This window comes from Engystomops pustulosus, chromosome 9 (genome assembly GCF_040894005.1).
Source record: "Engystomops pustulosus chromosome 9, aEngPut4.maternal, whole genome shotgun sequence".
Classification (NCBI taxonomy): domain Eukaryota; kingdom Metazoa; phylum Chordata; class Amphibia; order Anura; family Leptodactylidae; genus Engystomops; species Engystomops pustulosus.
Genome location: NC_092419.1, coordinates 7,417,654 through 7,561,832, shown reverse-complemented (window position 1 = coordinate 7,561,832; position 144,179 = coordinate 7,417,654). Strand labels below are relative to the sequence as shown.

The following is a 144,179-nucleotide window of genomic DNA, read 5'->3' as shown; positions in this document are numbered from 1 at the left end:
AGATATTCCAGAAATTGCTTAATATGACAATGAGAAATAGCAGAATTTGGCTCCTCATGATATTCGTATTATGTCCTTTGATACAATAAAATCCTGTTTTATGCACGCAGCTACTTTTATCGGAGTCGCCTCCTTCTAACACCTATAAATTCTCCATATTCACATTGGTTTAGTTGTATGAGCTTGGCGACGCATTGCTATAAAATGTATGATAATCAATGTTATTACAGACACCTGTACATTTTGAGAATATCTAAGTACAGGCAGTCCCCGGGTTACATACAAGATAGGGTCTGGAGGTTTGTTCTTAAGTTGAATTTGTATGTAAGTCGAAACTGTATATTTTATAATGGAAGTTCTAGACAATTTTTTTTCTTTTGCCCCAGTGACAATTGGAGTTTCAAAATTTTTGGTGTAATTGGACCAAGAATTATCAATAAAGCTTCATTACAGACATCTTACAGCTGATCATTGCAGTCTGGGACTATAGTAAAGCATCCAGAGAGCTTCATCAGAGGTAACAATGGGCAGGGGGGTCCGTCTGTAACTATGGGTTGTCTGTAAGTCGGGTGTCCTTAAGTAGGGGACCACCTGTATGTCAATCGTTAAAAATGTCTAACAAATTTGAAAAATCCTATAAAAAAAATAAGTCTGGTCTTAAAAACAGATGTTCCTCTCCACAACTATTCTGCAAAGACATCCGGAGTTCTTGGAGCCGGTTCTGTATTGGAGCCAAAGTCATGAAATGTTTGAAGTAGTTGTCTATAAAAACAACAAAAAGTATCAAATGGAACAGAATTGACATAAACATAAACATTGCTGACAAGACTTGCAACACCCCTGCCAATGCATAGGAAGGCTGGTAGTTGCGAGTAGCGCCCTCTTCAGGTCAGGAGCTATTAGGGGGAGTCACGAACCCTCTATGAAGGTTCCAGAACCTGGTCATTGTGTAATAGCAGCTGTAACCTCTGCCTGGACAGGCAATAGTTAAATGGTTGTAAGATATTATCCAATTATGTGGCTGTATTGTAAACTGGAGTGTGATTGGAGAGGTGATACCACCTGACCAGGGGGAGTATAAAACCCCTGTGCAGGGGGAGCACATGGTCCAGACCTCGTGGTATTAGTCTGAGGTCCTTCTTTATCAGCAGTCCAGATGACATGGTCTGAGTGAAGAGAGAGTCAGTGTGGAGCACACCTTCAGTGCTGCCACAGAAACCAATCCCAGGAACTAAGTCAGGAGACTCTAATCAAGAGCTGCAGCTTCCTCAGTTTGGACACAGCTCCATCTCAGCTATCCCAGCATCTACTACCAGGCTGCATCTACTACCAGGCTGCATCTACTACCAGGCTGCATCTATTACCAGGCTGGTGCCTTATTCCTGAGGACCACTCTCCAAGATCACTCCAGTATCAGACTCCAGATAGCTGTTTGACCGTTCCGGCCTGTTGCCCGCTACCTGTTGTTCAATAAAGAACTTTTTTTTATGCACAACGTTGCATCCATCTAATCCCTGGATACGGCTGTTACCACCATGGGCTCCCCATCCATTACCCAGGTACTTATTTTACAGACACTCAGGGGTTGCCCCAGGGAGAACCAGTGCATCAGCCCCTTTCTCCATATTTCTTGCACACACCACCTGCTGGAGACCTGCCAGGCTGTAGGACAGCCCTCCGCTCCCCATACCAAGCACAGTGACATCAGTCCGCACTAGGCCACAACCGCCAGCCACTCAGGTATTCTCCAGGCCCCAAGAAAAGGCTAGGCCCAGGTGGGGATGTTGCAGACTCTTTTCATTTTATTATGTGATGTGTCTTTACACCTTTTAGGCCTCATGCACCGACCGTATGCAGAAATGGACCGCAAACAGCAGAATGTTTTTGACCCATTTCGTCCTTGGGGGAGATTGGAAGGAGTGAGCTCTGCACCAGAATGCGGGCAGGAATAGGACCTGCTCTATAATTTGTGGTGTGGCCACCCAGCTCACTCCCGGTGCGGTATGACCATGGTGTGATGTGCATCTAAAGGGGCCAAGTTTGCAACACATTAAATACGGCGTCTCGAGAGATTTGTGTCACTCGCTTCTACGTTAAAGCTGCACCTAAAAAGAGATGGCGCGCACTCTCCGAGCAGTGCAGAGTGTGCCTGATAATTGAGGTCCGCACGCCAGTATTCAGTAATCTGCCGCACCCTGCACATTAGATAATTGGTCTACATTTATCAAAAACAGTGCAGTTTACCTGTGTAGGCTGCAGGGGGCGCCAGATTGCACTGCTCGGGAAGTGTGCAGCATTTTTCTTTTTGGTGCACTTTGTTCATGCTGCAGAATTGTGGCACACGGTCGGACTAAGCAGTAACAGCCCCTTTAGGGGCACATTTCTTCTTTCTTGTCGGACACAGAGCAGCCGCGACACAAAAATGGCGCAGACACTTTATAAATACAAGTTCAAGCTGTTTCCATGTTCTTTTCAGTGCAAACTCCAACAGAAAACTGAGGCAAATACTAATTGGTCAATGGGGCATATTTACTTACCCGGTCCATTCGCGATCCAGCGGCGCGTTCCCTGCGGTTCCTAGTGAAGGTAAGTGCAAGCTCCGCGACACTTTTCTTTTTTTAAATGCAGCGTTTTTTCCGAATCCGTCGGGTTTTCGTTCGACCACGCCCCCCGATTTCCATCGCGTGCATGCCAGCGCCGATGCGCCACAATCCGATCGCGTGCGCCAAAAACCAGGGGCAATTCAGGGGAAATCGGTGCAAATTGGAAATACTCGGGTAACATGTAGGGAAACCGCGAATCGGGCCCTTATTAAATGACCCCCACTGTGTTCACTGCACCGTGACTATGCACAACAAACCTTTATGGGGGCGATAAGTGAGCCCCATGTTGTATGGCCGGCTGCCGGCCCCAGATTAAACTGATTATATTTTGTTTATTATAATTCTGCAAGAAACTGATGTGATAACTCCCTAAACTGAGATCCCCTTCTTGCAGGTCATACATTTCTATGTGGATGATGCTCCTGTTCGTGTTGCCAGTCGTGATGAGCAGACTCATTAAAATTCGTGTTTGGTCAACTTCAGGTGACAAAGCTGGAGCCTAATCACTAACACCCGTGATTGGTGTTGGCATTTAAACTACTGCGGGCGCCTCAATATGCCAGCAGCGCAGCGCCATTTTGGGGAAGGTTGTACAGTTTAGTGCCGGAGCTCGGCTTCTACCATTTAAATGCAATTGGTGACTTGACGTGGTAAAATGTAAATCTGCCAAACGTGTCTTGTGGGACTGAGTCTGGAAGATTATTAAAGGAAACCTGCCATCTGATGTGATGCATTATGGAGCAAATATACCTGGAGAATGCTGTAGCTGATGCAGGATCATATCTTGGTTAATCCCTGAGCTGAGTGGTTTTGCTGATAAAACAGATATAACATTATGATAATGAAGCTCTGTCCCTTCTATGGCTGCTTCAGCATTTGGGTGAGTTTTTCTCTGCAGGAGAGGACGATGCAATCACTTTTCTCCCTGCCAGACAAAATAATCAATTGCTGCACCATCCCCCAGCTGCTGTGTATGAGTGATCCAGCTCAGGTTGATTAGTCATTAGAGATGAGCGAACATACTCGTCCGAGCTTGATGCTCGATCGAGCATTAGCATACTCGTAACTGCTCGTTGCTCGGACGAGTATTTCGCCCGCTCGAGAAAATGGCAGCTCCCGCCGTTTTGCTTTTTGGCGGCCAGAAACAGAGCCAATCACAAGCCAGGAGACTCTGCACTCCACCCAGCATGACGTGGTACCCTTACACGTAGATAGCAGTGGTTGGCTGGCCAGATCAGGTGACCCTGGGATAGACTAGCCGCTGCCCGCGCTGCTCGGATCTTTCTCTGTCTGGATGCCGCTAGGGAGAGAGCTGCTGCTGCTCAGGGAAAGCGTTAGGGTGTTCTATTAGCTTACTGTTAGGCAGGAGTGATTCTACAAGAACCCAACAGCCCTTCTTAGGGCTACAATAACGTTCTACTTTTTTTTTTTTATTTGCTTGTGGCTGGGCTTGCTGGCACTAGTAGTGCAGCTAGTACCATATTGTGAGGAATTAGCAGGGGGACTTGCTACCGTTGTGTTTAGCTCTTAGTGACACACATATCCACCTCAAACACCAAAGTGGGAAAATTTATTAGGGGTTTGATTTCAATTAGGCACAGTCTGCCAGTTTCTTTTTATTTTACGTTTATTTTTTTAATAACTCAGTGTCATCTCATCTGGCATAGTAGTGTGCTGTAATACTTGGCTAGAAAATAGCCATAGGAGAATACAAACGTCTTACTTACGCCTACAGTAGCGTTATATATATTTGATTTCTGGTTGATCTGCTGGTGGCTGTAGTTGTTGCAGTGCATCTACTACCAAATTGGGAGCAATTTGGAGTCAGACTTGCGACCACTGTGTTTTGCGCTTAGTGACGCACATATCCATCGCAAAGACCGAAGTGGGAAAATTTATTAGGGCCTGGGGTTGGATTTCAATTAGGCACAGTCTGCCATTTCCTTTTTTATTTTACGTTTATTTTTTTCATAACTCAGCGTCATCTCATCTGGCATAGCAGTGTGCTGTAATACTTGGCTAGAAAATAGCCATAGCAATAGGATAGCATCGTTTGGTTTTAAAAACTAAAAAACAAAAAACAAAAAAAAAAAGTTAAAAAAAAAATACAAGTTATAACTCTCATTTTCAAAATGTTTAACCCGAGGGCTAGGGGTAGAGGACGAGGGCGGGGACGTGGGCGTCCAACTACTGCAGGGGTCAGAGGCCGTGGTCCTGGGCGGGGTGAGACACCACCTGCTTATGAGGGAGCAGGGGAACGCCGCAGAGCTACACTCCCTAGGTTCATGTCTGAAGTTACTGGGACTCGTGGTAGAGCACTGTTGAGGCCAGAACAGTACGAACAGGTGATGTCGTGGATTGCCGACAATGCTTCGAGCAATTTGTCCACCAGTCAGTCTTCCACGCAGTCCACCCATGTCACCGAAATCGGCACTCCTCCAGCTCCTGCACCTCAGCCTCCTCCCCCCCAGTCTGCCCCCTCCCAGCAAAATTTGCCATTGGAACCGGCATACTCTGAGGAACTGTTTTCTGGACCCTTCCTACAGTCACAAACCACTTGTCCGGTTGCTGATGAGCAATTTTCCGATGCCCAGGTTTTCCACCAGTCGCAGTCTGTGGGTGATGATGACCTTGTTGACGTACTGGAAGAAGTGTGTAAAGAGGTGTCCGACGATGAGGAGACACGGTTGTCAGACAGTGGGGAAGTTGTTGTCAGGGCAGGAAGTCCGAGGGGGGAGCAGACTGAGGGATCGGAGGATGATGAGGTGACAGACCCAAGCTGGGTTGAGAGGCCGGGTGAACACAGTGCTTCTGAGACGGAGGAGAGTCCTCGACCAGAACAGTTTGGAAGAGGCAGTGGTGGGGCCAGACGGAGAGGCAGGGCCAGACCTGGTGCATCAGCGCCAAATGTGTCAACTAGTGAAGCTCCCGTGGCGAGGGCTCCTGCGGCGAGGGCTAGATTTTCAGAAGTCTGGAGGTTCTTTAAGGAAACACCGGATGACCGACGGACTGTGGTGTGCAACCTTTGCCAAACCATGATCAGCAGGGGTTCCACCACTACTAGCTTAACTACCACCAGTATGCGCAGGCATATGAATGCTAAACACCCCACTCAGTGGCAACAAGCGCGTTCACCTCCGGCCGTGCACACCACTGCTCCTTCCCCTGTGTCAGCTGATAGTCAGCCCCCTGCCCAGGACCCTGCCACAAAAACCCCATCGTCGCCTCCACGATCCTCCACAGCATCCACCAGCGTTCAGCTCTCCATACCCCAGACGCTGGAGCGGAAACGCAAATATAGTGCAACCCACCCGCACGCCCAAGCCCTTAATGTGCACATCTCCAGATTGCTAAGCCTGGAGATGCTGCCCTATAGGCTAGTAGAGACCGAGGCCTTTCGCAGCCTCATGGCGGCGGCCGCCCCTCGGTATTCGGTCCCCAGCCGCCACTACTTTTCCCGATGTGCCGTCCCAGCCCTGCACCAGCACGTGTCAGACAACATAATCCGTGCCCTGACCAACGCCGTTTCTGACAAGGTCCACCTGACCACGGACACGTGGACGAGTGCTGCCGGGCAGGGCCACTATATATCGCTGACGGCACATTGGGTTAACTTGGTGGAGGCTGGGACCGAGTCTGACCCTGCGGCTGGTCATATACTGCCGACGCCGAGGATTGCGGGGCCTACCTCGGTCCAGGTGTTTCAGGCCTACTATGCCTCCTCCTCCTCCCACCCCTCCTCCACCTCCTCCTCCGAACGACCATCCGTGGGCATGGCGCCATCAGTCGGTAGCTCTAGGCACAGCAGCAGTGCCGTCGCTAAGCGACAGCAGGCGGTGCTCAAACTGCTGAGCCTAGGCGATAAAAGGCACACCGCCCAAGAACTATTACAGGGCATCACGGCGCAGACTGATCTGTGGCTGGCACCGCTGAACCTGAAGCCAGGCATGGTTGTGTGTGACAACGGCCGTAACCTGGTGGCGGCTCTGCAACTCGGCAGACTGACACATGTGCCATGCCTGGCCCATGTGTTAAATCTGATAGTTCAGCGTTTCCTCAAGACATACCCCAATCTGTCTGATTTGCTCACGAAGGTGCGCCGCATCTGTGCGCATTTCAGGAAGTCCAGCACAGATGCTGCCACTCTCAGGGCAGCGCAGCGCCGCCTCCAACTGCCCGCTCACCGACTGTTGTGCGACGTGCCCACGAGGTGGAATTCAACATTAACCATGTTATCCAGAGTTTACCAGCAGCGCCGAGCGATTGTAGACTGCCAGATGTCAACTTCCACCAGAACTGGTAGTCAGGTCAGTCAGCTTCCTCAAGTCTACAATGAGGAGTGGACGTGGATGTCTGATATCTGTCAGGTGCTGAGTAACTTTGAGGAGTCAACACAGATGGTCAGTGGCGATGCCGCCATCATCAGCCTCACCATCCCGCTGCTTGGCCTGTTGAAAAACTCTCTGGTCAGCATGAAGTCGGAAGCTTTGCGCTCCTCACAAGAGACGGGGGAAGAAGATTCCCTTGTTGATAGCCAAAGCACCCTTAGGTCTGTTTGGGTTTGGGTTGTTTTCATGGATTCCACATCAAAGTTGTTAACTTTGTCGCCACCCTGCTGTGTAATCCTCAAAATATACTGGCAAACTTTTACCATTTACGGATATTATTTCAGCGCTTCTTGCGCAGATGTTTACATTCCCCTCACCCGCCATATCCCAAACTTATAAGAACGCTACTACACTTGATCTTATACAAAAGGTTCTTAGAAGTGCTGTTTGGGGAGTATCCTAGAGACAGGGGCTTGGATTGGCGAAAGCTCGCCTGGCAGCGGAGCGCCAGCTCCATGCCAAGATCCAACTAACATAGTTTTAACTGCAGCACCTTTAATCTACTACTAGTTCACTGCCTCCATACATGGTCCCCTTATCAAACGAGCTGTGTCAGGCAGAATTTTGGGTTGTTTTCATGGCTTCCACATCAAACTTGTTAACTTTGTCGCCACCCTGCTGTGTAATCCACAAAATATACTGGCAAACTTTTATCATGTACCGATATTATTTGAGCACTTCTTGCTCACCTCCTTTGGTTCCTCTCTGCCACCCATTGGTTTGAAGCCTGAGTCCATTTAGGGTTTTTTTAGTGCTCGCTCATCTCTATTAGTCATGCTTGACTAACCTCCATTTGTAATTACAAGCTCAGTGTTTATCGAGACAACCATGCTTATCCAGCTTTCCCAGGGTCCTGAATGTTATAATTGTTTTTTCAGCAAAGCCACTCAGCTCAGAGATTAACCAAGATAAGATCCTGCATCAGTGTAGCTACAGCAATCTCCAGGTGTGTTTGCTTCATACTGCATCAAATCACATGGTAGGTTTCCTGTAAGGGAACTCGGTCTTCATTGTCTACAAGCCTAGCTTGGATGGCCGAGACTGTGGGGGAAATTACAAATTCTGGCGCTAGCACGACTGTTGGCATGGGAGATCAGTCTCCAGAAAGCACAGCCCAATGTATTAGAGTGTTGCATGGCCGTAAGTAAATAATGGGTAGACGGAAATCATCAGTCACGCGCCAGAAAAATGCAGAGAGTAATGAAGTGTGCGCCCAAATCTTACATGAACTGCGCCTTAATTTTGCTCTCTGTCCATTTTTTTCCTGGTCTATCGTGCCCCAAATAATGCAGACAAAATACACATAAATGTGACGGATGATGTGGAAAAGTTAGGCCACGCCCACTTGGGGCCAAAAGAACACAGAGGTGTTGGGAGAGTCGGAAATATTTGTTCTTTCTGGCGCAAACTCATTGGGGCACATTTACTTACCCGGTCCATTCGCGTTCCAGTGGCGGCTTCTCCGATAAGTGTTCGGGTCTTCCGGCGATTTATGAAGGTCCTGCGCCCGATGTCCACCAGGTGTCGCTGCTGTGCCGAGGTCCGCCGAGTTGTGTCGGAGTTCACTGATCTCTTCCTGGTGCATGTGAGTATGGCCCGTGCGACCAATTTTTTTTTTTAAATGCGGCGGTTTTTCCAAATCCGTCGGGTTCTCGTTCGGCCATGCCCCCCCCATTTCCGTCGCAAATCGGCGCAAATCGCAAATATTCGGGTAACACGCCGGGAAAACGCGAATCGGGCCCTTAGTAAATGACCCCCATTATAAATGATCCGCAATAATTATGCACTCAAAAAATAAAAACGAAAGATCCCGGCATTTTTTGGGTGCAGATACAATAATACATGCCCCCTAGTGTCTTCCAATAAATTATAAGAATCAGCCATTTCTTTAAAAGGAGTTTGCGAAATCTGACATTTTATTTTATTGCATGCAAAACTCTTTCACCTATTTCAGTTTTAGGGTTTGTTCAGGAGGGAAATGTCTTTCTGAAGTGAGGATCTGAATGTTACCGGCATGGCTTGCAGCATGTCTTGTTCCTACCTTCTGAGTGACAGCCCAGTTGGTGCTTTTACCCTTGAGGGGATCTCTCTGGTCCTGAGCTGTTACTGCCGAGGAAAGAGAAGCTTCAGGAAGAGGAGAGGTGTCCTGCTGCATCCATCTGCTGCACATGCTGGTGAGGATATCCCAGTGCCGGTGATCTGCTATACATGCTGGTGAGGATATCCCAGTGCCGGTGATCTGCTATACATGCTGGTGAGGATATCCCAGTGCCGGTGAACTGCTGCACATGCTGGTGAGGATATCCCAGTGCCGGTGATCTGCTGCACATGCTGGTGAGGATATCCCAGTGCCGGTGATCTGCTGTACATGCTGGTGAGGATATCCCAGTGCCGGTGATCTGCTGCACATGCTGGTGAGGATATCCCAGTGCCGGTGATCTGCTGCACATGCTGGTGAGGATATCCCAGTGCCGGTGATCTGCTGCACATGCTGGTGAGGATATCCCAGTGCCGGTGATCTGCTATACATGCTGGTGAGGATATCCCAGTGCCGGTAATCTGCTGCACATGCTGGTGAGGATATCCCAGTGCCGGTGATCTGCTGCACATGCTGGTGAGGATATCCCAGTGCCGGTGATCTGCTGCACATGCTGGTGAGGATATCACAGTGCCGGTGATCTGCTGCACATGCTGGTGAGGATATCCCAGTGCCGGTGATCTGCTATACATGCTGGTGAGGATATCCCAGTGCCGGTGATCTGCTGCACATGCTGGTGAGGATATCCCAGTGCCGGTGATCTGCTGCACATGCTGGTGAGGATATCCCAGTGCCGGTGATCTGCTGCACATGCTGGTGAGGATATCCCAGTGCCGGTGATCTGCTGCACATGCTGGTGAGGATATCCCAGTGCCGGTGATCTGCTATACATGCTGGTGAGGATATCCCAGTGCCGGTGATCTGCTGCACATGCTGGTGAGGATATCCCAGTGCCGGTGATCTGCTGCACATGCTGGTGAGGATATCCCAGTGCCGGTGATCTGCTGTACATGCTGGTGAGGATATCCCAGTGCCGGTGATCTGCACATGCTGGTGAGGATATCCCAGTGCCGGTGATCTGCTGCACATGCTGGTGAGGATATCCCAGTGCCGGTGATCTGCTATACATGCTGGTGAGGATATCCCAGTGCCGGTGATCTGCTGCACATGCTGGTGAGGATATCCCAGTGCCGGTGATCTGCTATACATGCTGGTGAGGATATCCCAGTGCCGGTGATCTGCTGCACATGCTGGTGAGGATATCCCAGTGCCGGTGATCTGCTATACATGCTGGTGAGGATATCCCAGTGCCGGTGATCTGCTATACATGCTGGTGAGGATATGCCAGTGCCGGTGATCTGCTATACATGCTGGTGAGGATATCCCAGTGCCGGTGATCTGCTGCACATGCTGGTGAGGATATCCCAGTGCCGGTGATCTGCTGCACATGCTGGTGAGGATATCCCAGTGCCGGTGATCTGCTGTACATGCTGGTGAGGATATCCCAGTGCCGGTGATCTGCTGCACATGCTGGTGAGGATATCCCAGTGCCGGTGATCTGCTGTACATGCTGGTCAGGATATCCCAGTGCCGGTGGTCTGCTGTACATGCTGGTGAGGATATCCCAGTGCCGGTGATCTGCTGCACATGCTGGTGAGGATATCCCAGTGCCGGTGATCTGCTGTACATGCTGGTCAGGATATCCCAGTGCCGGTGGTCTGCTGTACATGCTGGTGAGGATATCCCAGTGCCGGTGATCTGCTGTACATGCTGGTGAGGATATCCCAGTGCCAGTGATCTGCTGTACATGCTGGTGAGGATATCCCAGTGCCAGTGATCTGCTATACATGCTGGTGAGGATATCCCAGTGCCGGTGATCTGCTGTACATGCTGGTGAGGATATCCCAGTGCCGGTGATCTGCTGTACATGCTGGTGAGGATATCCCAGTGCCGGTGATCTGCTGCACATGCTGGTGAGGATATCCCAGTGCCAATGATCTGCTGTACATGCTGGTGAGGATATCCCAGTGCCGGTGATCTGCTGCACATGCTGGTGAGGATATCCCAGTGCCGGTGATCTGCTGCACATGCTGGTGAGGATATCCCAGTGCCGGTGATCTGCTGCACATGCTGGTGAGGATATCCCAGTGCCGGTGATCTGCTGCACATGCTGGTGAGGATATCCCAGTGCCGGTGATCTGCTGCACATGCTGGTGAGGATATCCCAGTGCCGGTGATCTGCTGCACATGCTGGTGAGGATATCCCAGTGCCGGTGATCTGCTGCACATGCTGGTGAGGATATCCCAGTGCCGGTGATCTGCTGCACATGCTGGTGAGGATATCCCAGTGCCGGTGATCTGCTATACATGCTGGTGAGGATATCCCAGTGCCGGTGATCTGCTGCACATGCTGGTGAGGATATCCCAGTGCCGGTGATCTGCTATACATGCTGGTGAGGATATCCCAGTGCCGGTGATCTGCTGCACATGCTGGTGAGGATATCCCAGTGCCGGTGATCTGCTGCACATGCTGGTGAGGATATCCCAGTGCCGGTGATCTGCTGCACATGCTGGTGAGGATATCCCAGTGCCGGTGATCTGCTGCACATGCTGGTGAGGATATCCCAGTGCCGGTGATCTGCTGCACATGCTGGTGAGGATATCCCAGTGCCGGTGATCTGCTATACATGCTGGTGAGGATATCCCAGTGCCGGTGATCTGCTGCACATGCTGGTGAGGATATCCCAGTGCCGGTGATCTGCTGCACATGCTGGTGAGGATATCCCAGTGCCGGTGATCTGCTGCACATGCTGGTGAGGATATCCCAGTGCCGGTGATCTGCTGCACATGCTGGTGAGGATATCCCAGTGCCGGTGATCTGCTATACATGCTGGTGAGGATATCCCAGTGCCGGTGATCTGCTGCACATGCTGGTGAGGATATCCCAGTGCCGGTGATCTGCTATACATGCTGGTGAGGATATCCCAGTGCCGGTGATCTGCTGCACATGCTGGTGAGGATATCCCAGTGCCGGTGATCTGCTGCACATGCTGGTGAGGATATCCCAGTGCCGGTGATCTGCTGCACATGCTGGTGAGGATATCCCAGTGCCGGTGATCTGCTGCACATGCTGGTGAGGATATCCCAGTGCCGGTGATCTGCTGCACATGCTGGTGAGAATATCCCAGTGCCGGTGATCTGCTGCACATGCTGGTGAGGATATCCCAGTGCCGGTGATCTGCTGCACATGCTGGTGAGGATATCCCAGTGCCGGTGATCTGCTGCACATGCTGGTGAGGATATCCCAGTGCCGGTGATCTGCTGTACATGCTGGTGAGTCTATCCCATTGCCGGTGATCTGCTGTACATGCTGGTGAGGATATCCCAGTGCCGGTGATCTGCTGCACATGCTGGTGAGGATATCCCAGTGCCGGTGACGTGCTGAGATCCCATGCTCCATCTTTCTGGGATCTCAAATGTGATTGGAAATCTGCAGCACGCCATGGAGTCGCCGGAGCGCTCGCTGAAGGTGAGGTGTTCCCCCGGCAGCTGTTTGGCTCCTGTCCTTTCTGACAGCCGGCCGGAACCATTGCCAGTCGGCACAGAAAAAATGGCCTATAGGTTTGCTGGGCATCTCCTTCGTTCCCCTCTTCCTTTCATGTTGCACCCCAGTGCTGGGGGCAGGTTTCCAGGCATTTTGGTTGATGTTTCGCTGGGGTAAGTGTCGGAGCAATTTTTTTTTCACGAATCCCTGACGACTAATATAACTAATAAATGTTCTGAGATCTGGAAGAAGGTTGACAAGTAAGTCTAAATAGCTTAGTTTAGTACACGCTGACAGGTAAGTATATTTAGTTTAAATGTCTACAACCCCAAACCACAGCTCTTCATCCATATCCCCCACGGTTCTGTTTGACAAAGGCACAGGAAAGGTCACATTGGGGGTCATTTACTAAGGGTCCGAATCGCACATTTTCCTCGGGTTTCCCGATTTTTTTCCAATTTGTGCAAAATCTGCCCTGGGATTCTGGCGCACGGGATCGGATTGTGGCGCATCAGCGCCGGCTTTCACGGGACAGAAATGGGGGGGGCGTGGCCATCGGAAAACCTGACGGATTCGGAAAACCACGGAATTTAAAAAACGATTTGTGACGCAGGATCAATCACACACATGCACCAGGAATAGGTTGGTGAACTCCGGTGGACCTCGGCGCAGCAGCGACAGCTGATGGACATCAGGTGCACGACCTTAGTGTATCGCCTGAAGACCCGAAACCTTGTTGCAAAACGCGCCGCTGGATCACGACAGGACCGGGTAACTAATTGACCCCCCATTATGTTTGCCTTTTCACTTGAATAGAAATTACCTTCAGCAAGTGCTTCAATTTTTTGCTAATTCTCAAGGGCACAACTATAGGGGAATCAGCCAAAGCAGCTGCTATGGGGCCCACAGTATCAGAGGGCCCCGGCATCTGACCAGTTACACTAAGGAATGGAGGAGGTGCATCATTATAAACATATTGGGGGTCATTTACTAAGGGCCCTATTTGCGTTTTCCCGACGTGTTACCCGAATATTTCCGATTTGCGCCGATTTTCCCTGTATTGCCCCAGGATTTTGGCGCACTCGATCGGATTGTGGCGCATCACCGCTGGCATGCACGCGCCGGAAATCAGGGGGCGTGGCCGAACGAAAACCCGACGGATTCAGAAAAACCAAATCCACCGCAGAGAACGCGCTGCTGGATCGCGAATGTACCGGGTAAGTAAATCTGCCCCATTATGCTGCACATTGTATAGCATAATATGCATATAACTGGGGAAAACTGGGCCAGCAGCTCCGATGAGAAGTGTCAGGGGAGGGGACAGCAGAACGGGAGGATTAGTAATCTCACTTTTCTACTTCCTTCCTGTCTTTATCGGCTATTGGGCTACATGAAATCATATCTGTGGCCTCTGACTTCCCACTAGGATATGAAGAATTTCTGACATGTGATCAGTGTATTAATGTAAACTGTACAAATTCTAAAGCACAGAATGAACATAATTGTAACAGAACATTTTCAGATATCTGTAAGTCATTGGGGTTATTATGGCACGGGGGGCTAATTTCTTTCATTATTTGATAACTCTATGTAACTGTCAGTAATAATAATTCCTTATGTGTATAGCGCACACATATTACGCAGCGCTGCACAGAACCTGCCAGATTGCTCCAGTAGGATTTTCTTGTTTGCACTGATATTGCAATAATGTTGTGCCGTTTCAAAGTGAATGAAACCCTCCGGTAGCAGGATGTCCAGAAAAAGGTCAAAGGGGTAAGACCCTACCAGCCGTGGCAAGAGAAGTTAGTGGTTCCAAGGATGTGAGTTCTAGAATATTGCATCGCTACAACATCACAAACTCATTCAAGTCCCTCATGAAGGCCGGTCACCTCCGAAAGACAAACGCAAGACTCTACAGTGACCAAACCTCTCATTGGCAGGAAGAATCGAAAGGCTAGACTCATCTTTGCTGAGGAGCATGGTGTGAAGACGGAGGAGAAGTGTTCCACATTTTATTTTAGTGATAAAAAATAGTTTTATTTATTTGTCTCTGATGGGAAACATTATGTATGTCCATAAACTGGGGCAAGACTGAACACAAAGGGGTTACATTTACTTACCCGGTCCCTAAGCTATCCCCAAGGTGTGTTGTCCTACGAGGATGAAGTCTGCCGCGATTCAACAAGATCGTGCGCCCGATATCCTGCATCCATAGCTTCCCCGCTCAGGTCCCCGGAGTTCACCTTCTTCTTCCTGGTGTATGTAAGTGCATTGTCCGTGTATAATGCGCTGTGCGGGGAGTCACTAAGATCGTGCGTCCAATATCCTGCATGTGTCGCTTCCCCGCTCAGGTCCCCGGAGTTCACCTTCTTCTTCCTGGTGTATGTAAGTGCATTGTCCGTGTATAATGCGCTGTGCGGGGAGTCACTAAGATCGTGCGTCCAATATCCTGCATGTGTCGCTTCCCCGCTCAGGTCCCTGGAGTTCACCTCCTTCTTCCTGGTGCATGTAAGTGCATTGTCCGTGTATAATGCGCTGTGCGGGGAGTCACTAAGATCGTGCGTCCGATATCCTGCATGTGTCGCTTCCCCGCTCAGGTCCCTGGAGTTCACCTTCTTCTTCCTGGTGCATGTAAGTGCATTGTCCTTGTATAATGCGCTGTGCGGGGAGTCACTAAGATCCTGCACCTGATATCCTGCATGTGTCGCTTCCCCGCTCAGGTCCCTGGAGTTCACCTTCTTCTCCCTGGTGCATGTAAGTGCATTGTCCGTGTATAATGCGCTGTGCGGGGAGTCAATAAGATCCTGCGCCGGATATCCTGCATGTGTCGCTTCCCCGCTCAGGTCCCTGGAGTTCCCCTTCTTCTTCCTGGTGCATGTAAGTGCATTGTCTGTGTATAATGCGCTGTGAGCGGAGTCACTAAGATCGTGCACCCGATATCCTGCATGTATCGCTTCCCCGCTCAGGTCCCCGGAGTTCACCTTCCTCTTCCTGGTGCATGTAAGTGCATTGTCCATGTATAATGCGCTGTGCGGGGAGTCACTAAGATCCTGCCCCGATATTCTGCATGTGTCGCTTCCCCGCTCAGGTCCCCAGAGTTCACTTTCTTCTTCCTGGTGCATGTAAGTGCATTGTCCGTGTATAATGCGCTGTGCGGGGAGTCACTAAGATCCTGCACCTGATATCCTGCATGTGTCGCTTCCCCGCTCAGGTCCCCGGAGTTCACCTTCTTCTTCCTGGTGCATGTAAGTGCATTGTCCATGTATAATGTGCTGTGCGGGGAGTCACTAAGATCGTGTGCCCGATATCCTGCATGTGTCGCTTCCCCGCTCAGGTCCCCGGAGTTCACCTTCTTCTTCCTGGTGCATGTAAGTGCATTGTCTTGCGACACAATTTGAATATTAAATCCTGCGCTTAGTCCAAATCAGTCGGGTTGTCCGACGGTCATGCTCCCCGATTTGTGTCGCATGGAAATTGACAAAAACCAATCACATGTGCCAAAAACCCCTGTTAAATGCGGCGCAAAACGGAAATAGTCGGGAAACGACGGAATTGCGCTCCGTGGACCCTTAGTAAATGTGCCCCAAAGTGTGTAAAGAAGTTCATGAAAAGTGGTGGAGGAAGTGTCATGGATTGGGGAATGTTTTCGGCAGCAGGAGTTGGGCCTCCCATACTTTATCAACTTTAACCTTCTTTAACAACACGTGATTCATTCCTTGCATATTTCACTCAATCACACAGCAAAATGAGTACATTGAAATGGCTTTTGATCTAAACCCAATAGAAAATCCCCCCCGAGCAGTGTGTAGACCTTTGTGTGTGTATATAGGTATATAAATGTGTGTGATTCTGTAAACGTGTGTACATACATGTAGTAAATATTTGTAAGGGGAAGGGGGCCCCATGCACCAGTCTGCTATGTGGCCCATCCCCTGCTAGTTATGTCCCGGGCTACAGTGTATGGGTAATGTAGCAGAGTGCAGCCGTGTAGCTATGCTGATACTATGCATACACACCTTGCAGGTTTGTCAGTTCAGAACATGTCATAATTCATGGAATGTGAAGTATGTGAAGCCTTTAATGTAAAAATACTTCTGCACACCTTTCATTATCTCCATGTGCAAATATCTATAAAAACCTCCGCAGTGTCAGAGAGAAATCGATGGACTGACATAATGTTTGCACAGTCCTAGAAGTAATGTTGTTTCAATAGTAGATTCCAATGAGCCAGGTCGATCTGGAAGACGATCCGTCGCGGCAGTCAGGTCAAAGTTCACAGGGCACAGGTGACTGTTGTGCACAGAGAACCATTGACTTATAATAATGTGGGTTTCTTTAGGATTACGGATTCTCTAACAATTTATAATGAGACCATCAATGTTTGCTGCTCCCCCGTGCCGGACATTTGTTACCATGAATAGACAGAATTATTTATTCATTTTTTTTAAAAAAAAGGGGAAGGGTCAATCTGGGACTCGAGATGAGCAAATCAGTCATTTTTGGAAACAGTCAATTCATTACTGAATCAAATTGTGCCAAAACAGTGTCGCTCCAATTCTCCTGGGAATTGGGATGTAACCCCTCTAGTGCTCTAACAATTGATTTTTTATCTTGTTTTATTAATTTTTTACATATTGTTTGATTTTCGCTCCCCCCTCCCTCAGCTATGGGATGAAATGACAGCCGCTAATTTGAAAGATACATCCAGAGCAAATCACAAAAGTTCTGGTATCATTTTAAAAAGGAGGATGTCAAAAATGGAAAAAACGTGCTGACTCTGATCACACCACTACCTCCTTCTCTGCCTACTTGCGATAAAGGGTCTGCACTAAACCACAGACAAATGGTCAACGTTCACTACCCTGAGTATGTGCTCAGAACACATGATAAACAAAACAGGGAAACAGAGAGACAGGATTACCTAGATTTCGGATCAAAACCAAGATGGTGGTGAGGTACAGAATTGTAAGGCAATGAATACTCAAGGGTCACAATGCACACCAATAGCACAAAAGACAAGGTAGTGCAACAAATATCAGGAAACCGGTGTAACCAGAACCTAAGTGAACTGAGGAGTTCCTGGACGCCACCCCAGCAGCCGATTGGCTCAGACGTCCATCACTCAAACCACAACTGACACACAAACTCAGCTCCAAAATGAGCAATAATGTTCTGCTCACAGCTGCACAAAGTCTAAAAAAAGTACATGCACCCTATGCATCTGCAGCTGTACCAGAGGTAGATCATGCATACTTTTAACATATTTTAGTAAAGTTTTAATCAGTTATGTTGCTAACTAAAAAAACTGCAAAGGAAATACTTTCTTCATTTAGCTGTTAATGGCTTTCTTCACTCCTTATACCCATCTCATTCCTCCCAGAGGGCGGGTGACAGCCGACGGAGCCAGAGGGGCTTATGTGATGTACACAGGAGCCCCTGAGGCTCATTTGCATAATGCTTGGGATAAGACCACTAAATCTATGTCATTGATTTCCTTTCATGGGGATAGTAACAAGAACCCAAGTACGATACTTCAAAACTGCTGAGACAAAGGGGCAGATTTACTTACCCGGTCCAGTCGCGATCCAGGCGGGTGCTCCGGCGAGGATTCGGGTTCTGCCTGGATTCACTAAGGTCGTGCGCCTGATGTCCACCTGCGCCGAGGTCCGCCGGAGTTCACCATCCAATTCCTGGTGCATGTAAGTCTGTGTCAAGCGTCACTTTTTTAAAAAAATAGCGCAGTTTTTCCGATGGCCACGCCCCCATTTTTCGTTGCATGCAAGCCGGCGCCGATGCAATACAATCCAATCGCGTGCACCAAAATCCTGGGGCAATTCGGCACAAAACGGTAAAATTCGGAAAACCCGGCGGAAAAACGTGATTCGGACCTTTAGTAAGTGTGCCCCAATATGTAACAAATTTTGATAACTGAGTAGTTCAGGTTGTAATTCGCTGTGTTCCGTTCAGGTTTTTCCTAGGATCATCTCTCCCTGATGACATTGTAGCATTTACATGTTGCAGCATGAGGGGGTGAGCCTGAACCCCAAAATCCTTTCTTCTGTCTGAAGTCTCGGTTTGGGGACTCCAAACTGCAATGTTGGGCCCCCCAAACATTTTGGTTCGGGTCCACTGATCCCTAAAACAAAAAAAGCCCCTGATAATATATTGGGTCCATCATGCAATAAGCTGAGATTGCCGGAATTTCTGGGAAAGCTGATATCCGCACTATATTCATCCTATCCAGAGCTCATCATTGGTTCCTTCCATTTATAGAGGTTTGACCTACTGACCTGGGACTTAGGACTGTATAAAGGACTCCTCTTGCTGAATAGTGAATACTCGGATGTACCCGGATATAAGAAGCACATTTTGCTGTGTCATCCTCAGAGATAATTGTTGTAATTTCGGTTACCTGGGCCTCAACTTGTTATGTTGGGATGTAATTATAGGACGAGTCATAAGATTTTCCAGACTGGATTAAGTAACGGGAAACTACTCCCTACACATTTCCATGCATCAGATTACATAATACTTACAGAAGGCGGACATGTCAGCCCCGGGAAGTGGTTGTAGTGCTGGGGAGGGAGGCAGCGGCCATGTGTTTCCTTTCAATGGCTGATATATGGTAGACGATATGGGACAATGCGGGTTGTCCTGAACTATCGGCGCATTTAGTTATAAGGATCCTGAATAGGGCAGAGAAGTAGGGATTGTATTGGAATATTCTAGTGCATTCTGGTCAGACAGGGAAGAATCTGGAATCCACATTCCAGGTATTTGGGTGGAATCTTTCAGAAACTTCCATTGACGTGACGATGGAGTGAAGGGGCCATAAAACTCAATGGTTGGTGGATGTAAACTGCTGTTATGTAAGACCATTGTATATATATTGGGCTGTGTCCTTAGTCTCAGTGTCACCTGCTGTCACCCTGTAAACGTCACAGTAATAAACTGCAACCTGAGCGGCCGGCTTGGATCTTTATTGTCAAACCTTGAGACTCTGCAACTGTGGGCATAGTCCTTAGTGGGTGAGTGAGTCAACACTCACACGGGCCAGAAACAAGATCTTCAATTCCTATACACCACCTCCACTCCGACATCTTGGGGGCTCGTCCGGGATACCTCAACTCCGACAGGGATGAGGAGACCAGTACTGAAGCTGAAAGCTCACCCCTGTGGGTAATACCCCCAATTGGTCCGTTCTTCGTAAAACTTGTAAGAGAAAACCAATGAATGTATATATTTTAAAAAAACTATGGAAATGTATTTTTCTGCAGTGGGTTCCATCTCTGCTATAGGGTCCCCAGTGCACAGGGAGCCAAGCTTGCGAGAGGTTACACAGAGCATGTATTCATTATGCCCAAAATTAAGCCTTGGCTACCGCTCCGCCAGATGGAGTCCCCATGTGCTGGGGGCCCCTGGAATTTGCGGGCCCCGTAGCAGCCACTACGCTTGTAGTTATGCCTCTGAATCTCTATTTGCCACCAGCCGTTGGTCACCAAACCTGTTGGCACCGCCTTGGAGACTTTAAACCTCCAATCCAGGGGCGTTACCCGCAGGAATATCTCCAACATGCTGGGTGAACTACCCCAGCTTAACTGCAATTGCTCTTTCGCTAAGAACTGGACCCTTTCGCCAGTTCAATTCCGTTAATGAACTACCTTTGAGCAAATTAATAATCGTTATTTTCTTTTGGGGGGGGGGTTAACACACCAATAAACTTCCAGTTGCTCTAATTCCAGGAAACGATAACGAGCCGCTCCTCTGTTCACCCTATATGACCCCTCTCCACCTCCCTGCACGTCTTCATATTCCTCTACTGTAACAAGACCCGTCCCTTATAAACTCCGAGCTGACCTCATGCCACACTGTCTAATAATTACCCCAGCCGTGGGCTTACTCCGCTACTCTCCTTTCCACTCTCTTGCCTGCTCGACGAGGGGACAATAAATTCTGCCGCTCAACCAAAACACAAACCCCTTTATTTATATTTAAACCTTTATAAAAACTTGAGACATTTATTAAGGGGGTAAAAAAAGGCCACAAACGCCTAATTCATCAACAATAAAGTACAAAGTAAAATAATGAACTGAATCCTCGAGGCAAACACTCATTTTTCTCACTTTTACTCCTGTTAATAGATAAATCTCCACTTGCCACCGGCTGTTGGTCACCAAACCTGATGGAGACTCTTGGATTGGTCCATGAAAGAAAATTCTCAAATTTCAATTTCAATAAAGATCATTTTTATCCTTGTCGGTCTGGGTGAGACAGCCCTCGTTGCCACCCGTCTTAGGCCACACCTCCACATCCGGCCTCAACAAATATGGCCGCCAAACAACCACTTCCATTGACCACTGCTTCTAGCTGCAGCTCTCCCGGATCGACGTCCCGACCTCCCAGTGATCGCCGGAGGGGCCACCAGACTCCGGACCTGGAGGATTGATGAAGCGCTGCTGCAGGACACTCCTCCACCATCAATGGACGACAGGCTTCCCCACCACCAGGAAGCTCAGCAGGTGGGTGGCCATGGTGCTGGATGATGTACGCTGCTCACAGAGAGAAGGGGCCTGGCAGTCACAGCCCTTTGCCCTCGTCAGGCGTTAAGTGGAGGGGGCAGGAGGGTCCCGGCTGCGGCTCAAACATCGGCATTGGGATTGAGGGGTAAGGTCCGGGCTGAGCCGGGTAGGACGAGTGCTTCTCTAGGGTCACGCGGGATCTGAAGCTGGAGATGCAGAACCTGTAGGCCCATCCCCAAACTGCTGCTCCAAACAGTCCATGTCACCTTGAGCACCCTCTGCGTCAGATCATCATAACGGAAAATGGCGCCCAAATGTCCGAAACGCGACTTTTACACACTTTTACATCACATAAAAAATGTAATTAAAAGTGATCAAAAGGTCGCACCGTCCTCAAAATGGTAACAATGAAAACGTCCGCTCATTTTACAAAAAAATGGCCCCTACCCCAGTTCCGTGCACCGAAGTTATCAGCGTCAGATGATGGTGAAACTTTTTATTTTCGTACACATTTGTTTAATTTTGAAAATGTAATAAATAAAACCTATAAATCTGGTGTCACTGTGATCGGACCAAACCAAAAAATAAAGCGGACGTATCATTTGGAGCGCTGAGCGAAAGTTGAAAAAACTGAGCCCACAAGATGCGTTTTTTTTGCCAATTTCACCACATTTGCAAATTTTTTTTCCAGCTTCCCAGGACATGGCCTGGAATAATAAATAATGTCACATAGAAAATAAGCCTCACACAGATCTGTACATGGAAAGTGAAAAAGTTATGGATTTTGAAGGTGGAGAGCGAGAAATGAGCAAAAAAAAACCCTGCGTCCTTAAGGGGTTAAACTCTACCTGACCTCATGGCACACTAATTGTTACCCCAGTCATGGACTCTCCTTTCCACTCCATTACCTGCTTACTCATAGATCCAGGCACTGTGGTAATCTTCTTATATTACCACTGCAGCTTCACAGGCTGTTACACTGTGCAGGAGCACTTCCACCCTACAACTGTGTGAGATTCCAGCATGCAGAAAGGGGGAGGGGCAGGAGTGCCGAGGGAGCAGGGTGCTGAGTGCTTCTGCATAGTGTCACAGCCTTTGAAGCTGCAGCACGGAGGGGCTCTGGTAACGTGAGCATAATTATAACAATTGATTTTAAAAAGGAAGGAGAGAATGGATAAGAAATATAAAAAGACGATCACATGGTGCCGGATCTATGAGTCAGTGCCTGTGGTTTCTTTTGAGCAGGACGTGTATATCAGATGATACAAGATATATCCTATACATATACCGTATATGATTGCTTGTATTTTTAACTCTCTTTGTATTTTTTTACCACCTTTTTGGATGATTATACGTTGCCTTTAACCCTTTACAGTGTGGATGTGTAGGTTTTGTGTGGCCAGTGGCAGCATGTTCTGTGTCTCGGGTTCTGTGTCTCTGGTTCTGTGTCTCGAGTTTTGTGTCTCGGGTTCTGTGTCACGAGTTCTGTGTCCCGGGTTCTGTGTCCCAGGCTCTGTCTCTCGGGTTCTGTGTCCCAGGTTCTGTGTCTCAGGTTCTGTGTCCCAGGTTCTGTGTCTCAGGTTCTGTGTCTCGGGTTCTGTGTCTCAGGTTCTGTGTCTCAAGTTCTGTGTCTTGGGTTCTATGTTTCAGGTTCTGTGTCTCGGGTTCTGTGTCTCGGATTCTGGGTCTCAGGTTCTGGGTCTCGAGTTCTGTGTCTCTGGTTCTGTGTCTCAGGTTCTGTGTCTCGGGTTCTGTGTCTCGGGTTCTGTGTCTCGGGTTCTGTGTCTCGGGTTCTGTGTCTCAGGTTCTGTGTCTCGGGTTCTGTGTCTTGGGTTCTGTGTCTTGGGTTCTGTGTCTCGGGTTCTGTGTCTCGGGTTCTGTGTCTCGGGTTCTGTGTCTTGGGTTCTATGTCTCAGGTTCTGTGTCTCGGGTTCTGTGTCACAAGTTCTGTGTCTCTGGTTCTGTGTCTCTGGTTCTGTGTCCCAGGTTCTGTGTCTCTGGTTCTGTGTCCCGGGTTCTGTGTCTCAGGTTGTGTGTCTCAGGTTCTGTGTCTCGGGTTTTGTGTCTCGGGTTCTGTGTCTCTGGTTTTGTGTCTCGGGTTCTGTGTCTTGGGTTCTTTGTCCCCGGCTCTGTGTCTCAGGTTCTGTGTCTCAGGATCTTTGTCTCAAGTTCTGTGTCTCTGGTTCTGTGTCTCAAGTTCTGTGTCTCGGGTTCTGTGTCTCAGGTTCTGTGTCTCAGGATCTGTGTCTCAAGTTCTGTGTCTCTGGTTCTGTGTCTCAAGTTCTGTGTCTCTGGTTCTATGTCTGTGGTTCTGTGTCCCAGGTTCTGTGTCTCGGGTTCTGTGTCTCGAGTTCTGTGTCTCGGGTTCTGTGTCTCGGGTTCTGTGTCTCGGGTTCTGTGTCTCTAGCTCTGTGTCCCAGGCTCTGTGTCTCAGGTTCTGGTTCTGTGTCTCGGGTTCTGTGTCTCGGATTCTGTGTCACGAGTTCTGTGTCTCTGGTTCTGTGTCTCTGGCTCTGTGTCTCAGGTTCTGTGTCTCTGGTTCTGTGTCTCTGGTTCTGTGTCTCGGGTTCTGTGTCTCTGGTTCTGTGTCTCGGGTTCTGTGTCCCAGGTTCTGTGTCTCAGGTTCTGTGTCCCAGGTTCTGTGTCTCAGGTTCTGTGTCCCAGGTTCTGTGTCCCAGGTTCTGTGTTTCGGGTTCTGTGTTTCGGGTTCTGTGTCCCAGGTTCTGTGTCCCAGGTTCTGTGTCCCAGGTTCTGTGTCTCAGGTTCTGTGTCTCAGGTTCTGTCTCTCAGATTCTGTGTCTCAGGTTCTGTGTCTCTGGCTCTGTGTCTCGGGTTCTGTGTCTCAGGTTCTGTGTCTCAGGTTCTGTCTCTCAGGTTCTGTGTCTCTGGTTCTGTGTCTCTGGTTCTGTGTCTCCGGTTCTGTGTCTCAGGTTCTGTGTCTCTGGCTCTGTGTCTCTGGTTCTGTGTCTCCGGTTCTGGGTCTCAGGTTCTGTGTCTCTGGTTCTGTGTCTCTGGTTCTGTGTCTCCGGTTCGGTGTCTCTGGTTCTGTGTCTCTGGCTCTGTGTCTCGGGTTCTGTGTCTCTGGTTCTGTGTCTCTGGTTCTGTGTCTCTGGTTCTGTGTCTCGGGTTCTGTGTCTCAGGTTCTGTGTCTCTGGCTCTGTGTCTCTGGCTCTGTGTCTCGGATTCTGGGTCTCATGTTCTGGGTCTGTCTTGGGTTTCATTCATGTCTCCAGCCTGAGCAGTAGGTGAGTGCAGGTTAAAGTGGAGAACAATTAACCTCTTGCAGTCCCACCCACATGACGTGCAGGGTGATGTGTACGTGACATCTACCATAGGAGGCTTTGCCTTACAGCGTGTCACATCGTTGTCTCTGAGGACACGTTCATGGTGGGAGCTTCTCCTACAGACTCCGGATACTCGCACCCTAAGGGAGACCTCTGCTAGTGCAGGTAACGAGGAAACCTTCCCTTACCTAAGGGAAACACTGAATAGGATGAGTAGGATTCATATATCATTGATGTGTTCTCATATATTATCCATAGGTGACCTCTACCTGTAATACATGAGGTTATTGTATTGCCAGACTCATGCATGTTACAATGTTGCACAATGTTATGTTCCGCCATACTATGCTACAGCCAGACCACCAAATGTTTAAAGGGGTGGTCTGTGGTCATTGATGGGAAAGCTTCCATAGATTCAAATGGGTTATGGGGGGGGGTGTATCAGAGACTTAAAAATAATCAGTCCTTAAAGTAGGGGATCTTCTCAAGGGGGCGTCTTTTGGAGAGGTTTCACTGTGTATTATAGTTAACTTAAAGGGGATGTTTATCTTCATTTTAGTCATTTTTTACCTCTACTTGTACATAAATTAACTTTAAGGGGTGTGTCCCAGCGTATTATTCTGCAGTGTCCTGTGTACTATATGCATTGTGTACTGTGTGCAGGGTGTACTATATGCATTGTGTACTACGTGCAGTTTGTACTATGTGCAGTTTGTACTATGTGCAGTTACCTGTGTACTATATGCATTGTGTACTATATGCATTGTGTACTATGTGCAGTGTGTACTATGTGCAGTTTGTACTATGTGCAGTTACCTGTGTACTATGTGCAGTGTGTACTATGTGCAGTGTCCTGTGTACTATGTGCAGAGTGTGTATTATGTGCAGGGGGGTGTACTATGTGCAGGGTGTGTACTATGTGCAGGGTGTGTACTATGTGCAGTGTGTACTATGTGCAGGGTGTACTATGTGCAGGGTGTACTATGTGCAGGGGGTGTACTATGTGCAGGGTGTACTATGTGCAGGATGTACTATGTGCAGTGTCCTGTGTACTATGTGCAATGTGTACTATGTGCAGGGTGTACTATGTGCAGTGTCCTGTGTACTATGTGCAATGTGTACTATGTGCAGGGTGTACTAGGTGCAATGTGTACTATGTGCAGGGTGTACTATGAGTAGTGTGTACTATGTGCAATGTGTGCTATGTGCAATGTGTACTATGTGCAGTGTGTACTATGTGCAATGTGTACTATATGCATTGTGTACTATGTGCAGGGTGTACTATGTGCAATGTGTACTATATGCATTGTGTACTATGTGCGGTGTGTACTATGTGCAGTGTGTACTATATGCATTGTGTATTATGTGCAGGGGGGTGTACTATGTGCAGGGTGTGTACTATGTGCAGTGTGTACTATGTGCAGGGTGTACTATGTGCAGGGGGTGTACTATGTGCAGGGTGTACTATGTGCAGGGTGTACTATGTGCAGTGTCCTGTGTACTATGTGCAATGTGTACTATGTGCAGGGTGTACTATGTGCAGTGTCCTGTGTACTATGTGCAATGTGTACTATGTGCAGGGTGTACTAGGTGCAATGTGTACTATGTGCAGGGTGTACTATGAGTAGTGTGTACTATGTGCAATGTGTGCTATGTGCAATGTGTACTATGTGCAGTGTGTACTATGTGCAATGTGTACTATATGCATTGTGTACTATGTGCAGGGTGTACTATGTGCAATGTGTACTATATGCATTGTGTACTATGTGCAGTGTGTACTATGTGCAGTGTCCTGTGTACTATGTGCAGAGTGTGTATTATGTGCAGGGGGGTGTACTATGTGCAGGGTGTGTACTATGTGCAGTGTGTACTATGTGCAGGGTGTACTATGTGCAGGGGGTGTACTATGTGCAGGATGTACTATGTGCAGGGTGTACTATGTGCAGTGTCCTGTGTACTATGTGCAATGTGTACTATGTGCAGGGTGTACTATGTGCAGTGTCCTGTGTACTATGTGCAATGTGTACTATGTGCAGGGTGTACTAGGTGCAATGTGTACTATGTGCAGGGTGTACTATGAGTAGTGTGTACTATGTGCAATGTGTGCTATGTGCAATGTGTACTATGTGCAGTGTGTACTATGTGCAATGTGTGCTATGTGCAATGTGTACTATGTGCAGTGTGTACTATGTGCAATGTGTGCTATGTGCAATGTGTACTATGTGCAGTGTGTACTATGTGCAATGTGTACTATGAGTAGTGTGTACTATGTGCAATGTGTACTATGTGCAGTGTGTACTATGTGTAATGTGTACTATATGCATTGTGTACTATGTGTAGTGTGTACTATATGCATTGTGTACTATGTGCAGTGTGTACTATGTGCAATGTGTGCTATGTGCAGGGTGTACTATGTGCAGTGTGTACTATGTGCAGTGTGTACTATGTGCAATGTGTACTACGTGCAGTGTGTACTATGTGCAGTGTGTACTATGTGCAATGTGTACTATGTGCAGTGTGTACTATGTGCAATGTGTACTATGTGCAGTGTGTACTATGTGCAGTGTCCTGTGTATAGTGCAGGGGGGCGCCAGATTCAGGATTTCTGGTGCACGTTCTTCATAAATCAGGCACTCCCTGCACTGCCGCAGCAGAGGGCACAACTTTTTTTTTTGGTGCACCTGTAAATTGGGGCGTGTGACACACTTCTGTCGGACTTTGCATGTTAAATATGGGGCACGATCCGACTGAGCACCGGACGCCCTCTTCAGTGAGTATAGTGCAGCCGCGCCACAGATGGTTCTCGGACACTTCTTAACTACATGTGCCAGCAGTTTGCACAGAAAAGACTGAGCAAAGTCCGTTAGAAAACTGGTGCAGGGGCTTTAAATCTGAGCCATCGTTACCTCGGGAAGTCGCACCTTGATCTTGAGTCAATGTTCAGGACGTTGCTCCTCTACCACCATAACAGATCATTATTTCCAGAGCCCTTTCTATTCCATCATCTCTGATGAACATGTGTACTGGATAGAACCGGTAACTGGGTCAGGACAAACCAATGTAAGCAATACGAAATGGAACCAGTGAATGGAAATACATGTAAACCTTCTAGGGGCAGCCCCTTGGGTGGTTCTGGCTGAGGTGTTGCGGCACGGGAGGTGGTGGCTCGGTTTGGGAATCCGCCTGATAACGTTCTTCTCTACATAACTGGATCTATAAATTATTGCACAAGAGAATTTCCAGAGACAACTGCATCTCTCCTCCACTGCGTGATCATCTTTGTCATGTCCTGGTCTGTCTCCTCCTCCCCTCGTTAGTCATTTACGATGGGCAGGAAACAATTTGCATCCTGTCATCCTCTTATCTTCCGCCTGGTCTAGGAGCTGCTGTTGCAGTTACTACTGAAGCTACTTAGAGAATTCCACAACTTTTAGGAAACTAAAGCCTAAACAAGACGTATAGCCACCGATATTTCTCTATAAAGGTGGGTCTACTGGGTCAATATTTGGCACGTGAGTTTGAATGAAGCACCGTTGTATCTCACCAGTGACACCTCCATGCTCGAGTTTTAGCTGCGGCTCCTCCTTTGAAGTAGATGTCCTCAAGCTTCTCAAGGAAAGTTTGTTTCCACTGTCTTGTCTCCTTTCATGTATGAGACCGAAGTTCTGCCATGATTCCTACACCAGACCAGCATGGACAAGGGAAGCCACATGCTGGAAGAGTTGCTCTTATTTGTACATTGTATGTCTCCCCACCACCAACAACTAGGAAACGTAGTCATTGACAAAGGCTTTGTGTAGACTCAGGTCTTTCGAGGCCACCAGATATGCGAAAAGGATCAAGAACGGCATCAACTATTTCATTCTCCTGTACATTGGAGAACACGCTGACACAACAAAGCATGGAGGAAGACGGTCAGGTCTGCACAGATGATGCTAACAATAGATACAATGGATACAATAGATATAATGATACAAACAGGAGGCAGTTGAGGAGGATCATGAGGAGGAGAACTTGGTGGTGGATGGGAACAAAGTGATCAGTGGTGCAGCTAGCAGACAAAAGTAACGCTCACTGGGGCAGATTTACTTACCCAGTCCAGTCGCGATCCAGCGGCGCATTCTCCGACGCTGATATGGTCGTGCGCCCGATGTCCACTAGGTGTCGCTGCTGTGCTGAAGTCCGCTGGAATTCACCTCCTCCGTCTCGGGGCATGTGAGTGCTATTTTTACGTTACAATTTTTTTTTTATTCTGCAGTTTTTTCGAATCCGTCGGGTTTTCCCGAAAGCCCCCCCCCCCATTTCTGTCGCGTGAAAGCCGGCACTGATGCGCTACAATCCAACCGCGTGCGCCAAAATCCTGGGGCAATTCGGCGCAGATTGGAAAAATTCGGGATACCCTGCGGAAAAAAACGCGATTCGGACTTTGGCAGTTAAGAATAAGGTTGATGATGACTTTTTGGGTAGAGAGTGAAAATCCAAGCTCCTGGAACATGCTGGTGAACATAGTCAGCCGTGTGCTGGGATTCCTACCATCACCTGAGAACAAGCATATTGATAGCATCGAGCAAAGGAATGACGACAGAACAGACAATTACTTTGAACCTCACAATAAAAATAATTTATTTTCCTTTTCTAAATGATAATGCACCCATTACACTTAATACACACAACCTCATAATATACACTTCAGCTGCAGACCCTCATAAGGCAAACCTCAGCTGCTGCAGAACTGCACAAAACACACCTCAGCTGCTGCAGAACTGCACAATCCACACCTCAGATGTTGCAGAACTTTACAATACACACCTCAGTTGCTGCAAAATACACACCTCAGCTGCTGCAGAGCTTCACAATACACACCTCAGTTGCTGCAAAATACACACCTCAGCTGCTGCAAAACTGCACAATACACACCTCAGCTGCTGCAGAACTGCACAATACACACCTCAGCTGCTGCAGAACTTCACAATACACACCTCAGCTGCTGTAGAACTGCACACTACACACCTCAGCTGCTGCAGAACCTCTACATTCACGCCTCAGCTGCTGTAGAACTGCACACTACACACCTCAGCTGCTGCAGTACTGCACAATACACACTTCAGCTGCTGCAGAACTGCACACTACACACCTCAGCTGCTGCAGAACTTCACAATACACACCTCAGCTGCTGTAGAACTGCACACTACACACCTCAGCTGCTGCAGAACCTCTACATTCACACCTCAGCTGCTGTAGAACTGCACACTACACACCTCAGCTGCTGCAGTACTGCACAATACACACTTCAGCTGCTGCAGAACTGCACACTACACACCTCAGCTGCTGCAGAACTGCACAACATACCTCAACTGCTGCAGTACTGCACAATACACACTTCAGCTGCTGCAGAACTGCACACTACACACCTCAGCTGCTGCAGAACTGCACAACATACCTCAACTGCTGCAGTACTGCACAATACACACATCAGCTGCTGCAGAACTGTACAATACACACTGCAGCTGCTGCAGAACTGCACACTATACACTTCAGCTGCTGCAGTACTGCACAATACACACCTCAGCTGCTGACGAAATCCTTTCTTTAACACCCCCAAGAACATACTCTTTTGTCTTCCATTTCAGACATGTAGCTTTACCCAACACACCCTTGCAGGGACAGTTTTTGAAATAGTGGGGTCCTGGGCAAAACTAAAAGCGGGCCCCAAAATAAAACTATTTTATGATCAGTCACAGTCAGTAAGAGGCTCCTTTAGTCCTGCACAATAATAACACTTTGTAGTTACGTGCAGTAGTAGGTAAGTGTCTGTAATATGGGGCTGGAGGAGAACTTTATAGGAGAGAGACAGATGACAGGGAGATTATTAATAGAAGATAAATATGAAAGATGATAGAGATGTATAGATGCAGAAATATAAGGTAGATTATATGTAGATAGCAGGATAGATGATAGAAGATGGATAGATATGAGAGATAGATACAGCAGAAGAGAGATAGAAGATTGATTGAATGATAGCTGGATAGATAATAGATATGAGATACATAATAGATAGGAGATAGATAATGGATTGGAGATATATAGGTCATTTGGGGATTTATAGATAAATAGAACAAAAGCTAGATAGATAAATGGTTAGCAAGACAGATATATTGATACAAAATAGACAAATTTCATCTTCTGCCCACAAAAGTCCACATGCAAGGGGCTCCGTTAGGACAGGGGGCCCTGGGCAAATGCCCAGTTTGCCACCCCCTGCACCTCTGCCGCTCCTCACTGACTGCCCCTGTTTTCACTGTTATGTCCATACCTCGCAATGCATGATGGAGGACCTGACCTGGGAGGGTCCGGCCTCTCACCCCGAAACTCTGACCCCTTTCTTTACTGCACATCTGAGACCAGGAGAAGGATTGTACAGAGAGTTTATAACTCCCTGTACTGCATAGCATTCAGTAATATCCTTGTCCTATTGCTGATCATAGAGCAGGGCTGGAGGCAGGAAGGACGGCGGGGACCCCTCCTCCTCCTCACCGGTCAGACAACCTCCATATAACCCAGACCTGGTGCAGCATTGTACTGCATAACACCAGTTAAAGACTTTGATTAGATGGATCCAAAAACAAACTACAATATTCATTCCGACATGTTCCCCTCCTGTATTGCTCTCCTGTTATATTATATTATATTTACCGCGTAAATATTTCTAAATGACTTTTTACATAAAACATGACGACTTTTTGACTTTTTTGCAGTATGGACTGCTGCAGCGCCCTCCTTCTGCTCTTCATCTTATTCGTGTCATGTGTCATCCTGAGCTACACGAGGATCCTCAAAGAGAAGGCAGCGCTTCCTCCAGGACCCATTCCCATTCCCTTCCTGGGAAATCTTCTTCAGATGGACACAAGTGACATATCTGGGACGCTCATGAAGGTGAGAGGGGCCTCCTAGCTGGTATATAAGGGGAGGTGCAGTGCAATCCTTTCTACCTACCTCCAGGGGATACACTTATCCGGTTACCCTCATATATGCAGATAATAATAGAATCTGTACCTGGAGGCAGCACGGAATCAAGAATGGAGGCAATAGTGTCATATGTATCTAAAATGAATGAAGAAAGAAAGAAAGAGAACGAGAGAAAGAGAGAAATAAAGAGAGAGAAAGAGAGAGCAAGAAAGAGAGACAGAGAGAAAAAAAGAGAGAGAAAGAAAAAGAGAGAGAGAGAAAGAAAGAGAGAGAGAAAGAAAGAGAGAAAGAGAGGAAGAAAGAAAGAGAGAGAGAGAAAGAGAGGAAGAAAGAGAGAGAAAGAGAGAGAGAAAGAGAGGAAGAAAGAGAGAGAGAGAAAGAGAGAGAAAGAGAGGAAGAAAGAGAGAGAGAAAGAGAGGAAGAGAGAAAGAGAGAGAGAAAGAGAGAGAGAAAGAGAGAGAAAGAGAGAGAGAAAGAAAGAGAGAGAGAAAGAAAGAGAGAAAGAGAGGAATATAGAAAGAGAGAGAGAGAGAGAAAGAGAGAGAGAGAGAGAGAGAAAGAGAGAGAGACAGAGAGAGAGAGAGAGAGGAAGAGAGAAAGAGAGAAAGCCTCATAACCTGAACATTTTCAGAAAATATCCTATATAGAGCACAGAGATTTAGGTGTCCTTTTTTCTGTATTTAGAAAAACTACCATCAAAATCTGTCAGAAATCTGTCAGGATAAACCAGGGACACTCATAGATCCAGGGACCGTGACTGGATTTACTTTTACAATTATGCTAATTAACCAGAAGGGCTCCTGGGATGTTAACAGAGCCCCTCCACGCTGAAACTTAACAGGCTGTTAGAAAGTACAGGCGCAATCCCCCCTCCCGCTGTGTGTGGTTACAGAAGGCAGAGGGGGGGTGCTGAGAGGGGACAGTGAAACATCCAGTGAAGCTGCAGCACGGAGAGGCTTTGGTAACAACCCCAGGAGCCCTTTAGTCTCATTAGCATAATTTTAAAAAAGATTATATATAATCTTGAATGATGGAGGCCATGGATAACAAATATAAGAAGATTTGCAGAGTCCTGGTGCCTGGATCTATGAGTAAGTGTTTATCGTGCCGGATTATGATGGTAGATTTCCTAGGAGCTTGGAGCTGCCAATATACTGGTGATTGCTCAAGTTTTACAAGACATTACAACAGTCATATCAGAATAAGATCAAGGATCGGCTGGTATGAAAATATGTGTTTACTGTTGGCGCTGGTCAAACTAATCTTTTTATGATTTAATGAGCGACGCCCCATCGCCACTGAGCGACGCCGGTATTCCTAGGTGTGATGCGGCAGGAGAAGGTTCCTGTGAGTAATAACTATTAGTAGTGACTCCATAGTCGTCTCATAGTCACATACTAAGACCATTGCATGGTTGGGGTTTTCACCGTAAGACCTCAAACACACAACCGTAATTGGCGGCTCTGAGCTGGACGCAAAACCGCAGCGAGCTCGCGGCTCCCATTGAGGTCTATTGTGCAGTGAGCCGCTGGAGGCCGAGCTGTTCCTTTTCGTTATTTCTTACTGCTGGACCTTTCAGGGATAGACATGGGTGATGGAGGTCCCTTGTCACCTGCACCTCTTGTCCTGGACATTATCCTTTCTTCCCTGAAGCATCTTATGTTGCCCTTTGTACCTCCTCAGCTTCCAGCAGAAGTGGACACTTTTGTTTTTGTCTCCATGTCCAAGTCATACAAGTTTCTGTTCACAGTGAAGAATTAGGGTTCATTTTTGCAGGACAAATCGATAGTAACAATTAATTACACCCGAAGGTCCCATTCACGTGGCCGCGATTGTGGCCAAGAACTGTCCGCACAGAATGAGGCACAACGTGCCTCACCGTAACATGACCGAAGCGCCCAAGCATAGAACATGTCATATATTTTCCTGACATTTGCTCGGCTTTCAATGGAGATGGGAGGGGAAGGATGAGGAGCGCTCAAACCAGTGGACAGGGGGATGGAGATCCTCACTTAGGCTTCCTCACAGGTCTGCTTCAACTTTTCAATTCATTTGCATATGTCTTAGATCCAATAGACTGATCTGGTCTTGGTGAATAATAACCTCTTGTCCTGTTCTCCTAGTTTTCAGTCTGTTGACATCGTAAAGTTTTACAACATAATTGCATTGTCATCCTGGGTTTTTATTTCCCAATCCATATTGTTGCTCGGTTTTATTTGCAAGGTTACTGATAGGTGCTGTGCGCCCTTAGGCTGCATTCACACGACCGTATGGGGGACATATGTATGGCCGATATGTCCCCCATACACTTCCATGGCCTCACGGCGCCGTACAGGAGCGGTACGGTGCGGCACACGTGCGGCACCGTACCGCTCCGTAGCCCGTAGAAAAATAGAACATGTCCTATCTTTCCACGTAATACAGCGCTGTGCGCAGTATATTCCAATGGAGAGGGGCGGGGGTGAGCTGCGCTAATCCCCTCCTCCTCTCCACAGTGCCGATGTATGTCCGCCGTGCTGCGGTACAGCGGGCATACATTGTGTGAATGTGGCCTTAGACCGTATTGGGGACGTATGTACAGCCACAAGCTTGTACAGCCCCATAGATGGCATTGGGCGCACGTGTGGCACCGTAGCACTCTGTAAACAGTGAAAAGGTAGAGCACCCCTCCTCCTCTCCAGCGCGCCGTACATATCCTGCCGGGCCGTAGCTAGGTGGGCACACGTTCCTGTGAATCCAGCCTAAGGGAAACCTTTGTTTAGAAAGTAATGGTGACAAAATTCTTAGCTTGTTCAGCTCTGCAATAGATTCATTGAGAGATCATAGTCCAGAACTTGGAAGTTATTTATTGTGAGTGTAAGTCTCTTCCACTTATATCCGGATTTACCTTCCTGAAGCCGCTAATTCCTATCCTGGATTGATGACTCATCACTTACTTCTTGACACCTCGGATTAATGTGTTAGGTGTCAGAGTGTAAATGGGAAACTTTGACATGAAACACATTGTACAGCGACGCGTGTCAACATTGTAAACATTGGCATCGTACATCGCTGCTCGGACCAGATTCTTCCACTAAGAGCCAGGGACAAGATATTTCTACTGGGTTTGGAGAGTTGTGTCTAAAAGTGTTTGTTCCCTAAACCCCCCACAGGGCCCTAGAAGGACCCTCCTCTCCTAATCTATACACGCAATCCCGAACAATGTACAATCCAAGTTTGTAATGTAGGGGCCTAACTACACGTTACTGATACTGTCCCTTCCAGTTCTATGCGTAGCCACAAAAATCTAGTATTTCGTTGTGCACCCTCACATTTCCTGCATCTTTCTTTCATATTTGCACATTTCTAGATCACACATCATTGAATAGTCAAGAATGACCCCATCATCATAGAACCAATTGCTCCATAATTTCTCCTTCTCCACCTTTCGGTAAATTCTTTAGCTTTTTACTTGCCAAAAAATGCTCTCGATTTTAGGTGGGGGTGAGTGACCAGTGCCAGGCATCCATTATTATCTGTGCACTCGTTGAAGCAATAATGGGGCACATTTACTTACCTGTCTGAGTCACAATCCCCAAGGTGCGTTCCCTGATGATCCTGCACTGTGCCGCGTGACTTAGATCATGCGCCCGATATCCTGCATGTTTCGCTTCTCCGCTCAGGTCCCCGGAGTTCACCTTCTTCTTCCCGATGCATGTAAGTGCATTGTCCGTGTATAATGCGCTGTGCGGGAGTCACTAAGATCATGCGCCCGATATCCTGCATGTTTCGCTTCTCCGCTCAGGTCCCCGGAGTTCACCTTCTTCTTCCCGATGCATGTAAGTGCATTGTCCGTGTATAATGCGCTGTGCGGGAGTCACTAAGATCATGCGCCCGATATCCTGCATGTTTCGCTTCTCCGCTCAGGTCCCCGGAGTTCACCTTCTTCTTCCCGATGCATGTAAGTGCATTGTCCGTGTATAATGCGCTGTGCGGGAGTCACTAAGATCGTGCACCCGATATCCTGCATGTGTCGCTTCCCCGCTCAGGTCCTCTGCAGTTCACCTTCTTCTTCCTGGTGCATGTAAGTGCATTGTCTGTGTATAATGCGCTGTGTGGGAAGTCACTAAGATCGTGCACCCGATATCCTGCATGTGTCGCTTCCCCGCTCAGGTCCCCGGAGTTCACCTTCTTCTTCCTGGTGCATGTAAGTGCATTGTCCGTGTGTAATGCGCTGTGCGGGGAGTCACTAAGATCGTGCACCCGATATCCTGCATGTGTCGCTTCCCCGCTCAGGTCCCTGGAGTTCACCTTCTGCTTCCTGGTGCATGTAAGTGCATTGTCCGTGTATAATGCGCTGTGTGGGAAGTCACTAAGATCCTGCACCCGATATCCTGCATGTGTCGCTTCCCCGCTCAGGTCCCCGGAGTTCACCTTCTTCTTCCTGGTGCATGTAAGTGCAATGTCCGTGTATAATGCGCTGTGCGGGGAGTCACTAAGATCGTGCACCCGATATCCTGCATGTGTCGCTTCCCCGCTCAGGTCCTCTGCAGTTCACCTTCTTCTTCCTGGTGCATGTAAGTGCATTGTCTGTGTATAATGCGCTGTGTGGGAAGTCACTAAGATCCTGCACCCGATATCCTGCATGTGTCGCTTCCCCGCTCAGGTCCTCTGCAGTTCACCTTCTTCTTCCTGGTGCATGTAAGTGCATTGTCTGTGTATAATGCGCTGTGTGGGAAGTCACTAAGATCGTGTGCCCGATATCCTGCATGTGCCGCTTCCCCGCTCAGGTCCCCGGAGTTCACCTTCTCCTTCCCAGTGCCTGTAAGTGCTTGGTTTGCGACACAAAGTTGAATCTTAAATCCCGCGCGTAGTCCGAATCTGTCAGATCATAACACGGCCCGCCCCTCGATTTCTGTCGCACGAAAGCCGGCGCCAATGCACCAAAATCTGATCGCGTGCGTCAAAAAACCCTTCTAAATGCAGCGCACGAAAATCGTCAGTGCGGTCCGTAGACCCTTAGTAAATGAGCCCCAATAAGTAGGTGTAGATGTACCTGTCATATACATATTTACCAAAAATTTGTTACTTTACTTATTCACAGATGAAAAAGAAATATGGGCCGGTGTTCACCTTGTACTTTGGATCTAAACCTGGAGTCGTCATATGTGGATATAAGGCAGTGAAGGAGGCGTTGGTCAACCAAAATGATGTGTTTGGGGACAGAGGAGACTATCCCGCTTTCTCAAACTTCTTAGGAGATCATGGTGAGAGTCTGATGATTTGCTGGTAACGACTACTTCCATTTTCCTTCTTGAAAATATAAAATGTGTGTCCAAGGATTAGAAAAAGGGTTTATGGTCAGTTTGGGCAGTACCCCAGGGCCTGAGGCTTCTTGTGGTCCCATGATCACAAAAACCACTCACTTAGTTTGATACTTTCTGATAGAGATAATACAGAGGGGAACCTCCCGCCCATAAATCCACCAAAGGATCCTCCCTTCAGGATGATAGCCCAGCCCAGAGCCCTTGCAAGAGCTGAAGACCTGGATTATAACTTCACTTTTACAGTCATGGCACTACTAAAAGAAAAAAAACACAAATGTATGGTTACACAAATCACCAGGACTGTTATCTAACACTCACTGCAGCTTTGTATGGTCAAAAGCCTTTAAAGGGAACCTGTCACCAGGGACCTCATTTTCACTAAAGACAGATTGTAAAAGCCCATGACACCTGCAGTGCACATCGGCCTCTCTGCCTTTTCTAAGCATTTGCATTACAATATAATTGTGTGTTATAACTTACTCTGGTATCCTAACAAAATCCTGGGGTAGTCACAGGGGTTGGGCTTTGGTTTGTGACTTGTCTGAGCTGCAGGCTGCCTCCATCTTTGTGCTCCTGTAAGCTCCTCCCTCCCCTGCTGATGTCAGGCTGACCAGGCTGTGACCTCTGAGAAGGAGCAGGAGGTGGAGCTGTACTGGAGCACAAAGGTGGGGTCTGAGATCTGAGGAGGGAATAACACAGACAAGTAACATGTTGTTTTTTGAAATGCATCAAAACCAAAGCCCAACCCCTGTGACTATCCCAGGATTTTGTCAGGGTGCAAGGTAAGTTATAACACACAATTATATTGTAATGCAAATGCTTAGAAAAGGAAGAGAGACAGATGTGCACTGCAGGTGTCATGGGCTTGTGTAACCTGTCTTTAGTGAAAATGAGGTCCCTGGTGACAGGTTCCCTTTAAGTAAATTAGAGATATAAAAACTATGGTATATTGAGTGAAAGAGAAATTATTCTGTATATTGGGGTGATCTCATAAATCCATTGGAGATTCTTTCTAATCTTTTCCTCCGCAGACATATCATTCGCTAACGGTGATGGCTGGAAACATCGGCGGCACTTTGCTCTGACGACACTCAGACACTTTGGGATGGGGAAAAGAAGTGTAGAGGATAAAATCCTGGAGGAGGCCCAGTTCCTGATCAAAGAATTAAAGGAGACAAAGGGTAAAACTATGGAAACATTGGGAAATATGTTACATTGTTACTCGTGTTTTCCCTTATAAAAATATGATGATGAATTTGGGGAACTGCTTTGGGCTAAGAGAAACTATAATCCATAATAAGAGAGATTGGGGGTCATTTACTAAGGGCCCGATTCGCGGTTTCCCGACGTAAGTAAATCTGCCCCATTGTATTTCCAACGGGCACCAAAAAGTCTAAAAAAGTCTTGCAAGAAAGAAGTGTTTTTATGTCTTCACCACCTTTATAAAAGGATAGGTTCCTGCCAGACTCTCTCAAAAATTCTCAAAGACTGGCATGAAAGTTCGCCCCAATTGTATCAAGGCCTGACGAAGCCTGCACCTTGTCCTAATTCAGAGCACACCGTGCTGGGGTAAAAAAATCTTCACCAAAGCCACCACCAGTTGGATCACCAAGAAATGTTGAAAAATGTTCTGCTCTGAGGCCGCAGAACAAAAGACTATTACATGATGCCTCCGGAGGGTCAGCACAAGATACGCTAGGAAGGATCTTTACAAGAACTTTAATGTAGAATGCTGGCATCAGATTGTCAAATTTTCATTCCCTAGATCATTTTTAACCCCTTACTTTACAATTTTACTCAGTGTTATTGCTGTTTTAGCTCCTATCACTCAGTGATGAAGAGTGTAAGATTCCAGAATGTGAGCGGGGACTCTCTAAGCAGACACTTCATGATTCCTCTGTGCTATGAGATGCTGTGTGCTGACAATGTGCTTAGATTATCAGGGGGCAAGGTTTATATGCACTTTCATCTGGCTTCTGAACATTGTACTAGTATCTGACACAGATAAAGAGATATCAGAGAGATCAGAGATAATAAAATACATGAGATGCACATATCACACAATGACACACTTCAGCACTGCTACATCTCACCTGTAACACACCGAGTCAGCTGTACTATAACTCCTTCCCCTGCTTAAAAATCTTACCTTGCCTGCTGCTTGCCGGCAGGAAGTGCCTGTGTGCGTCTGTGTGTGAACTCATCTTGTAATGGAGGAGGAGGGGAGAGCTAACACTGCAGAAGACGTAGAAGGGTAAGAACGGACCCCCACGAACTGCTCCTACTTCCACACCCATACAAATTTTTGGCATAAATAAGCCCAAAATACCACAAATATCCCACCGTTTTTGAAATAAGAATTATAAATTATGTAGACACAGCTTATATGTAAATTGTACAATTCTGAATTACTTATTGTTACTTAATTTAACCTATTGTCTCTCTGTGACCTTTGCTTCCTAGGCTCTCCGGTGAATCCATTGTTTTGCTTGGGTCGTGCGGTCTCCAATGTGACCTGTGTCCTGCTCTATGGGAAGAGATTTGATCACAGGGACAAGAGACTGGTGGCAATAACTGAAAGTACCTTCGGAAACCTACTTATCATGAGCAGCAAGTGGGGGGCTGTGAGTATAGCAAAATGATCCCAAATAAAAGTACATTCAAATAGTGGGGCAAATTTACTTTCCCGGTCCATTCGCGATCCAGTAGCGCGTCCTGTGCGGTGGATTTGGGTCTTCCGGCGATTCACTAAGGTAGTTCCCTCGATGTCAACTAGGTGTCGCTGCTGCGCTGAATTCCGTCGGAGTTCACTGAAGTTCACCAAGCTATGCCGGGTGCAGTTAAGCGCGTGTCAAGCGACAAATTTTTTTTTTAAAACGGCCGTTTCTCCGAATCCGACGGGTTTTCCGACGGCCATGCCCCCCATTTCCGTTGCGTGCATGCCGGCGCCGATGCGCCACAATCCGATCGTGTGCGCCAAAATCCCGGGGCAATTAAGGGAAAATCGTCGCAAAAACTGTAAAATTCGGGTAACCCGACTGAAAACGCTATTCGGGCCTTTAGTAAATGACCCCCAGTGTGTCATCACTTTAAAGCCAGTACTTACCTATTGTATGGTAAGTATCTTGTGCTCCTGCTCTTGTGTTAAATCGAAAGATGTGCATTTAACATCTCCCCGCATGGCACTCAATATTTTCTAGCTACAATGTTGCAAAGTTGGAGGCCAACAGAAGTACCATATGAACCCAACATTCATGTTTTTACATAGAGTGACCTTGTTGACTGTGTATGGTTCTGTTGGCTTACGTCATTGTTTGTGGGGGTTCAGTGGGTCCACAAACCCTGGTTCCTGACAGGTTCCTTCTCTTAGTCCAAAGTGTTTACCGGGATTACCGTATGTGTAGAACAAATCTCACATCCACAGAAGATCAGTGTTCGGTTCTACAAGATGTTTGGAACAACCTCTCTGCCGAGTTCCTTCAAAAACAATGGGTTCCGCCACTCACATCATGTACATTGTACATCTTGCCCATTGGGGCTCATTTACTTATCCGGTCCTGTTGAGATCCAGCGGCGCCTTGTCCGACGTGGATTCTGGTTCTGCCGGGATTCACTAAGGTTGTGCGCCGATATCCACCAGGTGTTGCTGCTGCGCCGAGGTCCATTGGAGTTCACCTTCTTCTTCTCGGTGCATGTAAGTGCTTGATCTTGCGACACATTTCGTTTTTTAAATTCCACGTTTTTCCGAATCCGTCGCATTGTCCGATGGCCACGCACCCTGATTTCTGTCGCGTGCAAGCTGGCGCTTGGTGATTGCGCCAAAATCCAATCGCGTGCGCCAAAATCCCAGCAGAATTCGGCGCAAAACAGAAAAATTCAGGAAACCTTAGGAAAGTGCGGCCGCGGAGCCCTTAGTAAATGAGCCCCATTCGCTTTATATTATGGTATTTGATGAAATACATATTTTTAATATTTTTCCGGGTTTTTACACACCTTACCACAATGTATGTATTGTAGAAATGGACACCATGGATCTGATTTTCTCTTCCTCTTTTCTCTCTCAGTTGTATAACATGTATCCGTCTCTCATGAAATTTGTGCCGGGACCACATAAGAACCTGCAGAAAAATTATCAAGTTATCGACGACATCACAAAAGAATTTGTCAAGAATCATGAAAAAACACTTGATCCAGAAAATCTTCGTGATTATTTAGACTGCTTCCTCGTGAAGATAAAGGAGGTAATGATCAAACAATACATTATTTAGGGAGCGATATAACACAAGACAACCAATACTTACCTTTCTCCTCCTACTCAGTCAAGGGCGGTGGCTCCCATCCCTGCCGGGCTACAGTGGTGATGTCCTGTCTATAGCATAGTCCCATCCCAGCCAGTCATATACTATTAAGGTCAACAATTGGCTATAGTGGTCTTGTGTAGTGATGAGTGGACCCAGAAGGGTTCAGGTTTGGGTTGGGGGGGGGGGGGGACTTGAACCCAAGTTTGGTTCAGTTACATCAACCAAAAGCTAACAGTTGCGATCAATGCCGGTGACGCAGGTTTTAGGATTGGCAAAAGGTGTTTGGAACGAATCTACAAACCTATGAATTGGTTTTCTCAACTGTAGTCATTGTAACTTTTAAAAGTTTTACAGCTCCGAAGGTTTCAGGTAGAAGGTTGCATTTTGCATGGAGGATAGATATGAATTTGTCTATTTTTCTATCTGTTGGACGGGGCGAAGATATCTCAAAATATCTATTAATGGTGGGACTGAAAGTAACGTATATACTCAAGTGTAAATGAGTTTTTGAGGACAATTCTTGTGCAGTAAAAGACTTGCTTGGCTTATACTCAAGTATATAAAAAAATGTTCTCTGTACTTGCGTCTGTCGTTCCCCTTAACTCCTCTTCCCTCTCGGCTTCCTGTGTAACAGCGCAGGTAGAAATGGGTCCATGCGCTCTGTGAAGGCACACCCTGATGACATCATAGTACGTGAGCGGACGGAGTGCATGGACCTTCTCTACAGGAAGCCAAGAGAGAAGAAGAGCTTTAGGTAGCGCTGGAGGTGAGTTTAATTTTTGTTTATTTAATGAGGGTCTGCTGCTGGTCATTTCATTACTGGGGAGGCTGCTGGGCATTACATTACTGGGGAGGCTGCTGGTCATTTCATTACTGGGGTGGCTGCTGGGGATTACATTACTGGGGGAGGCTGCTGGGCATTACATTACTGGGAAGGCTGCTGGTCATTTCATTACTGGGGAGGCTGCTGGGGATTACATTACTGGGGGAGGCTGCTGGGCATTACATTACTGGGGGAGGCTGCTGGGGATTACATTACTGGGGGAGGCTGCTGGGCATTACATTACTGGGGGAGGCTGCTGGGGATTACCTTACTGGGGGAGGCTGCTGGGCATTACCTTACTGGGGGAGGCTGCTGGGCATTACATTACTGGGGGAGGCTGCTGGGCATTACATTACTGGGGGAGGCTGCTGGACATTACATTACTGGGGGAGGCTGCTGGGCATTACATTACTGGGGGAGGCTGCTGGGCATTACATTACTGGGGGAGGCTGCTGGGGATTACCTTACTGGGGGAGGCTGCTGGGCATTACATTACTGGGGGAGGCTGCTGGGCATTACATTAGTGGGGGGGCTGCTGGGCATTACATTACTGGGGGAGGCTGCTGGGCATTACATTACTGGGGAGGCTGCTGGTCATTTCATTACTGGGGAGGCTGCTGGGGATTACATTACTGGGGAGGCTGCTGGGATTTCATTAGTGGAGAGGCTGCTGGGCATTACATTACTGGGGGAGGCTGCTGGGCATTACATTACTGGGGGAGGCTGCTGGGGATTACCTTTCTGGGGGAGGCTGCTGGGCATTACATTACTGGGGGAGGCTGCTGGGCATTACATTACTGGGGGAGGCTGCTGGGCATTACATTACTGGGGAGGCTGCTGGGATTTCATTAGTGGAGAGGCTGCTGGGCATTACATTACTGGGGGGGGGCTGCTGGGCATTACATTACTGGAGGAGGCTGCTGGGCATTACATTACTGGGAGAGGCTGCTGGGATTTCATTAGTGGAGAGGCTGCTGGGCATTACATTACTGGGGGGGGGCTGCTGGGATTTCATTAGTGGAGAGGCTCCTGGGCATTACATTACTGGGGGGGGGGGCTGCTGGGCATTACATTACTGGGGGAGGCTGCTGGGCATTTCATTAGTGGGAAGGCTGCTGGGATTTCATTAGTGGATAGGCTGCTGGGCATTTCATTAATAAGGGGAGGTTGCTGGACATTTCATTAGTGAGAAGAGGCAGCTGGGCTTTTCATTACTGGAGGGAGGCTGATGGGCATTTCATTAATAAGGGGAGGTTGCTGGGCATTTCATTAGTGGGGGAGGCTGCTGGGCATTTCATTAGTGGGGGAGGCTGCTGGGCATTTCATTAATGAGGGGAGGCTGCTGGGCATTTCATTAATGAGGGGAGGCTGCTGGGCATTACATTAGTAAAGAGAGACTGTGACAAATGCATTTCCCTTCCAGGCTTATCCTCGAGTCAATAAGTTTCTCCAGTTTTTTGTGGTAAAATTAGTTGCCTTGGCTTAATTTCGGATTAGCTCATACTCAAGTATATACGGTAAGTAGAGTTATAGGGGAGAGTCAATAGAATAGTCCAAACCATTTGTTCAGATGCCAATGTGTGAGGGACCAGTCCAGTCACCATTTTGCTAGTATTTCTAGAAATTAACCAAAACCAATCTGTGACTTCCAAATAATAATATGTCCACATAATATTTTTCTTAGGAAAAGGACAACTCAGACTCCGCCTTCAACATGAAAAGTTTGACAGCAACCATCCAAAATCTGATCTTTGGTGGAACAGTCACCGTCAGCGCTACTCTGTTCTACGGAATTCTGATCCTTATGAAATATCCGGATGTAGCAGGTAAACTCGGGATGTATATTTTGTTTGCATCATATGATGTTAAGTAGAATGACAAGAAATCGTTGAGGGAAATAAGTAGCCACTTTTGTAGCCAATATTAAAAACATTAAAGAAAACCTACCACCACGGATCTACCTATAAAGGTAGATCGGGTGGTTGGTAGATCTATAGGATGTGAGGATAGAACTTTTAAGGGCTAATCCTCACGTCCCCGCAATCTTTTTAGAACTTTTATTCCTCTAATATGCTAATTTTCTAAAAGGCTCCTGGGGCGTGGAGTAGCCGGAGCTGCTGCTACACGGCAAAGCTTCTCCACGCCCCAGTAGCCTCTTTGATCCTCCTACCAGATATCTGCGTTGCACCGAGGAGCTGCGCGCCCTCATCCGTGAAGCCCCTCATAGCTTCGAGCCAAAGATATCTGGTGGGAGGATCAAAGAGGCTACTGGGGCATGGAGTAGCTGCGCCGTGTAGCCTTAAATGGCTATCCTCCCATACAATGGATCCACCTACCACACGATCCATCTTAATAGGTAGATTCGTGGGGGTAGGTTTTATTTAACAGAGAGTGTCTCTCACCAGTCTCCCCCCTAGCATCGGGTAAAAATCCAGTCCACTCCTCTTCCCCTTAATTTCGGAGGGCATTTTTGTAGGTAAACGGGCAATTCTCTAACATAAAAGAATAAAAGGTAGGTGTATATATTTACGTCGCATATACACTCACCGGCCACTTTATTAGGTACACCTGTCCAACTGCTCGTTAACACTTAATTTCTAATCAGCCAATCACATGGCGGCAGCTCAGTGCATTTAGGCATGTAGACATGGTCAAGACAATCTCCTGCAGTTCTCCCGAGCATCAGTATGGGGAAGAAAGGTGATTTGTGGCCTTTGAACGTGGCATGGTTGTTGGTGCCAGAAGGGCTGGTCTGAGTATTTCAGAAACTGCTGATCTACTGGGATTTTCACGCACAACCATCTCTAGGGTTTACAGAGAATGGTCCGAAAAAGAAAAAACATCCAGTGAGCGGCAGTTCTGTGGGCGGAAATGCCTTGTTGATGCCAGAGGTCAGAGGAGAATGGGCAGACTGGTTCGAGGGATATTTCATTCCTTACCCAAGGGTGGCGTCAGTTTAGTGGTGAAAACGCTGGTTCCAGGTTCACTTTAACATAACATAACATCCAAAAATTTCTTCTTCATCCTGATGCAGAGAGAATTCAAAAGGAAATCGACAGCGTTGTGGGGCGAGATGGTTCCCCATCAATGGCGGACAGGACGAAGATGCCCTACACTGAGGCGACTCTGTATGAACTCATGAGATTCTGTAATCTTATACCCACCAGTTTTCCACACAGGACAACAAAAGATACTGTATTCAGCGGGTTCCACATCCCAAAGGTTTGTCACAACTGAAAATCGTGCAAAAATTATAATTTAGTAACGAATAGGAACATAGTTGTTGAAATGTAATGGCGCTGTTAGACTAGAATCATATATTACTAAATAATTTGAGATGAGCGGACCAGAAGTTACGATTTGGGTTCAGGGTTCGGGCTCAGCCAATCATATCCATGGCTAGTAGCTTGGAGTGTCGAATTGCCGGATTGGTTGTTTGGTAATGTGTCCAGGTTGGGAAGCAGAAGCGGAACTGGAACGTCGGGTCCACTCATCTCTATCAATAATTTACCAGCCAATGGTAAGTCTTTGGGTTAGGAGAGGGGAGAGCATAGGTCGGGGGAATTAAGATGAAATATGATGAGTCGTCGAGTAGTAGAGCTTCTATTATGAAGACGGGATGGAGAGTGACAGAAGAGGTCATAGTTATGATATATTAGGTCCAACCTATAGGCTCCGGCCTCTTGATATTTGCAACGGGGTCCTCAGAAATCTACGTGGGAAAAGCCCTTTAAAGGAAACCTACCATGTGATGTGATGCATTATGAAGCAAACATACCTGGAGAATGCTGCAGCTACACTGATGCAGGATCATTTCTTGGTTAATCCCTGAGCTGATCGGTTTTGCTGAAAAAAACAATTATAACACTTAGGACCTTGGGAAAGATGGGTCACGCTAAATGACATAAACACATTACACACGGGAGCATGTAATTAAAAATGGAGGTTAGTCAAGACATGACTAATCAACCTGAGTTGGATCGCTCATACACAGCAGCTGGAGGATGGTGCAGCAATTGATTATTCTGTCTGGCAGGGAGAAAAGTGATTACATCATCATCTCCTGCAGAGAAAAACTCACCCAAGTGCTGGAGGAGCCATAGAAGCGACAGAGCTTCATTATCATAATGTTATACCTGTTTTATCAGCAAAACCACTCAGCTCAGGGATTAACCAAGATACGATCCTGCATCAGTGTAGCTACAGCAGTCTCCAGGTATGTTTGCCTCATAATGCATCACATCACATGGTAGGTTTCCTTTAACATCCACATCTGAAACTGGGTGATAACTCGGGGAACATTGCAGAAAAAAAAGAAGAGCAAAGCCAAAACAAAGGTCCTTGTGTCCCACTGACTCGATAATAATCAGGAATTAGTCCCCATGGGGAATTATCATAAATTAAATTGTTTATCAGAACAAAGAAACTTTTTATTACCACTTAAAATTTCAAGCCAAGGAATGTAACCCAATGTTATCTTTTTATTGTCTGTGTTTTTCTGTTTTTAGGGCACATTTGTCGCCCCACTCCTGACCTCCGTCCACTATGATCCTGAATGTTATTCTGAACCAAATAAGTTTAACCCAAACAATTTTTTGGATGACAAAGGGCTCTTTAAGAAGAATGACGCTCACATGCCTTTCTCAGCCGGTAAGGAGATTTTATGCTTTGAATGTTTTTGGCTTCGCTCCATTGTTTCATTTTTTGTATCTCACACAAATGTCATAAGACAGTCTTTGGAATAGTTTTACAATGTTGCATTGTTCATAAAAGTTATGCTGGGAGTAAGTCTTTTCTGTCATTACTGCAGTGTATTAAACATAAAAAGTGGAATCTGGGAGATTTGACCACACGTAGCTGCAGTATTGGAGAGCTGTCTAACCACGGATGTGTTTGGTGTTAGAAGCAGCAGTGAAAAATGCATTTATATTCCAGGATTGCAGCTGGACTTTTCACAGAACACAGTACAGATGCTATGAGTCATTGCTGTAGCTGGGTTCTGTTTCAATGTTTCAACTTTCTTTGATACTTAGGGACTGTGGGGGTCATTTACTAAGGGCCCGATTCGCGTTTTCCCGACGTGTTACCCGAATATTTCCGATTTGCGGCGATTTCCCCTGAATTGCCCCGGGATTTTGGCGCACGCGATCGGATTGTGGCGCATCGGCACTGGCATGCACGCAACGGAAATCGGGGGGCGTGGCCGAATGAAAACCCGACGGATTCGGAAAAACCGCCGCATTTAAAAAAAGAAAAGTGTCGCGGAGCTTGCACTTACCTTCACTAGGAATAGGCCGGTGAACTTGAGTACGTTCCGATGCTCTTCAGCGCAGCAGCGCCACCTGGTGGACGTCGGAGGAACTGCCTTAATGAATCCCGGCTGAACCCGAATCCACTGCAGAGAACGCGCCGCTGGATCGCGAATGGACCGGGTAAGTAAATCTGCCCCTGTGTTTTGTGAAGAAATTTCACACACTAATGCGTCATCCATCTAGCTCCGTGTACGTCTTCAGTCTGGACTGCCCGATGCACACCAGACATGAACAGGAAAACTGATGCTGCATGCGTATAAGCATCATAATGTATGCTATTTGAGAAGTCAACGGAGAGAAACAAAGCTTTTTATAAGAAAATTGTGATGTGTGTTAGGCTATGAAGTTCCAGAAATATGGACTTTCCCGACCTATTAATGTCGGGCCACTGCAACCAATTTTCCTAACAAGTCGGAAGTCGGATACAATCCATTAGTAGCCTAGAATTACAAGGGTGTGAAAGTTCATGTTTTTTGGGTTTTCCTATCCTGAGAATACTAGGCTGCAGATGTCCTGCACTCCTGCTCCTACTAAAATTAGGGTTAAATGACTGTCTGCTATTTACTAGTAAAAAAACTTGCAGCCATTTTTAGTAAATCATCCAAAGCAAATCGTAAAAGTTAAAATTTCGGCAAAAGCCAAACTTTTAAAAACATCTCCGGGATGTCCCCAAGTCTAGAGGTCCCTAATCTCTCGGGGTCTTGGCATCATGCACATTACTTAATCTGAGGAGTTTGGATGACTTGTTGTTATAATTACTGTCATTTCTAATAGATGCACTTTCAACTTAAAAACATTAGCAAGGACACTCATTGGTTGATTGGCACTTAGTCTTCCTCTATGTGTAGATGAAGAAAGTAGGGCTCATGAGCTCTCCCCGTCTTTGTGAGGGTCAGCAGGCCTAATGGGTGCCCCCGCGACCCACTTTCCGGGTCACGGGTGCACCCATGCCCCTCGATGTGCGGGTGTTTCCCCGCGGTTCCCGGCTCCCCTCAATACTTTACCTCTCCGCATTCCTGCTCCGGTAGCTGGCCGCATGTGTCCCCCCTTCCTAGGGTGCGCGTGCGTCGGCACTCTAGGATTTAAAGGGCCAGCACACCACTAATTGGCCTCTCTCAGCATTCCCTGCCAGATCTTTTTGCCTTAGAGAAAGCTTTGTCCTGATACCCTGCGCTATTATTGTGATTTCCCGTTGTCACCCCGGTTCCGTTTCTGTCCTCGCTCCTTTGCCGCCTGCACTGAGCTGTTGCTACATCCCCGACTCTGATCCTGTGCTGCCCGACCTGACTTCCTTCCTGTCCCCGACTACGAGATTGCCTGCCTGTACCTCAACCTTGGCTGCCACCACGGACAAGTCACGCCTGTGGAACGACCTGGTGGTACCACGCTACAGCAAGTCCAACCCGTGAAGACCAGGTACCACTTCGATTCCGGTCCCAGGTGTCAGCTTGTGTCATCATCCGGGGTGGTCCAGAGGATCCACAACCTCTGATCCTGACAATAAGCTTCAATTGTAAATGACGAAAGCAGGTCTAGAGGTTTTGCCTAAAAGGGAAGGCTGCAGCTGAAGGACTGTGCACTGGCCAGATTTAAGGGACTGACCACAGTGCAGAGAAAGGGACTCCATGCATCACAGTGGGGGTCATTTACTAAGGGCCCGATTCGCGTTTTTCCGACGTGTTACTCGAATATTTCCGATTTGCGCCGATTGTACCTGAATTGCCCCGGGATTTTGGCGCACGCGATCAGATTGTGACGCATCGGTGGTGGCATGCACGCAACGGAAATCGGGGGGCATGGCCGAGCAAAAACCCGATGGATTCGGAAAAAACGCCGCATTTAAAAAAAGAAATGTGTCGCTTGGGACGCGCTTACCTTCACTTGGTCCGGCCCGGTGAACTCCAGCGCGTTCAGATGCTTTTCAGCGCAGCAGCGCCACCTGGTGGACAGCGGAGGAACTACCTTGATGAAATCCCGGCCGGACCCAAATCCAGCGCAGAGAACGCGCCGCTGGATTGCGAACGGACCGGGTAAGTAAATCTGCCCCAGTATGTTTTACTGGCCTAAGAGTTTTTCCATACAAACATACATACATGAAAAGCTATGTGTTTCCAGGCTCTTATCCTGCAATGTGCTTGGATCCAGCTAATCCAAACTTATTGCTAAGATTTACTTTCTAACCCTGCCTAAAAACCTCAGTCCTCAGGCTCTTACCATTTGTAACTGTTGTCTCTCTCTCTCTGGTCAGGAAAGAGAATATGTCTTGGAGAAGGTCTGGCCCGGATGGAGATCTTTCTGTTCTTCACGACGTTATTGCAAAATTTCACCTTCAAACCCATTGTGCCGAGAGATGGAATAGACATCAGGCCGACAGGGACCGGACTCGCGTCTATCCCTCCCATGTACCAGTGCTGTATTTTACCCCGATAATTTCTTAGATTGTGAGAAAGTTGCTGAATGCTACTTCATGTTCATCTACCTCTATGACGTCTACAATTACTAGCTCCATGGATTATGTAGCCATGACTATAGGGATGCACCTTACAAGGCGCAGACCTTGGGGCCCATGATGTACGAGGGGCCCAGCACTGAACTGCGAGATGGGCTACGCCATGTTCTAATTTGTGCTATGGGGCACCATGAGTACTTTTTATGCCCTTACATGGGTAATATCTTCATTATATATCGAAGAATATAAAAATATGACTTTAGTAACTAGATACATTGTTGCGGCCATAATGTTTTATTAAAGAATCCCATCTGTAGTGTGCGGCATAGTAAGATTTAAGACAATTTCTTGGGGTAAGTAGTAACTTTTAACAGCAAGTACTTCCATTTGATTTTTATATATTCAGACATCTCGAAAGTCACCGAACTTCTAGGATACAATTAATAACAATGTATGGAATTGTTGTAGCAAGTTTGCAAGTAAAGATTCTTCTATTTTTCATGCGTGTTTTTATTACCCTCAATGGTTAACGATAAAGACGTGAAAATAGATAAGAACAGAAAATCCAAAGTGTGATATGATCAGGCTTGTATCAATATACAGGCGGTCCCCTACTTAAGGACACCTGACTTACAGACACCCCTAGTAACAGACAGACCCCTCTGCCCCCTGTGACCTCTGGAGACCTCTCTGGATGTTACTTTAGTCCCCTTCTGCAATGATCAGCTGTAAGGAGTCTGTAATGAAACTTTATTGATAATCCTTGGTCCCATTACAGCAAAACATTTTGAAACTCCAATTGTCACTGGGGCCAAAAAAAATTTGGTCTGGATCTACAATAATAAAATATACAGTTTTGACTTACATACAAATTCAACTTAAGAACAAACCTACGGAACCTATCATGTATGTAACCCGGGGACTCCCTGTATATACTGTACACACCTTTTTGTTCTTGTTTGGAATTATTTGAGCCTGATAATTACTTTAGGAACTTGCTTTTACTCTTTCACAAAAACTGAATCCAGGAACTCTGCAAAGCCCCACAGGTCCAGGGCCACGATTACACTACAAAAAGCCAAACCTTATCCACACCTGGTACCACCATTGCTCCTGATGTCTCCTCAGTCCAGGATGGGCCAGAAGTGTCAAGGGTCACAGAAGCCCCACTGGTTTAATAAGTGGCCTTAGTGGCTTTGGTGTAGAAGAACACAATTACTGCAAAAAATCCCTTATAGGGAACCTGTCACCACATTTTTCACAAATACAGCTAGTGTCAGGTTCCTATAGAGCCCTAGTATCTCACCTTCTTTTAGCTAAAAATAGTTCCCCCCAGATCCCCATAAAATCAGAGTTAAATCTTGCCTGGTATCTACGGATCTAGGGAGTAGAGGGGTGTGGTCTAATGTCATGTGACCAGGGTGACATCATCAAAGGTCCTTTAGCTAATTAACATTAGTAAACTGTACCCCATGTACATATCTGACCACATAAAACAATCACAGCAGCCTCCATGGACTTCTAATCCTCTCCATGCTGATGCTGTGATTTCATGAGATATATACACTTGGTGTACAGTTTTCTAATGCTACAAATCCAAAGGACCTGCGATGATGTCACCCTGGTCACATGACATTATAGCTGCGTACAGAGATAGGATGGGGAGGAGCTGCTGGATTCAGCCCGAGAAGGCCACGCCCACCTCAACTCGCTGCACCCATGCTTAGATGCCAGGTAAAACTATAAAGGTGAATATATGGGAATTTCAGGGGAATCATTTTTAGCTAAAAGTGTCAGTTAGTTACTAGGGCTCTATGGGAACCTGTCACTACCTGTATTTGTGAAAAATGTGGTGACAGGTTCCCTTTACAGCTTCTAAAGCTTACACGTGAAATTGTGTTGCCCATGGAGACCAATCAGAGCTCAGCTTTAATTTTATAAACAGCTGTAGAAAATGAAAGCAGAGCTCTGATTGGTTTCCATGGGCAACTACAACAGTTTTGCTCTCAGAGCCTTCTACTAAATCCCCCCATTTATAGGGAGAATCATTTGATGACATATCAGAGACTGTAAGCCAAAACTCTCCCTCTAATCACCCAATAATCATGTACATCCAGCTCATATACACACACATTACGTGGCAGGGTGGCTCAGTGGGTAGCACTTCTGCCTTGCAGCGCTGGGGTCCTGGATTCTAATCCCACCCAGGTCAACATCTGCAAAGAGTTCGTATGTTCTCTCTGTGTTTGTGTGGGTTTCCTCAGGGTCCTCCAGTTTCCTCCCACACTTCAAAACATACCAGTAGGTTGATTAGATTGTGAGCCCCATGGGGACAGGGACCGATTTGTCATGCTTTGTGCAGCGCTGCGGAATCTGTGTGCGCTATATAAATAAAGAATTATTATTAAGGGCAGAGGAAGACGCAGGACCTCAACAATTCTGAACTTCAGTGGAAACAAAACTCCAGCGATGTACATAAGTTTCTATTATGTTTTACCTTCTTTCATTTTTGAACCTTTTCTTTTTGAAACATTTTACATTTGTTTTATCCTTATGATGAGGCTTGGCCCCGTTATTGCAGAGCGGATCCACCGGGTGCCATGAAAACCTGTTCTATCGTGGGGCACCTATAGGGTGACAGAAGTCTGGTCTGATCCCACTCTTATAGGCCCTGGAGCTCTATTAGTTATATGTGTGTGAATTAAACAGAGAACCAATGAATACAAGCCTCACAACACAACAAACCGTAAACTATTTTATTGATAAGCGTGTACAGCAAACTGAAAAACACAAAAATATGGAAAAAATGTCCAAGCTCCAACATCATAGCAATACTAGTGCAGTTACTAATGTGATGAAACCCCCACAGATCACGAGAATGGGTGATACCCCATCGCTCCCCGAAATGAGTGGCGCAGCCGTCCGTGCATGGGCGGGATGCCCCCTACATCTCTATGGAGCTGACGGGGATTGCCGAGGGCCCTGAACAGGCCATGGTCTTGGGGCTACCAGCCCTACCATAGGGAAAGTCCTTTTATTGTGTTTGATTTTTTTGGAAAACCATATTTAAAATTCATAATATGCATCAATGTCACGATATAAAAGTGAAAGCCAAGAATAAAGAATCATAAAATATATTTTATATACAAATATCGAGGTGCATCCAGAATTCCCGAACTCACCATCACCTCCAATCTTGTGCACAGCTGTGCATTTTGGGCACTCGGTAATGATTGACATTAGAGCTAAACCTAAACATTGATTATGAGACACAGTGTAATAACACGACATTGCAGCGCTATAGTATATATATATATATATGTGTAAGACATCACTATGCTTGAGAACGGTGGGTGTCACCACCCAAACGTCACATTGGAATTAACTTTGAACTTTGAATTTCCGTGGAGTGCTGCCTGTTTTTGGATTTTTATGTAAGAGATGAGATAGAATAAGAGAAACGGAATACTAATTTGGACCTAAACTCACACACACACATGGCCCCATTGCAGGACGGTTTCCCTAGAAATCAGGCCTCTTTATTGTATATATAAAACCTCAGGCCCCTTCCACACTAGCGAGTGTGATGCGATGAACTCGCATCACACTCGCAACGCAAGCTGCCGGGAACGCACGGCCCGAACGCTGCACCGCGGGAGTGAACTGACATGCTGAGTTCACTCCCGCGGTGCAGCGTTCGGGCCGTGCGTTCCCGGCAGCTTGCGTTGCGAGTGTGATGCGAGTTCATCGCATCACACTCGCTAGTGTGGAAGGGGCCTCACACTGTGGTCCACGTGCAGTGGGTAGGTGGTAGGGTACAACATTTGTCCATTGTTGCCTCTAAAAGTCATCCTAAATGTGACCCTAATCCTATGAGAAACAAACCTAAATACTATAAACCTTTGCAAGGATAATATACAAAACCCAAGAAGCCAATGGGCAGGAGCGGCGCCGTACCGGAAACACGATGGCGCCCGCTGTGTGATCTCATATAACCTTGTACCTCACACGGTGCTGCTAAGCAAAAATTAGTAATATACGGAATTTTATAGCTCATATTTCATATAACGAGGTTGTTGTTTTCTTCACTCATGACCGTCCTCCTCGTCGCTCGGTCTCTTAGATTTCTATTAGTAAGGCTTTGTTCACATTTCGGTTTTTCCTCAGGTGTATCTATACAAAGGGAGGATTTCCATTGTATACTTAGAACAAAAGGTTGCAGCATATCCGCCTGTCTGCTTATATTATGGCAAAGCTGTTGGTCACTTCCATAACTGAGGGAACACCAAGGGTATAGAGTCATACAGTGATATCGGTCTCCCATAGGCCATTATGGCCACTGCTGGATATATACTTTTTATTATATTTACTTGTTAGACGCTGTTGCATTGAGCACCAGCGTATGCTGTAAGCCATGTGCTCGAGGTTTCATCCTCTGATATATCCAGTTGCGCTGCTGGTCAATTCTACTTCATACAGGGCCTGTCATAGAACTGCACTACAGCCTGCACCGGAGACACCTATAGCCTCCTTCTAGGGCCATGGAGGTGGTATAATGGGAAAGGATCCCAATTCCTAGCCGAGCACCAGCGTATGCTGTAAGCCATGTCCTTTAGGTTTCATCCTCCTGATATATCCGGTTGCACTGCTGGTCAATTCTACGTCATACAGGGCTTGGTGTAGAACTGCACTACAGCCTGCACCGGAGAAACCTATAGCCTCCTTCTAGGGCGTGGAGGTGGCATAATGGGAAAGGATCCCAATTCCTAGCCGAGCACCAGCGTATGCTGTAAGCCATGTCCTCGAGGCTTCATCCTCCTGATATATCCAGTTGCACTGCTGGTCAATTCTACGTCGTACAGGGCTCAGTGTAGAACTGCACTACAGCCTGCACCGGAGAAACCTATAGCCTCCTTCTAGGGCGTGGAGGTGGCATAATGGGAAAGGATCCCAATTCCTAGCCGAGCACCAGGAATTGGGCTTGTTTCAAGGCTTGTACTCCAGAATACCGGCATAAAAGCCTTGATAAATCACTCCTATTGAGTATTTACATTGGGAACCCGGAATATATCCTGAAACATGAGATGTGAACAAAGCCTTACTCCATTATTATATTATTCCTGGGAACTGTTACGAGGTAAGAATGAAATCTCAAATTGGGGAGGAATATGTCCAAGTCCAACCCCCACTGGTTCCAACGAGATCTTTTCCGGGTGCACTGGTGACGTGACTTTGAGGTTCTGCAATATTGTAGTGATATAAATGAAGATCTCCATACGCGCCAAACCTTTGCCGGGGCAAAACCTCTTACCTGAAAAGACATTGAGTACGTAAATGAGCAGCTACAACCGACTGGCCTCTACCACAAATTCCCAGCGTTTAGAATTTAATATATTATTATCCTCACCTACAGAAAATGGCATCAGGGACTCATTATTCAAAATGTTTCCACTTTCATCCAAAAAGTGTTTGGGGTCAAAATTGTAAGGGTTATTGAACTTCGTCTTGTCATTGTGTGCACCGGTGAGAACCGGAGTGAAAATTGTTCCCTGAAATTCAAAGAATGAAAAAGTTGAAAAGAAATGATGGGAACATATTTTTTTACATTTTTGGCCAAGACTGATGTCTACCTTCTTGAATTTATAGTTGCGAATCTCAGTATCCTCGGTCAATTCATGGGGCAAACCCAATGGTACGACATCTCCGTACCTCTGGACCTCCCTTATAAAAGCATCGGTGTAAGGCATCTTGAGTCTGTCCTCATAACTTGGGGCTCGATGACCAATGACGTTGTCTATTTCCCTGTAGATTTTCTCTAAGGAAACACAAATGTTTGTATTGTTCATCAGTATTTTAAGGTTCACATCGTGTAAAACACACGTTTGGAGATGTGTCTGACCTCAGTTACATACCTGCTACGCCTTGCTGTTTTACAAGATGTAAAAATGAGAATCTGAGGGTCGCACTCACTGATTCTGTCCCAGCAAAAAACAAGATCATAGAGCACATCACCAAAGTATCCATATTGTAGATATCCGATTTATTCTTCCCTTCCTATGGTTAAAAAAAAGATCCAGATGAGAACTTTTGAAAACCATGAAATTAATGGGGGGATGGTGCATCAGCGCCTAATTTACACCCCGCTCCTCCCACCACGTTGAAAATGTATATATATATGAGTCTTCGGACTCCTGCGTCCTTTATACTTTATAGAATACTTTATTATCCCCATAGAGGAAATTACTTGTGTCACAACCACACCATCTGCATGACCATAACACATACATACACTACACACACATATACATTAAACGAGTACATGCAAAAAGACATAAAAATAAATAAAAGAGAGGTTACACAATACAATAAAAAATTTCATACATTAATAATCATGTCCACCATTACTCCCTCGTATAAGCTAAAGGTATAAACGAGTTTTTAAGTCTATTTGTCCTGCAGTTTACTTGCAAGAACCTCTCACTAAGGCTGCATTCACACTGCCGTATGGGGAACATACATATACGGCCGACGTATTTACGGCCTTTATATGTCCCCCCATAGACAGCAATGAGCGCATGGCACTGTACGGGAGCGGTACGGTGTTGCACAAGTGTGGCCACATACCGATAAATATCCCGTGAAGAGATAGGACATGTCCTATCTTTTCTCGGAATACGGAGCTGTGTCCCATGTTTCTCTATGGAGAGGGGCAGCGCTCACCCCCTCCTCCTCTGCCCGGCACGACATGTACCCGCCATGCTACGGTACGGCTGGCATACGTCAGTGCACAAGTACAGTCAGGCCCTGATGATTTCTTAACCATTAATATACTTAGTTCCTTAATCACTTATTACTAATTAATGGAGAAACTGACATCATCACCTTCCGATACCACTGACCCAACATGCTCAGTACCAGGAGCCCAATAACCTGCTTTATCACCTGTGACAGTTCCTGGCACAGGGTACAGGTAATTCTCTGCACGGGTGGGGATGGTCCCCTTCATGTCCACTTAGTGTGGAGGGCGCGTAAAGTAGGAATAGTTTCTGCATACCCAAAAATTGTGATTATTTCAAGACTTCAAGATCTTAAGCTTTAATGACCCCCCCCCCCTCCATTGTGTATGTGGGAAATCCATCTGAGATTTGTTGTACCTTCTGCAGTTTGATCAGGAAACAGTCTATAAAATCCCTGGGGTTATCACTGTCAAAACTCTTCATGTTGCTTTCCAACTTATTCCTGACAAAATTTGCCATGTAGGAAAAGTTTTCCATGATTTGATGATGAGGTCCAGGAAGGTATTTCAGGAGATTTGGGTAAATGTTGTAGAGCTAAAAAGAGAGAGAAGAAAAACAAGTTGCTCTAAAAAATAATGTTCATGCTTAAAGGGGTTATCCGGGTTTTAAAAATTACTCAGGGCCGGGCTGGGGCGGGCTACTTAACCCCTTAACGCTGAAGCCACTTTTCACCTTCCTGACACGGCCCATTTTTTCAAATCTGCCCTGTGTCACTATAAGTGGTTATAACTTTGGAACACTTTAACATATCCAGTTGATTTTGAAATTGTTTTTTTGTGACACATTGTACTTCATGCTGGTTGAGAAATTTAATCAATATGTTTAGTATTTATTTATGAAATAAATGGAAATTTGGCAAAAATTTTGAAAAAAACTATGTTTTCCAAATTCAAAATTTTCTACTTTTTGGAAAGTTGGTCATATCACTAAAATAACTTGATAACTTACATTTTCCATATGTCTGCTTTAACTTGGCATCATTTTTCAAACATCTTTTCCTTTTTTTAGGATGTTAGGAGGCTTATAACTTTAGGTGCAATTTTTCAGATTTTCACGAAAATCATCAAAACCTACTTTTGGAGGGTCAATTTAGTTAGCAGTGACTTTATAAGGCCCACATGACAGGAAACCCCCACAAATGACACCATTTTAGAAACTACACCCCTCAAAATATTCAAAACAACCTTTGGGAATTTTGTTAACCCTATGAACGTTTCATGAGGGTGAAAGATAAATGAAAGTGAAATTACAGAAATGTAATTTTATCTTACTATAGATTCATTGAACACTAAAATTTGCACCTTCACAATGGGTTAAAAAGGAAAATGCATTTTACAATGTTGAGGGCAATTCCTCCTGAGTATGCGAATACCCATTTTGTCACTGTACCCTGCTGTACGGGCACAGGGGGGCACTTGGAATGGAAAGAGCGTTGTTTCGTTTTTGGAGGGTAAATATGGCTGAAAAAGTTTTCATGTGACAGGATGCATTTGGAGAGCCATAATGGTACCAAAACAGAGGAAAGCCCCAACAAGAGACACCATTCCGGAAAGTACACCCCTTGGAGAGTTTAGCAAGGTGTAATGTGTGTATTTGCCCCAACAGGTGTTTGATTCAATTAGGCCCCAAAAAGGAAAAAGGTGAAAATTTTCTCAAAAAAGTCACTTTTACCCCAAATTTTTGTAAGCCACAAGGGATAAAAGATGAAACAACCACCATAAATGTGTAGAACTATTTCTCCTAAGCACAGAACTGCACCACTTTTGCATATAAAATGTTGTATGGGTACGCAGTGAAGCTCAGAAGGTAAAGAGGGGCTTTGGCCTTTTAGAAGCCAGATTTGACAATCATCCTTTACATGTGTCAGGATGCATTTGGAGAGCCCTAGTGGTACCAAAACAGAGGGGAACCCCAACAAGTGTCACCATTTTGGAAAGTGCACCCTTTGGAGAATTTAGCAAGGTGTAATATGTGTATTTTCCCCTACAGGTGTTTGCTTCAAATAGGTCCCTAAAAGGAAAAAGATGAACATTTTCCCAAAAAAGTCACTTTTACGGCTAATTTTTGTATCCCATAAGGCATTAAAGATGAAACAACCCCAAAAAAATGTGTACTAGCATTTCTCCCAAGTATAAAATTGCCCCACACATGCAAATAAAATGTTGTATGGGTACGCAGTGAAGCTCAGAAGGGAAAGAGGGGCGTTGGACTTTTAGAAGCCAAATTTGACAGACATCCTTTACATGTGTCAGGATGCATTTAGAGAGCCGTAGTGGTCCCAAAACAGAGCGGAACCCCAACAAGTTTCACCATTTTGGAAAGCACACCCCTTAGAGAATTTAGCAAGGTGTAATATGTGTATTTGTCCATAAAGGTGTTTGATTTAATTAGGACTTAAATAGGAAAAAGTTAAAAATTTTCCTATAAAGGTCATTTTACTCCTAATTTTTTATAGCCACAAGGGATAAAAAAAAATGTAATAACCCCCCAAAATGTGTAAAGCTATTTCTCTCAAGTGTAGAAGTACCCCACATGTGTATATAAAATGAAGCCAAATTTGACAGAAATGTTTGACATGCATTTGGAGAACCCTAGTGGTATAAAACAGATAAGAATCCGAAAAGTGACCCTAATTTTTGAATGCACACCCCTTAGAGAATTTCGCAATGTGTAATATATGTATTTGCCCCTACAGGTGAATGATCCAATTAGGCCCTAAACATTAAAAAGGTGAAAATTTTCCTATAAATGTCACTTTACCCCTAATTTTTGTAAGCCACAAGGGATAATATATTAAATAACCCCAAAAAAGGTGTGAAACTATTTCTCCCGAGTGTAGAAGTACCCCACATGTGCATATAAAATGCTTTATGGGCGCACAGTAGAGGAAAAGAGGGGTGTTTGTCTTTTAGAGGCCAAATTTGACAGAAATCCTTCATATGTGTCAGGATACATTTGGAGAGCCGTAGTGGTACCAAAACAGAGGAAAACCCGAAAAGTGACCCTAATTGTTGAATGTACACCCCTTGGGGAATATAGCAAGGTGTAATATGTGGTGTAGTGTAATACACGTGGTGAAATGAGCATTTGAACATATAGGTGGTTTCCAAATATCATGTGCAATGGAGTCCAAGATGGAAATTGCAATTATTTCTGGAAAGTTCAGTGCCCGTTATGTGGCGCCCCTTATGAAATAATGGAGGGGTATAGGGAGCAACGGGACATAACAGTTGTTACAATTATTCATTTTACCGAAATTAATTCACAACAGGTTGGGCGTGAATTGTGAATGTGTTGCGTATAAGGAGGTAGAATAGACCAGGGGACCAACTAAACTTTTGTCACTCTGGAGTTGTCGCAGGTCTCTTAGTAGTATGTGGTGTCCATCCTAACTCTTCTTTTGGAACAGACTCTTTATTGAGTCCTACCATTAGAAGCAGCAGAATTCACCGGGAAAATGCTGCCCTGGCAAAACACAGGAACATCTAAACCAGAGGTACTGGGGCCCCGTCCTTCTTGTCCCAATATTAGTTTCCTAATATCTTCCTCTTGAAAATGGAGAAATGATACGGCAGGACCTGCACATTGGAACAGCTCGTAAGAGTTGTACAGCATAATCTGTACAATGTGCACGGCCAGCGCTTTTGTACCAAATCTTGTTTTTTCGTAGGGAAATTTTCGCCAAGTGTTGCTCTTATTCACCCTAGCAATGCCCATTGTGACGAATATTGCTGCTTTTGGCTGGACCAAATCGACCAGCCAATAGCGGCAAACATGGACAGAGGGGGGCAACAAAACCCCTCTGGACCGCAAGGCAAAATTGGTGGCTGTCAGGAACAGCCGCCACCCTGCCCCGATCACCGTGTCTACAGACATGGTGATCGGTATTACTGACGTCATAAGTAAATTCGCTGCTATTGGCTCGTCTGAATTGATGAGCCAGTAGCAGCGATAATAAACTGGGGGTGTGTGGGGGGGACGTAACCCTTCTGGTCCATGGGGCAGGATGAATGGCCGTCAGGAACAGCCGCCATCTTGCCCCGATCACTGTGTCTGAACCGTGTTGGCAAGTCACTACCCGCCGCACCGTTCTATAACAATGCGCGTTGGGAATAGGCTATACAATCTTTATTTATTTTTTAAGCAATTTAGACACATAATGGCTTATTTTTTGCAAGATGAGATGCACTGTAAAAAAACCCTTCATTTTAGTGGGTTTTTAGCTTATTGAAGCAATTTTATTAACTTTTTACGTGTGGAGGAAAATAAAATCATCAATTCTTGTTTTGGATTTTTAGCATTTTTTTGGGGGGTGTTCACTGTAGCATAACAATAATATATTATCTTTATTCTACGGATCACTACGATTACGGTGATACCTCATTTATATAGTTTTATTTTTATTTGTCCAATTTTATTGAAGGAAAACTAGAATAGAAAAAATTGCATTTGTTTTAGTATTGCCATTTTTATAGTGGCATAATTATAGTATTTTTTGATTGACGGAGCTGGTTGTAAGCTTATTTTTTGCGTGACTAGTTGTTCTTTTCATTGGTATCATTTTGGTGCTTGTAACTTTTTCGGATAACTTTTTAGAACATTTTTTGTAAAGCAATTTGATAAAAAGTTTAAATTTTTGGCAAGTTTTTGGGTTTTTTTTTTTACCACGTTCACCGAGGGGGTCCAATTATGTTTAGGATTTATTGTACAGATTGTTACGGACGCAGCGATACCAAATAAGTGGGGTTTTTTTGTGATTTAGTGTTTTTTATACTTTATTACTTGTGTATAGGGAAATGTGGTGTTTGGGGGGACTTTCACTTTCTTTTATTATTTATTTTTATTTAAAAAAACCTTTATTTATTTATTTTTACTTTTTTTACAGGTAATTACATCTAAGCTTGAACAAGTGATCTTCAGATCACTTGTTCAAGTTTTTTTACAGGTTACACAGTGCAATACAGATGTATTGCACTGTGTAATGTAAGGCACTGAGCATGCTGCGCATGCCCAGTGTCTTACAGCCGGGTCCTGCCAGAAGGCAGGGACCCGGCACCGGGATGAAGATCTCGCAGCCCCGGGCACCGGCAGTCCCGGGGCTGCGATCGGAGCAGCGGACCCCCCCGGTAAGCGCCGCGGGGGGGTCCGATTCCCTTTAGTTAAACTTTAAATGCCTCTAACACGCCGCGGTCAGCGCGACCGCGGCGTGTTAGGGGTTAACACCCGCGATCGGAGAAATCTCCGATCGCGGCTGTTAGGGGCAGTTGTCGGCTATGATATATAGCTGACACCCGCAGCTTCTGGCCCCGGCTCCGTTTAGGAGCCGGGGCCAGAAGCTTGACGTAATAATACTGCATTTTGCGGGAACGCACCTCCCGCCATGCAGTACTATTACGTCAAATGTCGGGAAGGGGTTAAACATGATAAACATGTACTTACCTCCCCTGGCGCCGCCGATGGCCCAGGCCGCGGTCCCTTCAATCCGTGCCCCTGTCTGTTTACAGGGGCACAGAAGCCGCGCACAGGGAGCTTCCGGTCCGCGATGTGGCCGGCTCCTCCCATCCGTCCTTCTCTGTGCGGGAAACCGGCGCACAGAAAAGACCGGCCGCTGCGCGGGACATCGGTGGCGCTGGACGAGGTAAGTACATGTTTATTATTTTTAAATAGCCCTCCCCAGGCCGGCCCTCAGTAATTTTTAAAACCCGGATAACCCCTTTAATTGTGCCAGATCCCACCAAAAAGGAAGTGATGATGCCCCGTTCATCATCAGGTGACTTATGTGGACAACCAACCAATCAATATCATAAGTTTCTCTAAAAAAAATCAAGAGAAAACATTGAATTTCTTAGAGGCTGATATAAATTAATCATCAATTCATTCTACTTAAATGAAATGACTTTAAGGTTAATAATTCACCCACGTCGGTTCACCTTCAGGTGTTTGTTCAAGGAGGTCTACCACATCCCCCAGCTAGATACAGCTAACGACATTGTGAAATAGATGCCCCTACACGGAGATCCCAAACATAACTTTATTACTGCAGATATTTTTCTGGATAAAGCCTCAACTATGATGTAAATCACTTTATACATTCAGGGAACTGACTCTGTAGCACAACGTTCTCTAGATATCTGGTGCCGGTAGTCCCTCTCTCAATGCTCCTTGCCTCCAGACGAGGCATCATTGCATGTCTGCTGGTCAACATCGGTATACGGGGGCGTATGTTATAATTATGGTGACAGAAGATTTTGCATTGTGTCCCTGGCCATAGACAGTTTTATAATTGAAAGGTGACCGGGAGGTGACATTATGCCAAAACTTTCCAGAGCAGTTTGGAGACTTGCAAATAGTTAGTGAAGGAATGAATTTAGGCTTCTTTCTTGTTACAGACCAACAACTATTCTGTGCATGTGACATAATTGTCTGAGTTTGGGTCCTTTAAAGAGAACAACTCCAAAAGGACCCAAACCCGGATTCAAATTTAGGGACACATTATTATGGAGACACCATGTTGAAACTATAGGCTCTGTGAAGGTAACATTAAGGGTCCTTTATCTTTAGTTAGGACTTTGTGTCTTTTATTGTTTTTTTTCCGACTTTTGGAATTGTTTGATTTATCTTAGAGGTGGATATACACCCCCAGGGGGGGGGGTGCAACTTTTTGTTAAAGAGTCGTACAAAAGACTCAAAACTCTTCTGCAACTTCTTCTAAAGTTTTCCCCGACCCCGGGGCAGGACTGGAGTTTATTTGTGACTTTTTAACACATTGGGGGTCATTTGCTAAGGGCCCGATTCGCGTTTTCCCGACGTGTTACCCGAATATTTCCGATTTGCGACGATTGTACCTGAATTGCCCCGGGATTTTGGCGCACGCGATCGGATTGTGGCGCATCGGCACCGGCATGCGCGTGTCGGAAATTGTGGGGCGTGGCTGAATGAAAACCCGACGGATTGACATCTGGATTTAAAATTTGGGCTACATTCACACAAATGTGTGCCTGCCGTACCGTACCACAGCAGGCACACGTCATAATCCAGGAGAGGAGGAGGGGATGAGCGCTGCTTACCCCTGCCCCTCTCCATAGCGATACATAGCGTCTTATTTCTCCCGGCCTCGGAACGGTAGGGTGCCGCACGTGTGTTGCTCTTTACCGCTCCTGCACGGCACCGTGAGCCCATTGCCTTCTATGGGGAACGTATATATGGAGTATATATGTCGACCGTATATATGTCCCCCACACAGCCGTGTGAATGTAGCCTTAAATATATCACATTTGCCAAAAAACGTCACAAAAATAAGAGAAAAAAGAGAAAATTCTAAGATACCCCATTGAGTATTTAGTCTTTTTTTAAAAAAAAAAATCATACTCACTACTCCCCAGGGTGTACTCGTGAGTCGGAAGTTGTCTTGAATAGCTTTTACAGCTTTTTGGAAACTTTCATCTTTGTACTCAAAACGATTACCAAACACCACAGAGCAAATGACATTGGAAACAGAACGCAGTAAAGGGTAATTGGGGTCTATCAAGGCTCCTAAAAAAAAATATGGAAGAAAAAACATTAACATCAATTGCCTTTGGAGATAGGATATCTTCTATAGCAGTGATGGCGAACCTTATAGGGACCGAGTGCCGAAACTTCAAGCAAAAAGCCATCTATTTTTCACAAAGGCCAATTTAAAGTAACAGGTTTCAAACGTATTGGCGCCCCGAGGACACCAATACAGGAGAAAGAAGGAGAGATTTGTATTATTATTGTAGTTTCCCTCTAAAGTCCCCTTAATAGGATGAATCACAGGTCTGGAGAAGGGGCTACAATGATAATCAAGCTCTGTCCACACCTCCTTGATTCAGCTCTTGAGTCCTGAATGGTGACCTTTGTGCTGGGTGATGGCCTGGGAGCCCAAAGAGAGGGCTCTGAGTGCCACCTCTGGCACCCGTGCCATAGGTTCGCCACCACTGTTCTATAGCCTGTGGCCACAAATATAGATAATATAGTAACATCCAGATACTTGACCATTCGTTTTTCTCAGCACATCAATCAGACTCATGGCCTCTTCCCGTATCCGTTCCTCGAAGCTACGTTTTCCAACTCCAAAATTGCCCAGAGTTAACATGGAAAAACGTCTCAGCTCCTTCCATTTCTCACCATTGCTAAACGCAAAGTCTGTGAAACACAATACAAGGATTCTAGATGAAACATACATAGAAATAAAATACATACATAAAATAAAATTACCTCTTTTTCTTGGTCCCCGGATTGTTATGCCTCTAAATTTTTGATCTCTGCACAATCCACCCTCTCCACTCCCGGCATAGTCCCTTCTATTGTTCCAGATCAAAGACAAACCTCTGGTTCTCATATTATCGTAGTTTTAGTTTCCATTAAACTTTTTTGACTTACCTTGACTGTACTTGCTGAATTTTCATTGTCCAAAATTGGAACACCTTGCTAAGCATGCAGTATTTGGGAGAGATTTACAAAATCCCTTTCCTTTGTAGCCTAGTTCTAGAATTGTACCTATAAGGTCAGGTGCATCGGCAGCGTGTAGTCTCAGCAGTCATAGGTCGACCCCAGTATCTTGCTGGTAGCATCATATCCCCTGTAAATCTCCTGCTTCCACTTGCTTTATTCCAGAGATGAAATGCAGCAGAGACGTCCATCAATAATGGACTGACAGCGTGGATCCAATTTGTGGTCTAGTCAAAAGGGTTGAGTTTTGTTTAAAAGAGAGTTGGATAACCTTGGGGGTGGGCTTTTTACAGAGGACGGATTGGAAAATCAGTAATGTGAAAAGTTGGTTGGGGGGGGGGGCTTCTCAAAAATGAGTGCATACAAAAACAAGTGCCACTTTGTAACAAAATATCTGCTTCTAGAAATGCACAAAGTAAAGGTGATGCAAATATATGGCCCAAAACAATATATATCAAACAGAGTAATTTTATTCATAAATTCAAGGACACACACAAGATAAAAACACTAAAAAGTGCCACAATGAGGCACACAGTCCCCCAAACAAAGAGGGGGAAGGGGGAAACCCAGTCCCTATTCCAGGGACCACCCACACCCCAACCTCAAACACCCTCTGATGACCCCCAGACAGTAATATATTTTTGTTTGGGGGACTGTGTGCCTCATTCTGGCACTTTTTAGTGTTTTTATCTGCATTCTTGAACATGTTTTGGATGCATTTGGCCACTATATACATATTTATTCAACATGCTGTGCCGTTCTCTATGATTACATCAAATATTTGCTTCTAATATTTCCTCTGACCAAGAAACCAATCACCAGGAATCACCTGTTAAGGTAGATCTGATGGTGGGTTCTCCTTCTGTCCTCAGCCCTAAACCATCTTTCTCTAATACTTGTACATTGCCAAATATGATGCAAACTTTATCTTTCAAATATGCAAATTATCGGGATAGACTACTGGGACGTGTACTAGCCTGCCCAGGCTCTGGCTACAAAAGGCTACTCCACACCCCAGTAACCTCTGTTGTCCCAGCTCCATGAACATCCTAGTTGTGCTCCTGTTACAACTCGTGTTTGTGCACAAGCTGTATTCTCAGGCTTCCGTGGAGCTCTGTGCATGCGCGGTAGCTCCTGCTCCACTACCAGTGGTAGAGCACATGCGCTTATCATCGCAGATTCCAAATCTAATTGGTCCAAGTTGATCCACTTGTTCGGAAAATTGGTACATAAACACCTATAGTCCTCTCAAACAGATATTATATTAATTAAAAGTTCCTATCTTGTTTTTTTTCATTTTCTAAAAAAAATTTTTTTGAACAAATCTAACCATGACCCTAACATAAATTGAACTAAATTTATAAGAACCTTTTGATTTGTAGATTATTCTGAATCTACAACTGAACCAATCGCTCATCTCTAGTTCTTACCTTGAAGAACCCAACAATCTATCAATCACAAACATAGGATATTGATGTATCTTAATCCTTTCAGATGTTACAATGTTTCAGCACTGCACTAGAAGTTTACAGCTTCTAGTTGGGTTCTAGCAGAAGATGATACCGGGCTCCATACTCACCATCTCCTTTAGTAAAATCAGTGAAGGAAGGATAAGGACCTCGCCCGCTGAACTCCTCTGCTTTGTCAATGAAGGTCTCTTTGAGGGCTTTATAACTGCACAGTATGATAACTGGTTGGTGACCTTCGTATGTTGTGTATATGTCGCCATATTTTTTTGACATCTTGGAGAAAACACAAACAAACCAACGTAGTAGGATCTGATGGAATCATTTCATTAATATTTCATAAATGGCCATAAAAAGAACTTCCCATCAGAAGAAACTATTTATTATATATAATATGTGTTGTTATAGCCAAAAAGCAGTAATGTTACAGTAATAGGGTGAATGTGTCTCAGCTGGCATGGGAGACACACAAGTCGGGTGATAAGGTATTGTGACTAGGGTTCGGGAAGTAATAGTTATCCTTACGGAGACTGCCAATTATAGCCGCCATGTGGGCTGAAGTGTGTCATAGTGTTTTACATCCATCTCATATATCTCATCATCTCTCATCTCTGATCTGTCTCATCTCTTTACTAGTAGAATGTTCAGAAGCTAAATAAAAGTGAAGATAAACCCCATACCCTGATAACCTTAGCACATTGTCAGCACACAGCATCTCATAGCACTAGAGGGATCATGAAGCTCCCCCGCCCAAACTATGGAATTTTACACTGACCATAAGTGAGTTATAGGAGCTAAACAGTAATAAAACAAAGTAAAATAGTAAAGTAAGGGGGAAAAAAAATATCTTTATTGTGTAAACATCACTAGGGGATTAACATTTGAGAACTTTTTTAATGGGAAAACCCCTTTAAGGCAAGTTTTTTGGGTGCATTTTTCTTTGTTTACTCACATCCATTAGTGACTTGACAGTATTGCTGAAGTTTATCTTGTACAATGTACCGATGATGGGAAGAGGCGTTGGTCCGGGAGGCAGCTTGGACCTCTCAAACAATAACTTTGTATATTTAGCCAGCAAACTGGTCATGAGAATCACCAAGATGACCGTAATCAATGAGTATAAATCCATCCTGGGAAAAGAGATTCATATGTAAATTTACAAAAAAAATCCCAATTACTTTACACAAGACTCAGGATATCAGGTCAGGAAAGTTTTCAATGACTTGTAGGGACTGGGAATGAAATTAGTTTTCTCAGGGAGGTAAAGTATATAGAGGTCAGAGACTTCTTTGGGGGATGGTTAGAACTACTATAGACTAGAGCACCAGCACAAGAACGTGGTACATGTGTCCCCTCTTACCTAGTCTTCTCTCCATGATTGTTGGTTTGACTTTCAACATCTTTGTGCTGTAGGATCTTTCGAATGAAAACTCCAGAGGTTCACAAATCTCATCCCCCGCCCCCAACAGGTCCAGTCAACCTTAAAAGCAGCTGTATGTTCTGCCATTATGGTACTTACTCCCCTACAGCTGGTATCAATAAAGATCCAAGAATCTTTAGCTGTGATGAGATGTCCACTTATGGACCTACTAGAGCCACCTAAAACCATCGACAGTTGAACTGGCAGCTCCAGTTTACAGGGCGTGTCAGCTTCCTAGACTCAGATTACTAACAGATCAGTCAAAAAAGACATTAAAGAGGTTGTCTGAGAGTAAGAAAAAACAGTGAGGTGGTCGGGGAGGGGCTACATAAAAAATAAACTTGTACTCACCTTGCCTGGCGCTCCCGGTGTCCTGCACCACTGTCCCTTCATGCTGTGCCCCTGTTTGTTGACAAGGGGCAGAAGCTCCTCTCCAGGTGTCAGGCTCCAGGGGTAGTGGACCCACTGGACCACTGTGGATGATAACGTAGGGCGTCACCTGGGACCCGAGTCTAAATGGCACACGGTTTTCACCAGAGCTCGCCGCAAAGAGGGTTGGACTTGCTGCAGCGTGGTACCCTCAGGTCGTTCCACAGGTGCGACTTCGTCCGCAGTGGCAGCCAAGGTAAGGTACATAGATGTTAGGCATAGTCAGGACAGGCAGTAGGTCAGGACAGGCAGCACGGGATCAGAGTCGGGGACGTGGCAACAGGTCAAGGCAGGCAGCAGAGGAGCATAGTCAGGAACGGATCCAGGATCACAACGGGAAAACATTATCAACGCATGGGACATGGAACTAAGCTTTTTCTAAGGCTGTAAGGCACAAAGATCCGGCAGAGAAGACAGGAAGGGGCTGGGAATTTAACAAGAAGGGCATCTGGCCAGCGCCAGTTATCGGTGCGCTGGTCCTTTAAATCTGGCAGAGCCAGCGAGCGTGCGCCCTATGTGGCGGCGGCGGTGCGCAGGGAGCTGTGGGAGACGCCACTGGATCCCGGCAAGGTGAGTCGCGCGGCAGTGGCCCGCCAGGAGGTACACGGGTGCGACACGAGACCAGGGTATGCACTTGATAATGCACTGGGACAGGAGACGGGTGGAGCTGGAGCAGGGTCCCGGCATGGAGGGACCACAGCATGAAATACCAGGAGCACCAGACGAGATAAGTACAAATTTATTTTTTTATGCAGTCCCTTCCCGGCCAACTTCCTATTTTCTCCTACTCTCAGACAACCCCTTTAATATATAATAGTCACTCTTATCAGATACTACACATAATGTAACTCCACAATGGGAGCTCTGTTATGTCTTTATGTTTGGTGAAATAAAGATTTCTTCTCATCCTTAGACATCTCGATGCAACTTTTAGTTTGAGACAATAATTTCTTGGAAACATTTCAGGTAAACAAGAATGATATCCAAGATAAGAGTCTACACTCCCAAAAGGAGCTGAACTCCCCCAACAGAGAGTTTCCAAGACAAAATAACATTCACAGTAAAAGTTGTGCAACAGGTCAAAATAATAATAATATTTTATTAATACATGTCAAGGATCCTAGTAACAAAAAAAAACATAAAATAACAAAGTATAACAAACAATTGGACTGACAGGATATGAAACGAGTCTTTAGTATTAAGTGTCCCATTACTACTGAACCCATCATCTCCATCTGGGTCCTGGGTGAAGCGGCAGGACTACACCCTCCAGATGTGATCAGATCAGGAGACAGATTCCTGATCCCTTGTTCTGCCAGAAGTGTTCATTAATCTTACTGCCGGTTTATAATCTGGTCAGATGCCAGTCAGCTGATAAAATGTGCATTGCTGGATTTAAAGGGAACCTGTCATCAGGTTTTACCCTCCTAATAACTAGTCCCCTAAGGTAGCGGCTGAAATGTCCTTTCTAAATTCCCTCTTTTATGTGAAATCTCACTTGTTTAACTATTAAAAAATCTCCCCCAAAGTCAGGCAAATAGGACTCATTTATTTCCATTTTTACATGAGATGAGTCAAGTTTCAGGTAGCAGGGGGGGGGGAGTCACTTCAGAAGCCCCTATTTTCTGTTATAGAGCACCTAGAAATAAGCTTTTATGTCATATTGAAGATAAGAATCTCATATTTCAGCCTATGGTGCCGAACTGGACATCCGGGTAGTCAAGAACTGGATCTAAGCTCAGAACTTTATCCCCAGCTTACATTTCCAACTATGTCTTTAGCTGTCTGTATCCGCAAAATCCAAAATTATATATATATATCTGCGGAGCAAACTGACGGAATTGCAATTATTACCCCCCCCCCCTTCCCCCCGATATCCTACCTGCACACCAACATGGGGCTGTGCCTTGCGGCGGAGAGGGACGGCACAAGGCATTCACACAGCTATAGACTGTGCCCTTTCAGGCCAGAACGGGTCACGGGTTAAAGCATAATTCTACACCAGACGGGGCCCACGTTAGAATTGTACGACAGATACATATCTGATGTGGCTGAGGTGCTGGGTGCACCTAGAACCAGTGTATAGAAAATTTCACCTGTAGGGAAACGCTCTAACAGACACCGGGTAGCAGAGCAAGAACAATATTGTGTTTTTAAAGGGCATCTACCACCAGGATGAAAGACTGTATACAAATGAGCCTTCGGGGATCCAGGCTCCATTTACACTTAGGGAGCCTGGAGCCCCTCAAACAAATCCCGCCCGGCTGAGCACCGACTACTACAGTACCAGTGCCTAAATATCCAAGCCCCTGGCTGCCCGGCACCCGCTTTCATCCAACAAGATATGGAGGCAAACATTTACCTTTCCTGTATAAGCAAAGTCCAGCCTTCAGCTCTCCAGATGGTGCGGCACCTACTTCTTCTGGCCTGGAGTCTATATCAGGCTCTAACGAGTCCTGTGACCTGCACCTGTGACCTGCACCTGTGACCTGCACCTGTGGGCTATACAGAAACCCAGGAACGAATCCCGGATAGATTATGCGTCCCACTACCAGCCGACCCCTACTCCATAATAAGCAGGCCCAGTATGGACATTACAAAGGTGTCTATGCTAGCGAGGCCAACATAGACCAACAGACTTCTCCTGCTCACCACATGTTAGAAAATAGCAGAGAAAAAAACAAAACAGCGCTCATAGGATGATATTGTTCAGTCCAGGGTATGTGGTGTGCTTGGTGGTTGCTCACCTGGCCGAGTTGTGCTCAGCATTAGGCACTCTAGTGTTGGCGTGTGGGGTGGTGGTCAAAGGTGCAGACAATATTTTTGTGTTCTCCAAACACAGGATGCTATGTCGGTTGTAGTCAAGGAATAGGTTCAAAGGGGTCAAGGACGGCAGACCAGGTATTTTTCTCCAAAAGTTTTTTATTAATGTTAAAATAGACCAAAACAGGTAATGACAACGCGTTTTGGGGGACGGGGGTCTCCTTTTTCAAAGTGAATTAAAATTCAAACTCTGGAAGCTGTGGAGGAGTTGTTCCAGGGGACCACATGTTATGTTACTGCAGACAAACCCAGGACCGAAGCCCGGATAGAGTACACAGGGCTTTTTATCCGCTCACCTTTCATCTATCTGTACACTAGATACCGGTCCTCCCGTACAACGCCCAATATCTCATCACTTTCTCACACCCCCTGTTACTCCTCGGGACAAGTCTAAGCATCTGGCAAACCTCTCCTCCCCAGCAGTGGGAGAAATATTAAAGGGAACCTGTCAGGCACATCTAAAACCCCAAACCAAGAGTAGCTGTAAAAAATTCTGGGAAGCAGCAGGACCTATAAAAAGATTTGGAAGAACACATGGGTCTTTGCAGAGCAGTTTGGTTCAAGTTAATCATTTTTGCAAAATTGCGATTCAATGCAGGGTCATTTATCCTATTTTTCTGTCTGTTTTTTGGTGCATTGCTATTTTTGTGCCTTTTTGGGGAATGTTTCCATTTCTTTGTTGCATTAAACTTTTACACAAGGGACACAAACTTCTGCTCGTTGCATTTCTGGTGCTTTGGAAATCTTTCTCGATATCTTAGTTGAAATCTTTCATAGAAATTGCTGGCAGTGAATTAGTGACTTACAACATAGAGCACCACACCTTAGGCTCCGCGCCAACATCACATGTTTCTCCAGTCCCTGCAGATATGGCAACAACAACGAAGAACCAGCTCTATCATCACTGCCCCTAAAGGGTTTTATCTTAATATAGATGTATCTGTAGTATAAGGGATTTATATCCGATAGCAAGACACTGAACCGTCAAGAATGATCAATGATTCCTCGATGATCATCAGAAGGCAAATCACACTCATCCTCCCAATAATACAAGGACTTTTTGGTTTAAGGGTGTAATCTCACCTCAGCCTTCACATTTAATTTCATCCATCTGCCGTAAACAAACAGTTCTTCAATCGCATGTTATAAAAAAAAAAGTGTATCTGCATGAAGATAACATCCCATAAATGTAGTCATATTGTCCATTAGAAATGATATAGCTTTCCTTGGACACAACCACCCTCACACTCATGCCACACGGCCGCACGCACTATGAAGGCACCCGATCGCCTGGATTCAGTGTTCCTTACCACAGGACGGCTGTGGGACAGACATTTCATATCCAAATAATATTTGTTTCATTGTACAATCCCTCCAGCATCGGTGGTCATATCCAAGGACAGCCGTTTCTTTGAGACAATATGATTACATTTATGGGAAATTATCTATACATGGGTACATGTTTTTGAATAACATCAAATTGGAGAAATGTATATATATATATTGGCAGATGAATTCAATTAACTGTGAATGCCCAGAGGAGAAGAAGAAGAAGAAGAAGAAGACTACCCCTCTAAGCTCACATGCATGCCATCCTTGAGGTCACACAAAAGTTAAAGTGGTTTTTGATGATACAAGAAAAGGTTTATACAATCGTAGATGACAGGTCCCAATAGACCATCTTTATAGAACCATCCCCTTAGGCAGAACATAACATCACTACCATTATATTACAATAATATAGTAATAATGTATAATACTATAGATACAGAGAGGATCGGGGGTCACTTACTTTACACTGCAGCAAGTGGATCCTTATGTCTTTGTTTTCGGAATCTCAGGACAAAGTAGTTTGGATCAGGACGTTTGCAGTTTTTATAAACATTTCTACGTGCCGTGGGCAAGAAATTCTTGGGTCAGATCCAAAAGAAGTGAAGCAAGTCTCATTCCAGGCCGATCATTAAATGGGTTGTGTAATAATTGCCAGCATTAAGATGATGTTAACAAGGACGATCGCCTTCATTTACATATTATTTCTTCATATACCCCCAACAGATAGTCTGACGTAGATGTCTGGGAACTTTTTGAGAGTTTTTTGGGGTACCTGAGTGTTTTGCCTGCTGAGAATTGCATCGATCTGGATGACGAGGGGTTAATAATCCCCGGTGAATTGAGAACCATTGCACATTCGTTAATCAGTGCGCATTCACTGGTATCAAAACTCTCTTAGGGGGGGGGATTTTTTTAGGCACACGTTGTAGGAAATCCGCTTAAAAATCCACATTTACGGTTTTTATGTGCGGATTTCATGAGGATTTGTCTATTTACTTTTGCATTTTTTGTGTTTTTAATGCAGATTTTCTGCATGGTTTTTTTCCCCCCTTTATTTCTCGTTCCTTTAGGCGTCCTGCGCACGTTGCAGATTCGGTGTGGATTTTACTTGCAGATTTTGGTGTGGAAATTGCGCAATGTAATACAGTAAATTGAATGTGATTTCGAAAAAGTTATGTAGAGGATGGGGGGTATTTATTATTGACTTTCCTGCATGAAAACTGCCTTTTGTCCCCTCGCTGCATCTGTTGCACCTTATTTATTCAGTGTTAGGCCCCTCCCACACTCGCAACGCGTGCTGCATGCATCACCCTGCCCGAACGCTGCAGAACGGAACTGAACTGACGCGCTGAGTTTCCAGGAGAGGCTGGACACGTAGCGGAGTGGAGGGGGATGCCGGCATGGCGAGGCATGGAGGGTGGAGTCACATTTGCTAGGGGGCAGGCATCGGTTGCTGGAGGGGGGGGGGGTAAAAGTAGTGCGCCCATATTGATGGGCACCATTTTATAACGCCATGAGGAGATTCCACCAGCCCTAAGTTTGGTGGGGGAACAGTGGGGTAAGGGAGGAAAAAGGGGTCAGTACAAGCAAGGTTGGTGGGAGTAGAGGGGAATGATAGGAAGGGTTAGGCTACATTGACACAAACAGCACGCGGGAGAGGAGGAGGGGGAAGCGCTGCCCCTCTCCATAGTGATATATGGTGTACGGAAATGTCCAATCTTTTCCCCGGGTACGGAACGGTACGGTGCCACACATGTGCTTCAAAGTACCATTGCATACTGCTCTGTGCCCCCATTGACGGCCTATGGGGGAAGTATATACGGCGGCAGTATATATGTCCCCCAACGGTCGCTCAACGGTCGTGTGAATGTAGCCTTGGTTAGGGCAAGGTGCCATAGTAGCAGAGGCGCCTCAGGGGCTCCTTGGAGTTGGTGGGGATGGGATTAAAGGGGGACGGGGCGGCCTGTCACAGAAACCCCTATTCTTAGTGGAATAAGGTGGTATGGCCTATATTGGGCTCCTGCTGGGTGGTGTCCCGGGGAGCAAGGGTTATATAGATGTATGTATATATTAATAGCCCTCCACGAGGGAATTTGGTGTCTCCGAACCTGAGGTAGCATTTGGGGGTAATGAGAGAGTTAAAAGCAGATTGTTTTTTTTGGGGGGGGGGGGTTGTGGTAGCTCCAAGGACCTACCTAATTTTAGTTAAAGTAACATAAGTTATGTAATGTAATGTTTTTATGTTATGTTTGCAATAAAATGGCGGCTGTGGCCAAAATTATCCAGCAAATTAAATTGTGTTCCATGCGTTTTTGGGACGGGGGAGGGGAGAACAGGGAATCTATAGCCCCAAATCAATTAGAGAAGGGGCCAGGGACTGCGGGGGATTTAGGGTTAAAAATTTGAATGGGAATTTGGCGGTGGCATACCCCCCCCCCCCTTTACCCTGGGCGGTCATCAGGGGGTGGTTCAGCCATCCATAAGGGCCCTCCCAGGACATATAAAATCGACGAGAACATTTAGGGGGGCCTCTTACCTCGTGCCCTCAAGGACCGAGAGGTGTGAAGTCTCCCTCCCACCCTGCCCTCAGGTTAACTAAAAACTTTTTTCAGGTTTCTTATCGGTTTTTGGCTGTTTCCCTCTGTTTTCTTGCAGATGTCACAGCATTGGCGGAGTTAGACTTAAGGCGAAGGGAAGTTGCCCACGTGTCGGCTGTTGTTCTGCAGCCGCCATTTGGGCGAAGTTTGATTTTCAAAGAACCAAAAGGACTCGGGGGCGAGCACGCCTGGTTTTGTTTACAATTTATGTTGCACTTTAAATAAAATTGTTAAATAAGTTTTCGGTTAATAAAAATATATGCTGCGGCCTACCCACACCCAACACAAAAATGAGGCTCCATCCGTTATTTAGGGTTTTATTCGGTTATCCCGGGGGTCAATAGCCAGGTTTTGGCTTAGTTCACAAATACCTGCAGTCTAGCAGGGTTAGGCAATGATTGGCAAGTGACATTGCCAAGGTCATGCTACAGTCTCTGCCAGTTTTCAGGTCAGACGAGCCGGGTCAAAGAAGACAGGAAAGTGTCAGAGAAGCCACGATGAATAATGAATAATCTATAGGCCGCTCTGCATTGACTTCTTCTGCACCTTATGAAAATCATTACATTTTATTAGTTCTTTCTGGAAAGAAAAGTTTTTTTTTAAAAAATGTTTTTTTTTTTACATAATAAGTTTTGCAGTGTTCTTCGTGTTTTATATATGACAGGATGTGGGAGATTTATCAGAAGTGTCTGAGGTAAAGCTCTTCCTGTTGCCCATGGAAACCAATCAGAGCTCAGCTGTCATATAATAAACAGCTCAGGGAAAATGATACCTGAGCTCTGATTGGTTTCCATTGGCAGTAGTTTTACCTCAGACCATTCTGATAAATGTCCCCCATGGAAACCAATCAGAGCTCAGCTGTCATATAATAAACAGCTCAGGGAAAATGATACCTGAGCTCTGATTGGTTTCCATTGGCAGTAGTTTTACCTCAGACCATTCTGATAAATGACCCCCATGGAAACCAATCAGAACTCAGCTGTCATATAAGAAACAGCTCAGGGAAAATGATACCTGAGCTCTGATTGGTTTCCATTGGCAGCAGTTTTACCTCAGACACTTCTGATAAATGTCCCCCATAGAAACCAATCAGAGATCAGCTGTCATATAAGAAACAGCTCAGGGAAAATGATACCTGAGCTCTGATTGGTTTCCATCGGCAGCAGTTTTACCTCAGACCATTCTGATAAATCTCCTCCATAGAACTGTCTGTCGTAAGGAAGCGGCCTAATGATTAATGGCTCCCCATATCTTTAATCTTTAGGTTATTACAATAACAGCCGGGCAAAATGTTTTTTTGTTTTTTTTAGTTTTTCAATCTTTACATAATAAAATCACCAAAAAGGCAAGTTGACCTGTAGAGGTCAGATATTACCACATTATCCTCAGAGGTAACATCACCTCGGGGACTACAAGCGGTCCCCTACTTAAGAACACCCGACTTACATACGACCCCTAGTTACAAACGGATCTCTGGATGTTGGTAATTTACTGTACTTTATCCTTAGGCTACAATAATCAGCTGTAACAGTTATCACAGGCGTCTGTAATGAAGATTTATTGTTATTCCTGGTTCTTATGGGAACCCAACATTTTTAAAATCCAATTATCACAGAGACCAAAAAAAAATTTGTCTGGAACTACAATAATAAAATATATAGTTTCGACTTACATACAAATTCAACTTAAGAACAAACCTACAGACCCTTTCTTGTACGTAACCCGGGGACTGCCTGTTTAGGACAAGTCATCAGTTCTTCCAGACTTCCGCTTCTTCTAGCCGATTAGGAATGACATGTCAGCCCCGAGAAGATGTGCAATAGTTGGGAATAGTGGCAGTAATTCTTGTTTTCTTAAAGGGGTTGTCTGGAGGATGAGACACGTGGTTGTTTTCTTCCAAAATCAGCTCCTCCCTGACCGTGGGTAGCGCATGATATTGCCACGAATTCCCATTCATCTCTATACAGCGGAGCTGCAATACCGGCACAGATCACATGTGGTGCTGTGTTTTTTGGAAGAAATCAGCTATGTTTTATACCCTCCGGACAACCCCTTTAAGTAGCTTACTAATGGTGGATTATGTCATACATAGATGATAGGGGTCTTCCAAAGCTATAGCTCCATCTCATTCTAATAGGCAGGGTTTGTAGTTGTCTTGTTGTGGATTGAGTTAGATGAATTCATGCTCACACTGCGGTAATTACTTTATTGAACTGTTATACAGCCCCCTCTGCTCTGCTCTGAGTAACTGCTGTACTATATAACCACAAGCCTGCTACTGCTTTTACACAGAGCAGTGTGGAAAGGCTATGGAGCTAAGAGGACACTAGTGCACCTGGAGAAGGTAGAAATGCATTTTTCACAGCCCTGCTGTTACTAACAATGCTCACAGAGTTGTGATTATGCATCGTTCCAGGACCATTACCCGAGCACAGAGCACAGCAGTGTGAGGACACCCCTTCCCAATGCATCGTAGAGAATCTATAATCCTGGAATATAAACCTATATTTCATAGTCCTGCTGCTACTAACAACACATTCAAAGGTATGATTATACAGATCTCCAGGGACAATAGCTAACAATGGCTGCATTGAGCACAGAGCACAGCAGTGTGAGGACACACCCCCAATGTTTCTTAGACAATCTATAATCCTGGACTATAAACCAATATTTCACAGTCCTGCTGCTACTAAAACACACTCAAAGTTATGATTATACAGATGTCCAGTGACAATAGCTAACAATGGCTGCAGTGAACACAGAGCACAGCAGTGTAAGGACAACCCCCCCCCCCCCCAATGTATCTTAGAGAATCTATAATCCTGCAATATAAACCCATATTTCACAGCCCTGCTGCTACCACAAGGGTATGATTACACAGATCTCCACTGACAATAGAACATCCAAGGAACATCCGGTCTTTTTTGGATGTTCTTGGATCACACATTAATAAATGTCCAGTCAAATTTGTGTTCAGAGAATGAAACATTTGGACTAAATACAAATTATCCGGAGTTTTATAACTTCACAGGGCAAAATCCACGTATAATGTGTCACAGATGGAGTCACAAGAGTCAGATGGCACCGACACAAATGCTCCAGACAGCAAAAGTCTGTACTAAAAGCAGGCGGGGAACAGGCGGACAACAAGGCACATGATACTTAGTGGTTACACTCACAGGATATGCATAGAGCTGAGCTACTGTATCTAATCTGCCATTATATAGGTACCCCCCCATGTACAGAGCTGAGCTGCTGTATCTAATCTGCCATTATATAGGTATCCCCCATGCAGAGAGCTGAGCTACTGTATCTAATCTGCCATTATATAGGTATCCCCCCATGTATAGAGCTGAGCTGCTGTATCTAATCTGCCATTATATAGGTATCCCCCATGCATAGAGCTGAGCTGCTGTATCTAATCTGCCATTATATAGGTATCCCCCATGCATAGAGCTGAGCTGCTGTATCTAATCTGCCATTATATAGGTATCCCCCATGTATAGAGCTGAGCTGCTGTATCTAATCTGCCATTATATAGGTATCCCCCATGTATAGAGCTGAGCTGCTGTATCTAATCTGCCATTATATAGGTATCCCCCATGCCTAGAGCCGAGCTGCTGTATCTAATCTGCCATTATATAGGTATCCCCCATGCATAGAGCTGAGCTGCTGTATCTAATCTGCCATTATATAGGTATCCCCCATGTATAGAGCTGAGCTGCTGTATCTAATCTGCCATTATATAGGTATCCCCCATACATAGAGCTGAGCTGCTGTATCTAATCTGCCATTATATAGGTATCCCCCATGCATAGAGCTGAGCTGCTGTATCTAATCTGCCATTATATAGGTATCCCCCCATGTATAGAGCTGAGCTGCTGTATCTAATCTGCCATTATATAGGTATCCCCCATGTATAGAGCTGAGCTGCTGTATCTAATCTGCCATTATATAGGTATCCCCCATGCATAGAGCCGAGCTGCTGTATCTAATCTGCCATTATATAGGTATCCCCCATACATAGAGCTGAGCTGCTGTATCTAATCTGCCATTATATAGGTATCCCCCATGCATAGAGCTGAGCTGCTGTATCTAATCTGCCATTATATAGGTATTCCCCATGTACAGAGCTGAGCTGCTGTATCTAATCTGCCATTATATAGGTATCCCCCATACATAGAGCTGAGCTGCTGTATCTAATCTGCCATTATATAGGTTTCCCCTATGTATAGAGCTGAGCTGCTGTATCTAATCTGCCATTATATAGGTATTCCCCATGTACAGAGCTGAGCTGCTGTATCTAATCTGCCATTATATAGGTATCCCCCATACATAGATCTCAGCTGCTGTATCTAATCTGCCATTATATAGGTATCCCCCATACATAGAGCTGAGCTGCTGTATCTAATCTGCCATTATATAGGTATCCCCATGTACAGAGCTGAGCTGCTGTATCTAATCTGCCATTATATAGGTATCCCCCATACATAGAGCTGAGCTGCTGTATCTAATCTGCCATTATATAGGTATCCCCCATACATAGAGCTGAGCTGCTGTATCTAATCTGCCATTATATAGGTATCCCCCATGCATAGAGCTGAGCTGCTGTATCTAATCTGCCATTATATAGGTATCCCCCATACATAGAGCTGAGCTGCTGTATCTAATCTGCCATTATATAGGTATCCCCCATGCATAGAGCTGAGCTGCTGTATCTAATCTGCCATTATATAGGTATCCCCCATACATAGAGCTGAGCTGCTGTATCTAATCTGCCATTATATAGGTATCCCCCATACATAGAGCTGAGCTGCTGTATCTAATCTGCCATTATATAGGTGGCCCCATGCATAGAGCTGAGCTACTGTATCTAATCTGCCATGATATAGGTATCCCCCATGTATAGAGCTGAGCTGCTGTATCTAATCTGCCATTATATAGGTATCCCCCATACATAGAGCTGAGCTGCTGTATCTAATCTGCCATTATATAGGTATCCCCCATACATAGAGCTGAGCTGCTGTATCTAATCTGCCATTATATAGGTATCCCCCATATATAGAGCTGAGCCGCTGTATCTAATCTGCCATTATATAGGTATCCCCCATACATAGAGCTGAGCTGCTGTATCTAATCTGCCATTATATAGGTATCCCCCATACATAGAGCTGAGCTGCTGTATCTAATCTGCCATTATATAGGTGGCCCCATGCATAGAGCTGAGCTACTGTATCTAATCTGCCATGATATAGGTATCCCCCATACATAGAGCTGAGCTGCTGTATCTAATCTGCCATTATATAGGTATCCCCTATGCATAGAGCGGAGCTGCTGTATCTAATCTGCCATGATATAGGTATCCCCCATGCATAGAGCTGAGCTGCTGTATCTAATCTGCCATTATATAGGTATCCCCCATGTATAGAGCTGAGCTGCTGTATCTAATCTGCCATTATATAGGTATCCCCCATGCATAGAGCTGAGCTGCTGTATCTAATCTGCCATTATATAGGTATCCCCCATGCATAGAGCTGTGCTGCTGTATCTAATCTGCCATCATATAGGTATCCCCCATGCATAGAGCTGTGCTGCTGTATCTAATCTGCCATGATATAGGTATCCCCCATGCATAGAGCTGAGCTGCTGTATCTAATCTGCCATTATATAGGTATCCCCTATGCATAGAGCGGAGCTGCTGTATCTAATCTGCCATTATATAGGTATCCCCCATGTATAGAGCTGAGCTGCTGTATCTAATCTGCCATTATATAGGTATCCCCCATGTACAGAGCTGAGCTGCTGTATCTAATCTGCCATTATATAGGTATCCCCCATGTACAGAGCTGAGCTGCTGTATCTAATCTGCCATTATATAGGTATCCCCCCATGTATAGAGCTGAGCTGCTGTATCTAATCTGCCATTATATAGGTATCCCCCATGTACAGAGCTGAGCTGCTGTATCTAATCTGCCATTATATAGGTATCCCCCATGTACAGAGCTGAGCTGCTGTATCTAATCTGCCATTATATAGGTATCCCCCATGTACAGAGCTGAGCTGCTGTATCAAGGCTTCTATGATATAGAATTACATAGAATTAACTCTACGGGGGTCATTTATCATTGGTTTTCTGGGGCTTTTTTGGTGTATCAGAAGACTCAAAATAGTCGTATTGAAGTTTTTTGACACTTTTCACTGCTAAAATGTCTCACAGGACTATATAGACCTCTCCATTAATCCGGTGTAACCCTAGAACTGCCACTGGGGCAACACCGTGCAAAGCCAGAGTCATGCAAAAAGTCTCATAAAAAGTCCCTGCTGCTCTAGGTCCTGAGACTGTTTATGCATTTCGAGACTTTTTTGGGACTTTTTGAAAAAAAAATCCCAAACAGAAAATAGACCATAAAAACTTTTAGCAAAGGGTGATGGGCAGCGGAGCTCCAAAAATAGACCTAGAACTGTCCCCGGGAGCCGCCTAATGATAAATAACCCCCATTGTCCATATAAAATTTGATACTTTTGTTGCATTTTTAAGCCTGGTTGAGACGTTTCTCCACTTCCTTATTAGATAACGACAATTTTTTTATCGCTTGAAGTTCCAAAAATCTAGTTAAATTCTCCAATCTTCTTTTTGGAAAAATTTTTCTTGCCATAATTGTATATTGGGGGCTTGAAAAGATCCTCCTGATGGTTTTTGGACAAACAGTCCTGGGTCCTTGAAACTCAGATTGTCTGATGGCTACATTCATGAACCAAGCACTGCCCAAGGATTGGACCCTAAACAACATACAGGCGGTCCCCTATTTAAGGACACCCGACTTACAGACGACCCCTAGTTACAGACAGACCCCTCTGCCCCCTGTGACCTCTGGTGACCTCTCTGGATGTTACTATAGCCCCAGGCTGCAATGATCAGCTGTAAGGAGTCTGTAATGAAGCTTTATTCATAATCCTTGGTCCAATTACAGAAAAAAATAAATAAATAAATTGCAATTGTCACCAGGACAAAAAAAATTTTGTCTGAAGCTACAATTATAAAATATATACGGTTCCGACTTACACACAAATTCAACTTAAGAACAAACCTATGGAACCTATCTTATATGTAACTGCCTGTAGTAATGCATGATGCAAGGACTTCCTGCTTCCCTAAAACTAGGATATATGAGAGTTAATCCCAATTATTACTGCTGGATTATTTAGATATTGTTAGATTGTCTAGTTTGCACCCATTTGGCAAACTTTGCTCAGTGAATTATCTCCATTGTATGAATCCGATAATATAAAAATGCACAAGCGTGCAACGCAACCCCCGCATCGGCAGATGGTAATACCATGCAAACTGGATGAGATAAGATACAAAATTATTCCACCAAGAGGGGAAATGATAGCGCCACAGCCAATAACAGCAACAAACAACAAACATTCACATATCACATATAGATACAGTTACCATAACAATTCAAAACATACAATAATCCTAAAAACGTGAACCTGCTAATGACTGACAATACAAATGAATAGCCCCGGGGAGAAAGGAATTCCTATACTGTTCCCTAATTCACCTGACATGGATAAAATGGGTACAAAAAGTGCTCTTTTGGGCTGAAATAGCCAAATAAATTGAAATTAAATTAATTTATTTGGGGTTTCCCATAATGGATGGAAATTTTAAAAGAATCCTGTGATCCAACACACCCATGAAACTATCAAGCTCCAAACCTATAATCGTCCCAGATTCTCCCGAGTCTCTGGTACGACTGCTGCCGAAATGGACTCCCCCAAAAAATATAGGGGGGCATTAATCATAGGGGGTCTCCGCTTCGCCTATTTTTGCGCCTGGTTTGTCCTTTTTTTTGGCTTGTGATTTATGATGGATCCAGTTCTGCCTTAGTAAATGCGCTTTGGAATTGTCTCATGTCCGATTATTTTGCACCAAATTTGTCTCTAATTTTTACCCTACCATCATAGATCTCATTTGTGACTAATAATGGAACGAGATTGAGAAAAGGTGACAGGACGTTCAGGGCTTCATCTCTGCACATAAAGGGGGATATTAATCATAGTCTGTTAGACTGTTTTTGCACAAAAACCTGGCGCGTCACGTTAATTTGGCGCATGTATGCGCCATTTTCTGGCGCACTGCAAAGTTCGGCACTTAGTGGTTTTGAGTCCCTGCGCCTTATCTGACATAGTGAGCGGCTGCTATACAGATGTTTGCACGGGATCTATCACAAATTTGCGCCTAAAAAGTCACTAAAAGGGCGCAAAAATGCACAAACTCTGAGCAGCTGCACTTCCAAAATACTTCACTTTTCATTACTAAAAACAAAGATTTTTTGTTTGTCAAATGAAGAATCACCTCTGTACAACATGGAAAATACTTCGGAGCAGTTGTAAAATGTAAAATTTCTCCAGTAACGACTTCATCATTGTCTATGGGATCATCTCTGTGAGTGATTATTGTCTTATTGTACAGATCTGAGAATATTATCAGACTCCATCTCCTGTAAATTATAACAAAAAAGGAAAAGACTCATTTGAGCAGGAATTTTATTTTTCCATATCTGTAACTTTTAGTCCCTGCAGTTACATCACAATGAGACTTTTTTGTGCAAAAATGAAGCCCCGAATGTTCTGTCACCTTTTTTGAATCTTGTTCCAATATTGGTCACAAATGAGATTTACTTTGTAGGGTAAAAATTAGAGACAGATTTGGCGCAACATTAGGCGCAAATGAATGGGCATGCGAATTCCAAAAGTGCATTTACTAAGGCAGAACCAGATCCATCATAGATCACAAGCCAAAAAAGAGAACAAACCAGGTGCAAAAATAGGCGAACCTGAGACCCCACTATGATTAATTTCCCCCAAAGTATCAGCTTGTACAATGTCCGGACCACATTGTGAGAAAATTCTTGCTGAAATGAGTCTTTGCCTTTGTTATTATAATGTACAGTAAATGGCGTCTGATAATATTCTCAGATCTGTACAATAAGACAATAATCACTCACAGAGATGATCCCATAGACAATGATGAAGTCGTTACTGTATTTTCCATGTTGCAAAGTAGTAAATTGTTATTTGGGAAGTGAAGACCTTTGTTTTTAGCAATGAAAAGTGAAGTTTTTTTCAAGTGCAGCTGCTCAGAGTAGGGGGGATTTTTGCAACTTTTTTGCAACTTTTTAGGTGCAGAATAGTGATAGATGCCGAGCAACCATCTGTATAGCAGCCGCTCACTGGGCGGGATTTATTAATTCTGTCGCAACCTCGACAGTCGGCATCTGAGATCCGACTACGGAAAGCACAGCCCGATGTATTAAAGTAGCGCACGGCTGTAAGTCATTAATGCGCAGGCGGAGCGAATCAGTGGGGTGCCACAAAAATGACGACACAAATAATTTGTGCGCCAAAATCTTACATGGACTGCGCCCGTTTTTCTTTTGATTTCAGACCATTTTATTCCTGGTCTGTTCTGCGCCAAAAATTGTGCCCAAAAAAAGCCGACAAACTCCACATAAATGTGGCGGATGATGTGGAAAGTATAGGCCACGCCCACTTGCACCAAAAAAAGACAGACGAGTCGGGATAGTTGGAAACGCATTATAAATGATCCGCAACAATTTTGCGCCCAAAAAAAGCGTCTGCCCCACTATGTCAGATAAGGCGCAGACACTCAAAAACGCTAAGTGCCGGATGTTTGCTTGCACCCAAAAAGTTGCAAAAGTTGCAAATTAGAGACAAATTTACTAATTGCGCCAAAAAATTGTGCAAAACAAACCTGCAAAAACAGTCTGAAAACTGTGATCAATGTCTCCATAGCGTTAGCAATAACCGTATGGTAAGACATATGTAGCAGATGTTTACTGATGTTAAAAGGTTTCAATTTATGTAGGAAAAAAGCCACAAGTTCTCCTTAATTTGCATTTTTTTCCCTATTGAAACCTAAAACATCTATAACAGAGAACAACCCCCCCCCCCCCGCCCCCATAATATTATAGATTAATATCAATATAATAAATCACTTCCATAACATAATACTCTGCATCCACAGAGGACTGTAGTCACTTACTTTAGGCTTTGGTTTGTACCCGAATCTTGAATCCCTAATTTTTCCCAAATACTCCGGAGCGATCACAAGTTTGCCTTAAGTAATCTTCAGCTCCTGGAGTCACATTTAGGTTCTGGGAGCCAGAAAGCCTTGGAGCAGATACAAAATCCTCCAAAAACAGGGAGGTATCTAAGTGACTCCTCCGGCCCCTCTCCTGGCACGTTACACACAGTATAATGATTAGACCTTTCCGCAATCATCCACCACGGGCATCTACAGGATGGGATTGGACTCTTTTAACTTTTAAAACTTTTTGAGTTTTAACTTATTTCTCATTCTTAAAGAGGACCTGTTACCAGATTTACCCCAATAAATTACCAGCTCCCCGAGGTGGGGTATGAAATGTCCTTACTAGAATTCCCTCACCCATTCACCTATGACAAAAAAACTCCTCCAAAGACAATGAGCAGAGAAGAGTCAAGTTTAGAGACTGCAGGTGTAGTGTCACATCAGACGCTCCTATCTTCAGTTCTATAGCAGCTAGAAACATGATCCTGGTGTCATATTAAAGATATGACTTCTCATGTCTGTGTTTCTGTGAGATGTCACATAAAAGGGGGAATACTGGAAAGGATATTTCATACCCAACCAGAAGGAGCTGGTGGTTTATTGGTGTAAAATCTGGTGCCATCTTCCCTTTAAAAGCAACCTATCACCAGGGACCTCATTTTCACTATAGACAGATTGCAGAAGCTTATTATAAGCATTTGCATTACAATATAATTGTGTGTTATAACTTACCTTGCACCCTGACAGAATCCTGGGGTAGTCACCGGGGTTGGGTTTTGGTTTGGATGCATTTCAAAAACAACATGTGACTTGTCTGTGTTACTCCTTCCTCAGATCTTAGCCCCCACCTTTCTGCTCCAGTACAGCTCCTCCCTCCTGCTCCTTCACAGTGCTCACAGCCTGGTCAACCTGACATCAGCAGGGGAGGGAGGAGCTGTACAGGAGCACAAATATGGAGACAGCCTGCAGCTCAGACAAGTCACATGTTGTTTTTTTTAAATGCATCCAAACCAAAGCCCAACCCCTGTGACTACCCCAGGATTTTGTCAGGGTGCAAGGTAAGTTATAACATCCAATTATATTGTAATGCAAATGCTTATAAAAGGCAGAGAGACATATGTGCACTGCAGGTGTCATGGGCTTCTGTAACCTGTGAAAATGAGGTCCCTGGTGCCATCTTCCCTTTAAGAGCAGAGCTTTGGCATCACATTAGCTAAAGAGTAAAAGACAACCAGATTTCACTGAAAAAAACGAGTTTACTCCGGGTGTCGCCTCCGTAGGATTCCTTTATTTTACCAACTATAACAAGCGAAGCTCCTGTCCCCCAGGAAAGGCTGACGTTAGACTTATTAGTGGGGCAGAGAATCGCCCACCCAGTTTATACCGGGAGCAAAGACATAAAAGCAATAATTATCATTAGTCATAATACAGAGACAAAGGGGCAAATTTGGGGTACATCAGATATATCTGAGAGCACAACTGGTCTAGTCACCCATGGCAACCAATCAGAACTCAGCTTTCATATTCCCTGAGCTGTTTATTAAATAATAGCTGAGCTCTGATTAGTTGCCATGAGCAACTAGAACTGCCCTGCTCTAATATAGAGCATATTACTCCTCTGACTCCATCTCTTATTATCCTCCCTCCCTTATTTCGTGATTTGTGTTATAGGTATAGGGGAGTGAAATGTTAGTTAATTTTTTATTTTTTTTAATTATTTTTGTTTTATTTTTACTATTTTAGGCCCCTCTAGGGTACTTCCACCCTAAGGGCCTGGTCACTTATACGATTTACTGCAATACTATATTACATGGCTGGATTTGGAGATCCTAATCACAGCTACGGGAGACTTTAAAGGGGTCGTCCACTTTCAGCAAATATTTGATATGGTTTGTGTAAGGAAAAGTTATCCAATATTCCAATATACTTTCTGTATCAATTCCTCACGGTTTTCTAGATCTCTGCTTGCTGTCCTGCTATAAAAGCTTCTATTTTTCCTTCCAGTGGATAGAATGGGGGTCATTTACTAAGGGCCCGATTCGCGTTTTCCTGACGTGTTACCCGAATATTTCCGTTTTGCGGCGATTTTCCCTGAATTGCTCCGGGATTTTGGCGCACGCGATCGGATTGTGGTGCATCGGCGCTGGCATGCACGCGACAGAAATCGGGGGCGTAGCCGAACGAAAACCCGACGGATTCGGAAAAACCGCCGCATTTTTTTTTTAAAAAGTGGCTCGCGCTTACCTTGACTAGGAATAGGCCGGTGAACTTCAGTGCATTCCGGGGAACTTCAGCGCAGCAGCGCAACCTGGTGGAAGTCGGAGGAACTGCCTTAATGAATCCCAGCCGGACCCGAATCCACCGCAGAGAACGCGCCGCTGGATCGCGAATGGACCGGGTAAGTAAATCTTCCCCAATCTGTCCATGTGATGGAGGTGCACAAGCCGTTATTATCACAGAGAGTAATAGGATTTGTGTGATAATAACGCTCCGTGCACCTCCATCACATCACATGGGCAGGTTTATATCCACTAGAAGTAAACTAAGAAGCTTTTATAGCAGCACAGCAAGCAGAGATCTAGAAAACCACGAGGAATTGATACAGAAAGTATATTGGATAACTTTTCCTTACACAAACCATATAAATTATTTGCTGAAAGTGGACAATCCCTTTAACTGGCCGACAACATGAAGAGCAGAACCCGGATATAAAGATGTTGGTCACAATCGGTGCCAACCAGTCCAGGAGCCCTCTCCATGCATCGGGCCCACGTTTATTAATGTAGCCTGGTCGTGAAAGGGTGAATCGGTAAATCTATGTAACTGAATCCATGATTGTAGTAAAAATAGACACTTTCTGGAGAATCACGGTAAATGCAAATCAACTGAGATAATGAGCCACCACATAATATATTTGCTCTTTATTTGAGTCGTTTATATTTTTCTATGATAACAGATTTTTTTGGAACCGATTCTAAAATGTGCTACTGTAGTGTAGTGCCCCCTAGTGCTCACAATGCAGTATTACAACCTTTCCAACATTTTAAGATTGCAAGTTAAAGAACATGTATATGTCGGGTCCTCATTTTTAAATTTCAGTTTTTCGATTGCTTGTTCTGTGTACATTGATTGCTGATCCCCAATCCGTAGTCGTGCTCGCTCGTACTCTTCTCTCACTATCTAATACCATAAAGAGAATAACTTCCATAGGCCCCTCCACACAATTCCCCCCTCGTTCTCCTGTGAGAAAGATTAGAAACAATTGATAATGTTTCCAGGAAATTCACCGTAGATATGCAACATCCCCCACCGGGGCCTAGCCCTTGAGGTGAGGCCTGGAGACAGCCGGGGCCCGCGGTACCGGAGTGGCTGGCGGTTGCGGCCTAAGCACGCTATTGTCACAGTGCTTGGTACGGGGGAACCGGAGGGCTGTCCTACAGCCTGGCAGGTCTCCAGCAGGGTGGTGTTGGCAAGAAATGATGAGGGAGAGGCTGCTATAGCGGATCTCCCTGGGGCAACCCCTTACTGTCCCGAGTGTGAGTCTCTGAGTGCTGGACAGGGTGCCGGTGATGAAGGCAGCCGTAGTAGCAGGGACCAGACGGAGACAGAAGTTGAAGAAAACAACTTACAGTTCTTTATTTGAACCGCAGGAACCGCAGCAAACGTGCCTTTAACAGGTAGATGGGGTGCTGAGATGTGAGTTGGAGGGAGCCTCAGGAGATAGTTCACCAGCCTGGATGTAGAGGGCAGGCTGGGAGGCAGCTGTGTCCTGGTAGGAAGCTTCAGCTTGTCCTGTAGGGCTTCAGGTATCACCTTTAAAGGTAAGATGATACCCCTTTTCCTCACTACACTAACTCTAGTCTAATACTCCACTCTTCAGAGGCAGGGGCTAAGCTCTTCCTGCTCTGGTATGGGCTAGACTGAGATTACTCACTCACTCACTGATCTCTAGGATTCCACACTAGAATAATCATCCAGAACATTCCTGGCGAGGGGGTTTTATTACCTCCCTTTGGTCAGGTGGTGGCTGCTCCTCCAATCACATCTCAGCTTACAGAGCACAGGATGTAACACATATCATTGGACAACAGCATCTTGCATCATACAAAATACTTAACCTCTGCCTTGCCAGGCAGGATTCACCACTGCAATACCGCTATGTCCTATAAGGACCATGTAATGTAATGGGATTACATGCAGGTGGGACGTATTCGCAAACCCTACCTCGCCATTGCATCGGCGAGGGTGTTGCATACCCCGGGGGCAATTGAAAGAGCCGCCCTCGGCTCGACTACAGTTGTTTTGGGGCACAGAGGGGGCTAAGGGCACTTCTGGGAAGTGCAGGCTATGTGAGGTGTAGGGACAAACCGCCCATGGTCCTGGAGACAGGCACCTGGGTTGGTGTCGGACTAAGACAAAACATGTGCAACACCCTCGCCGATGCAATGGCGAGGGAGGGTTTGCGAATACGTCCCACCTGCATGTAATCACCTCACACTACATGGTCCTGATAGGACATAGGGGTATTGCAGTGGTTAATCCTGCCTGGCAAGGCAGGAGTTAAGTATTTTGTATGATGCAAGATGCTATTGTCCAATGATATGTGTTGCATCCTGTGCTCTGTAAGCTGAGATGTGATTGGAGGAGCAGCCACCACCTGACCAAAGGGAGGTAATAAAACCCCCTGGCCAGGAATGTTCTGGGTCTCAGATTCTGGAGAGAAAGAGGACTTTAGGAGAATCCTAGAGATCAGTGAGTGAGTGAGAAATCTCAGTCTAGCCCATACCAGAGCAGGAAGAGCTTAGCCCCTGCCTCTGAAGAGTGGAGTATTAGACTAGAGTTAGTGTAGTGAGGAAAAGGGGTATCATCTTACCTTTAAAGGTGATACCTGAAGCCCTACAGGACAAGCTGAAGCTTCCTACCAGGACACAGCTGCCTCCCAGCCTGCTCTCTACTTCCAGGCTGGTGAACTATCTCCTGAGGCTCCCTCCAACTCACATCTCAGCACTCCATCTACCTGTTAAAGGCACGTTGCTGCGGTTCCTGCCGGTCCAAATAAAGAACTGTAAGTTGTTTTCTTCAACTTCTGTCTCCGTCTGGTCCCTGCTAATACGGCTGCCTTCATCACTGGCACCCTGTCCATCACCCAGAGACTCACACTCGGGACATTAAGGGGTTGCCCCAGGGAGATCCGCTACAGCAGCCTCTCCCTCACCTTTTCTTGCCAACACCACCCTGCTGGAGACCTGCCAGGCTGTAGGACAGCCCTCCGGTTCCCCCCTACCAAGCACCGTGACAATAGCGTGCTTAGGCCGCAACCGCCAGCCACTCCGGTATCGCGGGCCCCGGCTGTCTCCAGGCCTCACCTCAAAGGGCTAGGCCCCGGTGGGGGGATGTTGCAAGTGGCGTCACGAACAGGATTGATACTTCTGTGCCTTATTACGGCATTAAAGACTTTCCTTTATTAAAAAGACTGTGCTGCCAAACCCTGCTGCCATCCGGGTTTAGGCCCAAGTATTTGTGTGTTTCTACATTGAACTTTATACTGCTGCCACGTGCTGTCGAGCGCCGCTCCAGCACTCAAGAGGTTAATTCCTGCAAGAACTGTGTCAGCTCTGCTACATCCGGCGCTGCTGCACCTGAAGCGTTTACCTCAGAGGCGTGTGGCGCAGCAAGTATTTTCAGCCCGCCAAATCCTCACTGGCGGGAACTCCAGAGGCGTCACTAGGCTCCGCCCCCTGCGCGAGTGGCGCGAACTACCGTGGAGGAGGAGCTGGAGCGAGTGCGGCCGGCAACGAAGAGGGTTAATCGGCCATCTTGGATTTCGGCGCAGGCCGCGCCTGAAGCCTGCCAGCAGTGTGCGCCTCATCCGGAGTTCCGGCGCACGTGTCCTGCGACTGGAGAACACCGCGGAGCATCACTGAGCCCTGCTGCCTGCCGGACATCGGGAACGGAGACCTTCGTATAACGGAGCTGTCCTGTCACCGCGGCTGATCCTGAGTGAGTACCGCTGGGGAAGTTAAAGGGGGGTAGAGATTGTTTCCGATGCTAGGTTATTGGCTCACCTCCCAGGGAATAGTGACTGTGTCTTAAAGTGCCCACGTCCCATTCTAGCCATCGCCCATAGCAGTGGACATTGTGTAACCCTACAGACGTCCCTCAGCTAGGCCAGTCATGTCCGCCCAGGACGAAGATACAGGACTGACGCAAGTCCCGTCCCCTGGTCCCTCCTCAGGGTACCGGAGCATGTTAAGTCCTCCAGAGAGTCCCTTCAGCCCTGCTACAGCTAGTGTCCCTGGGACTCCCACTATGATGCCTCTGACTATGCCCTACTATCTGGGGGCCCCCTGGTTACCCCACTACGAGGGAGAATCACACACTCTCTCTGAATTCAGAGACAAATTGTTAGCCACCTTCGCCTTGCTCCCGTTCACAGAGGAACAGAAAGTGGGCATCCTCATCGGGCAGTTGAAAGGACCCGCTCTCCGGGAAGTCAAGTCTTGGCCCCGAGAACAGTGTCAGAATGTGGTCCGGATTCTTGATAGGCTACGTAACACCTTTGACAAGTGTACTGTCTCCGAGTTGAAGCAGAAATTCTTCGGGAAAAGACAGAAGCCCCAAGAGTCCCTCCGAGACTTTGCCCTCTCCCTACAGGAGACATGGAAGGCCATCACCTGCCTTGAGCCCAAAGACGCTGAAACCTCTGATCAGACCTTAAGGGAACAATTTATTAATGGACTTGTTGATAGAAATCAAAGGTGTCAACTAAAGATCATCTCTTCTCAACATGCCCAGGCCTCCTTCCTTGAGTTTAAGGAAATTGCCATTGACATATTAGGGGACCGACCGCCTACTGGCCCGCAGAAAGAGCCTGAATCCGTGGAAATGGAGGAATCTGCTCTAGCTTGCTGTCCAACGCAGTCGACATCACCTACTCCTGTGGCTACGGAAGTTGCTGACTTAGCAGGACAGGTCTCTAATCTGGCGGACACCCTGCATAAAATCCTCTATCGGTTGACCCAGGTGGAAGTGACTGTCTCCGCTATGAGGAGGAAATCTCCAGAGAACCCGGTACGGTCAGCTACTCCTCGTGACTCTCCGACTAAACAGCGCCCAAAAGAAGCGAAGTCGTTAGGCACCTGGAGTCAGAAGAAACCTCGTCAGCGGTGCAGCTACTGCCATAAATATGGGCATGAAGAGAATGACTGTCGTCAGTTAAACGACAAACCCTTGGAGCTAAGGGACGACCTCCAAGGGAAGAACTTGTAAGTCCCCGAGATGCTAACTGGATGCCCAGGTTCGTGGGTACTCGCCCCATGGTTCATGTAACCATCAATGGAGTTACCCTACCGGCCTTAATTGATACCGGCTCTCAAGTGACCACCCTCCGGAGTGCTGCCTTCGAGAAATGCCGAGGAAAAGCATCCTTAGTCCAGCCTCCAAAGGCTTACTTGAACATCATTGCTACGAACGGAAAACCCGTTCCCATCCGCGGCTACTGGGAGCCCACGCTAACCATTGGAGACACAGAGTTAACCAGACAGGGCGTAGTGGTGACACGGGTGCCCGAAAACGGTAACTTCTCCCTGGTACTGGGTACCAATGTCCTCCGCAACTGCTACCCTGAAGTGCTGAAGGCTCTCCACGACTCCCTGCCAACAGTGCCCAACGGTTCCCGGAAGGTAATTCAGGAAACTATGCAGGTTCTAGCGGCGCAACAGAAGTTTGCTGGCCCTAATGGTGAAATCTGCAGAGCCCGGATCAAGGATCCCCAACCTGTCCGCCTTCAACCTGGGACTGAGACGTTAGTATGGTGTCGAGCCTGCATGGGCGTCCAAGGTCAAGACTACCAGGCGATAGTAGAACCTCTACCAGCTGATGAAGACCTGCCCATTCTAGCCGCCAGGAGCCTAGTCACTGTATCCCGAGGACAAGTACCCATTCGATTACTAAATGTGGGAGACTCCCCAGTGGATCTGAGAAAGTACCAAGCCGTAGCCACTCTCTTCAGTGTCCATCCTGAAGACTTGGTGGAAACCGCTCTGTCTGCCTCCCAACAGTTGGAAGTGAAGCAAAGTGCTGAAGGTGAGCCTGCCGAGCAACCCTGGTGGCTTGAGCTCAATATTGGAGACGACGATTTTACTCCTGCAGACCAAGTACAAGGTGTCCTGGATGTCGTTATGAAGCACCACCAGGCCTTCAGCAAACACCCACTGGATTTTGGGCAGACTACTCTGATCCAACACACCATCCCTACTGGCTCTCATCCTCCTATCAAGGAACGATACCGGCCCATACCTCCAGCCCGCTACCAAGAGGTGAAGAAGCTGGTGCAAGAGATGAAGACAGCCAATGTTATCCGGGAGAGTCACAGCCCATGGGCTGCCCCGCTGGTCCTTGTGAAGAAGAAGGATGGAACCCTTCGATTCTGTGTTGACTATAGGAAGATCAACAATATCACCCACAAGGACGCCTATCCTCTGCCTCGAATCGAGGAATCCCTCGCAGCCCTAGGGTCAGCTGCTTACTTCTCTACCCTGGACCTGACCAGTGGCTACTGGCAAGTGGCCATGGCGCCGGAAGACAGAGAGAAGACGGCTTTCACCACCCCAATGGGCCTGTTCGAGTTCAACAACATGCCGTTCGGGCTATGCAACGCCCCAGGCACATTTCAACGGCTGATGGAGAGATGTTTGGGTCATCGCAACTTCGAGACCGTCCTGCTATATTTGGATGACATCATCATCTACTCCAAGACTTATGAAGACCACCTCCACCATCTGGCTGAAGTCTTCCAAATCCTGACCCAACATGGGTTGAAGGTCAAGCCATCCAAGTGCCACCTGCTACAACCTAGCGTCAAGTACCTGGGACATGTGGTGAGCGCTCATGGAATTGAGCCAGATCCAGAGAAGATTGCAGCTGTTCACGACTGGCCTACCCCATCAACCGTATGGGACATCAAAAGCTTCCTGGGATTTGCCAGTTATTACAGGCGTTTCATCCCGAAGTTTGCCCAGCTGGCGGCTCCCCTGCAAGAGCTTCTAAGGGGCCTGCCAAAAGAGAGCCAACGTTCCCGAGTATCCATTGAGTGGACGGCCGAACGAGAAGCTGCCTTCCAGATGCTCAAGCAACGGCTGACTGAACCTCCGGTGTTGGGATATCCAGACTACAGTCTGCCTTTCACCCTATACACTGATGCCAGCAAGCAAGGTCTAGGGGCGGTATTATCCCAGCTCCAAAACGGGACTGAAAGGGTCATAGCCTACGCCAGCCGTTCCCTCCGAGAACCGGAGCAAAACGACCAGAACTACAGTTCCTTCAAGTTGGAGTTTCTGGCGTTAGTCTGGGCTGTGACCGAAAAGTTCAAGGACTACCTAGCTGCATCATCTTTCACTGTCTTCACAGACAATAATCCGTTGGCGCATCTGAACACCGCACGTCTTGGAGCACTGGAACAACGGTGGGCCTCCAGACTTGCCAATTTCAGCTTTACCATCAAGTACCGGGCTGGTAAGACCAATGACAACGCCGACGCTCTGTCCCGTCTCCCTGACCAGTGGGAGGGACCCTCCACGGATGCTCAGTGGGAAGATGTCGAGATGCCCGCATTCTATGCCCGGTTTGTGCGTCAAGATGCCCAGAGAGTTTACTCCTTACCGACAGAGGCAGCGCCAGCTACTCCTCAAGAAGAGTCAGAGCCCCCTGCGGAAAAGGACCTCTGGATGAGTCTTCAGGCTGATAGCCGTGCCATAGGAGAAGTAATGGACTATCTCTCTAGTGGGCGAGTGCCTGAAAGAATCCGGCGCAGAAGAGCTGATGGAGAACTGTCTCAATTGTGGCGCCAGAGAAAGACTCTGAGCATGCACCAGGGTCTGCTAAAGAGAAGAACTCTGGACCCTATCACTTATGATCGGATATACCAGATTCTGATTCCCAGGAGGGACGCCAAGATAGTACTGGAAATGTACCATGACCAGTCTGGACACTTTGGCGCTCAGAAGACTGAAGCCACCCTCCGAAGGCGATTCTTCTGGGTCAACATGAAGTCCGACATTGAAGCCTGGTGTCGAGAATGCCCAGCCTGCGCCATCGCTCGAGGAGAGCGACACAATCAAAGGGCCCCTCTACATCCCATTGTGAGCCAGCGGCCCTTGGAGATCCTGGCATTGGACCACGTGAAGTTGGAGCCCAGCAGATCCGGTCACAGTTATGCTCTTACGATCATCGACCACTATACCAAATTTGTGGTTGCAGTACCTGTCAGAGATCTGTCTGCAAGGACTACCGCAGCGGCCCTGTGGAAGAGCTTCATCCTCCCCTATGGCTGTCCGGACCAGATCCCTACAGACCAAGGAACAGTATTTGAGTCCCAAGTCTTCCAGGAGCTGTGCACTCTATATGGCTGCAAAAAGCTGAGGACCACAGCCTATCATCCCCAAGGCAACGGGCTTTGTGAAAAGATGAATCAGACTCTAATCAACATGCTGAGGACTCTGACCCCTGCAAAAAGGGCTGACTGGCCAAAACTGTTGCCCGAATTAGTGTACCTGTACAACAATACCACTCATTGCTCCACAGGGTACACCCCGTATTATCTGATGTTCGGGAGACACGGCCATCTCCCCGCTGATATGACCTGGGACATGGAGTCCCCTGATTCCCAGTCTTTACTCCCCCAGACTGACTGGGTTCACGAACACCAGAGGCGCCTGGCGGATGCCAGAGAAGTTGTGGATCTGCGGTTAGAAGAGGCCCGGGAGAAACAAAAAAGGGACTTCGATCGCAATGCCTGTGCTGAGCCTTTTGCCCCAGGAGATCGAGTGTGGCTGCGCAACAACCATCCCACCAGTAAGCTAGATGGGCGTTGGGAGCGTGAGCCATACCTAGTTAGGGACAGTCTCTCCCCTGAAGTCTACGAGATTTCAAGAGGAGACCGTCCACCACTCCGGGTACATAGGAACCGGCTGAAGAGATGTCTTCGTCCTTTTGCCACACCTCATGTCCACCTCATGTCCACACCTCTCACCTCGACCCCCAACTTACAGACCTCCTTGTGTTCACCTACCCCCAGTTTCTTGGAACTTGTGACTGTGCCTCAATTCTGTTTTGTTTCCACTCCAGTAAGAGGTACCTCGCAGAGACCATCATCCCCACCGCAGTCTCCAATACTGCTGCCTGTGGAGGATGATCCGGCTCCACTGTCTGCAACCCCTGAAACATCAGAGCCAGCTGAGACTCCGACTCCAGCGCCTGAATCAGAGGACGACGATGAGGAGATTGTTATCTTCTCCAGGCCGGAACTTCGAAGGTCTCAAAGGGAGACAAAAGGTAAAGCTCCTGCGTACCTGCAGGAGTACCAGCTGGTGACACGCAGAAGCAGGAGGCAGGTACGTTTTTCTGACACCGAAGTACTTACCACCGAAGAAGATGCTGAGTAACCCCTGAAGGGCTGTAGCCCACTTCAGGTATTGTACATATTGTATATTTCTGTCCTTTTCCCCAAAGAGCCAGAGACTTTCCTGAGACTCTCACCCTTATTTATCTCAGTCAAGAGACTTTCCTTGAACTGCCCACTGTCATGTGCTATGATAGCACCCTTCCTCTGCCACAGCAGAGATTTCTTCAAAGGACTCTGTCCCTCTCCAAAAAGAGGAGACCCTTTGCTTCTTTATTGTACTTTTCCCCCACAACAAGGGCTGTACCCAGAAGATGGACTTTGTCAGTAGAGACCTTCTGAGAGACTTTTGCCAGATACTACCAGGGAAAAGTTGCTATGTCTATTGACTTATTATTTTGCACTTAATGCCTTCCTTTTTAGGTATGGACATTCTGTTTGCACTTTTTATGCCTTTTCTTTACAGGAAAGAGACATTTACTATCGTTCTACCCTGAGTAGCCTATCCACCTCTGTAACGTTTGCAAAGTTATAAGATGTGTACCCATTGGGCTCCTAAGCCAATGTGAGTTTACAACATGTTTGCACACTGTCATATATGCCAGTAGTCTGCATTAACCCTTTCATAGGCTCTACAGGTTGTAGTGTGGCTGTGTCGGACCGTCTTTTTATGTAAAACACTGACCGCTACCTGATCCCTCAAACTGAGGTTTGCACGTGGGGGTAGTCCGTAAACTGCGGGTCCTAAGGGGACCGGGGGTGTTACACAGTTAGCACCTGGATGCCATCCATACATGGGTAAGGATACCAGTCAGGAGGTACTCGTGTCGCATATGCTAACGTAATGCAGATATACACATTATATAATTGCCGCCAGGGAAGAAGTGTTGATAGAACAAATATACAGGCCTTGGTGCAAGGAGTGGATTACAGGACATGACACCACACCTTTCCTACTGTACAGTTCGGTTTAATGGCGTCAGCGACCAACTGTCATACAGCTATATGTTTTGTCTTAGTCCGACACCAACCCAGGTGCCTGTCTCCAGGACCATGGGCGGTTTGTCCCTACACCTCACACAGCCTGCACTTCCCAGAAGTGCCCTTAGCCCCCTCCGTGCCCCAAACCATCTGTAGTCGAGCCGAGGGCGGCTCTTTCAATTGCCCCCGGGGTATGCAACACCCTCGCCGATGCAATGGCGAGGGAGGGTTTGCGAATACGTCCCACCTGCATGTAATCACCTCACACTACATGGTCCTGATAGGACATAGGGGTATTGCAGTGGTTAATCCTGCCTGGCAAGGCAGGAGTTAAGTATTTTGTATGATGCAAGATGCTATTGTCCAATGATATGTGTTGCATCCTGTGCTCTGTAAGCTGAGATGTGATTGGAGGAGCAGCCACCACCTGACCAAAGGGAGGTAATAAAACCCCCTGGCCAGGAATGTTCTGGGTCTCAGATTCTGGAGAGAAAGAGGACTTTAGGAGAATCCTAGAGATCAGTGAGTGAGTGAGAAATCTCAGTCTAGCCCATACCAGAGCAGGAAGAGCTTAGCCCCTGCCTCTGAAGAGTGGAGTATTAGACTAGAGTAGTGTAGTGAGGAAAAGGGGTATCATCTTACCTTTAAAGGTGATACCTGAAGCCCTACAGGACAAGCTGAAGCTTCCTACCAGGACACAGCTGCCTCCCAGCCTGCTCTCTACTTCCAGGCTGGTGAACTATCTCCTGAGGCTCCCTCCAACTCACATCTCAGCACTCCATCTACCTGTTAAAGGCACGTTGCTGCGGTTCCTGCCGGTCCAAATAAAGAACTGTAAGTTGTTTTCTTCAACTTCTGTCTCCGTCTGGTCCCTGCTAATACGGCTGCCTTCATAACCCGCACCCTGTCCATCACCCAGAGACTCACACTCGGGACATTAAGGGGTTGCCCCAGGGAGATCCGCTACAGCAGCCTCTCCCTCACCTTTTCTTGCCAACACCACCCTGCTGGAGACCTGCCAGGCTGTAGGACAGCCCTCCGGTTCCCCCCTACCAAGCACCGTGACAATAGCGTGCTTAGGCCGCAACCGCCAGCCACTCCGGTATCGCGGGCCCCGGCTGTCTCCAGGCCTCACCTCAAAGGGCTAGGCCCCGGTGGGGGGATGTTGCACATGTAGCTGTATGACAGTTGGTCGCTGACGCCATTAAACTGTACAGTAGGAAAGGTGTGGTGTCATGTCCTGTAATCCACTCCTTGCACCAAGGCCTGTATATTTGTTTTATCAACGCTTCTTCCCTGGCGGCAATTATATAGTGTGTCTATCTGCATTGCGTTAGCATATGCGACACGAGTACCTCCTGACTGGTATCCTTACCCATGTATGGGTGGCATCCAGGTGCTAACTCTGTAACACCCCCGGTCCCCTAAAGACCCGCAGTTTACGGACTACCCCCATGTGCAAACCTCGGTTTGAGGGATCAGGTAGCGGTCAGTGTTTTACATAAAAGACGGTCCGACACAGCCACACTACAACCTGAAAAGCCTATGAAAGGGTTAATGCAGACTACTGGCAGATATGACAGTGTGCAACAGGTTAAGATCACATTGGCTTAGGAGCCCAATGGGTACACATCTTGAACGTTACAAACGTTACAGAAGTAGATAGGCTACTCAGGGTAGCACGGTAGCAAATGTCTCTTTTCCTGCAAAGAAAAGGCATAAAAAGTGCAAGCAGAATGTCCGTACCTAAAAGGAAGGCATTAAGTGCAAAATAATAATTTACATGGCAACTTTTCCTGGTAGTATCTGGCGAAAGTCTCTCAGAAGGTCTCTAGTGACAAAGTCCATCTTCTGGGTACAGCCCTTGATGTGGGGAAAAGTGCACTGAGATGCAAAGGGTCTCCTCTATGTGTAGAGGGACAGGGTCCTTTGAAGAAATCTCTGCTGTGGCAGAGGAAGGGTGCTATCATAGCACATGACAGTGTATAATCTCTTGACTGAGATAAATAAGGGTAAGAGTCTCAGGACAGTCTCTGGCTCTTTGGGGAAAGGACAGAAATATACACAATATGTACAGTACCTGAAGTGGGCTACAGCCCTTCAGGGGTTAATCTTGCTGCTCAAGAGCAATGGCTGCAGGCATGGAAGCAGGAACTGCAGCAGGGACGTGCCTTTAACAGGTAGATGGGGTGCTGAGATGTGAGTTGGAGGGAGCCTCAGGAGATAGTTCACCAGCCTGGATGTAGAGGGCAGGCTGGGAGGCAGCTGTGTCCTGGTAGGAAGCTTCAGCTTGTCCTGGAGTGCTTCAGGTATCACCTTTAAAGGTAAGATGATACCCCTTTTCCTCACTACACTAACTCTAGTCTGATACTCCACTCTTCAGAGGCAGGGGCTAAGCTCTTCCTGCTCTGGTATGGGCTAGACAGAGCTTACTCACTCACTCACTGATCTCTAGGATTCCACACTAGAATAATCATCCAGAACATTCCTGGCCAGGGGGTTTTATTACCTCCCTTTGGTCAGGTGGTGGCTGCTCCTCCAATCACATCTCAGCTTACAGAGCACAGGATGTAACACATATCATTGGATAACAGCATCTTGCATCATACAAAATACTTAACCTCTGCCTTGCCAGGCAGGATTCACCACTGCAATACCGCTATGTCCTATAAGGACCATGTAATGTAATGGGATTACATGCAGGTGGGACGTATTCGCAAACCCTACCTCGCCATTGCATCGGCGAGGGTGTTGCAGATACATCCTGTGGAACGGTCGGAGAAGTTAAAGCCCAGGAGCTACATTTCTATCGGCCTCAGTTCGCATGTTAAATGTTCAAGTTCATGACTGTATAATTAACCCCCTAGTGACCACTGTATCGGGTTTTTACGGCGGACATTAAGGGTGCTTTTTCGGAAACACGTAACTTTCTACATCGGCGCGTCAGAAGAAGATTGCGGGACATTGGGTCCTGAAAGTGCTGGTGTCAGAATGTGTCATTACAGCCCAAACCCGGCACTAACACCACGGAACATAAATCCCGGGTGTTTAACCCCTTATATGCCTCAGTTAAGCATAACCGCGGCGTGTTGCTATAATGTCCCTGGATCGGACCCCGCCCCCGGTGAGCTTACCGGGGGAACCGATCCTTCCTGCTGCAGCCTCGGGGTCTGCCGCTGGTTCCTCTTCATGCCGGATTCTGCCGTCTGACACATCCCTGCTGTAACTAACTGAGCATGCTCAGTTTTTAATAATTCTTTTATTTATATAGTGCACACAGATGACGCAGCGCTGCACAGAACTCGCCAAATCAGTCCCTGTCCCCAATGGGGCTCACAATCTGAACAACCTAACAGTATGTTTTGGAGTGTGGGAGGAAACCAGAGTACCCGGAGGAAACCCACGCAAACACGGAGAGAACATACAAACTCCTTGCAGATGTTGACCTGGGTGGGATTCGAACTGCAAGGCAGAAGTGCTACTCACTCAGCCACCGTGCCACCCATTACTTACATAACACACTGCAATACATGTGTATTGCAGTGTGAGAACTAGAACAAGCAATCGGAAGAACGCTTGTCCAAGCCCAAGTTTGGAAAAATTTAAATTAAAAATCATTTTATAAAAATAATTAAATAAATGAATAAAATAAAAATCCCACAAAAACACAAAAAAACGTACATATGTGGTATCACTGCGTCCCTATTAATCTGTACAACGAATCGAAATCAATACTGAATCCGCACAGTGAATGAAGCACAAAAAACTTCCTGTAACATATAATTTTTCATCAAATACACTCACAAAAAATGTTCTAAAAAGTTACGTGCCCAGAAATGATACAACTCTTTTCGCAAAGAATTAGCCCTCAACCAGATCTGCCAACAGAAAAATACAGACGTTCTGCCCCTGAAAAGTTGTTGATACAAAAATAATTAGTTTTTCCTCCAATATTGGTTTTGCTTGGTAAAATTCAACAAAGATAAGAAACACAATATAACTGAGGTGTCACCGTAATTGTAGTGACCAGAGAATAAAGATAAAATATTATTTTCACGTTATGGCGAGCGAGAAATAAAAAGTGCTAAAAATACTAAATATAAATTGATGATTTTGTTTGTGTCCCCCAAGAAATAGTTAATAAAATCTCATGAATAAGCTATAGGCCCCCAAAATGAATAATCTATACATTGGGGCACATTTACTTACATTTACCAGTCGCGATCGCGCTGATTCTGGTCTTCGGGCATTCACTAAGATCTTGCGCCCGATGTCCACCAGGTGTCGCTGCTGCGCCGAGGTCGGCCGGAGTTCACCTTCTTCTTGCCGATGCATGTGAGTGCTTGATCTTGCGACAAAAATCGCTTTTTAAATTCCGCTGTTTTTCCGAATCCGCCAGGTTGTCTGACGGCCACGCCCCCCCCCATTTCTGTCGCGTGAAAGCCGGCGCCAATGCACCACAATCCGATTGCATGCACCAAAATCCCGAGGCAATTCGGGGCAAATCAGAAATATTTGGGAAGCCTGACGAAAGTGCGGCGTTCGGAGCCTTAGTAAATGAGCCCCAATGTATCTCCTCCCGCAAATAATTAGCCCTCATATGTTCGCATTACCAAAAAAAAATAGAAACATTTATAGCCTGTACATTGTGACAATACAAATCTGCTGTGAATGGCGCTGCTTCCAATCCATGCCCAGCCGTGCGCCCATAGAGCAGGTTGTCACCACATATGGGGTGTCAGTAAACTCGGGAGAAATTGGGCATCAAGCCTTGCAGAGCATTTCATCATTTTACTTATTATGAAAGTGTCATTTGTGGCCTAAATTAAAGTATTTTCAAAAAAAATGAAAAAGTTTCTAAATTGGACTTTCATTGGGGGTCATTTACTAAGGGCCCGATTCGCGTTTTCCCGACGTGTTACCCGAATATTTCCGATTTGCGCCGATTGTACCTGAATTGCCCAGGGATTTTGGCACACGCGATCGGATTGTGGCGCATCGGCGCCGGCATGCGCGCGACGCAAATCGGGGGGCGTGGCCGAACGAAAACCCGACGTATTCGGAAAAACCGCCCCATTTAAAAACCAAAAATGTGTTGCTTGGGAAGCGCTTACCTTCACCTGGTCCAGCTCGGTGTATTCCGGTTCAGATGATTTTCAGCGCTGCAGCGCCACCTGGTGGACGGCGGAGGAACTACCTTCATAAATCCCGTCCGGACCCGAATCCGGTGCAGAGAACGCGCCGCTGGATCACGAATGGGCCGGGTAAGTAAATCTGCCCCATTGTGTTTAAACCCACGTGAAACACTTCAAGGGTTAATAGACTGAATAGTAATTGTTTTACATACATAGAGGTGTGTAGTTTCTATAATGGGGTAATTTATCGGATTTTACTATTTTTTAGGCCTATCAAAGTTTTCCCTCAAAATGTGAGTTTTGGCGATTTTCATGAAAATGATAAAATTTGCACTTAAAGTTCTGCGCCTCATAACATCCTAGAAAAAGGAGAGGACGCATAAAATATCATCTCAACATAAAGCAGACATTCCAGAAATGTTAGTTATCAAGCTTTTTGGTACTTTTTCAATCTGCCTGGAAAGAAGAGCATTTTAAACTTTGAAAATGAACACATTTTCAAAACTTTTGCCAAATTTAAATTTTTTTTTTTAGAACAAAACGCAAAACTTATCATATATACTCGAGTATAAACCTAGTTTTTCAGCACAAAAAATGTGCTGAAAACCCAAACTGGGCTTATATTCTCGAGTAAAAAAAATATAGGTTTTCCCAGTTTTTGTGGTAAAATTAGGGGCCACGGCTTACACTTGGGTCGGCTTATACTCGAGTATATACGGTAAATTTTATAACTAACATGAAGTATAATGTGTCAGAAGAATGAATCTCAAAATCACCTGGATATGTTAAAGCGTTCGGAAGTTATAACTGTCCCGGATTATAAGGGACCAGGACACCGTGTAGAGAGAGCAGCAAGAACAAGGGAAACGGGGAAGGGAAAACTGTCCCTTACTCTAAGGCTCAGTTAGTCCCTGCCTGTGGGTGATGGTAAACTTCCCCGGACTAGCTCCGGACCCAACAACTTCTCTCTCTCTGAACATGAAGACCTATCCGGAAAGTAGGGAAAAGGACTAATGGATACTGGGGTCTGCTGTACTACATGCCCAAAGGGTTGTCAAGAGAAAACCGCGACCGCAGATGCGCAAGAAGTTCCGAGTGACGTCACCGGCTCTCGGTCCACGGAGGAAGAATGCAATGAAGATGGGGGCGTGCATAATATAATATCGGAGGTGCAGAGAATCACCAGAGTGATGTAATCAAAGCGCTGAAGCCTCATTTGCATATATTATAAAATCCTTTTTTTTTGCCTAAACTATCCTTTTTAGTCCCTTAACAAAATATGGGATATGTAATACAGAGCCCAGAGGGTGGTGTGAGGAGGACGGGATCCAGTGGTAGATTCCCCTTAATATAATATATTGTCCAGTTTATAATTATCATTATATACAGTATCCTCCCCTATTGTTATATAGTGTCCTGCCTTATTTTTATATATATTATCCCCCCTAATATTATATAATGTCCTGCCTTATTATATATATATATATATATATATATATATATATATATATATATATATTGTGAGACACTGAAGGGGTTAACTGTGGATGGGCGGTATGTTTCCCCTAGGTTTTGCTTCTATGCAAGGCCTTAGTGCTGAGGTGGGTTTGTCCAGCACCTTGGACACAGGTGATGGGAACAGCCTAATTAGCCTGGATAAAATGACTCAGCAGAGTTGAGTGGGTTGTCTCTCTGTGGAAGGAGGCTGAGAGGACACAGCTCTGACCTGTGTGTCTGGAGCAGCCACGTGAACTTTGTTTAGTGTGAGCTAGTGGACGAATTGTATAGTTAGCACCCTGACGGGTAGGTTTTCTTTTGTTTATTCAAATACCTGTATGTAAAGGCTGGTTTTATTTTGCTGCAATAAACGCAGGCGAGACCTGTTTGGACTGTACCCTGGTGTCCCTGTCTTGAACTGCATCCTAGCACCCCGCTACCACGGTCTCTACTGGGCCAAATCCCCACATATGGTGCTTCGGATTGCGGGCAGTTCAAAAAGACATACACCTGAAAGGCTTGATACATCCTGCAACATTGCATGGCCTGGGTGAAAGCAGCAGGCAAATTGCAGGATACAGCCAAGATGGAGGACTTTATTAAAGCCATGCTCCTGCAACAGGAGGAGAGATCCCGCCAGCAGCAGGAGGAGGCCAGAGCTAATCGGCAGCAGCAGCAGGAAGAGTCCCAGGCTAATCGGCAGCTGCAGCAAGCCATGCTCCAGCAGCAGGAGGAGAGATCCCGCCAGCAGCAAGCCATGTTTCAGCTGCAGGAGGAGAGGTCCCGCCAGCAGCAGGAAGAATCCCGAGCCATGTTCCAGCTGATGATGGAGAAGTTTTCTGGCATGATGGCAGCACCGCAAGCGACGACTACTGAGGGGTTCCGTACTGGTCTGCAAGGGTACCCGGTTTTCCAGCATTCCGCACGGGCTGCAGTACAAAAGGCTTTACAAAAAATGGCGACGACCGACGACGTGGAGGCGTATCTCACTGTGTTCGAACGAGTAGCTGAGCGAGAGGAGTTACCGGCTGAGCAGTGGGCAGATGTCCTGGCACCGTTCCTGACCGGCGAGTCGCAGAAGGCTTACTACGACCTGAGTGAAACGGAGGCCCGTAAGTACCCCCAGCTAAAGGCGGAGATTCTGGCTCGTCTTGGGGTCACCGTTCAAGTTCGCTCCAGCCGGGTCCACCAGTGGGCTTACTCAGAAAAATTACCCCCACGCTCCCAAATGCATGACCTGATCCATCTTGTCCGGAAGTGGCTACAACCAGAGGACTGCACCCCAGCACAGATGGTAGAGAGAGTGGTCCTCGACAAATTCACCCGTTCTCTGCCCTCTCGGCTCCAGCGGTGGGTTGGACAGGCCGGTCCCACAAAAGCTGAGGATCTTGTGTCCCTTGTAGAGAGGTATCGGGCTACGGAGGACCTTCTACTTACCTCTCCGACACGAAGCAGTGCCAGTGACAGGGTCACCAAACCAGCTGGTAAGACTGCTACTGCGGAAAAGGGGAGACATGTCAGGTTGGGAGGGGGTTCATTGGGGGGCGTGGATACCCAGAAACCCAGTGAGGCTCGTGACAGAGGTCATGGCCGTATCCAGTGCTGGCGGTGCCATGAAATGGGCCATATTGCTGCCAACTGTCCACTGTCAGTGGAGCCAATGGACTGCAACCAGACCCGGCGAGTGTCACTGTTTGCCCGGCCAGTTCTGGCGGCAGAGTCAGTCACGGATGCAGAACCCCAAGTATGCATGGTCACAATCGGTGGTCACACAGTGGAAGCCTTGCTAGACTCAGGGAGTCTGGTCACCCTGGTGCGGGGAACTTTGATTGATCCTGGACTATACAGTGGGCGGAGAGTGGGAGTGTTGTGTATACATGGGGACACTCGCGAATATCCCACTGCTGTCATCAACCTACATACCCCTTGTGGTACTGTTACCCATGAAGTGGGGGTGGTGGGGACCCTTTTTCATGAGGCTATTATCGGCAGAGACTTACCGGTGTTTTGGGACCTCTGGAGACGAAGACCCACCTCAGGTGCTGTTGCAGATAATGGACAACAGGTATGTCCGGCCTTGGCCCCTGAACCCTTTGAGGCCGATGTACCCACACCAGCAGTAGGGGTGACCCCATGTGATGAATTCTCTCCCCTAGAGGTCCTAGCTGGTGAGGTCGAGGGCCACGAGGAGGTGGCCGACATGCTGGACCTTGAGATTTCCCGTGACAATTTTGGGGCTGCACAGCTACAGGACCCTACCTTGGTTAAAGCACGGGAGAATGTCAAGGTGATAAATGGGGTACTCCAAATACCAGGGGCTGATAAAATATACCCCCGAATGGTGATTATTGGGGAACTGTTGTACAGGGTCGACCAGATACGGGGTGAGGAGGTTGAGCAACTTGTAGTACCCCAATCTCACCGTAGGCTGGTGCTAGAGTTGGCACACAAACATGTGCTGGGAGGGCACTTAGGTGCTGAGAAGACCCGAGAGAGGATCCTGCAGCGATTTTTCTGGCCCGGGGTATGGGAGGAGGTAAACCGGTATTGTAGCTCCTGCCCTGAGTGTCAACTTACTGCCCCGGTCTCCCACTTCAGGAGTCCTTTGGTCCCGCTTCCGATCATAGAAGTGCCCTTTGAACGGATTGCAATGGATCTGGTTGGCCCCATAGTCAAATCCTCCAGGGGGCACCAATACATCCTAGTTATCCTGGACTACGCTACGCGGTATCCCGAGGCGATTCCATTAAGGAACACCTCCTCCAAAAATATTGCTAGGGAGCTGTTCCAGGTGTTCTCACGCACAGGCCTCCCCAAGGAAATCTTGACTGACCAGGGTACCCCATTCATGTCTAGGGTAATGAAGGAGATGTGCAAGTTACTACAGGTAAAACAGCTCCGCACCTCTGTGTATCATCCTCAGACAGATGGCCTGGTCGAGAGGTTTAATAAGACCTTGAAGGGGATGCTTAAGAGGGTGGTCAGCAAAGATGGGAAGGACTGGGATTGTTTGTTGCCCTATTTGATGTTTGCCATACGTGAAGTTCCCCAGTCCTCCACGGGTTTCTCACCCTTTGAGCTGTTATATGGCCGTTCCCCACGTGGGCTTTTGGATGTAGCCAAGGAGACCTGGGAGCAGGAGAGGACCCCCCACCGTAGTGTGATAGAACACGTCTCCCTTATGCAGGACCGCATAGCGGCGGTAATGCCCCTTGTAAAGGAACACATGACAAGGGCACAAGAGGCCCAGTCTAGGGTCTACAATAGGTCAGCCAGACTCAGGACCTTTAACCCAGGCGACAGAGTGCTAGTTCTGGTGCCCACCGTGGAGAGCAAGTTCTTGGCCAAATGGCAAGGGCCATATGAGGTCATGGAGAGAGTGGGGAAGGTAACCTACAGGGTATCTCAGCCGGGGAGGAGGAAACCCGAACAGATATACCACGTGAACCTCCTAAAGCCATGGAGGGAAAGAGAGTCCCTGATGGCCATGGGAGTAGAGAAGGCGTCTGTCTCCAAGAAGGGGACACCGGAGGTAGGTGTACCCGATGCCAAGGTGCCTGAAGTACGGATCTCGGAGTCCCTCTCCAGGGCCCAGATTCAGGAAGCGAAGGAGTTTGTGCTCCGAAATATGGATGTGTTCTCTAAGTTACCGGGACGTACTTCAGTCATCAAGCATGACATCATAACCGAACCCCACATCCGGGTACACCAAAAACCTTACCGGGTCCCTGAAGCGCGCCGGCTTGCCATATCCGAAGAAGTCAGGCAGATGTTAGACCTGGGGGTTATCGAGGAGTCTAAAAGTGACTGGTCGAGTCCTATTGTGTTGATTCCCAAACCTGATGGTTCCCTACGGTTCTGCAATGATTTTAGGAAGTTGAACGAGGTGTCCAAATTTGATTCCTATCCCATGCCCAGGGTTGACGAGTTGATAGAACGACTTGGACAGGCTAGGTTCTTCTCCACCCTTGACCTGACGAAAGGGTATTGGCAGGTACCCCTGACTGACAGGGCTAAAGAGAAGACCGCTTTTGTTACCCCTGATGGGCTTTTTCAGTACGTGGTACTCCCCTTTGGGCTACATGGGGCTCCCGCCACATTCCAGAGGTTAATGGATCTCGTGCTAAAACCTCACCGGAGTTATGCCTCGGCCTACTTAGATGACATTATAGTCTATAGTAACGACTGGGAGAGTCATCTAGCCAAAGTACAAGCAGTGGTAGACTCCCTGAGGGCAGCAGGGCTGACAGCGAACCCCCAAAAGTGTGCACTGGGTCTGGAAGAGGCCCGTTACCTGGGGTACCGTATTGGGCGAGGGGTCATCAAACCCCAAGTAAATAAAGTAGAGGCGATCCAGCAGTGGCCACGACCTTTGAGCAAGAAGCAAGTGAGGGCTTTTTTGGGCATAGTGGGCTATTATCGCCGATTTATCCCCGATTTTGCGACAATAGCGGCACCTCTGACTGACCTGACTAAGGGTAGCAGGGCGGTGATGGTAAAGTGGAGTAAAGAGGCTGAGGGGGCGTTTCAGCGACTTAAGACGGTTTTGTGTGAGGGACCGATACTGATCACCCCTAACTTCACCAAGACCTTTATTGTGCAGACTGACGCTTCTGACGTGGGCTTGGGGGCTGTCCTGTCCCAAGTAGTGGAGGGTGAGGAACATCCTGTAACATTCCTGAGCCGCAAGCTCACACCTCCTGAAAAGAACTACAGTATAGTTGAGAGGGAGTGCTTGGCGATCAAATGGGCTCTGGAATCCCTGAGGTATTATTTGGTAGGGCGGCAGTTTACACTGGTGACCGATCACTCTCCCCTAACCTGGATGAGTCAGGCCAAGGAGAGGAACGCCAGGGTCACAAGGTGGTTCCTAATGCTCCAGAATTTTAAATTCACGGTGGAACATCGAGCAGGGAAATTGCATGGGAATGCCGATGCCCTATCCCGTACCCACTGTCTGATGGCCAAAAGTGTTCGTCCCCACAGGGTCAAACAGAGGGGGAGGGTATGTGAGACACTGAAGGGGTTAACTGTGGATGGGCGGTATGTTTCCCCTAGGTTTTGCTTCTATGCAAGGCCTTAGTGCTGAGGTGGGTTTGTCCAGCACCTTGGACACAGGTGATGGGAACAGCCTAATTAGCCTGGATAAAATGACTCAGCAGAGTTGAGTGGGTTGTCTCTCTGTGGAAGGAGGCTGAGAGGACACAGCTCTGACCTGTGTGTCTGGAGCAGCCACGTGAACTTTGTTTAGTGTGAGCTAGTGGACGAATTGTATAGTTAGCACCCTGACGGGTAGGTTTTCTTTTGTTTATTCAAATACCTGTATGTAAAGGCTGGTTTTATTTTGCTGCAATAAACGCAGGCGAGACCTGTTTGGACTGTACCCTGGTGTCCCTGTCTTGAACTGCATCCTAGCACCCCGCTACCACGGTCTCTACTGGGCCAAATCCCCACAATATATATATATATATTATATACACTCACCGGCCACTTTATTAGGTACACCTGTCCAACTGCTCGTTAACACCAATCACATGGCGGCAACTCAGTGCATTTAGGCATGTAGACATGGTCAAGACAATCTCCTGCAGTTCAAACCGAGCATCAGTATGGGGAAGAAAGGTGAAAGAAAAAACATCCAGTGAGCGGCAGTTCTGTGGGCGGAAATGCCTTGTTGATGCCAGAGGTCAGAGGAGGATGGGCAGACTGGTTCGAGCTGATAGAAAGGCCACAGTGACTCAAATCGCCACCCGTTACAACCAAGGTAGGCAGAAGAGCATCTCTGAATGCACAGTACGTCCAACTTTGAGGCAGATGGGCTACAGCAGCAGAAGACCACACCGGGTGCCACTCCTTTCAGCTAAGAACAGGAAACTGAGGCTACAATTTGCACAACCTCATCGAAATTGGACAGTAGAAGATTGGAAAAACGTTGCCTGGTCTGATGAGTCTCGATTTCTGCTGCGACATTTGGATGGTAGGGTCACAATTTGGCATCAACAACATGAAAGCATGGATCCATCCTGCCTTGTATGAACGGTTCAGGCTGGTGGTGGTGGTGTCATGGTGTGGGGAATATTTTCTTGGCACTCTTTGGGCCCCTTGGTACAACGCCACAGCCTACCTGAGTATAGTTGCTGACCATGTCCATCCCTTTATGAGCACAATGTACCCTGTAACATCTGATGGCTACTTTCAGCAGGATAATGCGCCAGGTCATAAAGCTGGAATCATCTCAGACTGGTTTCTTGAACATGACAATGAGGTCACTGGACACAAATGGCTCCACAGTCACCAGATCTCAATCCAATAGAGCATCTTTGGGATGTGGTGGAACGGGAGATTCGCGTCATGGATGTGCAGCCGACAAATCTGCGGCAACTGTGTGATGCCATCATGTCAATATGGAGCAAAATCTCTGAGGAGCTTCCAGCACCTTGTTGAATCTATGCCACGAAGAATTGAGGCAGTTCTGAAGGCAAAAGGGGGTCCAACCCGTTACTAGCATGGTGGACCTAATAAAGTGGCCGGTGAGTGTATATATCAGTTACTACTCTTATTTTATAGTGTCCTGCTCATTATATGCAGAATATTCCCTTATTACTGTATACAAGGTTGCCATCCATTTGACTGCATATGATATTGTCCGTATATTGCATCCTCCCATATATTTTTTACTATCCTGCCTCATTATTTGCCGCGCCTTCACGTAGTCTCCTCTGTTGCTATATACATTGCCCTCCCATAATATGTTCAGAGTCCTGCTTAGTTATTTTCTCCAGCATTGTCCTTTATTATTTTATACAGAGCTGCCCCTAATCATTATATAAAATGTCTTCCTTTTCATCATATAAAGTTCTAACCGGTTATTATAAAAAAAATTCCTCTATAAAAATGATATTCAGTATTGCACCATCTCATTATATATTTATGGTCCATCCCCCCAATAAGCCACCTCCATGAACTCTTCCCTATCCTGCACCCATAGCTGGACCACTCCCAGATAAAATATCTGGTTGCATCTTATTATGATATTTTCTATAAATGACATGCCGAGGAGCCGGTTCTTCCCCAAAACATCCGAGGCACGGGTACGGGCGTCTTCAGCTAAGACTGCACTGCTGAATCTGCGTTAAGGGGACTCTGTTGGTGACTATGCGGTTCAGTTCCGTACCCTGGCCTCTGAGATCGCCTGGAATGATGCAGCCCTGACTGCGACCTTTGAAAAGGGACTTTTAGGACAAGTTAAAGACGCGCTGTCTGCACGTGACCTGCTGTCTACTCTGAGTGAACTCTTCTCACCGGCCACTTGGATTGATATCCCGTTTATGGAGCGCTCTGAAGAGCAACGTCTCGAACAAGCACAAGTCAGAGTTCGTCTTTTACCTCGCTTGGCTCCTGCCTTCCAAAGATCGCTTCAGTCCCCTGCCACGACAGCTGCAGAGGAACCGATGCAGGTGGACAGAGCTTGGTTGTCTTCTCAAGAACGTTCCAGGTGACATCAGGAGAACCTCTGCCTCTAATGTGCCAGCCCGGATCACTTCCTTCAGACCTGTCCACTCTGTCCTCAGAATCCGGGAGATGCCCGCACCCAGGGTTCTTGGGAGAAGCATCCCTAGGTGAGAACAAAGTTTCTCCACATCTGAACCTTCCCATTCTGCCCAGCTCACGAACAGGTGCTCATCTCCAGATTTCTGCCTTCCTGGATTCTGGCTCTGCAGGAAACTTCGTGGATGCCTCTCTGATCTCCCAGCATCACCTCCCTGTGGTCATCTCCTCTGTCAGTGGCCAAATTCTCTCCGATCCTTTCCGGTATGGCATTGAACCTTTGTTCCTGCAGATCAGGGCACTACATAAAGAGAGACTCTCATTCTATGTGCTACCTTGGTCCACGTCTTACATTCTGTTGGGTCTTCCGTGGTTGCACCTGTGCTTAACAGGAAGACGGGGGAGATTCTTTGTTGGGGATCTAATTGCCAGTCTCGCTGAATGGTGGTTCCTCATCCAGTACCTGTCATGTTCTCTTCTGTGGCCCCCTACGACTGCCCTGTTGATCTGCTGCCGGGTGATCAGACACAGGTAGAAGTGGCATGTAGGAACTTACAGGTGATGATCGTCTCCTTTGGATACAGAAAATGGCGGCTAACAACTCATGGCTGCTGCAATCACCCAAAGACGCCTTGAGCTTCGTGCGGCAGATCTCCCCAATGTGCAACTATAGACATGACAGTCACTACAGTATAAAGTCCCATGTCTCACTATACCGAGCCCCTAAATAATGCTTCCCCCTTAGATTACATTATAAGTCACAGGACACCCAATTCATGATAACATCATGTACCCCCTTTAATTAGCCATAGCCACTTTTTACTGAATGAAAGAAAGCGGGGGATACTAAAATATCACTTTTATTCAGGGGATAATTTATATCATGTGATAACTTCACCCTAAAGCAGATCCTGAATATTATGCCCTGATTTTAAATGATTGATTAAAAGTAATACTTTAGTATCCCCAATTTACTTTCATTCAGTATTCGGTTATGAGCAGGGCAAAGCCCAAAATAAATGACATCTTTCCAATGAAAGTTATAAAATTACATTACATCATATAAATAGATATTGTTATTATTACATATGATACATATAATACAGGGCAGAATTAATTTATATGTTATGGGGGGATTTAATTTATTTTAAAAATGCAGATAAAGTACTACGATTCTTTTTTCATTAATAAAACAAATAAAATAACAAAACCACTTACCCTCTGGCGGACCTCCGCAGCTTCTCTTTCCTTCTGATAATCAGCTGTACCGTTGCCTTTAATATAATTCCCAACATGTGACGTAATGGTATATCACACGTTTGGTGCGGGTGTATGGAGACGGCTCACAGGCTGAGCCCTCTCCAAGCATATTGCAGCAAAGGCTTACCGATAACACCCGCGATGGTGTTATGATCACAGTCATGGTGTCCGAATCTATGATTAAGTGTCACTGATTTATCATAATGGATTCTAATGGTAGAGTTTCTTTAATGCTATATACTGGGGGGGAATGTATCAATGTGTCCCAGGTTCTGTCAGTTTAGTGGAGGAAAACCCTAGTCATTTTCTGCGCCAGATTTATCACTGTGTTAATGAATCCGGTGCAGGATAAGACTGTCGGTTTCCAGTTTAGACCTACTTTTGGCGCACGGAACATTAAAATAATCCACGCCCCTTTTTCCGAAGGTCACACCCCCTCAAAATGGCTAAAAAGAGGTCTCAAAAGCCTTGATAACTGTGGTGTAAGGCTTTTCACACTTTTTCTTTTTTTGCCGCAAAACCACCAGAATGCAGAACGCCGGCTGAGCAGTCCCAGCCCCGAGGCCGGAGCTACTGCGCATGCGCAGTAGCCAGCTTGTCGGACGAGGGCGCGCAGCTACGAGGAGCTGCGCGCCGCACACAACAGGGTAGGAGGAGTAATGTGGCTACTGGAGCGTGGAGTAGCCGCGCTGTGTAGCCTCGTGCCGGCTACGCCAAGCCCCAGTAGCCGCATAACGAAATTTACATATTAGGTCAATAAAGTTTCCCAAAAGTTAGCGGGGACGTGAGGATTAGCTCTAAAAAGAACTATCCTCACGTCCCTTACATCCACCTACCACCCGATCTACCTTTATAGGTAGATTCGTGGTGGTAGGTTCTCTTTAAGTGTAGTTGCTGCACCTATATTGTGGCGCCTGAATTATCACAAATTACAACCATCTGTGATGAGTTCAGTTCCTGCCTCTAATTAATCACTTTACTTTAGGCGCAGTTTAGGCGCAATGTTAGATTCGGGCAGTTACATGTGATCCTCCTACAAGCTCCTCTCTGCTTCTCTCCCGCACCACAGCATGAAAATAACCTCACAGCAGCACCTCAGTGATATCCTCAGCAGGGGCTTCTCCTGGAGGGGATCCCCCAGTGCTGATCTCCTGCTGCACCCCTGTAATTCTGCACAGTATCCCCCTCAGACACCAGTGGGGTCATACTGCTGCACGAGGAAACCTCTCTGTAGTATCTGCAAAATCCTACAAAGTTCTCTTCTCTCTTGCTCTGAGCTCAGGCTTTTGCAGATTGTTTTGTATATAGAAGGTGATGAACTGTAAACAGAGGCTGCACATAGTGTGTGTAGTGTCTGCTGCTGGGGATGAGCTGCTCTGCACAAGAGCTCAGTGTTACTTCACAGATTACGCCACCTTCAGGCTGGAGGGTTTTTACGCCTGAATGAAAAGTCGCAAATAAAATGATTATTAGGCGCAGCAAAACATCCGGATTGATAGGATAAATGAGGGAAACATGGTTATTTTGGCTGCGAGGCTGGTTTGGTGACCACAAAAACAGTGTGACAGTATGAAAAGACGCAAAAACAACAGAAAAAAAATAGTGATACATCTGGCCCAATATCTTCCTTCTCATTTTATAACTTCTTTGCAAATGATAACAATGTCCTCCCTCAATACAATATAAAGTCCCACACATTGCCATCATTTATAGAGACCTAATAATATACAATCATAACCATTTCACGCCTTTCCTTATTCCCCTGTTAATCTCCTGCTTCCACTTTATAAAAAAAGTCACATCTCCGAATACCCCACCCACATACTTCCTCCCCCCTGTCCTGCACCCCTAGCCAGATCCCTCCCAGGTAAAATATCTGGTAACCAATCAGAATTTTAGTTCATAATAAGTTCTGTATATGGAAATAATTAAGACAAACGCTCATTATATGTTTAGAATGTAGATACATATATATACATTTATTCGTCACCGTGTAGTAGATGAGCTTTCTAGGTGTTACATAGCAAGTGTGGTTGAGCGATGTTCTTCAGTGTCAACCTTGTAATGACTTGCTATGTTTATCCAGAGGAAGGCGAAAAACCCATGAGGACTATGTGTTGTATTGTCCTCATATTAGGGAAAAAAATTCCTTCCTGACCCCAAATATGGCGATCGGATAACATCCCTGGATAACTGGTGCTCAATATGGATGATATGTGGTGGAAATCGGTGAGAAAGTCATAAAACGGTCCTGGATGTTTCTGGCGGCTGTTACTCCTGTAAGAAGAGACATATACATGTCTAAGTATCATCTCTGCACATATATAATGTATATAACTATAAGGGGGGAAAGATTGAGGGCTGTATGTCTATAACTGCACTAATATCACTATGTACAGTATCTCTGGGTGTTATACTTACAGAGACCGATGGGAATGGTGGCTGGGTCTTCCCGGACTCCACATCATCCCAGTCAATAGAGATGAAGAACGGGTGGGATCTGGTGGCAGATGTTATTGGCAGTCGGTCACTTGGAGATTTGTTCAGGAGCTGGAAAATAAGACATAAAAATAAGAGCTGGAAGATAAGAAATCCCTCTATGAGCCCTATGCATCTTCTACGACTACTCACCCCTTTTATGAAGCTGACGGTGTCAAAGCACATCCCAGGAATGAAAACAGGGACATCCTCCATCAGTGACTGGTGATATTCCTCCACTGAGCCTTCGCTGTAGAATGGTTGTTCTCCTACACACATCATGAACAGGATGACGCCAAAGGAAAATGAGTCCACCTGATGGTTGTACCGCTTCCCGTCCAGCACCTGGAAGAACATCAGTCAGGAGATAAGAGAATATTCTGGGAAGGGTATTACACACACAATGCTATGAGGACTGGTCTTCAGACCACTGGCTCCATAGGGATTCCATGTTTCTTACCTCTGGTGCAATAAAACCAATCGTGCCTACTAAGTCTGTGGTCGTGTCCTCCCTAGACACATTGATGGCTGATAAGCCGTAGTCAGCGATTTTGATGTGTCCGATGGCATCTAGGAGGATGTTTTCAGGCTTCAGGTCACTGCAGAAAGAAGAAACAGACAATTCAGGGATAATTCATAGATACAATTTATATATAAGAAAAGAAAGAATCCCGGTAGATATGTGTGTCTGACTTACCGATGGATGACACCGTGGTCATGAAGGTACTGCACTCCGCAGAACACCTCAGATGCTAAGAGCCTGTGGAGCAAAAATCAGAGGATGGCTCAGTGGTTACATACACAGAACATAAGATAATAACAAGGGTTGTATCCATGTCACCATTGTCCAGTATAAGAGATGTACCTTGTTCTCGGGATGTCAAATATCCCACACTTTGCCATTCGTCTACGTAGGTCTCCTTGAGGCATATAGTCCATTGCCACGATATATTCTTCCTCTGTTTCTGTGAAGCCCCTTAAAGACATGAGGAAACGGCTTCCAGCACCGATTTTCAGGACTTCCAGTTCTGCAAAGATCGAGTCCTGATTCTCACTCTTTTCCATGATCTTCAGAGCCAACAGTTCTTCAGTGGCCAGATCTGATGACAGGACAACCTGTAGAAGAAGCAAAATAGATCAGAACCAGAAATTGGAAGATGAAGAAAAGATGTTTGATACAGATTTGTGATGAGAAGATAAGATAAAGTTTTACCACTTACCGTACCATATTGCCCCACTCCAAGAGTCCTTATGAATTCTAGGTCAAGTTGATTAGGCTTTTTGTCAATAACCTCTGCTGGTGGAGAAGTAGAGGAATCGGCATGGCCAGGATCTTCTGCTGGTATGGCTGGGATGTCTTCTGGTTCCGGGTGCTGTGTGCCGGAGCGTATCTCAGCTACAAGGTAAAACACAAACCATCAGAAGACCATAGACGTGTGTACAATCATAGAAGCTTAGATTTCACAGAGTTTACTAGATCTACCAAAAGATAAATCACAGGTTCACTGATTTATCCAGATTCTTTATTAAAGGGAAGCTCAAATTTTGGGATTATATGTGTAGATAGTACCGGGGTGTAACTAGCATTACATCTGGACCACTGTAGCCCATAACCAGTGCTGTATGAAGAGATAAGTGAGTGTGGGGCTGGTTGTGTGATTAGGGGCATATACATCTTAGGTCAGGGGTATCAGTAACTGATGGGTAATTGTTACCTGGTTTCTCTACGACAACTTCTGTGAGGTCGTCCTCCGCGGGTTTATGACACGCTGGTTTCTCTACGACAACTTCTGTGAGGTCGTCCTCCGCGGGTTTCAGACACGATGGTTTCTGTACCACGACTTCTTTGAGGTCGTCCTCCGCGGGTTTATGACACGCTGGTTTCTCTACGACAACTTCTGTGAGGTCGTCCTCCGTGGGTTTCAGACATGCTGGTTTCTGTACCACGACTTCTTTGAGGTCGTCCTTCGTGGGCTTCAGACATGCCGGTCGATGTTTTTTCAGGCTGAAATGATAAGAAACAGAATAAGAATAAAAATGAAATAGGAAGAATTCTCTTCCCGTCCCCACCTCATGTGTGACTATGGAGGATAGAGGCCGATATGAACCTGAGCCTAAAATTATAACCTCCTGGGGTCACGGGATTACCGCCTCTGGATTGAGGAGATATTGTAAATCTACTTGACTTATGTGTTACTAATAAAATATAAGGTAGAAAATGTAGAAAACTCACCAAAACCAAATGATGGCAACAATCACGCCCAGCAGGGCGGCACCACCTAGTGCCACACCGGTGTATCTGAGGACTAGGAAGGAAGAGACAAGATGGTGGTTAGACGTTATGTGGAAACTTCACACATAGATCTTACACATCACTATGGATCCTCTATGGTTGTCATGGTGATAGAACACATTGGGGCACATTTACTATCTTGCACCTGTAACATAGGGTGTGCGACACATTTGTGTTGGACTTTGCATGTTAAATCTGGTGCAAGGTCCTAACGCCCCCTTCAGTGAAGGAATTAGTGTGGCATGAAGCATAGTGCAGCCGCACCACAGATGGTGACAGATATGTGGTGCGGACACTTCTTAAATACCTGTGCAAGAAGCTTGCACTTAAAAGAATCTGCAAAGTCTGACAGAAAATTGGCACAAGGCCCTTAGTTAATGTGCCCCATTGGGGGGATCTATGACACGTTCTAAATGTGAAACTGTCTGTGTTACCATCACTACCAATCACATTGGATCTTCCATTCATAAGGATTTCTCTATTGCTACGTTGCTTTGGACAACAAAGACATTTTAATAGATTTCCCCCAATACCATGGATCCAGATGTCCACAACCAGAGTCCACTATAGATTTATAAAGAGGCGACACTCACTTATATCCTTCTGGCTGGGGGGTCCCAGGGTGGTGATCGAGGGGGTCACTGTGCAGAAGAGAATAATAGACAATGGTTAGACTCTACATGATGGAAGATGCATCTTATACCCAACATGGAGAGCACATAGAAGACGCTACTGATAGCCCCTCCCGCTTGTCCAATACTGTCAGTATATACTAGTTCCCTCCCCTTCTGTGAACTAGACAAAGTGGAAGCACAAATATCTCCACTGTACTAACTAAAGAAGCTCTGCAGCAGCTATGGCACAGACCTGTAGAACACACACCACAGCTACTGCAGAACCTCTTCCTAAGAGATGAAACACTACATGTGCATCAGTCGCTGACAAAGGACAAGGAGCTTCCTGCAGATGTTATATAATGTAAATATTCCTGATAATTAACCCTTTGTATAAGACCCCCCAATATTATACAGTAAATGTCCCTTACCAGGTGATCTTTTGGGGAGGGCCCTCCCCTCCACACCTGTGACGGTCAGTAAGAGCAGGAGCAGCAATCTCCAAAGCTTCATCGTCGCTGTCTAACAGACAACTGAACTGCCCCTGCACGTTTCCTCCTTATATAGGGCAAGAGGGGCATTGTGATGTCATCGCCATTGTGATGTCATCGCCATTGTGATGTCACCGGCAGAGTTCTATGCAATTACAGTCATATGTGGGCGGGGCCTGATTACAGGCTGATTATACACATTTACTAAGGTGCTTGCGCCAGTTTTCCGGTGGACTTTGCACATACTTTTCGGTGCAATTTGCTTGCAAATGAATCCAGTTTAGAGGCTGCCGGGGTAGAGTCACTTCCAGGGAATTCTGGAAAGGACATTTCATGCCGAAGCAGGAGGAGCCAGTGGTTTATTGGGGTAAAATCTGGTGCCATCTTCCCTTTAAGAGCAGAGCTTTGGCATCACATTAGCTAAAGAGTAAAAGATTTCACTCCGGTTTACTCCGGATGTCGCCTCTGTAGGATTCCTTTATTTTACCAACTGTAACAAGCGAAGCTCCTGTCCCCCAGGAAAGGCTGACGTTAGACTTATTAGAGGAAAGACATAAAAGCAATTATTATCATCAGTCATAATACAGAGACAAAGGGGAAAATTTATCAGATGTGTCTGAGAGCAGAACTGTCACCCATGGCAACCAATCAGAGTTCAGCTTTCATTTTCCCCGAGCTGTGTATTACATAATAGCTGAGCTCTGATTGGTTGCCATCAGCAACTAGAACTGTCCTGCTCTCAGACACTTCTGATAAAGCTAATATGACGCTAATATAAAGCATCTTCTCCCCTGACTCCATCTCTTATTATCTTCCCTCCCTCGTTACTTCCTAATCTGTTTTTTACTCTCTACTAAATTCCATCTTTCTAGCAACAAGATATAAGCTCTCAGTGAGGTGTCAGAGAACAGCAGGTAAGTCTCCACCTATCAGAGACATTGTAGTTAGCAGCTACAAGTAGATAAACATTATGGGGGACATTTATCAGAAGTGTTTGAGGTAAAACTGTTCTGGTTGCCCATAGAAACCAATCAGAGCTCAGCTTTTATTTTATAAACAGCTTTTGGAGAATAAAAGCTGAGCTCTGATTGGTTGCCATTGGCAATTAGAACAGTTCTGCTCTGAGACACTTCTTAAAGGGGTTGTCTGAGAGTTATGAAAGAAAACAAAAGGTAGCCAGGAGGGGGCTGCTTAAAACTATAAAGATGTACTTACCTTCCAACGCCTTGTGGGTGTCCTGCTCTGCTGTTATTCCGGTCCACGCGGCATGTAAACAAACATGGCCACCAGAGCTTCCGGCCCGCATACACAGTGCTGTGAATAGGGCAGGTGAGGGTGGCTGGCCACGGTCGACCGGAAGCTGAATCCAGCGCTACTCCGGCCCGGAACGACAGCAGAACGGCACACGAGGAGGGCGTCGGATGGTAAGTACATCTTTATATTTTTAACCCCTTAAGGACGCAGCCATTTTGTAGATTAAGGCTCAGTCCCATTTTTTGGATTCTGACCTGCGTCTCTTTATATTGTTATAACTTTTGAACACTGTTACTTATCAAAGCGATTCTGAGAATGTTTTTTCCCCACATGTTGTACTTCATTTTAGTGGTAAATTTTGGCTGATAAGTTTTGCGTTTATTTACAAAAAAAAAGAAAAAAATGATGAATTTTTAGAAAAATTTGCCATTTTCGAAATTCGAAATCACCACGTTTTCAGGCAGAAGATTTACCACCTAAATAACTTAAAGAATAACATTTCCCATTTGTCTAATTTACATTTTCATAATTTTTGAAATTTCTGGATAATTTATTTTGACGTCACGCGGCCTACAAATCGAATAGCGATTTTCCGTATTTTCAGAATTGACTATTTTGGGCATAAATACTGTTTGAAATTAAATTTTACATATTTAGCATCAAAAAACCCCTATATAACCAACCCATTTTCAAATCTGCACCCCACAAACTATCAGAAACAGCATTTGCAAAGATTGTTAACCCCTTGATATCTTCATAGTAATTGAATCAAAATGGCGGTGAAATTTAGAATGGTCAAATTGTGTCAGTTATACGTTCATTTAGCCCTAAAATTTACACATTTCCAAAAGATAAAGAGAAAACCCACCATAAAATTTGTTCTACAATTTCTCCTTAGTGCAGCGACCCCCCACTTGTGGCCGTTACTTGTGTTATGGGGGCACAGCGAGGCGCAGAACGGAAGGAGCACCCTGCAGCTGCCAGGATTTTAGTTTTCTCGTTGCCCCCTTTTGAAGGCTATAAAATTTTCACTTTTCCGTTATTGGGGCCAATTGATGGCATTTTTTTTTGCAGGATGAGATACTTTTTCCAGTGTTACCATTTTGGGGTTGGTATCACCTATTGTTGAAAATTTAGGAACTTTTTTGAGGTCATGAGTAGAAAAGCATCAATTCTGTACTGGATTTTTAACTTTTTTTTTTCTTCGTGTTCACCGTATAGCCTAATAATCATGTTATCTTTATTCTATGGGTCGATACGATTACGGGGATACCAGACATGAATATTTTTTCTTATGTTTTATTAAATTTGTCAAATAAAACCCTAATGTGGGGAAAAATCTATCATTCTTGCATCGCCGTCTTCCAAGTGGCATAACATTGTTACGTTTTTGGCTACAGAGCTGGTTGATGGCTTGTCTCTTGCGGGAGATGTTGTACTTTGCACCAGTATAATTCTGGAGTACATATGTCTCTTTATATGTTTTGGGGCTTATGGGCATTTTTAGTGATTTATAAAGTTATTTTTTATTGAAAAACATTTTTTTTTACATTTTTTACTTGATCCACCATGGGATATGAACAAGCAGTCAACTGATTGCTTGTTCATGATTATACTCTGCAATACTGATGTATTGCAGGGTATTAGCAGTGTCAGCCTATGCAGATGCATAGGCTGACACTTTGCCTTTAAGATGACGTCACAGATCGGACCCCTGAGGTGCCATAGCAGCGATCGCCCCCCCCCCCCCCCCCCCGTGAATGCCGGTTGGTTGAATGCATTACAGGTTAAACGCCCGTGATCAGAGCCCGCGATTAGAGCGCTAAGGGGTTAAGCAGCCCCCTCCCGGCCACCTTTTGTTTTTTTTCATAATTCTCGGACAACCCCTTTAATCTCCCTCTATGAATTACATATCGACCAGAAATAGTGTCACTCCTTATGTGCACAAACTCGGCTACCGATTCCGGCAACGTTGGTTGAAAGCTGTTAAAGAAACCCCCTGGAGCCATAAGTAAAGGGGACATGACTTTTGCATGGGGGGACCTAGAACGCTGGAAGTTTTTATGTAGTTGTATTCATTTAATATAGGTGGGTTCTGCTTTGAAAGGGCAGAGTATGTAGTGTATAGGGTGGTACTATGAGAGGGCAGAGTATGTAGTGTATAGGGTGGTACTATGAGAGGGCATAGTATGTAGTGTATAGGGTGGTACTATGAGAGGGCAGAGTATGTAGTATATAGGGTGGTACTATGAGAGGGCAGAGTATGTAGTGTATAGGGTGGTACTATGAGAGGGCAGAGTATGTAGTATATAGGGTGGTACTATGAGAGGGCAGAGTATGTAGTATATAGGGTGGTACTATGAGAGGGCAGAGTATGTAGTGTATAGGGTGGTACTATGAGAGGGCAGAGTGTAGGGTAGGGTGGTACTATGAGAGGGCAGAGTGTAGGGTAGGGTGGTACTATGAGAGGGCCGAGTGTAGGGTAGGGTGGTACTATGAGAGGGCAGAGTGTAGGGTAGGGTGGTACTATGAGAGGGCAGAGTGTAGGGTAGGGTGGTACTATGAGAGGGCCGAGTGTAGGGTAGGGTGGTACTATGAGAGGGCAGAGTGTAGGGTAGGGTGGTACTGTGAGAGGGCAGAGTGTAGGGTAGGGTGGTACTATGAGAGGGCAGAGTGTAGGGTAGGGTGGTACTATGAGAGGGCAGAGTGTAGGGTAGGGTGGTACTATGAGAGGGCAGAGTGTAGGGTAGGGTGGTACTATGAGAGGGCAGAGTGTAGGGTAGGGTGGTACTATAAGAGGGCAGAGTGTAGGGTAGGGTGGTACTATGAGAGGGCAGAGTGTAGGGTAGGGTGGTACTATGAGAGGGCAGAGTGTAGGGTAGGGTGGTACTATGAGAGGGGTGGGGCCCAGCAGTAGATGTCACTTCCTGTCCTGTGTCTCTTCCTCTTTCTCTCACTAGAAGACCATGGAGAAACATGTCTGCTGCCTGGGGGAGTATAATACTGGGGTTATATCACACTGTAGTCACCACATACACCTCACACATCAGGTATTAGTGTAGAATCAGCTTCTACATCAGGTATAGAAGGATTTTTACCTCAGAAATCATAATTAACACAGAAGTTTATGTAATGATCTCCTCATGAATATAAGCCCAGTTATGTTATATATGGCAGACATGACTGTATGTCAGCTTATTACCTCATACACTGTGGATATGGCTGCTTAATGTTACTGGGGAGAAATATTTTATTATGTTACCATGCTGCAGGGGAGACCTGCTCCCAGTTACCTCACATAGTGCAGACATGGCGGAGCAGGGATCTCTATGGGATGTATTACCTCACACAGCTTTCTGCAGCTTATATGTGCTCTTACAGCAGCCATGGCTGATACATCACATATTACAGCAGCCATGGCTAATACATCACATATTACAGCAGACATGGCTGATACATCACATATTACAGCAGCCATGGCTGATACATCACATATTACAGCAGCCATGGCTGATACATCACATATTACAGCAGCCATGGCTGATACATCACATATTACAGCAGACATGGCTGATACATCACATATTACAGCAGACATGGCTGATACATCACATATTACAGCAGCCATGGCTGATACATCACGTATTACAGCAGCCATGGCTGATACATCACATATTACAGCAGCCATGGCTGATACATCACATATTACAGCAGCCATGGCTGATACATCACATATTACAGCAGCCATGGCTAATACATCACATATTACAGCAGACATGGCTGATACATCACATATTACAGCAGACATGGCTGATACATCACATATTACAGCAGACATGGCGGATACATCACATATTACAGCAGCCATGGCTGATACATCACATATTACAGCAGCCATGGCTGATACATCAGATATTACAGCGGCCATGGCTGATACATCACATATTACTGCAGCCATGGCTGATACATCAGATATTACAGCAGCCTTGGCTGATACATCACATATTACAGCAGACATGGCTGATACATCACATATTACAGCAGACATGGCTGATACATCACATATTACAGCAGCCATGGCTGATACATCACATATTACAGCAGCCATGGCTGATACATCACATATTACAGCAGCCATGGCTGATACATCACATATTACAGCAGCCATGGCTGATACATCACATATTACAGCAGCCATGGCTGATACATCACATATTACAGCAGCCATGGCTGATACATCACATATTACAGCAGCCATGGCTGATACATCACATATTACAGCAGCCATGGCTGATACATCACATATTACAGCAGCCATGGCTGATACATCACATATTACTGCAGCCATGGCTGATACATCACATATTACAGCAGCCATGGCTGATACATCAGATATTACAGCAGACATGGCTGATACATCAGATATTACAGCAGACATGGCTGATACATCACATATTACAGCAGCCATGGCTGATACATCACATATTACAGCAGCCATGGCTGATACATCACATATTACAGCAGACATGGCTGATACATCACATATTACAGCAGCCATGGCTGATACATCACATATTACAGCAGCCATGGCTGATACATCACATATTACAGCGGCCATGGCTGATACATCACATATTACAGCAGCCATGGCTGATACATCACATATTACAGCAGCCATGGCTGATACATCACATATTACAGCAGCCATGGCTGATACATCACATATTACAGCAGCCATGGCTGATACATCACATATTACAGCAGCCATGGCTGATACATCACATATTACAGCAGACGTGGCTGATACATCACATATTACAGAAGCCATGGCTGATACATCACATATTACAGCAGCCATGGCTGATACATCACATATTACAGCAGACATGGCTGATACATCACATATTACAGCAGCCATGGCTGATACATCACATATTACAGCAGCCATGGCTGATACATCACATATTACAGCAGCCATGGCTGATACATCACATATTACAGCAGCCATGGCTGATACATCACATATTACAGCAGACATGGCTGATACATCACATATTACAGCAGCCATGGCTGATACATCACATATTACAGCAGCCATGGCTGATACATCAGATATTACAGCAGACATGGCTGATACATCACATATTACAGCAGCCATGGCTGATACATCACATATTACAGCAGCCATGGCTGATACATCACATATTACAGCAGCCATGGCTGATACATCACATATTACAGCAGCCATGGCTGATACATCACATATTACAGCAGCCATGGCTGATACATCACATATTACAGCAGCCATGGCTGATACATCACATATTACAGCAGCCATGGCTGATACATCACATATTACAGCAGCCATGGCTGATACATCAGATATTACAGCAACCATGGCTGATACATCACATATTACAGCAGCCATGGCTGATGCATCACATATTACAGCAGCCATGGCTGATACATCACATATTACAGCAGCCATGGCTGATACATCACATATTACAGCAGCCATGGCTGATACATCACATATTACAGCAGCCATGGCTGATACATCACATATTACAGCAGCCATGGCTGATACATCACATATTACAGCAGCCATGGCTGATACATCACATATTACAGCAGCCATGGCTGATACATCATATATTACAGCAGCCATGGCTGATACATCACATATTACAGCAGCCATGGCTGATACATCACATATTACAGCAGCCATGGCTGATACATCACATATTACAGCAGCCATGGCTGATACATCACATATTACAGCAGCCATGGCTGATACATCACATATTACAGCAGCCAGTAGTGAGGGAGTACATGCAGCCTCAGTATATATTACTGGAGAATCATTGTAGTATAAGACTACATGTGCTCATGTATATATTACATAGGAGGTGGATGGGGCAGTAGTGAGGGAGTACATGCACCCTCAGTATATATTACTGGAGAAGCTCTGTAGTATAAGACTACATGTGCTCATGTATACATTACATAGGAGGTGGATGGGGCAGTAGTGAGGGGAGTACATGCACCCTCAGTATATATTACTGGAGAAGCTCTGTAGTATAAGACTACATGTGCTCATGTATATATTACATAGGAGGTGGATGGGGCAGTAGTGAGGGAGTACATGCACTCTCAGTATATATTACTGGAGAATCATTGTAGTATAAGACTACATGTGCTCATGTATATATTACATAGGAGGTGGATAGGGCAGTAGTGAGGGAGTACATGCACCCTCAGTATATATTACTGGAGAAGCTGTAGTATAAGACTACATGTGCTCATGTATATATTACATAGGAGGTGGATGGGGCAGTAATTAGGGAGTACATGCACCCTCAGTATATATTACTGGAGAAGCTCTGTAGTATAAGACTACATGTGCTCATGTATATATTACATAGGAGGTGGGTGGTGCAGTAGTGAGGGGAGTACATGCACCCTCAGTATATATTACTGGAGAAGCTGTAGTATAAGACTACATGTGCTCATGTATATATTACATAGGAGGTGGATGGGGCAGTAGTGAGGGGAGTACATGCACCCTCAGTATATATTACTGGAGAAGCTGTAGTATAAGACTACATGTGCTCATGTATATATTACATAGGAGGTGGATGGGATAGTAGTGAGGGGAGTACATGCACCCTCAGTATATATTACTGGAGAAGCTCTGTAGTATAAGACTACATGTGCTCATGTATATATTACATAGGAGGTGGATGGGGCAGTAGTGAGTGGAGTACATGCACCCTCAGTCTATATTATAGCAGAAGCTCTGTAGTGTAAGCCTTCATGTATGCATGTATTATTACATAGTATGGGGCTGGACTGAAGGGAGTACATGAAACCTCGGTCCTTGGAGTTTTGGAAAATGGTGGAGGGAGGGGATCTGCCTTCAGTTGGTCTCCGACTTTAAATTATACAGATCATTTAGCCTTCCACCTGGGAGTGATGTTGGTTTATTGTTACAATGTGGAAGTTGTGCTCCTCAACTGATGGTGTATGATTTAAAAAAAAAAAAGTTGAAAATGTTATATTTTAAATTTATGTGGTATCTGTGGCGGGTAGAAGGTCCTCGGGGTTGGTATAAAATGTCTTGGGAGGTGGAGTCGGAGGGGAGTGACACATCTTAAAAAAATTTGGCTGGTTTATTTCTGGTCAAGGCACACATGGGTATGGGGGCTCTCACAGGGTGGCGTCCTTGGGGAGCCCGGGAGATGAGAGTAGCCACCTAATGGTGGCTGGCGGTGCCGCCGAGCCTGTGGTGGTGGCTGGCGGTAATGGAACATATTTTCCGGGTTTTGTGTGCCTGACCTTTAGGGGCCTCGAGGACGATCTACCTATATAAATATGTATATATGTTTATAAAAGGTGGGTAGAGGGTCCTCGGGGTTGGTATAGGATGTCTAGGGAGGTTGTGTCGGAGTGGAGTGACACACCTCGAAAATTTTGGCTGGTTTATTTCTAGTCAAGGCACACATGGGTATGGGGGCTCTCACAGGCTGGTGTCCTCGGGGAGTCCGGGAGACGAGAGAAGCCACCTAATGGTGGCTGGCGGTGCCGCCGAGCCTGTGGTTGCGGCTGGCGGTAATGGAACATATTTTCCTGGTTTTGTGTGCCTGACCTTTTTGGGGCCTCGAGGACGATCTACCTATATAAATATTTATATATTTATGGTTATATTTATATTTTAAATATGACTCCCCATTTAGTTGTCACCTCTCAAGTTTTTCGGTTTGGGCTATTTTGCAGACCTTACTATCTAATTTAAATTTGAAATTAGAATTATAATAATTCTTTATATGAATAGCGCAGAGAGCTTGCCAAATGGGTCCCTGTCCCGTGGGGCTCACTATCTAGTCGGCCCACCAGCATGTTTTATAAGTTGCACACAGATACGGAAACAAATGTCTCTTTTGGCTGTTGGGTATATAAGAACAGGTGGGCATTGGCTGTCTGTATTCAGACCAGCAGGCTTAATATATATACGATTATTACATTAGGAGACTTTGCTCATTAATGGTAATAGCCTGTAATCTAGCAAAACACATTTAAAGTGCGGCCTCTGATGCATTTTGCAATTTGGTACAATCAAGTTGAAAGGTCATTCTTGTGTTTTGCTTTACTGATATAATGGGAGAGGCTTAGAAAGGAGTAAGATTTTGATATATACTACAGACATAGTGAAAATATTTATATAACCACACACAAAAAAAAAAATAATCATGCCCCCCCCCCTTCCCTGGGGGGTAGCCGTCACGGGTATGGCCCTCTGGAGTGGAGGGGTTGCCATCAAGGTATGGCCCCCTGGAGTGGAGGAGTAGCCATCACGGGTATGGCCCCCTGGAGTGGAGGAGTAGCCATCACAGGTATGGCCCCCTGGAGTGGAGGGGTTGCCATCAAGGTATGGCCTCCTGGAGTGGAGGGGTTGCCATCACGGGTATGGCCTCCTGGAGTGGAGGGGTTGCCATCACGGGTATGGCCTCCTGGAGTGGAGGAGTAGCCATCACAGGTATGGCCCCCTGGAGTGGAGGGGTTGCCATCAAGGTATGGCCTCCTGGAGTGGAGGGGTTGCCATCACGGGTATGGCCTCCTGGAGTGGAGGAGTAGCCATCACGGGTATGGCCTCCTGGAGTGGAGGGGTTGCCATCACGGGTATGGCCTCCTGGAGTGGAGGGGTTGCCATCAAGGTATGGCCTTCTGGAGTGGAGCAGTAGCCATCACGGGTATGGCCTCCTGGAGTGGAGGGGTTGCCATCACGGGTATGGCCTCCTGGAGTGGAGGAGTAGCCATCACAGGTATGGCCTCCTGGAGTGGAGGGGTTGCCATCACGGGTATGGCCTTCTGGAGTGGAGAGGTAGCCATCACAGGTATGGCCCCCTGGAGGGGAAGGGTAGCCATCACGGGTATGGACCTCGGTTTCTACAGATCCTGTTAATATATCCCTGCGGCTTGCATAATAAATTGGGTCCTCTGAGCTTGGTGTCTTGCGGCTGGAGGAATGGTGCAGAATAAATTGGGTCCTCTGAGCTAGGTGACTTGCGGCCGGAGGAATGGTGCCTTTCTTAGGTGTCCTTGGAAGCTGATGCAGGCACAATGAATAATGCCAGCAGGAAGAGCGGGCAGCACCAAAGAGGTGCTGGTCCTGGTCAAAATGTAATTTTCAACTTGAACTGTTGGCCTGCACAACAATTTATATTAGAAGAAGGAAGTCTGGTCAGAAACTGCAGCGAGAGATCGAAAAACACACAAATGCCCCCCCCCCCCCCATTTATTATCTTCTTGTCTTTTGATCTATATTAATGGTATATATTGGACTTATTTGGATCCTGGTGTTGATGAATCATAACTAGTGGTCTTGGCTGTACAGAACCATTAGCTAGGCAGAGGTGCAGTAATTTTTGTATTTTAATAGGAGAGGGTATGTTAGCCCCCATGTGTTTATTGGAATCATGGTTACTTTTTTATGATTCTCTGCTTCACTGTTTTTAAGTGGATTATCATTGCTGTCATTACTATATAGTCGGTTACATTTTGTAGAGTTGGGCTATGCTATTTTACTTGGACATTTCCTTGCTAGTTTTGCAAAAACATCTCTGAGAACTAAAATTCATTGGCTTTGTGGGGGGTCGAGTCCATTTGAGGTGTCAAACGGCCTCTTCTGTGGCGGTGGAGGAGTTGGGTGGACTTGCAGGTGGACTTAATTTTAACTAATAGAGGATGTTAAACCTCATGGTGGTGAACAGGCTGAGCTTTGGAAGTGGCCAGCCTGAAGGATGTCTTAATGGTAATGTCATCCAGGGGCGGGCACGATGGTGAAGCACAGGAGTGAGGAGCTTCACAAGGGTCATTGGTGCCCTTAAAGTGGACTGGCTCTGCTAGAATGGCAGTGCAGAGCGTGCCGCCCCTTTATTGCTGCCTGGCCGGTGGGCTGTATGTCAGGCAGCTGGGGATCTCACAGTATAGGTGAATCCCATTCCTAGCAATTCACCCAACTCCTCCTTTAACTGTTTTAGTCTTGTGATTTAAATAAAGCTGTGGCCTATTTGACACCATAAAATAAAGTGTTTTGTGTTTATTTATACCCCACACAGTGTTCCCCTTTTCTTTTGAGCTGTTATGACGAAGTGATGGTCCATCCCATATCCAAAAGTCAAGATGAGCAAAGGGGGACATGACTTTGGCATGGGGGGACCTAGAACGCTGGAAGTTTTTATGTAGTTGTATTCATTTAATATAGGTGGGTTCTGCTTTGCGAGAGCAGAGTATGTAGTGTATAGGGTGGTACTATGAGAGGGCAGAGTGTAGGGTAGGGTGGTACTATGAGAGGGCAGAGTGTAGGGTAGGGTGGTACTATGAGAGGGCAGAGTATGTAGTGTATAGGGTGGTACTATGAGAGGGCAGAGTATGTAGTGTATAGGGTGGTACTATGAGAGGGCAGAGTATGTAGTGTATAGGGTGGTACTATGAGAGGGCAGAGTGTAGGGTAGGGTGGTACTATGAGAGGGGTGGGGCCCAGCAGTAGATATCACTTCCTGTCCTGGGTCTCTCTTCCTCTTTCTCACCATAAGACCATGGAGAAACATGTCCCTCCCACCCGCTCTGTACCATTACTACTCTACAACTGTTTACCTACTTTATGTATAATTAAGAAAACTTTATTGTATTATTTGCTGGATCCTGAGATTGTGTATTTTCTACCATGTAATATTGCTATTTAATGCATAATGATGAGATAAAGTTGGTTTTATCCTTCTAAGCCCAGAGGAAGGGCGATCCTTCAGCCATGGGTTCCCTAGAGGTTTCCTCCACAGGGGGTTTTTCCTCTCCTGAGTGCTGTGGGATGACTCTTTGTGAGTCGGAGGTTTGCCAGATTTTTTGGTTGCCTAGACATTAATTCATAATGTATATGTTCATGGCTTTTGTTTAAAAAAGAAACATACAAATGGAAACATATTTATTTTAAAAAAAAAAGGGAGTCAATTTTAAGTAATAAATAATAGCAGGTTTTGCTATCTGTCACAGGTTTGGAGTTGGTGGTGGAGGAGTGAGGGTCCATCCCATATCCAAAAGTCATGAAGTATAATTATATCACAAGTACAACAAAGTATAATGGGGCACATTTACTTACCCGGTCCCTGTGCGATCCCTGATCCGGAATGTCCGCCGGATGCACATCTGCCGCGATTCAAGAAGATTGTGCGCCTTTCCTGCTTGTGTCGCTTCCCCGCTCAGGTCCCTGGAGTTCACCTTCTTCTTCCTGCTGCATGTAAGTGAATTGTCCGTGTATAATGCGCTGTGTGGGGAGTCACTAAGATCGTGCACCCGATATCCTGCATGTGTCGCTTCCCCGCTCAGGTCCCTGGAGTTCACCTTCTTCTTCCTGGTGCATGTAAGTGCATTGTCCGTGTGTTATGTGCTGTGCGGGGAGTCACTAAGATTGTGCGCCTGATATCCTGCATGTGTCGCTTCCCCGCTCAGATCCCCGGAGTTCACCTTCTTCTTCCTGGTGCATGTAAGTGCATTGTCCGTGTGTTATGTGCTGTGCGGGGAGTCACTAAGATCGTGCGCCCAATATCCTGCATGTGTCGCTTCCCCGCTCAGGTCCCCGGAGTTCACCTTCTTCTTCCTGGTGCATGTAAGTGCATTGTCCGTGTATAATGCGCTGTGTGGGGAGTCACTAAGATCGTGCCCCGATATCCTGCATGTGTCGCTTCCCCGCTCAGGTCCCGGAGTTCACCTTCTTCTTCCTTGTGCATGTAAGTGCATTGTCCGTGTATAATGCGCTGTGCGGGGAGTCACTAAGATCGTGCGCCGATATCCTGCATGTGTCGCTTCCCCGCTCAGGTCCCCGGAATTCACCATCTTCTTCCCGGTGTATATTAATGCATTGTCTTGCGACACGATTTGAATTTTAAATGCCGCACTTAATCCGAATCAGTCGGGTTGTCCGATGGCCACGACGACCCCCGCTCAGGTCCCCGGAGTTCACCTTCTTCCTCCTGGTGCATGTAGGTGCATTGTCCGTGTATAATGCGCTGTGCGGGGAGTCACTAAGATCGTGCGCCCAATATCCTGCATGTGTCGCTTCCCCGCTCAGGTCCCCGGAGTTCACCTTCTTCTTCCTGGTGCATGTAAGTGCATTGTCCGTGTATAATACGCTGTGCGGGGAGTCACTAAGATTGTGCGCCTGATATCCTGCATGTGTCGCTTCCCCGCTCAGATCCCCGGAGTTCACCTTCTTCTTCCTGGTGCATGTAAGTGCATTGTCCGTGTGTTATGTGCTGTGCGGGGAGTCACTAAGATCGTGCGCCCAATATCCTGCATGTGTCGCTTCCCCGCTCAGGTCCCCGGAGTTCACCTTCTTCTTCCTGGTGCATGTAAGTGCATTGTCCGTGTATAATGCGCTGTGTGGGGAGTCACTAAGATCGTGCCCCGATATCCTGCATGTGTCGCTTCCCCGCTCAGGTCCCGGAGTTCACCTTCTTCTTCCTTGTGCATGTAAGTGCATTGTCCGTGTATAATGCGCTGTGCGGGGAGTCACTAAGATCGTGCGCCGATATCCTGCATGTGTCGCTTCCCCGCTCAGGTCCCCGGAATTCACCATCTTCTTCCCGGTGTATATTAATGCATTGTCTTGCGACACGATTTGAATTTTAAATGCCGCACTTAATCCGAATCAGTCGGGTTGTCCGATGGCCACGACGACCCCCGCTCAGGTCCCCGGAGTTCACCTTCTTCCTCCTGGTGCATGTAGGTGCATTGTCCGTGTATAATGCGCTGTGCGGGGAGTCACTAAGATCGTGCGCCCAATATCCTGCATGTGTCGCTTCCCCGCTCAGGTCCCCGGAGTTCACCTTCTTCTTCCTGGTGCATGTAAGTGCATTGTCCGTGTATAATACGCTGTGCGGGGAGTCACTAAGATTGTGCACCCGATATCCTGCATGTGTCGCTTCCCCGCTCAGGTCCACCGGAGTTCACCTTCTTCTTCCTTCTGCATGTAAGTGCATTATCCGTGTATAATGCCCTGTGCGGGGAGTCACTAAGATCGTGCGCCGATATCCTGCATGTGTCGCTTCCCCGCTCAGGTCCCCGGAATTCACCATCTTCTTCCCGGTGTATATTAATGCATTGTCTTGCGACACGATTTGAATTTTAAATGCCGCACTTAGTCCGAATCAGTCGGGTTGTCCGATGGCCACGACGACCCCCGCTTTGTGTTGCATGTAAGTCGTCGAGATTGCGCCAAAATCCGATCACGTGCATTAAAAACCCCTGTTAAATGTGGCGCTAAACGGAAATAGAATGACACAAATCTTCTATTGTCACCTGATCTGTTGCCCTCTGGTTTGTCAGATGTTTATCACATACAGAGATACAAGTGCAATCATATTATGGGGAACAAAAGCTTTTATTGTCAGTGAGAAGGAGTTACTGCAGCGAGTCAGTATCTGCAGGACCTCTCCTTCTTCTTCAGGACCTCTGTAATTCTCCCTGGCAGCTCTCACTCACCATCTGGACCCAATCCTGACTGATAGCCATCCATTCCTGCACAATCACTGCTGCATCTTGTCACAATTTGTTTTTTTGTCCTCCTGTCTCTTGATGATTGACCACAAGTTCTCAATGGGATAAGATCTGGGGAGTTTCCAGGCCATGGACCCAAAGGGGCATATTTATCAGGATCTGAGGCCCTGAAATAATTCCAAATGCTAGTTATTGCTAGCACTTGCGATTATTTGCCCAGATCTGCCACCTTCACCCAAGTGGGGCGTGAAGGGGTGCGCCGGCGCACTCACTGCTGTCGTATGTGAAAAGTCGCCTGTCCGCCGTAGGATAAGCACTGCGCAGCCGGCTGCCCCGAAACATCAAGAGGCGGAAACAGCGGCGGGGCTATCATACGCTGGCCCACGAGTGCCAGCGTATGATAAATATGCCCCAAAATCTCTATATTTTGTTCCCTGAGACATTTAGTTATCACCTGTGCTTTATGGCAAGGTGCTCCATCATGCTGGTAAAAGGCATTGTTGATCACCAAACTGGTCTTGGGCGGTTAGGAGAAGTTGCTTTTGGAGGACATTCTGGTCCCATTCTTTATTCATGGAGGTGTTTTAGGCAAGACTGTGAGAGAGCCGATTCCCTTGGCTGAGAAGCCGCCCCACACATGAATGGTTGCAGGAGGCTTTACAGGTGTCAGGAGACAAGACTGGTATGATCGTTCACCTTGTCTTCTTCCAACAAGCTGTTTTCCAGATGTTCCAAACAATCGGAAAGGTTGGACCCACTCCCTTTACCTTTTGCAGAATATCAGTCTGTCCCTGATAGATTTCTGGAGAGAAGTGGCTTCTTTGCTGCCCTCCTGGACACCAGGCCTTGCTCCAGGAGTCTCTGCAGTGTCACAGTGCGTGCAGATGCCTCACACCTGCCGCTGCCATTCCTGAGCTCTGCGATGCTGGGAGCCCCATCCCCAAGCTAAAACACTTGTAATAGACGGTCCTGGCGCTTGCTGGTCCTTCTTGGGCCCCTGGAGCCTTTTTTGGCAACAATGGAACCTCTCTTCTTGAATTCCTTGATGATGCGATAGATTGCACCTCAGTCACCAATCTTTCTGGCTGCGATACTCTTCCCTGTCCGGCCAGTTTTGTGCAGTGCAATGATGAGTGCAAGTGTTTCTTTAGAGATAACCATGGTTAACAGAAGAGAAACAATGATGCCAAGCTCCAGCCTCCTTTTATAGTGTCCATTGGTGTGATTCTTACTAAATCATGACAGATTGATCTCCAGCCCTGTCCTCATCAACACCCTGACACCATGTTAGCTGCTCCTTTTAAGGCGCCTGCAATTGTAATTAATTGCTGTTAAGCTGATCATTCTTTATAACATTCAGGAGTCTACGCAAATTGGCATTATAAAACCTGATGCAGTAGACTTTGTAAAATTTAACATTTGTATCATTATCAAAACATTTGGCCATGACTGTACAGCGCCGCACATTGTAATCATATATAAAGACCTAATAATATACACCATTTATTGCCTTTCCTTATTCCCCTGTTTATCCTCCTGCTTCCACTTTATAGAAAAAGTCACATTCCCGAATACTCCACCCACTTCCTCCCTCCCCTCGTCCTGCACCCCTAGCCAGATCCCTCCCAGGTAAAATATCTGGTAACCAATCATAATATTGGCTCATAATAAGTTCTGTATATGGAAATAATTAAGACAAACGCTCATTATATGTTTAGAATGTAGATACATATATATACATTTATTCGTCACCGTGTAGTAGATGAGCTTTCTAGGTGTTACATAGCAAGTGTGGTTGAGCGATGTTCTTCAGTGTCAACCTTGTAATGACTTGCTATGTTTATCCAGAGGAAGGCGAAAAACCCATGAGGATTATGTGTTGTATTGTCCTCATATTAGGGAAAAAAATTCCTTCCTGACCCCAAATATGGCGATCGGTTAACATCCCTGGATAACTGGTGCTCAATATGGATGTTATGTGGTGGAAATCGGTGAGAAAGTCATAAAACGGTCCTGGATGTTTCTGGCGGCTGTTACTCCTGTAAGAAGAGAAATATACACGTCTAAGTATCATCTCTGCACATATATAATGTATATAACTATAAGGGGGGAAAGATTGAGGGCTGTATGTCTATAACTGCACTAATATCACTATGTTGTTATACTTACAGAGACCGATGGGAATGGTGGCTGGGTCTTCCCGGACTCCACATCATCCCAGTCAATAGAGATGAAGAACGGGTGGGATCTGGTAGCAGATGTTATTGGCAGTCGGTCACTTGGAGATTTGTTCAGGAGCTGGAAAATAAGACATAAAAATAAGAGCTGGAAGATAATAAATCCCTCTATGATCCCTATGCATCTTCTATGACTACTCACCCCTTCTATGAAGCTGACGGTGTCAGGGCACATCCCAGGAATAAAAACAGGGACATCCTCCATCAGTGACCGATGATATTCCTCCACTGAGCCTTCGCTGTAGAATGGTTGTTCTCCTATGCACATCATGAACAGGATGACGCCAAAGGAAAATGAGTCCACCTGATGGTTGTACCGCTTCCCGTCCAGCACCTGGAAGAACATCAGTCAGGAGATAAGAGAATATTCTGGGAAGGGTATTACACACACAATGCTATGAGGACCGGTCTTCAGACCACTGGCTCCATAGGGATTCCATATTTCTTACCTCTGGTGCAATAAAACCAATCGTGCCTACTAAGTCTGTGGTTGTGTCCTCCCTAGACACATTGATGGCAGATAAGCCGTAGTCAGCGATTTTGATGTGTCCGATGGCATCTAGGAGGATGTTTTCAGGCTTCAGGTCACTGCAGAAAGAAGAAACAGGCAATTCAGGGATAATTCATAGATACAATTTATATATAAGAAAAGAAAGAATCCCGGTAGATATGTTTGTGTCTGACTTACCGATGGATGACACCGTGGTCATGAAGGTACTGCACTCCGCAGAACACCTCAGATGCTAAGAGCCTGTGGAGCAAAAATCAGAGGATGGCTCAGTGGTTACATACACAGAACATAAGATAATAACAAGGGTTGTATCCATGTCACCATTGTCCAGTATAAGAGATGTACCTTGTTCTCGGGATGTTAAATATCCCACATTTTGCCATTCGTCTACGTAGGTCTCCTTGAGGCATATAGTCCATTGCCAGGATATATTCTTCCTCTGTTTCTGTGAAGCCCCTTAAAGACATGAGGAAACGGCTTCCAGCACCGATTTTCAGGACTTCCAGTTCTACAAAGATCAAGTCCTGAGTCTCACTCTTTTCCATGATCTTCAGAGCCAACAGTTCTTCAGTGGCCAGATCTGATGACAGGACAACCTGTAGAAGAAGCAAAATAGATCAGAACAAGAAATTGGAGGATTAAAAAAAGATGTTTGATTCAGATTTGTGATGAGAAGATAAGATAAAGTTTTACCACTTACCGTACCATATTGCCCCACTCCAAGAGTCCTTATGAATTCTAGGTCAATTTGATCAGGCTTTTTGTCGATAACCTCTGCTGGTGGAGAAGTAGAGGAATCGGCATGGCCAGGATCTTCTGCTGGTACGGCTGGGATGTCTTCTGGTTCCGGGTGCTGTGAGCCACGGCGTATCTCAGCTACAAGGTAAAACACAAACCATCAGAAGACCATAGACGTGTGTACAATCATAGAAGCTTAGATTTCATAGAGTTTACTAGATCTACCAAAAGATAAATCACAGGTTCACTGATTTATCCAGATTCTTTATTAAAGGGAAGCTCGAATTTGGGGATTATATGTGTAGATAGTACCGGGGTGTAACTAGCATTACATCTGGCCCACTGTAGCCCATAACCAGTGCTGTATGAAGAGATAAGTGAGTGTGGGGCTGGTTCTGTGATTAGGGGCATATACATCTTAGGTCAGGGGAATCAGTAACTGATGGGTAATTGTTACCTGGTTTCTCTACGACAACTTCTTTGAGGTCGTCCTCCGCGGGTTTCAGACACGATGGTTTCTCTACGACAACTTCTTTGAGGTCGTCCTCCGTGGGCTTCAGACACGATGGTTTCTGTACCACGACTTCTTTGAGGTCGTCCTCCGCGGGCTTCAGACATGCCGGTCGATGTTTTTTCAGGCTGAAATGATAAGAAACCGAATAAGAATAAAAATGAAATAGGAAGAATTCTCTTCCCGTCCCCACCTCATGTGTGACTATGGAGGATAGAGGCAGATATGAACCTGAGCCTAGAATTATAACCTCCAGGGGTCACGGGATTACCGCCTCTGGATTGAGGAGACATTATAAATCTCCATGATTTATGTGTTACTAATAAAATATAAAGTAGAAAACGTAGAAAACTCACCAAAACCAAAGGATTGCAATAATCACGCCCAGCAGGGCGGCACCACCTAGTGCCACAGCGGTGTATCTGAGGACTGGGAAGGAAGAGACAAGATGGTGGTTTAGACGTTATGTGGGAGCTTCACACATAGATCTTACACATCACTATGGACCCTCTATGCTTGTCATGGTGATAGAACACATTGGGGACACATTTACTACCTTGCACCTGTAACATAGGGTGTGCGACACATTTGTATTGGACTTTGCATGTTAAATGTGGTGCACGGTCCTAACGCCCCCTTCAGTGAAGGAATTAGTGTGGCATGAAGCATAGTGCAGCCGCACCACAGATGGTCGCGTGCAACAGATATGTGGTACGGACACTTCTTAAATATCTGTGCAAGAAGTTTTCACCTAAAATAATGTGCAAAGTCTGACGGAGAATTGGCGCAAGACCCTTAGTAAATGTGCCCCATTGGGTGGGATCTATGACACGTTCTAAATGTGAAACTGTCTGTGTTACCATCGCAACCAATCAAATTGGATCTTCCATTCATAAGGATTTCTCTATTGCTACGTTGCTTTGGACAACAAAGACATTTTAATAGATTTCCCCCAATACCATGGATCCAGATGTCTACAACCAGAGTCCACTATAGATTTATAAAGAGGCGACACTCACTTATATCCTTCTGGCTGGGGTTCCCAGGGTGGTGATCGAGGGGGTCACTGTGCAGAAGAGAATAATAGACAATGGTTAGACTCTACATGATGGAAGATGCATCTTATACATGGAGAGCACATAGAAGATGCTACTCATAGCCCCTCCCGCTTGTCCAATACTGTCAGTATATACTAGATCCCTCCCCTTCTGTGAACTAGACGTATATGAAGCACAAATCTCTCCACTGTACTAAATAACAGTAAATAAACTCTTTCCTCTTCCTAAGAGATGAAACACAAGGAGTTTCCTGCAGATGTTATATCATGTAAATATTCCTGATTATTAACCCTTTGTATAAGACCCCCCAATATTATACAGTAAATGTCCCTTACCAGGTGATCTTTTGGGGAGGGCCCTCCCCTCCACACCTGTGACGGTCAGTAAGAGCAGGAGCAGCAATCTCCAAAGCTTCATTGTCGCTGTCTAACAGACAACTGAACTGCCCCTGCACGTTTCCTCCTTATATAGGGCAAGAGGGGCATTGTGATGTCATCGCCATTGTGATGTCACCGGCAGAGTTCTATGCAAATACAGTCATATGTGGGCGGGGCCTGATTACAGGCTGAGCACATAGTGAGTATAAGACAAGTGGGGTCTATTTTGCGCCTTTTTGGAATGTTATGCCTCAGTTCACCGTGTAACCATTCTGCGTTGTTCCCCCCTACTTGTCATTACATTGCGCCTCTCAACAGATGTTTGCTCCCAATATATTATACTATTGCGTCTATATTAATAATTTTACAAAAACAAGCCAGTCCTGACCATGCTTAGGAAAGGCAATGGAACAAATTGTGCCCTTTTTAAAATTTACAAAGAGCTAAAACGACAAAGACTAAAAAAGCTAAAACGACAGAGAAGGAGGAAATAAGATAAATGACGCCCAATGTTTCACCAAAGTTTCTTAATAATAAACTTTTCTCCTTAGGCTCTATGATGTACATGTTGGCATTGAGCTGCAGCCTTTGGGAACCATGTGGTGTCTGCTGTAACTAATAGCTGACACCACCCTGTAACACCCGTGGTTGGAGTGGGCTAGGATCGTAGAAGTCAAACTGTTAAGGCAGCAGTCAGCACATGCGCCCATTTAAAGTGCCTTCCATTGCATTCCCCCTGTGCCTATCAATGCTATGGAAACCTGGAGGTCCAATCTAGTGAGTGCCTGTATAATCCTGCCGCAGGCTGCAACTCATGGTGGGTTAATTATCATTAGACCAGCTCCTTGGGACACTTCTATGTATATTTCCTGTGGTGCCTGTCCTGACCTCCTGCCTGTCCGCGACTACGATTCTGCTCAACGATTCTGTATCTCTCCTTGGCCACCACCATGGACAAAGCCTGTGGAGTGACCTGGTGGTAACACATGCGTGCATGACCGCCAGAGCAGGAACTAGAACAAATGAGTTGAACCGCCGGGAGCCTGGAGCATTGAGAGGGGCACGGGTGAGCCCGCGTCCTGTGACAGTACCTTTCGCCTTCGGCCTCCCCCTTTTCTTGGTCTAGAGAAATCTCTGCTGGAGAGCATAGTCGAAGATATTGTCCTCGGGCTCTGAGTTCTCCTCAGGCCTGAACCCCTTCCAGTGAACCAGGAAACACCACCTACCTCCCACTGTCTTCATGTCCAGAACCTCCTTTATCTCCAGGAAACAAGGACCAAGTTTGTAGCTAGGGATCGCTAGCCAGACATACTTGGTGGTGTGTGCAATTAAAAGATGGGAGAGCCTGAAGTACTGGTTCTCCCTGGGGCAACCCCTGAATGTCTCTAAGATCGGTCCCTGGGTAATGAAGGGGGAAGCCCGTGGTAGTAACAGCCGTATCCAGAGACCAGACAGAGGCAACGTTGTGCAAATCAACTCACGGGTTCTTTATTGAACAGTAGGCAGCAGGCATTGGGCCTTACTGGGTAAACAGTGGATTCAGATTACTTCAATGGTCATGGAGAATAGTGCAACAGCCTGGTAGTAGATGCAGCCTGGTAGTAGATGCAGCCTGGTAGTAGATGCAGGCTGGGATAGTTGAGGTGGAGCTGTGGCCAAACTGTGGAAGCTGCAGCTCTGGGTTAGAGTCTCCTGACTCCTGAGATTATTTTCTTGGGCAGCACTGAAGGTATGCTACACACTGACTCTCTGGTCACTCAATACAAGATAGACTTTAGAGAAAGAGCATGAGGCTACAGCTGCTATTACCTGAGTGCTCCCTGCATTATCCCTTGGGTGAGTTGCACCGACTCAACAGATGGATCCTGACAGATGAAGGGCCCTATTCGCAACTACTCCCTTGCCCATACGATGGCAGGGGTGTTGCATATGCAACATCCCCCACCAGGGCCTAGCCTTTTCTTGGGTCCTGGAGGCAGCCGGGGCCCGGAGTGGCTGCTGGTTGCGGCCTAGGCACGCTAGTGTCACGGTGCTTGGTATGGGGACCGGAGGGCTGTCCTACAGCCTGGCAGGTCTCCAGCAGGTTGTGTATGCAAGAAATGATGGAGGGAGAGGCTGACGTACAGGTTCTCCCTAGGGCAGCCCTTAGAGTCTGTAGTATGTGACGGAGGCAAAGTTGTGCAAAAATAACTTACAGTTCTTTATTCGGACCAACAGCAATAGCAGGCAACGTGCCAAACGATTCCTTACAGAGGTAGGATACTGGGAGTGCTCTTGGAGAGGAAACCACAGGAGTCTGTTCACCAGCCTGGATGCAGGTGCAGGCTGGGATGGAGCTTTGTCCAATGTAGGAAACTTCAGCTTTTATCTTGGGATGGTTCAGTGTTACCACTGAAGGTAGGGTAACACCAGGTTTCTCCTTTGATCTGAACTGATCTGCACTGATCTGCCTTCTACTCTGATCAGAACTCCTCTGCCCTATGGATCTGTCCTGACCAGGGGTTTTGCTACAACTCCTGGTCAGGTGGTGGTCCACTCTCCAATCACACTCCAGTTAACATTGTCATGTATCAGAATATGTAATTGGATGATCACATTAAATACATTTTAACCCTTGCCTATCCAGGCTGTACCGCTGTGCAATTCCCTCTAGGTATATTAAATAGTACAAGGGGCTTATTCGCAACTACTCCTCTGCTCTTGCATTGGCAGGGATGTTGCATACCCCCAGGGCAATTGAAAGAGCCGCCCACGGCTCGGCTATTGGACCAGATGAGGTAAAGAGAACCAATGCTGTCCAGCAGCAGATGGTCTCCAGAACGTCCATGGGTATAACAGCCGGTAGGGGTGTAGATGGAATAAAGTGCTCTTGTTGGAAAGTGCTGGCTATGTGCAGTGTAGGGGACAAACCGCGGTCCTGGAGACAGGCACCTGGGTTGGTGTTGGACTAAGTACAGAAATACACAGAATGTGACAGTTGGTAGCTAACGCCCTTACACCAACTGTGTAGTAGGGAAAGGTGTGGTGTCATGTCCTGTAAACCACTCCTTGCACAAAGGCCTGAATATTTGTTCAGAAAATCATCTTCCTTGGCGACAAATAGTAATAGTAATAGTACATGTAATGCATACAGTAGACTTTACCTGCCGTCTGACTGTCTTACCCTGTGTGTATGGCATCTAGGTGTTTTTAGGTTGAACACCCCCGGTCCCCTAAAGACCCGCGATTTACAGACTACCATAACTTACATAGATACAGTTTGAGGCGTAAGCCTGCGGTCAGGATTTACATGTAAAGATGGTCCAACACATTCATACTACCACCAAAGCCTAGGAAATGGTTAAGTGCAAGCTTACTGGCAATCATTTACATTGACAGTTGTGCAAACAGGTTAACACACATTGGGGAAGATTAACTTTCCCGGTCCATTCGCGATCCAGCGCCGCGTTCTCTGCGGTGGATTCGGGTGCGGCCAGCATTCACTAAGGTAGTTTCTCCGACGTCCACCAGGTGGCGCTGCTGCGTCCACCGTAGAGAACACGCCGCTGGATCGCGAATGGACCGGGAAAGTAAATCTGCCCCATAAAGTGCAACACAATAGCAGCTTTTCCCTTTTGTAGTTGGTGGCAAAAGTCTCTCAGAAGGCTTTTAAGGAATAGTCCATCTTCTGGGCGCAGCCCTTGATGTGGGGAAAAGTACAGATAACAAAGGGTCTTCTCTTCAGTGGAGGGACAGAGTCCTTTGGAGAGATCTCTGCTTCAGCAGAGGTTGGTGCTAACATAGCACATAACGATATTAAGCAGTTCAAGGAAAGTCTCTTGACTGTGGTAAATAAATAGGGGGAAGAGTCCCAGGAAAGCCTCTGGCTCTATAAGGTAGATGTGGGGCTCAGCCCTACTGGGAGTAACAAAAATCATATATACAATATATTTACATAGTACCTGTTAAGGGCTACAGCCCATTAGGGGTTACTCTGTATGGGAGTTGCAGTCAGTAGCAGTAAGTACCTCAGGATCGGCAAAGCAGACGGCCTTCGGCTTCCGACCTTTGTGTTGGGACAGCTGGTACTCCTGCAGATACGCAGGAGGTTTCCCTTTTGTCTCTCGCTGAGATCTCCTGAGTTCCTGTTGATAGAAAATAACCATTTCTTCGTCGTCGTCTCCGGAATCAGGCACTGGACTGGGGATCGCAGGCTTCTCATAGAAGACTGGGGCAACAGCTTCTGGAACAGGGTCGTCCTCCACCGGCAGCAGCATTGAGGAATGCAGCGGGGACAGTGACCTCACTGGAGTAACTCTCACTGGAGTGGAGACATTCACACAAAGTTGAGGCACAGTCACAAGTTCAAGAAAACTGGAAGTGAATGTACACAATGTGGCTCTTGGACTGGAAGTTGGGGTCAGAGAACTTGACACAGGGAGGAAGCATCGTAGACATCTATTCAGCCGGAGTGGTGGATGGTCTCCTCTTGAAATCTCGTAGGCTTCAGGGGAGAGACTGTCCATAACTAGGTATGACTCACGCTCCCAACGCCCATCTAACTTACTGGTGGGATGGTTGTTTATCAGCCACACTCGTTCTCCACGGGCAAGAGGCTCAAAGTCATGGGCATGGCATGGCGGTCAAAGTCTCTCTTTTGTTTGTGTCGGGCTTCCTCCACCCATCCATGATGCATACTCAGAGTCTTCCTCTGGCGCCACAATTGGGACAACTCCCCGTCGGCTCTTCTCCAACGAATCCGTTCAGGCACTCGCCCACCAGAGAGATAGTCCATTATTTCTCCTATCACGTGCAGACTCATCCAGAGGTCTTTCTTTGCCGGTGGCGCAGACTCTTGTGGAGCGGTAGCTGGTACTGCTTCTGAGGGTAAGGAGTAGACTCAGGTAAAGTAGAGCCAGTACCCCTCTTTGATAGGAGGATGAGAGTCAGTAGGGATGGTATGTTGAATCAGGGTAGTCTGCCCAAAATCCAGCGGGTGTTTGCTAAAGGCTTGGTGGTGCTTCATGACGACAACCAGGACACCTTGTACTTGGTCTGCAGGAGTAATATCATTGTCTCCAATATTGAGCACAAGCGACCAGGATTGCTCGGCAGGCTGACCCTCAGCACTTTGTTTCACCTCCAGCTGTCGGGAGGCAGACAGAGAGGTTTCCACTAAGTCTTCAGGGTGGACGCTGAAGAGAGTGGCCACGGCTTGGTATCTTCTCAGATCCACTGGGGAGTCTCCCACATTTAGTAGTCTGATGGGTACTTGT

At 46.2% G+C, this 144,179-nt stretch overlaps 3 protein-coding genes across 5 annotated transcripts; 1 reads left to right on the top strand and 2 right to left on the bottom strand.

Moving 5' to 3' along the window:
• Positions 1–24,411: 24,411 nt before the first annotated feature.
• On the top strand, positions 24,412–50,032 carry LOC140076953 (cytochrome P450 2F3-like). Of its 2 annotated transcripts, none has more exons than XM_072123761.1 (10): positions 24,412–24,541; positions 31,132–31,309; positions 36,426–36,588; positions 37,680–37,829; positions 39,112–39,272; positions 40,713–40,889; positions 43,457–43,598; positions 44,807–44,994; positions 46,281–46,422; positions 49,333–50,032. In XM_072123761.1, exons 2-10 carry the CDS (start codon positions 31,133–31,135, stop codon positions 49,512–49,514), a joined length of 1,482 nt encoding a protein of 493 aa, XP_071979862.1. In that variant the 5' UTR covers positions 24,412–24,541; position 31,132; the 3' UTR covers positions 49,515–50,032. The 2 variants fall into 2 exon arrangements, with proteins under 2 accessions (XP_071979862.1, XP_071979863.1); XM_072123762.1 differs by lacking the exon at positions 24,412–24,541 and adding an exon at positions 27,762–27,860.
• A 3,589-nt stretch (positions 50,033–53,621) lies between these two features.
• On the bottom strand, positions 53,622–85,091 carry LOC140078096 (cytochrome P450 2F2-like). 2 transcript variants are annotated; one of them, XM_072125942.1, is made up of 10 exons: positions 84,945–85,091; positions 67,221–67,398; positions 66,382–66,544; positions 64,347–64,496; positions 63,703–63,863; positions 56,688–56,864; positions 55,446–55,587; positions 55,164–55,348; positions 54,941–55,082; positions 53,622–54,844 (listed from the first exon to the last, which is right to left on the bottom strand). In XM_072125942.1, the coding sequence occupies exons 2-10, from the start codon at positions 67,395–67,397 to the stop codon at positions 54,648–54,650; spliced, it is 1,494 nt and encodes a 497-aa protein (XP_071982043.1). In that variant the 5' UTR covers position 67,398; positions 84,945–85,091; the 3' UTR covers positions 53,622–54,647. The 2 variants fall into 2 exon arrangements, with proteins under 2 accessions (XP_071982043.1, XP_071982044.1); XM_072125943.1 differs by lacking the exon at positions 84,945–85,091 and adding an exon at positions 72,733–72,981.
• A 29,712-nt stretch (positions 85,092–114,803) lies between these two features.
• LOC140077503 (protein kinase C-like) lies at positions 114,804–118,050 on the bottom strand. Its single transcript, XM_072124743.1, has 10 exons — positions 118,017–118,050; positions 117,523–117,595; positions 117,005–117,294; positions 116,510–116,685; positions 116,155–116,405; positions 115,987–116,049; positions 115,750–115,888; positions 115,443–115,634; positions 115,233–115,361; positions 114,804–115,088 (listed from the first exon to the last, which is right to left on the bottom strand). Exons 1-10 carry the CDS (start codon positions 118,048–118,050, stop codon positions 115,083–115,085), a joined length of 1,353 nt encoding a protein of 450 aa, XP_071980844.1. The 3' UTR covers positions 114,804–115,082.
• Positions 118,051–144,179: the final 26,129 nt, after the last annotated feature.

Excerpts from the sequence above, each read along its gene's own strand:
- LOC140078096 (XM_072125942.1), bottom strand. The coding sequence starts at position 67,397 with ATGGATTTATACTCATTGATTACGGTCATCTTGGTGATTCTCATGACC. Across the intron at positions 56,865-63,702 it reads CGAGTACACCCTGGGGAGTA|CTCTACAACATTTACCCAAA; the intron begins GTGAGTATGATT and ends CTCTCTTTTTAG. Across the intron at positions 54,845-54,940 it reads CCTGATGCCATTTTCTGTAG|GTAAGAGGTTTTGCCCCGGC; the intron begins GTGAGGATAATA and ends ATGTCTTTTCAG.
- LOC140077503 (XM_072124743.1), bottom strand. The coding sequence starts at position 118,050 with ATGAATGGAAGATCCAATGTGATTGGTAGTGATG. Across the intron at positions 116,406-116,509 it reads GAGTGGGGCAATATGGTACG|GTTGTCCTGTCATCAGATCT; the intron begins GTAAGTGGTAAA and ends CTTCTTCTACAG. Across the intron at positions 115,635-115,749 it reads TTGGTTTTATTGCACCAGAG|GTGCTGGACGGGAAGCGGTA; the intron begins GTAAGAAACATG and ends ATGTTCTTCCAG.
- LOC140076953 (XM_072123761.1), top strand. The coding sequence starts at position 31,133 with ATGGACTGCTGCAGCGCCCTCCTTCTGCTCTTCATCTTATTCGTGTCA. Across the intron at positions 40,890-43,456 it reads TCCTCGTGAAGATAAAGGAG|GAAAAGGACAACTCAGACTC; the intron begins GTAATGATCAAA and ends TATTTTTCTTAG. Across the intron at positions 46,423-49,332 it reads TCACATGCCTTTCTCAGCCG|GAAAGAGAATATGTCTTGGA; the intron begins GTAAGGAGATTT and ends CTCTCTGGTCAG.